The 144,179-nt window shown below is 40.7% G+C and overlaps 8 protein-coding genes across 15 annotated transcripts in view; 5 read left to right on the forward strand and 3 right to left on the reverse strand.

Moving 5' to 3' along the window:
• Positions 1–436: 436 nt before the first annotated feature.
• On the reverse strand, positions 437–11,673 carry LOC117428996 (U6 snRNA-associated Sm-like protein LSm4). Of its 2 annotated transcripts, none has more exons than XM_059014952.1 (5): positions 11,533–11,673; positions 10,279–10,320; positions 9,700–9,798; positions 3,852–4,044; positions 437–3,283 (listed from the first exon to the last, which is right to left on the reverse strand). In XM_059014952.1, the coding sequence occupies exons 1-5, from the start codon at positions 11,533–11,535 to the stop codon at positions 3,177–3,179; spliced, it is 444 nt and encodes a 147-aa protein (XP_058870935.1). In that variant the 5' UTR covers positions 11,536–11,673; the 3' UTR covers positions 437–3,176. The 2 variants fall into 2 exon arrangements, with proteins under 2 accessions (XP_058870935.1, XP_058870936.1); XM_059014953.1 differs by lacking the exon at positions 11,533–11,673 and adding an exon at positions 11,427–11,507.
• A 3,465-nt stretch (positions 11,674–15,138) lies between these two features.
• On the forward strand, positions 15,139–35,286 carry LOC117428944 (pyroglutamyl-peptidase 1-like). 2 transcript variants are annotated; one of them, XM_034047989.3, is made up of 5 exons: positions 15,139–15,412; positions 18,988–19,040; positions 28,720–28,836; positions 29,671–29,903; positions 30,567–35,286. In XM_034047989.3, the coding sequence occupies exons 1-5, from the start codon at positions 15,379–15,381 to the stop codon at positions 30,757–30,759; spliced, it is 630 nt and encodes a 209-aa protein (XP_033903880.3). In that variant the 5' UTR covers positions 15,139–15,378; the 3' UTR covers positions 30,760–35,286. The 2 variants fall into 2 exon arrangements, with proteins under 2 accessions (XP_033903880.3, XP_033903881.3); XM_034047990.3 differs by lacking the exon at positions 15,139–15,412 and adding an exon at positions 21,738–21,772 and having other exon boundaries at positions 18,985–19,040.
• A 43,142-nt stretch (positions 35,287–78,428) lies between these two features.
• On the reverse strand, positions 78,429–90,499 carry LOC117428957 (arrestin domain-containing protein 2). 2 transcript variants are annotated; one of them, XM_034048015.3, is made up of 8 exons: positions 89,883–90,499; positions 82,729–82,798; positions 82,416–82,563; positions 82,102–82,204; positions 81,707–81,963; positions 80,933–81,095; positions 80,600–80,754; positions 78,429–79,646 (listed from the first exon to the last, which is right to left on the reverse strand). In XM_034048015.3, the coding sequence occupies exons 1-8, from the start codon at positions 90,139–90,141 to the stop codon at positions 79,593–79,595; spliced, it is 1,209 nt and encodes a 402-aa protein (XP_033903906.1). In that variant the 5' UTR covers positions 90,142–90,499; the 3' UTR covers positions 78,429–79,592. The 2 variants fall into 2 exon arrangements, with proteins under 2 accessions (XP_033903906.1, XP_033903905.3); XM_034048014.3 differs by lacking the exon at positions 89,883–90,499 and adding an exon at positions 83,803–84,254.
• Positions 90,500–92,797: 2,298 nt separating this feature from the next.
• si:dkey-13m1.5 (uncharacterized) lies at positions 92,798–96,477 on the reverse strand. The gene is made up of 3 exons (XM_059014751.1): positions 96,192–96,477; positions 93,903–93,991; positions 92,798–93,366 (listed from the first exon to the last, which is right to left on the reverse strand). The coding sequence occupies exons 1-3, from the start codon at positions 96,373–96,375 to the stop codon at positions 93,229–93,231; spliced, it is 411 nt and encodes a 136-aa protein (XP_058870734.1). The 5' UTR covers positions 96,376–96,477; the 3' UTR covers positions 92,798–93,228.
• A 5,879-nt stretch (positions 96,478–102,356) lies between these two features.
• Positions 102,357–106,492, forward strand: LOC117966326 (peroxisomal membrane protein 11C-like). Of its 2 annotated transcripts, none has more exons than XM_034912214.2 (5): positions 102,357–102,638; positions 103,818–104,006; positions 104,362–104,540; positions 105,117–105,188; positions 105,580–106,492. In XM_034912214.2, exons 1-5 carry the CDS (start codon positions 102,576–102,578, stop codon positions 105,797–105,799), a joined length of 723 nt encoding a protein of 240 aa, XP_034768105.2. In that variant the 5' UTR covers positions 102,357–102,575; the 3' UTR covers positions 105,800–106,492. The 2 variants fall into 2 exon arrangements, with proteins under 2 accessions (XP_034768105.2, XP_034768106.2); XM_034912215.2 differs by having other exon boundaries at positions 105,117–105,173.
• A 782-nt stretch (positions 106,493–107,274) lies between these two features.
• On the forward strand, positions 107,275–120,963 carry LOC117428821 (amyloid-beta A4 precursor protein-binding family A member 3-like). 2 transcript variants are annotated; one of them, XM_059014886.1, is made up of 11 exons: positions 107,275–107,404; positions 108,865–110,012; positions 111,087–111,117; positions 111,783–111,928; positions 112,682–112,768; positions 113,540–113,734; positions 113,830–114,009; positions 114,445–114,657; positions 117,901–118,020; positions 119,142–119,282; positions 119,467–120,963. In XM_059014886.1, exons 2-11 carry the CDS (start codon positions 108,903–108,905, stop codon positions 119,536–119,538), a joined length of 2,295 nt encoding a protein of 764 aa, XP_058870869.1. In that variant the 5' UTR covers positions 107,275–107,404; positions 108,865–108,902; the 3' UTR covers positions 119,539–120,963. The 2 variants fall into 2 exon arrangements, with proteins under 2 accessions (XP_058870869.1, XP_058870868.1); XM_059014885.1 differs by lacking the exon at positions 107,275–107,404 and adding an exon at positions 107,439–107,652.
• Positions 120,964–125,882: 4,919 nt separating this feature from the next.
• Positions 125,883–137,143, forward strand: LOC117428994 (calponin-2-like). The gene is made up of 7 exons (XM_059014963.1): positions 125,883–126,106; positions 131,627–131,748; positions 133,613–133,679; positions 135,143–135,280; positions 135,760–135,876; positions 136,358–136,504; positions 136,847–137,143. Exons 1-7 carry the CDS (start codon positions 126,044–126,046, stop codon positions 137,117–137,119), a joined length of 927 nt encoding a protein of 308 aa, XP_058870946.1. The 5' UTR covers positions 125,883–126,043; the 3' UTR covers positions 137,120–137,143.
• A 4,836-nt stretch (positions 137,144–141,979) lies between these two features.
• The window catches only part of LOC131721828 (phospholipid-transporting ATPase ABCA1-like), a 50,997-nt gene continuing 48,797 nt past the window's right edge, over positions 141,980–144,179 (forward strand). For all 3 annotated transcript variants that reach the window (XM_059014805.1, XM_059014806.1, XM_059014807.1), the window contains exon 1: positions 141,980–142,119. The gene's annotated coding sequence lies outside the window, so the exon portion shown is untranslated. The remainder of the gene's footprint in view (positions 142,120–144,179) is intronic.

Raw genomic sequence — 144,179 nt, forward strand, 5'->3', positions numbered from 1 at the left:
TTGTAACGTCCACGCGCCAAAACATATCAAAGCATTTTGGGATATTGGAGGATACCCAAAAATGTAGCTCGGTATTACAGCGTCCACACTTCTGACAAACTACCTCATGCAATCTAATTTAGAACCGGACTGAGGTGGTCTTGAGTCTGGTTCTCGAGTGCAGTATTAAACACTGTAGTCTAGACACTAACCTTATTCAGCACTTTTAAGATAGTTTAAAGGCAACTAATACGGTTTAAGGCATAGTGGACAAGGTATTAAACAGCACACGTTGCTCCACATAACAATGCAGTCAGATGCACCTCACCAGCTGCTGGTGTGAAGTTCAAAGCATTTCTCTCTGCATGGTATCTCCAGTTTCCTTGTTTGCCCTATATAAGGTAGAACCATAGATGGCAATAGCAGACACACACACACAATACAACTTTCCAGTCAGTCATTTTTATATATTTTTATTAAATTAAAAAACAAAAATCCTTGAAAACGTATTTATAAGAACTACTGTATAATAAATCAAATATTGTAGTACTTTCATTTGCCAAATCAGGCCATCAAAGTCTGTAAATCAAACACATTTCACAAATAAATCAAAACTCCTATTTGGTAACTAAACAAAGTTGGAAATACAAAAAGAGGGGGGGTTATTTAAACAAGCACGCTCTTTATACTGCAACACACACAAAACTAATTACACAGCCACACCCTCCCTACTGCTGGATTTTATTATGTGAATATCTTCCTATTTACTCCAGCTAAGTGCACAGAATATGTGAGTCATATGTCAGCTCATGGGAGTGAACTTACACAGAGATATAGGTGTAAACATGCACTGGTTCCAACAGAAACCATTTTATATATATCTGCCTATCCTGAAGCAGTTTCCCAAGCTGGCATGTTCAGACTGAATCCTCACCATCCACACGATCAGAACCACAGGAGCAAACAGCCAACAAACACAAGGTCTAAACTAGGGCTGTTCATTTCCATTTGATTTCCTCAACTGCAGCTTTTAACATGTTTAGGTTTTAGCATATTGAGAATGTTTGTAACCAGACAGAAGTTCTCCACCACTATTTTATACAGCACTGCAGCATGCATCTGTGTATGCATACAGCATTTCATTGTATATGGAAAGGATTGGGCAGAAACGTTGAATATAAAAAAAGGACTACTATGTAAAACAGCAAGGCTAACGCCCCTAGTTTAATCACCTTTATTAATGATGAAGGCATTTACTGAAAAATTGGGTTTTGTCCGGGTATTTTATAGCTTACTTTTTGAAATGGGAAAGCTTCATTACTTCTGTCAATCCATAAAGTAAGGGACTTATAAAAACAGGACTGGGAGTTTTCAATTTAAACCTTTCATAAGCTCTAGCAATAATATCACTGACCCCCTTCAATTCTGTTGACGATCTTAGGGTTTTTTTGCTTTTTTATTTTAGATGATGCAAAGACAACGCTACAGAGGACATTGCTGTCACTTCGTGGTACCGAATCACTTCATGTGTTGTAGTTCAAACTGCCCTCTTCAAAGTCACTAATGATCTAGTGGCTACCAGATCAGGACTCTGGGGTTCATTTATATTATAGTGCTGTATTTGAAATCCACTGCATGAACGTAAAAAAAAAAAAAATACATCGAAGATTCTCACCTCAATAAACCGGGGAGCAGTTATGTTACAAAAGTTAAGTAAAAGCAATACAATGGTGTTTTAACCCTTGGTTACACTGCTTTAATGTGGTGTCATAATCAATAGTCTTAAGTCTGCCCAAAGGCAACAAAAGGCATGCCAAGCAAGGCTTAAAATGAATGCAATTTATACAAACCTTGCTTAGCACGCCTTTATCATTCTATAAAACATACAAGGATGGCTACTTCCTTAAAAGTAAAAACAAAACAAATAATCATTTTTAGAACCAATTCAACACCTTTCTTAAAGATGCACCAATATGAAACAGACTTCTCTAGATGTTATATAAACTTGCATTTCCCTCCATAATAGGGTGTATTAGTTTAAATTTAGGGCCTAAAGATAAGATTTAAAAATAATAATATAAAGATTACTTATTTGAACAAGTTCGCACTACGCAAACAACTCACAGTGTAACTTCAGGCAAGACGAGAAGACACAAACACACCTGATACAGTACAAATCTATCTGTTGGTGAAAACTGACCTGGAACTGGAGCACTGGCCCGTCCATTACTGCAAGCATCAAGTGGCCCCCAGGAAAGAATACATTCATTAGAACAAGACCCAAGGCTGTAGTGAAGTCTCTTTCCATTAGCATAACATTCTCCCTTACTGTGTTCCAGACCTACCGCAACACCAAGTTCAATGAATGCAGTCAAAGCTGTTTAATATCACTCTCCGCTTATTCACCACACTGAAATGTCCTGATCTGAATAGAATGGGAGTCAATGGGACGAGCTCCAGATAACATCACTTCGGTTACTGTCACACTCCAATTAATATCACGTGCATGCATTTGTGGTGCAAATTATTTCCACCCCCACTTCATATCACTTTATGTTTTTAATTGCAATGTGTGTATATGTACAGTATAGCTAAAATAAATATTATGAATGAAAACTATTGCAAATCAATGGAATACCAACAACAAATCAAGCAGATCTGTTTGGTGAAAACTGTATTTAATGACTACTTTGCCTGGTGAACTCCTGTTAAAGTCATTACGCTTATTATCACCATTGTGCTCCGTCCCTTTGACTTCCTTCCTGTAGTTCAGGTAATATAACCCCACTTCCAGACTCCCACATAGCTTCCTATGGGTAGCATATGGGGTCTTATTACCTGCCACACAAGTGCACTTTTAAGTGCTGTAGAAGAAAGGGCTCAGCTTCATGGATATGACCCCTAGAACACTAAAAGGCACAATGAGAATGTTAAGCTGATGTATGCCTTTATTAAAAATGTTGCCAGGTTTCCAACCCCTAAATTAGACTTTACTTCACTCCCCCCGCCTCCCCCAAAAAACAGAAAAATACAGTAGTTAACATATTCTAACCTGCAGGGCTATTGATGAAACAAAAATGAATTTCCGCTCAGTAGAACTAGGATGTAGCTTTGACATGAAGTACAACACAGTCGGGTAGCGTGCTTCACAGAGCTGTGGGGAGCTCCAGCACACACCAGCGGACGGGCTGGGCCTCTCAGTGCTGGCTCTTTCCTCCTGGAGGCTTGCCAGGTTTCTTCTCCTGTTGCCCTCGGCCACCTGCACCTGCACCTACCATGCCTCGGCCACGCCCACCGAACACACCTGTGGGGGTCAGACAAAACACACACTCATTTTCAGCAATGAAAATGTCTAATGATTTTCTGTGTTGCAGGTCACATGGTCCAATTGCGGCTAGACCACGTACAGCACAGGAAGCAGTTGTACCGAACTGCAACTTTTACTGCTAGAGAATCTAAACTACAAAGGGAGAAATACATACATATACATTTCAAACACACTTTCCTTGACAAAGGTATGTGAACATACCGAAAACATACATACAGTCGCAGACAAAAGTATTGGCACCCTACACTGGTAAGAGGAAATATGCAAGACATAATGGGCCCAGATTTCACAAACAAGATGTAACCTACTGGTTAAAAATGATCATAAATGGCTGAAAGCTGTAATAAAAGCAAAAGAACACACTAAATACTAAAGCAGGGGTGCCAATACTGTTGTCTGCGAATGAATATATAATTCAGTCTGATTATATATAGATAATTATATCTATCTATCTATCTATCTATATAATCACACACACACCATGATATGCTCAACTTCCACGTGCACGACACTAGAAGGATGTCCCCTCCAGAGGAGCTCATACCTCTGCCTGCACCTCCAGCCCCGCGGCCCTTCTGCTGCAGCTGCTGCTTGTTCTGCTGCATGCCACCGCGACCCCTGCCCTTTGACACCACCTCCTCTTTCACCATGTCGATGATCTCATCCGGGATCCGCAGGTACTTGATGGTGCTGCCTCGTATGTAACACTCTGGCATCCTCCAGAACTTATCACCATCCTGCACAGACAGAGAACAGGGATCTCTTCAGAATGTACACAAAGGACCTGTAGTTAACTATTATCAAAGATGTGCAGGTCAGTATTTAAACAGTAGGACGTGTACAGTGTAAAGCCCAGCATACATTAGGAAACGTTTCCAAACATGATGTTTCCTCGTGTATGCTGGTTGTTTCCCAGAGTAGAACAGGGTTCTGATTTAAGAAACATTTTCAAGAAATATATTGCCTCCGCGAGAGACTCCGTGAGCATGTGTCAGATCACGTGACTATGCAAGTTGGCGACTTCTACAGAAAATGACCTGGTTTAGAATCCTGCTTCAAATCAAGCCTCAACAGTATCTCCAAAGTGTCTGGATCTATTCGAACAAAACTGCGATAACTCAAGCGCCGCTCATTCAAAAGATGATGGTACGCTCCTCTCTCCTCACGGTTTAGGATCTACTCCCTTGTCCACATGACTCTGTCTTGTGATTTCCTCTTTTACAAAGTTTTAAGAGCAGCGCCAGGCTTTCCTCCATTTTTGGAGCGTGCAGCAGGAATGATCATGTGCTGCTTGAAACAAGTTTCCACATGTATGCTGAGCTTAAGTTTATTTATACAAAGTCACTTTCACATACGCAAGTTGATCATATGTGGTTGAATATTATTTTTAAAAAGTATTAACACCCCTCAAATTGCCTATTAGGAGAGAGGAGAGAAACACTTCTGTACATTAGAATGTTATTTCAGATGTCATTTTTATGCATTGGTTTCCTTTGCACGTTTTTGAGTCAGTCATTTAACTGAGCTATATAAATACCAACATGATCCTTCTTACCACCAAATACATTTCCAGTAGCTTCTGTTTGAATATTTTAAAATGAATCCCAGCACTATAAAAATATTTGATCAAAACATTTCACATGTACAAAACTAGAAAAGGTACAACAGAAAAGCCCAATTCCAAAAAAGACTCAACCTTAAATATTACAAAACTCCTTCTTACACGATTTGGAGCATTAAGTGAATAACTGTGCTGCCTAGTTGGGATCACTTTCTATTACAACTAAGCAAAGTTTACTTATCTTTCGTTTCATCAAACAAGAAGATTTTACATCTCTGTCAGATATTTAAATGCTGTTACGCAATATTATTATAACTGCTTGAGAGATACAAGCATTTCCAGTTTGGATATTCAGTAGACACTCAACTCATTGGATCTCGAATTGGGGGACTCTATCATTGCTATATGTTTGTGTTCAGCAAGCAGCCTGGTGTTGCGAGGGTCTAGATCTGTTTATAAATTTTAATTATATAATGATTTTTCTACATTAGGAACCCTAGGTTGGTCCCGTAAATCGCCACAGTAATCTGTCTTGATCCGTTGCGTGGCTGGAGTCAAACCAACCTCAGTACTCTGGAGCCATCTAGAGGCCCCTTTTTCGACTGAGTGACATACTTTTTTTTCCCCCCATTTAAATTGGAGTATTTTAATCTTGTTAAATGTGTGTCATGAAAAATGCTGACGTTTTAGAATTAAGCCATGTTGGTACCTGCATTTTGATAGCATTAGTTTTCTGTCGATAATTAATATTTGTCGTGCTTTAAGAAAAATTGCAATTCATAATCTAGTGCACTGCACACTGCCTGTTTATTATACCGGTAGCATTGGTACACAATCTGTATGACTAGAGTTGGGGGTTTCGATAATCCGTTTACACTCGAGGGCGTGTGTAAAATCTCTGCACAGCAAAGATCCAGTAAAACTACAATTCCCAGACTCCCCCCACGCTCACGTTGGATCAAACACAGGAAGGGAAGGCCTGAAACTGTTTTGCTGGTCTGCTGTACAGAACACCTCCACACACAAATTGTAATGTGACACTAACACAGGAATGCTTAGTGCGAGACAAATACATGCTGAAAATAAATGTATGTTTAAAGTGAAAATGTGGCGTTGTGAGCAAACACTACAATCTCCGGGATAGTTGCTGTGAGATCAGCGTTTGAAAATATGTGCAAGACGTGTAAGAAAACCAACAATCTTTTTTTTCTTTATCATGCAATTTGTAGTTTTGCTGCTACGAGAGTTTTATGTTCATATCAACAGGACATTAATAAAATGAGATGTACAAACCAGCAATATAAAAATTCCACTTAAAATACGATTAAATCATACTTTGCATTCTGCATTTTTGTTTTTTAATCTTGCATATTTCCCAGGATTTTTTCAGTTTATTTTACAAATATTAAAATAGGAATAAAAAATAAAATAAGTGTTTTTAATTGAATCTGTAAAAAAAATTAAATCGCAGTATAGGCTACACACTGTACATGTGGAATAACCGTTACAGCAGCGTGGTTATAAATCTCATTCTGATACTTCACTATCATCCTAATAAAACAGCAACAAAAATAGATTACTTTCCAGTACTGAAGATTCTGAGCAGAACTCATCAAATCACACCCACTGCGCTGCAACTGTCTGTACTCCATTTTAAATTGTCCATTTGTGCTTGACTCATTTAAATATAACACAAACATTATTTAATAAACTTGTCATCACATCGTTTTATTAAAACTATTAAATTTCACCTTTCATTAACACGAACATGTTACTTAACTCGAGTCAGGGTTTCTTTGAACTAATTGAAACCGATACAATTCCGGCTTTGTTTGATGTTTCTTCAACGTAGAAGTATTTACTGAAATTCTGGTTAGCAAGAGCACAAACAATTTCCTTCAAGGTATCCTCACTCATTTTCAGCCGATTGCTATTTTGGAGGTGACCCAAGTTTGAAAACTGTTGTTCTGCATCGGTTGATCCCGGAGGCACACTTGCAGCCGGCAATGCCACTTTGCTCAGATTGAGAATCCAATGTGTCTGGATTTATTTTCCAAACTCGAGCACATCCAGTTTCATGTTGTCAGGGGCAGGCTTGTTCATGTTTATTCATCTTTAGTAGCAAACGGTCAGAGTGCTCTGGCATGCCACTCATAATCCTCCCCTTTCTCGTCGAGTCTCACAGCTGTACCTTTAACCGGTGATATCTGTGCTCAGATCTGCTGAGATTTTGGTTGTCAGGGTCCGGTATACTTCTGTGTTGGAAGATTTGGAGGCAGCAGCAGAAGACGACTCCAGTGTTTACTGGATGTTACTTAAAGCTTCAAAGTTTAACGACAAACATTACCTTGGTGTGCAGAACCTGACTGTGAGCTTGGTTGCTCATCAGTTTTTTCAAACTTATTGCTTTAGAGCCAACAAAGTCTGAATGATCTCGAAGGCGCATTAGACTAGTCCATGCTTTATTGACACATGACATGCAGCAAGGTATAAGCTAATCCAGCGATGCAGCACAATAGCGGCAGGTAACCTGTAGTCAATTTTGCAGTTGTCTCGCAATTTCCAAAATAAACCCTTCAGCCTGTTGGCCTGCTTGAAAACGGCCCTTAATCCAATAATAGAAGATCTCACGTAACTCACTTCTTCAACACCAGCAGCAGCCGTTACAGCAACGTGAATCGGATGAGCCGGGCAACTGATTTCTGATTAAGTTTTAATGGACAACGACACCTGTGTCTTCTGCCAGTTCTATTGTCAACATTCAACGCGTGTCTTTTTCCTATTCCTTAAGGATATTAACTTCAAGTATTGCTCATCCTTGTTAGACAGCTTTTTGGGTCTTCCAGTCCTGGGTTTGTCAATTACAGATGATGTTTCTCTGTACTTGTTGATTATGCTTCGGATACCACACCTTGAAAATCGAGTGATGCGAGCTATTTCACCCAATGTTTTTCCCTCTTTATGCAAGTCAAGGTTTTTATAATAGTAGAAAACACTAGTGGAGGCTTTGAGTAAATTGTTGATGCTCATAATGCATCACAGTAGAAAAATGCAACATGTCTAAGACTTTTGCACAGCAGTGTATGTGTGTAATTTATATATTACATTATATATATATATATATATATATATATATATATAACATACACATACATACATACAGTATATACACACACATTTAAATGAGGAGGACCTCTGGGAAAATTACCGGGGATAAAAATAAATGGACTCTTGATTTCTGTAATATTCAGAATCCACCTGCCTATGTGGCGATTTCGGGCTTAAGATTGTCGGCGTTAAGCAGTGTTTGACAAACTCATTAACACAGTCATTCTGCGCTCTCTTTTATTAAAGCACGTGTAAAAGCAGCAGAAATGGATTGCTTGTCTCGGTTCACTTTCTTGTTTTAGTTTAATGTCGCATACTTTCAGTATGTTCTTTTATTCTATCAGTGCAGACATGTACCTCACTGCAGCAGTATTTGCAGCGCTGTGCATCATCACCCTCGTCCGGCCCACCTCTGCTATTTGGCTTTTTGTTTACTTCAAAATATGTGTTTTCTTTTGAATATTCATGAACTGGTTTACATTTTCTCCCCATTCCTCATCCAATCAAAATATTATATTTTCGTGTTGTTACAGATAAACCTGCTTTATATTATGATAGACTTGCAGGTATAAATTGTGATATAAAGCAGGTCATCATATAAACCGGGTTTCACGTTTGCCTATCAATGTGAAAACTAACTGAATTAAAGAGCAGTGTTTTAATACTGTACATTTAGTCATTCTTTACATTTAAACAAATGCAAATAGTTTGCTACAGGACAAATACGTTTTGTATCATTAACTGGAGTGACAAATGTTTTGTTATCTAAGAACGCACAAATTGTCGACTGATGAGAGCTATCAGTTAGGCATTGCACTTGGGGGGGGGGGGGGGGGGGGGGGGGGGGGAATAAGACTGACTGTTATAAAACAAACTTGGTGACGTTGGTGTTATGTAACTGAACTGTATCCCGTTAAGCCCACCCACACAGCATCTGACAGGCTGCACAAAATGTCAGTTTATCAGCGACAATGATTATTGGTTGTTAGTTGCGTTGGAATTAATCATGTGGTTACTTAGTAAAGCCCAGCCACGCAGCATTTGACAGGCTGCACAAAAAAGTATTTTGATAAGATGCCATTTCTCTAATTTCAAAATAACCATTTTACCCAAAAGGGGCGTTTTAAATACTCAGCATATATGGAATATTGTATGCCGAATTACCTGCCCAAATTTGGTGCTTCCAATTATAAAAACAGTAACTTGATCCACTTGAGACTGAAAAGCAAAACTGTGGTTGCCTTGGTCTTGCAGAGCTTCACAAAGACCTGTCCAGACCCCCAGCCCTTACTCAGACTCCGAGGACAACTGCGATCTTCACAACTCCAAGCAACTGTTTCTTCAGTTTCAGTTGGAATGGTAAATTAGCCCAGACAACAGCATATCCAAGTAATTGGTTTGTGCAGTTTTTCCAGGAACGCTGCTCAAAACCTGCCTCCGAGACTCAGGGACAGATGCAATCCCGGGAGAGAATCAAACAGACCAAAGCCAGCTCTGGAGTAAGCCATTTATGTGGCAGTTGGAATTAGGATGGCTGCTGAAACACACTGTCTCAGAGTGGCTAGTGTAAACAGGGTACTAAACACAGGCAAAAATGAAAGACAACGGTACTGTACTACCTATTTCATTTTGCAAATAGGTGCAAGGACAAGGAAGGAAGTAATCTGACAATCTTGAAACCTGCTTCTATTAAAAGAAGAACTTCTCAACAACAGCCCCATACCCTGGATGTGCAGATGACCTCCCGCAGGTTAATGTTCATCCAGTTATCACAGCTCACCAGGTGCCCGTTGTACGTCTCCCCATTCTTCAACTCCACCAGCTGCAGAGAAAAAACACACACACATGCACGGGCTCAAACCAGACCTCGGGGCTGTCAAAACATCTCTTCATCGGAGAGAGGACAGTCATCTAAAGCAAAGTGTGTGGCAGGGAAGGGGGTGTCGCATACTTATTACAGTAACAAAATACATTTCATACATCTTACCTATCTTGCATGTACAAAGGGTGCACAGGTCTCAAACGTGCAGTTTTGAAAGAAACACTTACAGAAAACTTTTTTAAATTTTTTTTTTTTAAACACGGTATCTGGTACTATCAGAAAGAAGCCATTGATTGAAGGGGTGTAGTATTATGGGTATGTTTTTGGTCCTAGGTCTGTGGGGAAAATACTGAAATATTAAGGTGGTCAACATTTAAAAAAATAAAAATAGTAATGATAAAACAAAGAGACTGTTGACTCTGCTGTTAATGTTGCTAGGAGTACCTTAGCAATTATTGAAGGTTTTGTTTTTTCACTTACCATGGGGTGGTTCTGGGCTGTCTTAAGCAATGATAAGGGAAGCTGAAAACAGAGCAAAGTTATAATTCAGGCATTACAACTGGAACACATACAATTAAAAGCACCTGCCTTTGCGATTTTAATTTAAAACTGCTAAATTATTAAGCAGAGAGCTATAAACATTCAGAAAGGTAATGATGTTAAGTCATCTTCCTTTAGTTTGCACTGAAGCAAGACAGCTTCATATGAGTGGGGTTTCCTCGTCTTAATAAATCACAATACTGGCTGAGCACATAAAGCCAGCATTACAATATACACAGCCATAGACATAACCCTAACATTACAATATACACAGCCATAGACATAACCCTAACATTACAATATACACAGGCCATAGTCATAACCCTAACATTACAATATACACAGCCCATAGTCATAACCCTAACATTACAATATACACAGGCATAGACATAACCCTAACATTACAATATACACAGCCACAGACATAACCCTAACATTACAATATACACAGCCATAGACATAACCCTAACATTACAATATACACAGGCATAGTCATAACCCTAACATTACAATATACACAGGCATAGACATAACCCTAACATTACAATATACACAGGCCATAGTCATAACCCTAACATTACAATATACACAGCCCATAGTCATAACCCTAACATTACAATATACACAGCCCATAGTCATAACCCTAACATTACAATATACACAGCCATAGACATAACCCTAACATTACAATATACACAGGCCATAGTCATAACCCTAACATTACAATATACACAGCCATAGACATAACCCTAACATTACAATATACACAGGCATAGTCATAACCCTAACATTACAATATACACAGCCATAGACATAACCCTAACATTACAATATACACAGCCATAGACATAACCCTAACATTACAATATACACAGGCATAGTCATAACCCTAACATTACAATATACACAGGCCAGTCATAAACCTAGCATTATTTTTTTTAGTAAAACGAAAACGGCTGATGTTAGATAGTGTCATTTATTTTAACATGTTCATCGCCTGAGTGACTTTGTCAGTTAAGACCATTCCTTAAAGCTTAATACTTAAGCAAGGAAACAACTAAATAAAAAAATACAGAAATTACGTTCACCTAAACTACTATTACTAAAAACTGATACTCTTCAGATAGGACGGCCAAGAAACGTAATTTCTATATGACGCACATTCTGTTACACGCGATATTGTATTAAACTCACCATTCTGAATTATTACTGTAATGTATTTATACTGTGTTACTCTCCAACACAACGCTAACGAGGCTCACAGTCTAACCCTGGGGTTGTCCAGGGGCTGCACTCTCCAATCACAATTTTGAACTGCAGGCAGGAGGGATACAATAGCCAATTGGCGTCGAGCAGAGGTGGGCCAGCCTCACTTTCTATAGTTCAGTTGCAGCGTGAGTTCTGAAAAGCCGAGAGCGTCACACAGCAAGCTGTGGGTCTGTTTATACTCGCTACTGCCACCTACGTAGCGGAGGTTAATTACGAGAGCAAATCTGTTGATTTCACTGAACTGATGTTGTGTTGTGTTTTCATTGCATTTAATCAATAATAAAGTTGTATTTTCTAGCCTGGTATTTAATTTGTCAAGCGGTGTTGATGGAATACTTATGTTCTTGAAATGTCTTGTTACAATAATTCTGATTAATCTATCGTGTCCAAAAACGGTCACGTATACAGCAGGAATGTTAACAGCAGATTTATAGTAGGTTAAATATTCTAATAAGTGCTGCAAATGTTTTGTTAATATTTAAACGTGTTTATTTTTGCATTTCATTCAAACAACACGACTATAGAAAGTTAGGGGACTAAGGGAAAACAAACTGAGAGCGAGCGCATTGAGGTGACGTCATGCTTAAACAGTTACGCTTGAGACCAAAAGGAGGCCGGTCACGTGTGCCGCAGAGCCACAGATCAGAGATCCTGAACGCACAGTGTTTGTTTTTTCCTTTTTTCTTCAGTTCATCGAAGCTGCAGCAACCCCAAAGCAGTTCAAATAAGTATATAATGCTACAATCATAATTTAAAAATTAAAGATTGGGTGCACTGTACGTACAGGGCTGGTCTGGGACTCTGTGTGCGCCTGTGTTTGAATTGTGCTTGCACTGAACTATGCCGCTTTGTGGGGCTAAGTTGCACGGTAACCAAGCGCTGGAAAAGGCTCCCGGGGATCATTAGTGCACCTGGCAGGAGCCGGGGGGAGTGGGACTGATGGCGCCCACTGATTGGTCGGGGTTAACCTACAGTGTTGCAATAGTGTAAGGGTCCTCCTGGCATATAAGAGGCAGCCTGTGCTAGCCTGGGATGTAGGGGGGTGAGAGAGCTGGAGAAGTAACCTGTTTAACCTGCCTTGCTGAGAGGTATTGCTCACCTGCGTAGCCCTGGGCTTTTATGCAAAATAAAAGTGATTGCTGCTTTTGATCTCCTGTTTCACACTCCTGTTCTTACCAAGGCATTACAATATATTAAATGAGTTATCATGTCTGACTTAAAAGGCTGACTTGGCCGGTGGCAGTTCCAAGATAAAATAAATACATACAAAATACTAGCCATGGTCCAGGAAGTTAAACAGAACATGAATTATTAAACACATGACCAGAACTATGAAATAATTCTAAACTATTACAATTACAAAATAGCAAAACCGAGACGATTGAACAACTTTAGTGTTTCTGACCGGGACAAGAAATGAAGGCTGAAAAGTGGGACAATCCCATTTGTCCCGGGACGTCTGGCAACCCTGTGAACGCACCCTCTTTGTCAGAGAATCGTTCTGTCTGCATTGAGGATTTCACATGAACTCAGATACAGAAGAAGGGTATTGACCAAGGTGAGGGTCAGTACTGTAGGGTGTTCTCGGTTCTCTTTGCAAAATAACATGTGTTGTAGTGGTGCTGCCTTCTTATTAATTGACCAAGTTTAATTTAATTGCAATTATTATTATTTGTTTATTTAGCAGATGTCCTTTATCCAAGGCGACTTACAGAGACACAGCATCAGCTGCAGAGTCACTTACAACTATGTCTCACCTGAAAGACGGAGCACAAGGAGGTTAAGTGACTTGCTCAGGGTCACACAATGAGTCAGTGGCTGAGGTGGGATTTGAACCGGGGACCTCCTGGTTACATGCCCTTTTCTTTAACCACTGGACCAGAAGGTTTGCATTTCTGACAAGTATCAATTATTTTCACATATGTCTTGATTAAAGGTTTTGGAATAATTAGAATTTCTGAAGAGTTGTGAGAACCAAATGATGGTACAGTGTTCTTACAAGCGTTTAAAAAAATCTACCAAACAAAAATCTAAATGAACACAAATAGCACACAGTGAACACCATAGCTTAAAGCAAAGACTTTTAGCCCTCTACATTTCAGCAACTGTATTTTGCTATAATATATTTTTTTTAACAAACACCTACAGAATTGAATCCCCCTTTATGTTTCTGCACTAGCGATCACAAGCGTTGTATGCTGCCAATATCAGCGCAATATAAATGAATTTGCCAATATAAATAAATGTCTTCAATATGTCTGGATCTCGATGAGCCACAGAGATCAATAACTGCCGTGCTTTTTAAAGTTTTATTCCATGGCTTCTCATAGTACTAGATTAATCAGTCCCAGCGACCTGCAAATCAATATTCTGACAAGTCAGGTTGTGTACACAAATCAATCGCAGCATTCTCAGGATGTGCAATGGTGCAGCAGCACGATGCAGGGTGAGTCATGCAATCAGGGGCTTCCTGGTTTGAATCCTGGCCTTGCTGATTTGGTGATTTTGGCTGGAGCCATGCATCGACCTTTCACTTTGGGTTAGGAAGTAAAATCTGTATTGTGAACACTAGTACCACATCAATAATATAGCCCTCACCCTTTCAGATAGTGTCTTCACACTTGTTGCACAGCTGTATTCCCCAATCCTCTCAATACAATTCCATTACAGGCGTTTCCAGTAAAAATAATCAGTTTCACTTCTAGGGGTGTAATGATTCACCATGCATCGATGAATCATGGTACTTTAATTACATGATGTATTGTATCGTAATAAATGTATGTATAGTTACAAGACCAAAAGCACAACAATATGGTATTATAGTATTGATTTATCTTGCATTATTTCCAGTTTATTGATTTAAAATGGAAACCTACCTGCATAGAAAAGGCTATCGTTATTTCAGCGGATGTCAGTGATTAAATTGTCTACAATAAAGTGTTTAAGGCCATTAAGAGATTAACAGGAAAGTGCCCCTGCGTAGTAATCTGTTTCTAACATGGATCCAGCTCCATGTGAGAGTCACACTGCACGAGGCGTAACCATCCAAAAGCAATGGAGTTTGGAGGCAGCAACAGCAGACAATGTGGAAGAGGATGGCATGCATGGTCCAGGTGACAGGTGCTGTCAAAGCCTGCACCACAACAGCGCCCCCTATGATGCAAGATGCCAACCACACCATCCTAACTGCTATGTTTAAGTGTTCATTTATTAAGGTAGGTCTAAGTGATTAAGCAGGCCCAGTGTCTAGTTAAAATGCCATGCCTTTCATCTCTGGATGCTGGGTTCTAATTTGGCTACTCTGAAGCAGTCTCAGTTGGTATCACATAATGTCCTAACCCTTAAACCCCCTAATTAAACACAGACTGTTCTGGGCATGCCTGAATCCTTGTCCTTTATCTTTTAAGAGTAGACTGTCTGGTCTGGATTTAAACCCTTTTGTTACCGAGGGACATCTGGCTACCATTACGCCTCAACTTTGAACTTGATGACAAAGACTTTTTTTTCAGGCTGACTGGTAAAATACAACGAGGCCGACCTGTGTAGACTCTGTTTGCATATTGTCAGCTGATGCCGGTGCAGAGCGTGGCGACGTCAGACGCAGTCTTGATGAGATCTGTGCAAGTCGGGGTCTGTGGAGGCTGCTGCAGACCGAAACGGTGCACAGAAAGGAACCGGATCACCGATTCAGGGGCAGGGCGGCTGTTTCAGCAAATAAATATTCACTTCTAAAGGATTCGTTGAACATTTGGCTCTGGAAGAGAAAGCAGAATGGACAACCACAAAAGGACGGTTGTTGTGACAGGTAGGCTAGTTGTCAACTCAAAGTTGGCCGGCGTAACCGGCCCGATTATTACTGTAGTTTGAACTCGGAGACTGGGAAAAGAAAACCAGCACGATGTCACTTTGCACCTGACGTGTAGAATTGTAACGAGTTATCATGTTAGAACGTTTTTAATACAGTCCGGTCAAAAATAAATGTAAACAGAACAGAAAAGTTTACTTGTATGTCGAGACAGTAAACAAAGAAAAAAAAAATCAAAGCGTGGCGTGTACAGCGAAACGGCGCTGTGTATGTTTAAAAAAAAACCCAAAAAACCTTATTGCCTCGTCATAAGTATATAGTATACTGTTGTTAGTTTCAGCAAAACGTTAGGGAATGCATTTTGGAAAACAAACAGTATGTAGCTTAGTAGTCGTGTATACATTTTGTTTATTAAATAAACAGTGAAAGTTTGACACAATGCATTTCAGAGACGGGTAAAGAAGAATTTTGTGGTGCAATTTTATTATCCTTGGAAATTGGTTGAAAATCGCGAGTTCAAAAAGTTATGGGAAATGCACAAACTTTGTGAATATTGTAAAACTAAACCTCAACTAACGCGGTAATGTTTCCCATGAGGAGATATGGAATTTAAAATCGTATTTAATCAGGGTGGATAACTGTTGGAAAGACACAATGAACTCGGGGAAATCCCGGGTCAGACGGAAAAGAGAGAGATGAGATGCAGATTGCCTGTGAACAGGAGAGCAACACAAAGACAGAATGACAAGCAGCTGCAGAGTGCCCGAGCGCCCCAACCCCCAGCCATGAGAAAAGACTAGGGTATTACATCAGCTATATACAATGTAGACGAGACAGCGCTAAAGCTGCATGAACACCAGCATTGTATACATAAAAAAGTGATGTAGTAGATACAATACCGTTACTTGAACCAGGTGCTTTTTGAGTTTTGCATTGTAATGCATGGGCTTCAGATCTTAATAGGGCTTCTGCATAATAACTGTATTAAGTCTCCTATAATTAATGCAGGCACATTTGCTTCCCGTCCTTTTTATTTTGACTCTTGCATTTCCTGCCACTACATTACAGACTTTCTTCCTGTGCATCAGGGAAAAGGGCCCCACCTGAAACTCGCATTCTTTCTGTGCTGCACTTGGGGGACCTAACGCCAGCTGCACAGGTGGAACCTGTGAAAATAGTTTCGAAACTAAAAAATCTATGAGAAAATAAAGATCTTAACAAAACATTTTGCAAGAAAATGATTTGGTAACTAAAACCAAGACATTCTGCTACAGAAAAACTATAGATTTAAAATTGCGCAGTGAACTTTTAAAACAAAAATTTTAGGTTTCCTGGAAAACTAAATCCAGTATCCCTCTTAAGTCTGCAATTCTGAGCATGTTATTCTTTCTAATAAATTAATAAGTGAAAAATACCGTGTTGTTACCAGCCACACTTCAGTGCTGTGCAAACCTGGTATTCGTTCAGCTAGTAACAATTTAAAGTCATTTTTATTTTGAAAAATATGAAGGCAATAGTTACGCTTATTTCAGACAAGGCTGGATGCAGATTATTCCCTCGCTGTACCTGAGATTATAAAATGCAGCATCTTTTGGAAAGACAGTTTGATGTTTAAAAACTGTTTCTCTAGTTTAGGGTAAAACTGACCTTGCATAAAGGAGCTTGAGATACATGTGCCATGGGAGCTCTCCCATAGGCAACAGCTGAGTGCTGTACTAAAGCAGGGGATACAGTATCACATTGTAACACATTAGTAGTCTCTGAGATGGCCCAGGACAGCAGAGGGAGCGAGAAGGGTAGTTTGCTTTATTGTGCAGATCTAAATTGTGCAATGTAGCTTGAGTTGATTTGGTAAATATGCGCCATTTGTCACTGAATTGAAGTCTCTTTTGGTGTTTTTAAATTGGTGGTCTGAGTACTTTGTGTACTTGGTGTACTATTCAGTGTTTCATAGTCCTTGATGATTACCTTATTTACATCTGTTGTTGGAAACTTACCTTGTTCATGTTTAAGAAAAGTGCTGACAAAGGACTGGGTTGTTTTCAGCTGTTCTAGTATCTGTTTAACCAGTTTCTCAGTAAAAGGATTCTTACAACAGTCCAATGTAACCTTTAGACTCTACGTGATTATCTGGATGCATTCATATACACCAGTGCTCTCTCTCTCTGAATTGAGATGTTGTGAGCGTTGGACAAAGGTCTTTACAGTACAGCATTAACAGAAGACGACAACACCAAACCCACTGACAGGGGAGATTTTGTCTACAGTCTTGCAGTGATAAAGGTTTTCTACAACAAGTTTCTTTTTTTTCTTAAATCTCTTTTTTGTGTGTAAAAAGATCCAGTAAAACTACAATTCTTAGATTCCTCTTACGCCTGAAACTGTTTTGCTGATCTGCTGTACAGAACGCCTCCACGCACGTATTTACTGTACTGTGACAATAACACAGGGATGCTTACTGTGAGAGAGTCGTATGCTGAAAATAGCCTAAATGTATGTTTAAAGTGAAAGGTGGCATTATGAGCAAACACTACAGTCCCTGGGATAGGTGCTGTGAGATCAGTGTTTAAAAAAAATAAATTGGAATTTACGAAAACAAAAATAATCTTGTTGTTTTTCATATAATTATACGTGTTCATTCTCATTTTGGTGATGCTGCTGTATATATTATACACAACTGAAGAAGCAGAGAAGGTACTGTAGCGAAGTGAAACTGAGGTGGAGTTAGTAAAAAAAAGAAGAAAAATGTGCAGATTTCCTTTGCAGTGCAAATGTCAAGAACAGGAAGTGTAAAAATAGAAATAAAAGTAGTCTGCCCATGTTTTATTTGATGTTCTGGAGGTATCACTGGCATTGCAGTGGGGAAAAATCGCATTAACTAGGAAAACATTCACCAGTCAAATATTATAAAAATAAATAAAATCTAAACAAACTCCCAGGCCCTAACTAACAGGAATGCATTTATGTAAATTAAGGTGTTTGAGAAAATGTTCAAATTTGTAGCTGTCAACCTTACCTAATATTTAAATACAATTATGCAGATTGACAGATTGACCCTACAGAAAGTGTGATTTCTCTTATGCCTTACCGGTATAACTAAAGCTGCTGCTCAAGAAACATGAAAAATACCTTCCTGAAAAGAGCAGCAAAGCTACACAAAGGATTTCATGTTCATATCAACATGATGTTAAAAAAAAAAAAAAAAAAATCTGGGGGCTGCTGTAGCGGCACAAAATCACGCTGGTGGAAACATGCGTCCACGGTGGCTGCTTTTGAGAAACGTTGCTTCAGAGTCTGTCGGTGACTTTTGCGTACCGGTAAATCATTACACACCAACTTCACATTAATCTATTACACATAGAATTGTGAGGGCCTGGAACCAACTTCCCTGTTGAAGCTGACACCCTGGGATCCTTCAAGAAGCTGCTTGATGAGATTCTAGGATCAATAAGCTACTAACAACCAAACGAGCAAGATGGGCCGAATGGCCTCCTCTCGTTTGTAAATTTTCATATGTTCTTATAGATTTACAATGAAAAGGTGCAACATAATGACTGTTCACTTTTCTTTTTAAGGGTTTGGTCCATTTGGAGAACACTCAATCAACGCCAGCTGGGTTGCAGTTCAGGTATGTTCAGTTCATGACAGACTCTCATTTTGTGATTCCTGTGCACCAGTTAAGTGTCTAGACCAGTCCTTTGAAACCGTGTTGGCTTATCATCAGGAACGAATTCCCTTTACACCATTACAGAAATAGGAACTGGGATTTCAAAGGCATAAGACAGTAATTAATAATAAAAAAAAAAGTCTGTCTAGTTTTCCTTGGTGAACTGGAGAGAGGGGTTTTGTGTATGTAATTAAATATTCAGCGTTTCATAGAGATTAGTAATAGTTTTGACATGTTTCAGAAATGCAGTACAGTGCTCCCCTTTATAATGCCATAGTCGGGAGCCTTAGTTCCGAGACTGGTCTATTTGTGTTCTGCCTTATGATAATGAAAGTGCTGGTGGCATGGCATTTATAGGGAATATGGGAGCCACGACTGTGTTGCTTTAACTGTTTGTTTAGTTTAAAGTGGAAGCACTGTGTCTAATTTGTGATTTATTGTGGTGCATTAATTCTTTGTGTATGGCTGAATAGTGATACTTCCTTCACGTGATATACTGTATTAGAGGTGTCTAATGTGAATGTGATCTCCCAAAGCACTATATACTGTAGTTACTTGTAATTATGAAATCCAATAATTCACGAGTGATAGTGTATAGTTGGTGTGTGTGGGCACGTGTAATTGTTTATTCAAATAATCGATTAATAATTTTCTAATCTTATAATTCTGAGCTGGCAATGGAACGTGAAACAAGCAATGTGATTGTTCGAGCGAGTTTCCAGCTGTCCGTATATTGAATGGATATGGACAGTTGGAGCCTTGTTACATATTTGAAATCACTGCGCTGCCTCACAGAATTTAAAGTACCGGTAGCCATCTTGTTTACAGTAACTATAAAACTGAGTGACCAATTACCAGCAAAAAAATCCCAAAAGTAGTAAGCAGACATGCCGATTTTGGATGAAGAACAATTAAATGAACTGGAAGATAGTAAATGGGGGGGGGGGACTGAAACAGGACTGACTGAAACAAAAAACAAATTCTCAACTGTGGAAAATGCACATCTTAAGAAAATCTTTATAAAATAGTAAGGCGTTTCTGTCGAGATGTAAGAAATGCTCATGGAGAAGAATATAACATTTCAAGCTACATTCGTCTCCCAGCTGGAATAAACCGCTGTCCTGAATTAAACAAAACTGGGGAATCTGTCAATATACACACCGACTTCGTCACTTCAAATAATGTTTTTTTAGCGGTTTGTAAACGTTACAGAAAAACACAAAGACATGCATTTTCAGCCCATTTCCAACACAGACCTTAAAAAATTATTTAAATCCGAGATGGCATTGAATTTATTTGTATGCCTCTCGGGCCTCCACTCTGCTCAAACAACACTAATAAAAAATTAACTTGGTGCTGTCTCAACGCCGCTTCCTGGCAGATCTTTTCAATGGCAATGTACAACTCAACACATATCAAAAATAAAGAAAAATCAATTAAATGAATTTACTCAGCTTAACTTGGTGTGTGTTCAAATTATAAATCAGACTACTTTATTGACATAAGGATATTTAATAAAAAAAAAAAAAAGTTTGCCCTAAACATTTTCAAATCCACTGTCAAATCTTGGATTATAAATTCAGTAAGACCTGTCAGGGTGTCCATATACGTCCAATATACAGACTTCTCGTGCCTCACAACGCCTCGGAGTCTGTATATTCGACGTATACGGACACCCTGTCGGGCCTTATTGAATGTGTATAATCTCTTGAATTGCAACAAATATAAATCTCTTGAATTGCAACAAATATAAATTAACAGACTCATGAACCACGCTGAGCCTGCCGCTGCACCCAGCGTAGTACTATAAATAAGTATTACATCATTATTTCTTTGTATGGCTCTAAATTACTCAAGCTCCTGAGAGATAAAAAAAATAAAATAATAAAATACAGTCATTCTTAAGTGCAGGGCAACACCAGTACTGTAAGAGAGATCATACAATGCAGTATTGTCGGAGGTCATGGGATAATTACTTATACTTAATGGTTAATATTAATAAGCAGGCCGATACCAAATGGAACATGAACGAGATTGCAGCCAATAAACTTAAAAAAAATTCCATTCTGATTTTAAAAACTAAAGTTTAAAAAAAAAAGTGTTTGGGGACATTTTACCAAATTAGACACTTTGCCATGAAAGACGGAGCTACCTGAACAGCACAGGGACAATAATAACCACCTGCGATACAAGCATGTATCCACATACCTGCAGAGAGAGGCCCAGCCGCAAGCCTCGGGCTCCACTCACTGACAGCATGCCTTTATTAATTATTAATTAGTCATTTAGCAGACTTATCCACTAGGGGGTGAACTACGTATCAACAATTGCTGCTGCAGTCACTTGCAATAGGACCTCGGCATTACATCTCTTCTGAAGGACGGAGCACAAGGAAGTTACATAAACAGCATAGGGTAACACACAGTGAGGCAGTGGCTGAACCACGATTTGAACCAGAAACCTCCTGGTATCAAGCCCTTTTCTTTAACCACTGGACTACCAACCAGTAGCTAGCTGCACTGAATGTACTCCACAAAGGAGCTAATAATGGACCTGGTTGAAATGAGCGCTAAAGATAAACTAACTATCAGCATTGTTGACTTTTAGTTAATGACATTCAATGGTTTAACGTCTGCTCTGTACTGCATTATTTATTAGGCTTCATGTAGCAGAACGTATACCAAGACCGGGAGGTATGTACCATGTTTAATATGATATGCTGCTTCATGGAAACAGGTATTTATATTTCATAGATGTCCAATGAAGACATCATGTATTCATTCATTATAGTCTGTACGTTCTTATGTTGCCTTTAATTGCTGCTCGGAAATGATGCAGAAGTTGGGTTTTATGCATACTGTACTCGTATTACACTTCCTGTTAATAAAAAGAGCTACTTATTGAAGCATTGTCAAATAGTACTGTGATTGTTATTTATTTTAGTTATTTATTTTAGTTATTTATTTTATTTATTTATTTAATTAAGTATTACTTCTATTTTGGTATTATGTAAGTATTGTTTTAGCCAGTGGCACATTGATGTAAAGTATAATAGTGTAATCATTTAGTAAATAACATGTATTCGATTATTAAAACATACAGAAATGCCCATCCCTAATATTAATAATGCTGTCTTGTTGGACATCATACAAAGCAGCCTATAAATACCGTAGCATGTATTGCTTTGCACGCTGTATTGTCACCTTGGGGTTTCCTTAAACTATAACCATCAGGCAGTCATGTAGACAAATATTTGGACTAGTGCCTCCTTCAGTGTGCTCATGGTTCAGATACCAGTGATCTGCATTGTGAGGTGTGATTTCTTTAAATCGGGAGCATGCAGATGACAATCATAACCTTCCACTGCTCCAGGTATTGGTGTGTGTGTGTGTGTGTGTGTGTGTGTGTGTCCTTCACAAAGGGGCTTGAATTAACCCTGCAGGTGAAACATGCAAACAAACGTTTTGATAAGGTGCGCTGCTTGGTAAACTATGAGGAAATGTAGTAGAAGGTCACCAAGGAACCATATTTTTTATTCTAAAAGTGAATATGATTGTGGGATACCGCAGCTTTATAATTAATATTTGTATTTATATTGACAAACTCTGTGAGCATTAGGCAAAAGCCACATCATTTTTAAGGCTTGTGTTGTACTTTTCATTTTCAACAGTATAAAATGTGTGCTACAGTGCTGCCATGGATATAGGAATATTCCTATTACAGTAGAGAGTTAATTATCCAAACTAATTGGGACCGATACTATTCGATTTGTATGGATAATTGAACCGGTATTAATAACAATTACTGTACCTTTAATGTATAGAAGAAAGTTAACATGCACAAGTACAGATGAACCGGTTTTATATCACCTCGCTTAATATCATGCCCTGTTTATTATCACGATTTTTCAAAAACCACCCACCATGCACCATAGGTTCTTTGAGAAATTATCTCTCAATATCATCTCACAAACCCGCTTGTTGTCATGTTTTGTGCAGCCTGTCAATGCTGCTTGGGCGGGCTTTACGCGTTATAGTTCAGTTTCATAACACCAACGTCGCCAAATGTTTCTTCTTTAACATAGTCAGTCTTATACAAATGCACACAATAAATCGCCAAGTGCAACGCCTAATTGATAGCTCTCATCCGTCGACAATTCATGCCTTTTTAAGATAATAACACAAATTGTTTTGTTCCAGTTAATGATACAAAGCGTATTTGTCCTGTAGTAAACTATATGCATTTGATTAAATGTCAAGAACGACTAAGTATTAACAGGAATTGAAAGCCTCTGTGTCATAAATACAATCCAGAATATTTAGCACTGGGATTTACATGTATTGGATCCGAGGACGACCCAAAACCCCAGTGTGTTATTTGTCAGGTTTTGTCAAACAAAGCCTGCAAAATATAGACTCCATTTATCTGCAAAGCATTCAGAATGTGAAAAAAGTGGACTTTTTTAAACAAAAGAAACGAGAACTTTACCATCAGTGACTTTCAATGCGCCAAATGACAACCTTGCTTGATGAACTGGTAGCGGTAGTGAAGATTCAACCCCAGTGATCTCAAGTTAGGAACGTTATATAAGTACTTTACTTTCTACATATACACTTGAGTTTAGAAAAAAAAAATGAAAGAATCATTTTTAAAGTGTGGCAAGTGGTCTGTGGGAAAAATCCAAACACCAAGGTGGTCCCTACATTGAAAAAGGTTGGGAAGCACTGCCCTTGACCAGTTAAGCAGCTTATGAATTATATTTCTCACCCATTTATTTATTTATATATATATATATATATTTTTTTTTTTTAAATGTACCTATGTGCACATTTCGCATCATGCTTCATGAATTGAAGAACATTTAAAATGGATCAACCTTTTTTCTTTTGCATGATTAGTCAGATTTGTATCTGAAATCAAAATCAGTCTGTGTCCTAATTTTAAGTTTAGCAGTGTGACATCGAAAGTGCTGAATTTAAAGGGGAGGGGGAGGGTCAGGGGGAGGTCTTTACTGCATTGTGCAGTGAGAGGGGGACAATGGTTGTCCGGGTGTCTAGACAGACCTGATAAGGATATTTAATCCAAACAAAAGGGGCTATTGTGGATGGGTGAGGGAACTGGTCACATGTTCTCCATTTCAGCATTTATTGGTGTGCTGGCTGAGGCCCGTGTGTCCTGTCTGATGGGGTAAATTGAGGGCTTTTTATAAGGTGGCAGTATTTTGAGTAGGAGGGAGATGATCATATTACTCCAAGGTGTTGTTTTTTTTTTTATATACCTGGGGTACATTTGAGAGTACATTTTACAGGAAAACCTGTCTGATCTGGCATCGCTGGACTTTACTCGTATGAGCAAATATTCTTACTACAACTGCGCTTAGTTGAACTAGCTCTTTAATGTAATTATTTACTGTCTTCTTTATTTTGCTCGTATTTGAATTTGATCTTTTTGCGTTTGATTTTACTGTACTTTATAACTGCTCTTATCTGTAATATGATACTCTATTCTGATATTTTACAATGTGATATTTTGTAATGTGATACTTTGTACCGTCATATTTTGTAACAATTGTAAGTCGCCCTGGATAATGGCATCTGCTGCTAATACTAATACTACTACTAATACTAATAATAATAATAATCGCTTGGGACTGGAAAACAATACAGGATTATACAGTGTGCTCGATTACAGAGGTACTGTGACATCTAATGCTGCACCCAAAATAAAAGTATAAATGACAAACTATTTGAACACTTATTTGATTTAATTTGACACATTTAACATCTTTTCAGGCCTTAGGGTGTATTATAGGTAGTGTACCTTGAATCTAGTGTATTTAAGACATCAACTGTAAAAGGCCTTGAAAATATTAAATTTGTCCAATTGAACAAATAGTTAGCTCAAGTATGTTAATTGATAGCTTAAGTTGGAATGAAAACCAGAAGACCCTACAGCCCTGTGGACTGGAGTTTGACACCCCTCAGGTAAACCCTAAACTCGAGTATTTAATTTTTAAATTTGTACTTTTTCCATTATGTATACAAGGCTTTTACAGTACCATACCTGTGAGACATGCGTGTATTCACACAACATGTTTGATTGTAAAGTTAGAAAAGAAAACTCTCATGACTTGGTGCTGGACTACACAGCCAGATTTGCATTGATTTTAGGCAGACAAGACAAGTCATGCCGCATTCCAGAAGAGACAGGTTCTTTCAACAAAGTCCAGACTGAAAAAACAAAAATCGATCAATATTTCATTCATTACTGTGCAGCAGTTTGTTTGCAGCAAAAAAGAAGCATATCATTGGGTAAGGGGAGCTGAATTTGTTTTTGGTTTAACATAGGCAATGGCTTGGAAAGCATACAGTACTGTACACATTTATTAGAACACCACAAGATTTGTCATTTTATAATATATATATATAATATATATATATATATATATATATATATATATATATAAATATAAAATGTGTCACTAGGTTGGTTGTTTATTATAATATGTAGTCATTTTTGCTAAACCATAAGTGACGGACGTTACAAACACACAACATTTAGATGTTTTCCAAACATTAGCTAAAAACTGTGTAATAATCTTTCTGTACAGTATATGAAGCTTATTTCCAGCTATGATAAAAACACCAAAATTTAAACCTAATGCAGTCAAAGGCTAATACTGATTAATTAGCACGGACGTTACTCAGAAAACACAGATTCTTCAAACATAGTCAATTGACAGTTAGAATTGTGTGAATTGGCAACTTGTATAATGATCAATCATCTTTGAGTACCTGTGATTGTCCAATATAAAAACAAAAATTAAAAAAAACAAACTGTAAATTTGGAAAAAAAGTATTTAATTGGTGATAATTAGTTGACCATGATGGACGTTACATCAAACCAAAAGAAAAGACTAAATAGTTTATTTACATTTATACTTGGCCAATGAGAGGGGTTATAATCTACCTCTTGACATTAATAACACACAAACATCTTTAAAGTAGAACAGTTAACATCATGAACATGGAATGTTTTGTTAAAATCATATCTAATGCAATGTGCCATCATGCATTTTTAAATGAACCACCAATTTAAATGAACATAAAACCAAAAAGGCTAGGTTTGAACACTCAACTTTCTCTTTCTCTTTCAGGGATAGCATTTTATCATATCCCTTGAGAGTGGGTTTACATCACTTCAGGGATTGGTTCCCCAAAGATAAAACCACAGTACTTGTCAATCTCTGGCACTGGTAGCACACGCACAATGTCCATTTTGCTGATCCAAAAGTCCTGACTGTTGTCACTGTACACAAATCTCATAGCTTTACCATCTCGTAGCTTTTGCATAAAATTCATTTGGCATAAAATTCAAACTTACACTAATTTCACTGCGTCAGCCTCTGTAATCTGAGCAACAAAGCATTTTTCCTGCGTTGAAGTAGTTGGCACTTGCGTAACCACAAATACTCCTGGTGCTATAATTGGCAACTTTTGAGTCACTGGTTCAGACACCACTAAACAAGTCAAAATCTGTTCCAAGCGAATGGGCATGTATTTTGATGTGAATTTTTCCAGGAGCCAGTATTGAAATTTGGTGGACTTTCTAAGTACCAGGCAGTGTCGGGACCCCTTCCCAAGCCTCATCTAGCCTCTGTTTGGTTGGCTCTGTTTCTGGTGTTACAATAAAGAGGATATTTACATTTTCTGTCACTTGTTTAGCACACTCTGCAAATGTCTTGGCACTGTTCACAATACCTTTATTTGCCAACACTGCTGTCCATACTCTGTTCTTAACACAGCCCCCAACCCCATCAGCTGCACCCTTTCCGTGACTACTTTCAAAGAAGTTCCAGCCCAGGTCTTCAAGGCCGCACTCATCCCTGATTAATGTAATGTTTACAGAATTACATTTTTGCTTAAATTGTGATGCTGCACGATCAGAGAAAAAAAATCAATTGAGGTCAGCCGAGGTGTGGGTTGCTGAAGATCTTTAATGATTGCAGTAACAAACACTGAGACTGCGTATTTGTCATGTGAAAGATAATCACTGATGAAAGCATATGGAATGGTGGTATTGGAACCCATCCATGCAACAGCTGTGAAAATAGCAACCTGTTAATGACAGAAGTAGGCTCTCTGAATTTCATTCTGGTACCCAGCAGTAAAATCCACCTGTACAACAGCACAGAAGCTGTTTGTGTTTGCTTTTTGATGTTCGAAGTGTCAGCTCATTCTTTGGTAAAACAATGGGCAAGGAAATGGGGCAGGGATTCTCTATAAGATTTAGGGTAAGGTCAGCCGAAGTTCCATTCTTAACAGCCTTTGACATTCTGGAGCGTCCACTTCTTTCTTCCTGCATTGCTTGCCATGCATGCCCTTGTACTTCTTCTGCTTCACACTCAGTGAAAATTTGCTGTCCAGTAGATGAAAATTCTTGCAGACATCACACTTATTAAACATACACTGTTCATTACTTCTGTCTCAATCAAAGCTGAGGATTTGCATGGAAATCCAGGTACATTTTGGGCGATGGTTTGCAACATGAGATTTACGTTTTCATGATCACGACATAGACATGAGTCGTGGGGAGCGCTGACATTGGTAGCACGTGTTTAGGCCGAATTTCCTGGAATATGGAGATGCCTAATTTAATGTCCAAATTGTCTTTGTTCTCAGCTAAAAACAGCTGCTGTCATGATCAAATGTCATTTCTGAAACCTCAGTTTTGATCCATCTGACTGTCTCACTGAAATGACGTCCTTTTTACCCGGAGATTGGCAACTAATGTCATCATGGATATAAATGTTTTGCACGGCTTTGATAGTTATGACTGGTAATCTATTTCCATGATAAACTTTCACTTGCCAAAACCTTAAATGTAGGTCAATTTGTTTGTTTATTTATTTATTTGTTTTTATTTATTTATTTTTTAACCACACTATTAAGGATGAAAACTTATGGCTTGCTTGCACCATGCTCCTGTACCAAGTTCCTGGTTTTAAGTCACATGACTTGTTCTTTTTAAAGTTTAACACTAGGTGGCAGCACATGTAATGCAATGTAACGTCCGTCACGGCAAAATAAAGTATTAACGTCCAAAAACTTAAATGTACCAATCTTATGGTACCTTTTTAAGTATAGACCTATTAAGAATTTTCATTATGAATTTAAATGGACAATTCAACAATGTGTTTTGCTTTGAGGTAAATGGTGCGAATAAGTATCATGTCCCTCATGATAAAAGCAAACTTCAGTTTTTCTTCCTTAATCTTTTTGCTTATACATAAAGGAGCTTGTGCTAGATGTGGTTTTACATTAGTGAGGTGCAGTACAAGCAGAATATTAAAAATACCTGAAAAACAAAACATTTTAATACATGAAATACATTTACAGAACAGGAAGTCATCTCTGACTTACCCAGGTGTTCCTTTATGTATCACTTTAACAGGGGAAAAAATGAAAATTATGAGGGTGCCACTGTAAAAAACACACACATATACATATAAAACTCCATGTAATCCGAGGCGAACCAGAGTTGGCTGTAATTTGGTCTGTTAATTTAGTATAGTACCCAGCTTTCTGATCCTTTTTTGTTGACAGTTTTGGTTATTGTTGCTCTTTTTTTTTTTTTTCAGGAGCTGAAAAAGTTGGGCCTTGGCAACGAGGTGGAGCTGCATGTGTACGAGGTTCCTGTGGAGTACCAGACTGTCCAAACTCTAGTGCCTTCACTGTGGAAGCAGTACCACCCGCAGGTTCGTGCCCTCATTGAAACTCTGCCCAAAAGAAGGTTCATGGTACAGGCAATGAAGGTTCCTAGTCACAAAATTTAAACTCCTGGTTTATTTATAGCAACTTGAAACCCAAAATATATTTTTTTTATTGGATTTCCATTGCCTTTGAGCTGTTGATAATCCTGAGGGGGGGGGGGGACACTTTGGAAACATTAGCAACCCATGAAAAACATTGGCTACATTTACAGCGTCCTTTTTCTAGAATTTTTGTACTATACTTTTCTGGGTTTTAACAGTTCCACGGTTGGAGTGGCAGTTTGGTATTATTAACAGCCCAGCTGGGTTTACTTTAGCCAGCCATTGCTTTTTGTTGATGTTAACTTTCTGCACCATCTCTCTTGTGAGTTCCCCAGTCAGCCTCTTCCTTCCTCAGCCAGAGCCTGTTAATACTTCTGTCTGTCTCCTCGGGTAGAGCCTTCACTGTACACTGCAATTCCTGTCCACTGAATCCAATATCTCCCAAGAAGAAATTGTAAATGCAATATACGAATTGATATACATACCTCCTGTCAGTGATAAATCAGTGAAATGTCAGCAACTAGCTTAACTCTCTGTTTAGGTCATGCAATAAAACCTTAGCTTGCGGTCCTTAAGAGCATACTGTAGCATGAACCCCCCCCCCCCCCCCCCGCTGAAAAACATTTTAATACAAATTACTTAGAATTTATAGTAGTTGGACTGCATGCGTTATAGTGTCATTATTACAGCCTGCATTTGATAAAGTTTTATTCACAGCTGTTGCGAGGAGTGCCTGTTCCTGGAAGACGTTTAATTTATACATTCATGCTTTTACAGCTGGTGGTCCATGTTGGACTTTCTGGAATGGCAACAACAGTGACCCTGGAAAAGTGTGGCCATAACCACGGCTACAAGGGGCTAGACAACTGCAGCTTCTGTCCAGGCTCTCAGTGCTGTGTGGAGGGAGGTCCTGACTGCATAGACTCTGTCATTGACATGGACTCCGTCTGTAAAAGAGTCGCTGCTTCAGGACTGGGGGTTGCAGTCTCTGTATCGAAGGACGCTGGCAGGTAGGTGTCAAAAAGACATGCTCAACTGAATTGAACCCAGAGGCCAAAATACTGTATCTTCACAGTGAATTTCTTACTAGTTTAACAAAACCATCTGTTTTACTTACAAAGCCTGAAGTAGCTTGTTAGATGAACTTCATAACTTGTCGTTACTTGTTTGGCTCGCAGAGTGAAATGACAGCAGGCAGATCTGACACTTGGAGATGTTTCTCTCCTGTATACAACTTGCTTGTTCTAGTTTTGTTCAAAAGACAGACACAGGCTGCTGAGCGAACTAGCAACTGGGGAGAATGTTTCCCATAAGAGTTGTACATCATTATCTTGATACTTTTAGCCGATAACATTCATATTAGAATGCAGATTGAAATGTATTTGGTGGTAAAAACACCCATGTTTGTATTTGTTCATGTAACAATTTATAAATGGCTGGCAGTAAAACCAAACCTATTTCTGTCCTCCTTTCTTTATAGTTAATTGGGGTACTGGGATTTTACTGTAATGTGCTACAAATTATACTATACTGTAGTTTTCATTCGAACCCATGTTCAATGCAGCACTGAATGGAATTGTTGTCCAAACAGTAGCATGCAGTTGGTTGAGATCCAGACACAGCCTGTTTCCTTTGATCGGTCACAGGTTCCAGTAACTATTGTTTGCTCCTAGATACCTGTGCGATTTCACCTACTACACCTCCCTGTACCTGAGCCACGGCCGCTCCGCGTTCATCCACGTGCCCCCGCTGGGCAAGCCCTACACTGGGGAGGACCTGGGCCGGGCACTGCAGGCCATTGTGCGAGAGATGCTGGACATCCAAGAGCAGAGTGAGGCGAAAATCAACTGTCAGCATGCACACTGAAGACCCCGGAGACAGAGAGAGAGAGAGGGCTAGAGAAACCTCGTGGAACATTGCACTTAGGGAAAAATAAAAAGATCATGCCTCAACAATAATAAAAACCCAAATATGAAAGAAGCTTGTGAGAGCGGGTCGGGACATGAACTCGTTTGACAGGGGATCTGCTCAAATACTCCACGCAGACGACGTGCTGTCATGTGACCTTCCTCCTCTCTGCCAAGATTCCAAGTCCAGCAATCTAGATCCAGCCACTTTCACCTACTCAGAACCTCAACTGGTGCTAGTTTATGCTCTAAACTGCTTGTACATTAAGAAGTCTAGGCACAAGAATCCAAGTTCTGGTCAAGATTTATACCAGCTAGCCTAATTGGTCACTTGTGCCCCCTGGTCATAACTTTTGTACAGGATCCTACAAACGTGCATTAGTATACAACAAAGGATGATCAAGATACCTTAGAAGTAAAATATGAAATAGGTTAATTGTTTTTTATATATAATCTATCTTTTAGTTTTGTGATCTAGTATTCTATGAAGACAGTCTTTTTAATATTTTCAAATTGTATACAAATATATATACAATTACTACTTTGTTTTGTATACCTCCCTATAATTATAACAAAAAACTTTGCTTGAGTTTGCTTGAGTTTTAAATACTCCATTTCAAACAAGTGTATTTTTTTTAGAGAGCTCTAATCCAGATTACAGTACATTTGCCAGTTGAAGTGAACCAAGTTTTTACTACAAAACCGTTTCAATTAAATTACGTGGTTCAAAACTAATTTGCGTAGCAGTAAACAGAAAAAAACAATTCCTGTGATTTCTATTGTTCTAACATGTCATATCTGTGATCCTGTGTGTTGAAACAGTAGCACTTGTTCATTAAGAACACATGTTTTAATAGATTATTCCCCTTGTCACCTTTTTCCTTAAGCAGAACCGTATGGCCTTCAGCTAGGGATATCTTTAAACTATTGCACTTGCAGTAGTACTGTGAATCGGTCCTATTAGGTAGATAACGGTAAGGTAGACTCTTGATAGTTTTGGCTCTTTTCTAATTCCATGATTTTTGTTTCCATTAAATTCTAATGTGAATTATTCTTATTACATTTCCAGTATATTATTCTCATTCTATTTCTAGTGGTGTGGTTTATAGATGGTATTTGTAGGATCGTTTTTGAAATGTGATCTGTATTGTAACCACATTTTATTGTTGTTTTTGGTTGGTAGAGATGTGTAGTCTCCCAAACTTTCCATTTCCACACTGAGCTTAATCCAAATGGCATCCATTATTTTAAGTGCACTACAGTAAATTCAAAAACTTGTTTCATCAGTCTATGAAACCCCTTGTTCCGATGTCACACTTGGGCTGCTGTCGGTCCTGCTTCTAGTCTACAGTCCAGTCTGCAAACGGACACAAACGTAAAATGTTACCTCCGAGTTCATACATTTTCATCTCTTTCCAATGCCTCCGGGACCTGATATACAAGTACAAATAAAAAGATTTGAGCTTGGACTCTATCAGATGGAAGCATGGCTGTAGTCAGGTTCCCAAACTCGTGCTTTCATCAGTGTTGGTCTGAATGGCACTTGTATATTTTCAGTACATCAGTGTTGTCATAAAACTTGCTTGCTTGTCAGAATGGACAGGTTAAGCAGCTTGACCGAGAGATCCCATTCGTTCTGCTCAATTTAACTGCAAGTAGGATCAACAGAACGGTAACTGTCCTAAAGGGAATCATGTACAGCTATTTCATGGATGGGTTAGTGCTTCATAGCATTATCACTGGGTCTGCTTTCAGTGCTAAAAATCGGTTGGTTCTTCTGGCTTTTTAGCAGGATATGCATTGTGCTGTGGGTCACATGACTCTGATTGCAATTAGACCATTGGAGTAGATCTGACCTGCATCGGAGGAAGTGGTTAGGTACCGGGGAAGCAGCAACAGATGTGCGTTTTTGCATTATTTTAATGTTGAGGTATTTTGCCTATTGATTCTGAAATATTTTTTCTTGATGCATAGTGCCACCTGCTGGGTCGATATTGTATGTTTTTTTGTTTTTTTTTAAAGGGGAAATGATGTTTCCCTTAAACTCTGGGAAAAGGCACCGGATGCAGCAGCTTCTATAGCGTTATATTTTAAATATGTCCAGAACAAACATAAACAAGTGAAGAACCAAATGATTATTGGCACAATAAAACCGGTACCAAGAATTATAGTAATAAAACAACTAAGTGTTCATGTCATCTGTTTGCCATTAGCGTTGTTTATCCCTTATTCGAAGCGACTGGAGTCCCATGTTTCTTCCACATTACCAGTTTAAAACCATTGGACACGGTGAGCATTAGGAAGCCTGCCCGTCTCTTCTGATTATAGAGGTGGTGTTGGTGTATGAAATCAGTCTGCAAACTTGGAGTAACAGTACTGTAGTGTGTCACAGCTGCTCCAGACCGCTGGCGGCACTGATTTTGACACAGACGTGGCGTAAGGTGGCATTACTCTACTTAGGCTTGTTTAAGCTGTTTTGTTTACATCAATAAGGATGTAAAGTCCTTAAAAAAAAAAAAAAAAAAAATAATAATAATAATAAAAAAAATACAAGTTCCACAGGACGTTGTTGCCTCTGTGTCCCCTTTGTGTAGCCAACCCAGTGAATCATGAAAGCGTGCTCTGAACTGAGCATTGGAAAGCAGTATCTGCAGGGTGACAGTCCTGTTGTATTTCAGTGCCACTTTGGTTCTGTGTGCAGTTCTTGCAGTGTGTATTGAAAGTAGTGGTGGTGATGTACAGCACTATATTGCGTGAAAACATAAGCCAGTAAATTTGGTATTTGTCAATCATTTGAGGACCTATCTAGTGTACTGCATGGAGATCCATCACAGTATACAGAACTATCTAGTGTACTGCATGGAGATCCATCACAGTATACAGAACTATCTAGTGTACTGCACGGAGATCCATCACAGTATACAGAACTATCTAGTGTACTGCATGAAGATCCATCACAGTATACAGAACTATCTAGTGTACTGCACGGAGATCCATCACAGTATACAGAACTATCTAGTGTACTGCATGGAGATCCATCACAGTATACAGAACTATCTAGTGTACTGCATGGAGATCCATCACAGTATACAGAACTATCTAGTGTACTGCACGGAGATCCATCACAGTATACAGAACTATCTAGTGTACTGCATGGAGATCCATCACAGTATACAGAACTATCTAGTGTACTGCATGGAGATCCATCACAGTATACAGAACTATCTAGTGTACTGCACGGAGATCCATCACAGTATACAGAACTATCTAGTGTACTGCATGGAGATCCATCACAGTATACAGAACTATCTAGTGTACTGCATGGAGATCCATCACAGTATACAGAACTATCTAGTGTACTGCATGCAGATCCATCCCAGTATACAGAACTATCTAGTGTACTGCACGGAGATCCATCACAGTATACAGAACTATCTAGTGTACTGCATGGAGATTCGTCACAGTATACAGAACTATCTAGTGTACTGCATGGAGATCCATCACAGTATACAGAACTATCTAGTGTACTGCACGGAGATCCATCACAGTATACAGAACAGTATTCAGTATAGAAAGACTAGACCCTGTCAGATCGGTGGTTTGTTTTGTGCTTCATCCTGAACTACAAAACCCTTGATTAATGGTAAATTTTAGAAATCCTAAAAAGTCTTTCTCAATGAAGAAATGAAGTTTCTTTAAGTATTTCTAAACTGAGCATAATCAGTAACACACTTACAAATGCCATAGAACCGTCTTGTATTTGACACTGCATACTTCTCATTCAAAATACTTCACTCTAACTGTTGTGTTTTGTTTTCTCTCCCTCTCTGACGGGCTGAACTGTAATACAGACGTGTTGGTCTCTGTTTGCAGTAGTATTTTAAATCCCTAGTGTGGAGCGTTCCTGTCGTTGCGATGGAGTGCTTCGGATTGTCGTTCAGTTCAGGTTTGTGGGAGTCTACTCTGTTTAATACAGTCTCATTGTATAAAGCAGCTTGACATGTAGGGGCCCAGATTCTTTACAGCTGTGAGCTCTCTGTGTTATTGTCTATCTGCAGTGCCTTTTAAACCACATTGTTAACTGGAGTGTTGTAAAGGGCTCTGTCTTGCTAGTAAATAATAATTATTATTACTACTGCTGGCTTGTACGAAATATAATGACAGTTTTGAGTGACACTGTTTAAGCTCAATATATTTTCGAATACCTACCTCTCTTATATTGTTCCCCTCCTTTTGAAATGTAATTTTCTGATTTCGGGGTTGTACCGTATTTAAATATGGCACCTAGCTTTATATTGGGTTCCACTGTAAAGGAAATGTATTTTCCAGCAAAATTTGTTATCAGACTTTTCAGCTGAACCTCTTAGTCTTTGTAACTTTGTAAGTGACATTGAAATTAAAATTGGGATAAAAAAAGGGTTAACGCACCTTTTTTTTAATTGAAAATATTCATGTTTAAAAAATTAAATAAACAATTGAAAATCTTTTTGTGATTGTATCTCTGCTTTTTATTCCGTTTTGTTTGACAGAGGATGCAGTACTATCCTTTTAACAGCAGGTGGCACTGTAACACCTACCTGCTTGCTTGTTTTTACACTACCTGGTCGATTTGGAGTAAGTACGAAACTAATGCAAACAAGTTAAGGTACAGCAATGGCCAAAAGTTTTGCGTCACCTAGAATGTTGGGATTGAGACATTTTAATAAAAACATCAAAAATATATATTTATGAAAATAATCTTTTTGTATTTATCATGTAATCAAGGAAACTACAAAATGATATTGCAAAAGTCTACCAGAAGCCATAATGGTAGTACATTATTTCATGTTAGATTTTTGAAATGTAACATTTTACGATTTGTCAGTTTTCCATGAAGTATATGGGAAATTACAAATCAGTATGTAATTCAATAAACACTTTGCGACTTTATGAAGCTAAATTACTTAATTTTATAGGGGGGTGCAACACTTTTGTCCACAGCTGTATAAGCACCAAGATTGAAAGAGGAATCTGCAGCAAAATATTGGTTCTATGTCTGTCTAATAACCTACATTAAACTTCAAAAATCAGCAAACGTAGACTAGACCCCAATACAGTGTAACAAACTAGAGGGTGTGTTTTATAAAGCATTAACATGCCAGGAAATCCATAGGGCCCCAATGCAGTAACTGGCACAGAAATACATTATGGATTTGGCCCAATGTTTTTTACTTGCATATACAGTACCCTTAACTTGTTTTATGATGTTTTCAATCAGACTGAGTGGTTCGTGCAGCAGTTCATTCAAATATGGTGTATTTTTTACTTTTTGATGCGGTGCTTTGACCCGATTCAGAAGCTGGAAACTGGGACTGAAGAGCAACGGAGGTCAGAGCACTGTAAAAATAATAATACATCTGAAGCTATTTAGAAGTAGAATCAATGACACAAAATAAAACCCTGTGTTTACAGCATTTAACTGCATATAGAAAAAACAGTGAAGACATATTCTATATGAAATAAATTGGCTTGCACTGGATACGTACTGCTATATAAACACTAAGGCTAAGGTTTGGCATGCATCTTTTTGACATTTAGGCAAATTCAAAACATTTAACACTTTAAATTTTGAACATTTGAGTGTAAAATGGCTGGGTGGGACAGCTGTCCTCCATGTTACTCCTTAATACTGTGTGTTTAATTCTGGTTGGCTGTTCTGTAACCCAGGCAGTTTGACATTCATCTGTCCCATTAATTGGGTGAAGGGGGATATCGTCTACGAAACTATCATGCTAGGATTTTAGCTTTAACCCGAAACCTAAATGCAGGTCCAAAACAACTGCTTTTAGTACGTGCAGCTCAGTGGATCACAACTATGAGCAGCTGCAAAAAGGCAACAGATGCACGTAGTGGAAAAGTCCAGGATGCTTCACGCTGTCTGCTCTCTGACTTCAGTGCAGTGAAACTGTTTACAGAAATCTGAAATCTGAAAGTGCTCAGCTCATGTTAGAAATAGACAGGAATAAGGGCCAGAAGTACAGCTATGGCCAAAAGTTTTGCATCTCACGCTGACACTACAGACCGCTCTGCAACCACACACCCGCACTGCAAACACACTGCAACCGCATACTGCACTGCAACCACACACTGCACTGCGAACACACTGCAACCACATACCCGCACTGCAAACACACTGCAACCGCATACTGCACTGCAACCACACACTGCACTACGAACACACTGCAACCACACACACCCGCACTGCAAACACACTGCAACCGCATACTGCACTGCAACCACACACTGCACTGCGAACACACTGCAACCACATACCCGCACTGCAAACACACTGCAACCGCATACTGCACTGCAACCACACACTGCACTACGAACACACTGCAACCACACACCCGCACTGCAAACACACTGCAACCGCATACTGCACTGCAACCACACACTGCACTACGAACACACTGCAACCACACACCCGCACTGCAAACACACTGCAACCGCATACTGCACTGCAACCACACACTGCACTACGAACACACTGCAACCACACACCCGCACTGCAAACACACTTCAACCACACACCCGTGCTGCAAAGTGCAAACACACTGCAACCACACACCCACACTACAAACGCACTGCAACCACACACCCACACTACAAACGCACTGTAACCACACACCCGCACTACAAACACACTGCAACCACACACCCGCACTACAAACACACTGCAACCACACACTGCACTACAAACACACTGTAACCATACACCCGCACTGCAAACACACTGTAACCACACACCCGCACTGCAAACACACTTCAACCACACACCCGCACTGCAAACACACTTCAACCACACACCCGCACTGCAAACATACTGCAACCACACACTGCACTACAAACACACTGTAACCATACACTGCACTACAAACACACTGTAACCATACACCTGCACTACAAACACACTGTAACCACACACCCGCACTACAAACGCACTGTAACCACACACCCGCACTACAAACGCACTGTAACCACACACCCGCACTACAAACGCACTGTAACCAGACACCCGCACTACAAACGCACTGTAACCAGACACCCGCACTACAAACGCACTGTAACCACACACCCGCACTACAAACGCACTGTAACCACACACCCGCACTACAAACGCACTGTAACCACACACCCGCACTACAAACGCACTGTAACCACACACCCGCACTACAAACACACTGTAACCACACACCCGCACTACAAACACACTGTAACCACACACCCGCACTACAAACACACTGTAACCACACACCCGCACTACAAACAGTAATCGATTAAAGGAATTCTACAAATATAACGCACTACTGAGAACAGACTGAGAGATCAGGTAACAAATCTCTTTTGATCTCGGCTTTGATTACAAACTGTACAGAGACTCGCAGTGCAACATGCTACTGAACACGCCCTGTTTCTTTGTAATCCTTTTAAAATAGTAAGTTGCTTAAAATTACTTTCATAGGTTTTCATAGGCAGCTGTTCAGAGTTGTTCTTACAGCTATTACTAAAATACTGTTTTGTTTTTTTCGGTAAGTGTTTTCACCCGAGTTCAGGAGCTGCTCTTCAGTTCTGGTTGCCTGCCATACATTAGTGTGCACGTGTATTAGAACACCCCATTGCTTCTGCATTTTGATTTTTTCTGCATATAAAATCAAACCACTGTAACGAAAAAATCTTGGAAAATAGGCAAATTGTCTAATGTAATTGATAACTTTAATAGGCCACACATGCAATTAATTTAAAATAGTAATTGAAAAGGAACACAAATGGTAAAATGCATGAGACTTTTTTAAGATGCCTAATTAAAGCACTAAGTGGAGATCATTCTCACCCCCAGAGGTTTTCATGCAGGTAGGATATATAAAGAATATAAATGACCAATCTTGAGGTGTTGTAATAAATGTACACACGACTGTATGTTACACAGGCTAGATCATTGCCAGGCGCTTACTAACATAGACAGTCTGGCTGAACCAGTCTGTGTTACATGGCTGTGGCTGGCAAGGAGAACCGAAGAGCAGCTTCTGAACTCTGATGACCTGAGACGCAGTATTCTCGTCACTGCAATGAGAACCTCTCAGCATGGCGCGTTAGTGAAACAAGCCCAGTAGCACTCGTCTTGTTTGCTCATTTTCACCTTTCCCCTATTTCTTTTTTCCCCTTCAGTCACCACATCGAAACAGTGGCGCTGACATCATTTCACACAGCTGTTGCACATAACTTTCAAAACAATGGGCCACATTTATCAGAGCCTTTATTAAATGTGAAAAGAAAATCTTACTGTGAATGACACAAAACTGCAATACGCTAAAGTTCAAAGCTTCTGTTACAGATTGTTCTTAGGGTCTTTTTCATTCACAAAAAACAGCTTTCCTTAGGATGGTGTCTGTCTGTCTTGCAGGTTCTTGTTGTAATTACTCAAATACTGTTTGTGTTTTGGTGTTACTCTTTGACTATGAGTTCTGGAGCTAGGGGTTACCAGATTTACAGTGTGATCGGGGCATTTTCTTTCCTCAATTCATTGGAGCTGTAGCAACTCTGAAGCAGTTAAAGTAAGTATATAATAACAGAATAATAATTTAAAAATGAAACATTGTGTGTATAATATATATGCTGTGCTTGCCTCTCTAAGGCTGGGACCAAATCAAAACTTTCACAACCCGCTAATCGCATTTAACAAAACTGTATTTAATAGAAGAAATGAGATACTTACAAAAAAAAAGAAAACGCTATTAAATACAGTTTTGTTAACTGCGATTAGCGGGTTGTCAGAGTTTTGATTTGGTTCGGGCCTAAATCCAAGAAGCCTGTCACTCCAGCCATTGCTTTGAATGTAAACAAAATTCCAGGCCGTTCCCTTGAGTGTGGGAATGTTCCGGATTAAGAAGAAAAAAAAGCTGCAGCCTTGCTCCCCACACCCTCTTTGTGTTGCTGTAAACAGTGGGGGGGGGGGGCGGGGGGGCTGTAGAAGGCTGACAAGGTTCCAACTTTCTGCACAGTATTTACAGGAACAACAATTATAAACAAGGCCTCTCTTTGCTTTCAGTTGTTTTATGTTGGTTGATAATATATACTGAATTCGGGTCAGGGGTCAGGGGTTATGAACTGAATTCCCTGCTGTTTTCCTACAGCTCGTTTGCAGCATTGTATTTGAAACTTGGTTTGGAAAACTGACTAACATTGATTATATAAGAAAAATGCATTTTTTTTTAAATTGTTTTGTTGATATTATTTTAAGTCGACAGCTAAGTGAATGACAATTAAAAGATATAATAATCACAGATGCTAGGAATCTGATTGATGTAGATTAATGGGGAAAAAATGAAGATTTTCTATCTTTTCAGATCATTTTTAGTTTTTTTTTTTACTCTCTGTAGGAAAACTAACAAAGATAAAGACAATCAATACAATTAACAACATTGCTAAATTAGCTTTATATTTAGATAAACTACTTCCAATGCACAGGAGTTTGTAAATCAGGTGAATATACAAATGAGAGATAAGAGAATGTAGTTTAAATCGTTTTTCTATGTTTTAAGACACTATAGTAGTAAATGCAAATGTAGACCCTGTTTACAGTTACAGCCAAATTGCAATTACAATTCTACTTAGTTGTTTTTGCTAGAATTACTTCAGTTGTGTGGTCATCTGAATGGTATTACAGCCTTTCTCCACTAGAGGTCGCTAGCTCTACAAGGTAAGAACAGATTAAGCAAGCGATTTACTTGAAATGAATCAGACTTCCTAGCAACAAAAACAAGTGGTGAAATTCAGGCAGTTTCCAGGAGGCATTTTCCAATTCGGGGTGAAAACGCAAGAGAATAAGATGGGCGTGTCTGTCAAAAAGAACAACAACATGCAATTATTTATGTGCCTCTTGTGCTTTTTCCTATTGTTTTCAGCACGAAATAACGCAGATACCAAAACATAAATAAACTCGAATACGTCAAACAGACCAACATTTCGACTCATACGCCTTTATCAGTGTACAAATCGTTTTGCTCTTTGAATACAGTTTGGTTCTATGCTTTTTATATTTTGTATGCTTGGAAATGCAGACATTTGAAATACAGCTGGAGTAAAAAGTTGACTCAATATTTTCCAAGCATTAAACGGTTTGAAAATACATGTCAAATAGAGAGGTCAGCTGTCGGGTTTCTACAGCAGGGTTTGTGAAGTGTAAGATTATTTATTCAATATGAATTATGTTCCATACGCACAGAATTGTCGTGCAAATTGATGTTGCAGACCAACATGACACGCAACACGCTCTAATGGAGGGCTTCTGATGGCTGTTTTGATTGTTTATAAAAACGCTACAGCATTTACAGCACATGCATTGGAACGCCCCATTGCTTCTGATTGAAATCAATCCACTGGAACTGAAAATAGGCAACTTAGTGATTGTCTAATTTAATTGATGACTTTAACAGGCCACACATGGAATTAATCTAAAATAGTAAGAGAAAAGGAACACAGAGCCACAAATGGCAAAATGCATGAAACTTTTTAGAAGTTGTTTAAGAGGCCTAATTGAATCACAAAGTGGTCTAACATTTTCACACGAGTGCCTATTGTTTCTCTATCACTGATTACTGACTGAAAATTGAAATTCTCAGAACCCTGAGGTTTTCGTGCAGGTAGGTGTAAGGATATAAATGACACATCTTGAGGTGTGCTAGTAAATTTGCACACTGCTGCAGATGTTAAGTTTAAACATGTTCAATCCTAAAATTTAAGCAATTAGGAAATGTAATCTAATATCCCCGGACCATCAATCAAAAGAGAAGAGAAGCAGGGAGGACAGATGAGTTTTGAAAGCTGTAGTTAACACTCCTTGCAACAGACATTCAGCATGACTTTGGAGCTGTGCAGTGCACAATGCTTTTAAACCTCCTGCAACCAAGCTCTGGGCTATAGGTCATAAGGTTCCAAAATTCCTGACTGGGGAGGAGTGGCATTCTGCAGCCAGATCTGGCTATAGAGGTCCCCAGCTGACCAAACAGTTATGCCCCCAATGCTGTCATGTGACAAGTTTAATGAGCACTGCCTGGACATGGAAACGGTGCCAGAAATAAACCTCAATAAAGTGCACAGATCAGGAGGGCTTTAGTTTTCAGGGCTATATGACCTGATGTATTTTAGCGCTTCACAATTATATATTTTTCCTTCATGGCTTTTTAAATTTTTATTTGAGTTGATATGATAAATACACAGAAGCACAGCATTATGTGTACACATTACTGTGTACAGTTTTTCCTGGCTATAATAAAAAATATGTTGCTTTACCTGCCCTACTTATCATTTTCATTACTACTTAAATATTTAGACTTTACACAACAACCAGTACAGAATACTTCATACCAAACTTCATATGAATTTTAAAGTGTCGCCACATTTCTACCTAACTACCTAATTCTAATTATAATACAAGCAGTGCATGTGGCAGATTGCACCCTTTCTGTGGAACTGAGACACAATCACTGTGCATGTTTTCTGTGCACTGTGTCTGTCTGTCTGCATACACATGTCCTTTATGACCTGGGTTCACCATTTCACGGGGGGGGGGGGGGGGGGGGCAGATCTTACCCGCACCCTTTCCTGTGGGGAGGTTTTCTAAGGGAACTTGCCTGGCACATGTGCTGTGTTTCAATCTGATGACCCTGTACAGTTACATAATATACATTAGCAAGGGATTTTTTTGTGGTGTGCAGTAAACAGGAAAGTGTTGTTTCCGTTCCCTGTGTTTGCAGTTTGGGGTTTGCTCCAGAGCAGTTCTTGGTCTCGTGTCGCCTCATTACCGGGTGATTCGTCCTGGAAGGCCGTTCAGCAGGTTTCTAGGTCCATTTCTGGAAAGCCCCATGTTTAATATATGCCCTTTTTCTATTTTTAATTAGTCTACCCAGTTATTTTACCCCAGTGTTTCTCCTCAGTTTTATAATGTTCAATTATGTTCCTTCACTGCAGCAACCCTCCACAACAGCTCAGGAAGACTGAAGGTCAGTGGGTGTCCCCTGATTCCTAATCCAATCGTCTCTTTACATCCAGGATCTTGAGCGTGGATGAGGAGGAACAGTCCCTGCTGATTCCGGGTCTGTAACCCGTCGGTGTACCAGAGCCAATGCCCCTGTGGAATACCCAACAAAGACCAGCAACCCGGCACAGCCAGGGAACTGCGCTCCCCTGACTGCATAACTCACCATGCACACCACATGGACATGCCTTTACCAAGTGAGCCACATAGCAGCCCTATAATATTAGTTAACCATTTAGTTATATTTCTTTGCCCAACGCAGGATCACGAATGCTAAAATACCAAGGTGAATTAACACATACAGGTCAGCACAAACAACAAGACAAGGCTGGTTTTGACAGGAAAGGCGAGTACATTTATTTAAATCCCATTGTTGCAGCTGTAATATATGCATGATCATGTATAGAGACCTGGGATCCAGGCTTATAAAGAGCCTGACAAACTGGTTCATGCTGGATCCTGGTGTGAAAATGAAAACACTGCCTCACTGTAGATGCGGCTTCTTACCAACATCCAGAAGGCATGATTTAAACATTACTTCAGTGACAGTATTGTGTTTTGGGTTTGTCAAGGAGTTCTGATTGCCTTAAATTGACTGTAGCAATCACAGCAACACACTCTCGATGCACGCTGTGCATGTTATGGTACATGGGCTAGGCCAGCATGGATAAATGATTGGTCCTATCAGTCTAATATTCTGATCCAGAGTAGAAAGCTAGTTGATGTTTAACAAAAATCCCATGTCTCTTATTTATCAGTCATAGTGTTTTTTATTGTTAGGCAGACCACACAAGCCTCGTCGAAGACCAGGGCGTGTTTTTTTTTGTGTGTTTTTCAAATAGTAGGGAATGGTTTAAAGATACAGCAGCATTTCAATATTAGAATTCAGAAACATGAAGTCAATGCATAAAAGGAGGGTCAATAATTTGCTATCTAATCAGATTGATTTATGAAATACAAATGCAAAAAAAAATGTTTGCTTGGAAAGAAGTACAGTGTATTGGTGTTGAAAACAAAGACACATTGAAATGAGGAATCTACAGGTAGATGTTAAGGATGCAAGATGGCTGTATATAAAAGCACAGTTATAGAGTTGATTTTGATTCATTGCTATATAACCAAGTAAATTAGTACTTGGTACTAGCAGAAATTTATCACTAACCTCACCCTTGGTAATAGCCTGTACCTTATGTAACACAGAAAATTACAGGTGCGTATAGAATAGCTGATTTCTGGTTATTACATATAATTATCTAATTAGTGATGTCAGCACAAATACGCTATGACATGCAAAGCAGAACCATGAATTAGATCAATATTGGAACCATAGTCTGGAATCAGCTGTCCTATTTATATGCCAAATATTTTATATATGGAAATACATTTGATTTTGTTTATTGCGTAGACAGCCGGTAGGATTTATTGTAACCTAGCAACCGGCTTGAGTTCTCTTCAACAACTCTAGTATTAGACCTGATGTGGGACGTGGATCCCCTATCAGTCACATTACAAAGCCTGTGGAATATTCACAGGCTCTAATTGCACTTTAGTCAAGCTGAGGGATATTGAGTTTTGAACACTAAATATTTTCAAGTATAAATATATCCAATTAGCATGACACACACATTTTACTCCATTACAAAAGGGATATTATGGCCTTGGAGAGAGTCTAACGAAAATCAATTAGCCTAATCCCAAGCCTAAAATGCATAAGTTATGAAGATCTGTTTAGGGCACTGACCCTCCCCTCCTGCTGTTGTTTATTATATATATCAGGGCTACTCAACCCTGGTCCTGGAGGGCCGCTGTCCCTCCTGGTTTTTGTTCCAACTGTACCGTAAATTACTTCATTGGACCAATTAAGTGCTTATTAGAAGCTCAATTGGTCCAAAATCAATTTAGTGTCCAGTTAGAACAAAAACCAGGACAGCGACCAGGGTTGAGCAGCCCTGATATACAGCACTGACTTGAATCAGGCAATAATTAGCAAGCTTCTCAAATTTACAGACGATGCAAAGCTTGGGGGAGTGGCCGGCACACTTTCAGCCACCCAGAAAATCCAAAAGTATTTAGGCCGTATCATACAGAACTGGACAGAAACGAGGCAAATTAAATATAATGTCAACAGTGTTACAACACAGTACTAAAATGTAGGATCCACATACCAAATGGGTGGCATAGAACGAGAACAAGCACACCCAGAGAAAGCCCTCGTGTTGCTACACCTGTTTAAATAATGTACCTGTCATTTTTCTTTCCATTGTTAACATCCTGACAACTTTTTATAACTTCAAAGTCTGTTTCAAAGCTCTTTTCAAAATAGCTGCTCTAGTGTACTGGTAGTGTGAAGATTCCTGCCCACATTGTCAAACAGGTAACACAGCAATAACGACCCATGATGTGGTACGGAACAGAAAAGCCAGAGCACTTGTTATGTGTTTTTTTTCCTGCAGTGATTTAGATTAGAAGACAGATCTCAAACCCCAGTGCACTAGAGCAGCCATTTAGAAAAGAGCTTTGAAACAGACTTTAAAGTTATACGTGTTAAAATGTGTCAGGATGTTAACAATGATAAGAAAAATGACAGGTACATTATTTAAACAGGTGTAGCAACACGTGGGGACGTGTAACACTATATTCTTCTGAAACCCGCTACTTACTTTTTAAAGGGATGAGCTATGGAGATCTAGTTTAGTGAGCTTTTAGACTAACAATGAATGGGCACATGACTGAAGTCTTTAAAATCTCAAAAGGAGTTGACAAAGTAAAACCCAGAGCAATACTTTAAGTGCAGCACAGAAACCAGAGGATAGTGATGGATATGAAGTAGACACGTCTTTACACAGAGAGTGATGAGGGTATGAAATGGGCTACCAAGCCACATTGTTAATGCTGAAGCAACCTTTAAGGCCCACTAGACAAAGTTTGGGGATCAGTCATCTACTTGGAAGAAGACGAGCGGTGGTGAGCCGAATGGCCTCCTCTCGTTCATGAATCTTCTTATGTTCCAATGTCATCGCATGCATCAGATACTGTCTTCTTTGGGAACTCAGTTCTGTGGTACTCGCACTGAGAAGGACCTTGAAATTCCATCTTTAAGTTTGGGTTAAAATGCTGTCACATTTCAAGCAGGAGCACAGCTACTGGCACATCAGCAATGTAACCCACTCAAACACAGCCCTACCTCAGCATCACATTCTTCTCCCGTTTATCACAGCTCTCTGGTCTCTCAAAGCAGAGCCCAACGCTCCTTAACATTTGATGGTTCGTCATCACAGCAGTGTTTACAGCAAGCTCCTAGCTGGCTCTCGCTACTGTTTGTCTGTGTGGGTGTTGATTCCAATTTTGGCCAGCCTACACTCTCAGTACCAAAGTGTGACTAATCCGGGCACGCTGCCAACGCTGTATTTACATGTCTGTGGATGTGAGAGGTAGAGAGAACCGGTTTTAACCAGCAGGCACTGACTCAATGGGGGAGATTCCAGATACCCGCTGCTTTCAGTGTAGAACCCAATGAACTGTCCTAAAGCTGTTTGTCACATTCCGTTTCATAGAGTGTTGCTCTCAGATTCCTGTTAAAATAGGACCAAGTTAGAATCAGCTGAGATAAATAGGATATACCGGCAGCAGTGTGGAGTAGTGGTTAGGGCTCTGGACTCTTGACCGGAGAGTCATGGGTTCAATCCCCGGTGGAGGACACTGCTGTTGTACCCTTGAGCAAGGAACTTTACCTAGATTGCTCTAGTAAAAAACCCAGCTGTATAAATGGGTAATTGTATGTAAAAAATAATGTGATATCTTGTAACAATTGTAAGTCGCCCTGGATAAGGGCGTCTGCTAAGAAATAAATAATAATAATAATATACAAATCTGTTTCTTGTAAGGTGGCAGTGGGGTTGAGGGGGTCATAGCTAAATGCAAAGTCATAAACATCACATATCTTCAAGGTATGATAGGCACTTAAAATATCACCTCTCACACTATCAAAATGTAAGCCCTGTAAGATTGCTTTCTTCCTGTAAGAGGAGGGAGAGTGATTGGAAATGCCTGTGAGCTCCATATTCTGCAAACCTACTTTATGGTGAAACAATAGCCTCTTATGCTACAGAACAAGCTACAGTGCTAGATATCGCTACAGTAGTGTTCATCAATACAATTTATTTTAATTATACAGTCTACTGCACTACAGCTATGGCCAAAAGTTTTGCATCACCTAGAATTTTAGGATCGAGACATTATATTTTTTCACATTTTTACATCATGTAATCAAATACATTACAAACTGATATTGCAAAAGTCTACTGGAAGCCATAATAGTAATGCAGTATTTCATGTTAGATTTTCGGAATGTCACTTTTTTTATTTTTGTCAGTATTGTAATTCAATATGTTAACATGACATTATTCAGCAGGTTTTGACTTTATGAAGCAAAGGGAGTTAATTCTAAAGGGTGATGCAAAACTTTTGGCCAGAGCTGTACATGTAGGTTAGTAAAATCCATCCCCGCCACAGCTGTAAATTCACAATTAGAGCTAACGGAGTGATGAAACAGCTGATGACTGTGACGTGTAGTATGTCTAGAATAAGAAATGGCAAGGAATCGTTTAATGAAAATTGGTATGCAAGTCCTAGACTGGGCAGCAGTGTGGAGTAGTGGTTAGGGTTCTGGACTCTTGACTGGAGGGTCGTGGGTTCAATCCCTGGTCGGGGAAACTGCTGTTGTACCCTTGAGCAAGGTACTTTACCTAGATTGCTCCAGTAAAAACCCAACTGTATAAATGGATAATTGTATGTAAAAATAATGTGATATCTTGTAACCATTGTAAGTTGCCCTGGATAAGGGCGTCTGCTAAGAAATAAATAATAATAATAATAATAATAGATATCATTAGGTAAGCAAATAAGGTGTTGATATCATTAGTATGTGGAATAATTTCTTGTGTTCTCAAGATATATGCAAAAATGAAAGTGTGACATACAGATGGACAAATGTACTGACTGACTCCCATATATCCCCAGAATCTAGCACTCCTAATAACGTCTGCTAAATCATACACAAGTGTGACATGCAGACGTGTGACGTGCCGACGTGGCATACTGTACATGTGACATATAATCCCCTGAGGGGAATCATAAACGTTTTGTATTTAATATTGTCCTACCGTACCTTTATATTTCGACTATTACATTAGCCTAGCCAAATTTCAACAGAAAATAGGTTTTCTATGAAGAGCATATTGTGATAAATTGATGTCAATTTGTTTCCAGCAGTGAGGCAGACTGGCACACGGACGGCCTTCCTTGAGGTGAGGGAGTGCGTATGAAAGAGATGAGCTGGCTGCCCGGGGGCTGACCGCTCACACTGGTCAGTCTAAAGAAACTCCATGTACCAGCGGAGCACAGCGCTCCACAAATCCAAACAGCTTTTTAAATAGTATTTCTGACCCCTCTGCCAAGCAGGAAGAGCGAAGCAGTGTTACCAAGCCCTAGACACAACACTTACATGAGCATTGTAAACTAAACACAGATGGGAGTCCCCTTGAGGCAGGCTGGGCTGCAGTGTTGCAGTTTTCTCCCTTGGATTGTCTGTTTTTGAGTCAAATGGAACACAATATTAACAGCTGATATGCAATCCTAAATTCTCAAAGAAACTCAATAAATTCAAAGAGAAACGTTTCTTTAGTATTTCAGCACTGTTGAGTGTTTACAGTAATGGATGACAACCCTCAATTCCTGTAAGATTACTGGGTGCATTGCAGTGTCTGGTAAGACAAGCACCTGTCTAATTTCCCACTATTGGCAATTCGCCCCCTGTCATACATTTGCAGTGAATAAACCAGCACACATTCTGACCAGCACACACTGTTCATTTATGTTGCTTTACTATTTAAAGAAAAGTTTCCCATAAACTTTAAAAAAGAAAATAGGTGAAAGCAGCCATCCTAAAATGTATAAACCTGATTTTCTTGCAGACTATGAATGAACTGTGTTTCATGAACACTGTATTATCTGTAGGAGTTAATAAAAAAGGCCTTTACATCTGCATCCTGACACATTGTGGTTTTGCTCTCGTATAGTGAACTTGGCTGTCTGATCCCAGCTCCTGTGGAATCGTGTCAAAGTTAAAGGTTAGGGTCTCTACCAGCAGCCTGAAAATGAATTACACAGCAGTCCAGTTATGAGTCCAGGCCAATTCACTGGGAACATTCTGTTCAGGAACTTGGTAGATTTGAGCTGTTTAAAAAGTTAACAAACACAGCCCTGGCTGTTTAGTTCATTGTATACAGTAGACATCAGGGCCCCTCTGATGAAGTGCAACACAGAGGAATAGAGAGAGGATGCATCATCCAGGCAGCACTGCAGACACAAGCCTGATCGGGGGGTGCAATGTACAGATACCCACAGGGTCCAATTTCATATTTCTGGCAGTTTTTATCTCATGTTTTCTCCATTCTTTTATAAGAAGTGCCTCCATTCACTATCTTTTAAAGAAACTTATGTTTTAGCAAACCTGTATTTTCATTATCTGGTACTACAGCAGGTTAACGAATTAGCTGTTTGCTGGCCTTGCTTTCAGATAGCCTTGCCCTTCAGGGCCTTCTTTCCTGTCAGTAACCAGCCAGCTGCTTCCCCTAATGGTTGGCATGCTTTGCAGCCAGTAAGATGCATGACCCAGGCGACACTTCTAAGGTTGACTGATCTAGGAAGTTCAAGTGTCGGGCTTCCTAGAGAGCAAGGCAAACAAACTGAGAACTTCTTTAAGTAGTAACAGATGGTTTTAAATGAAAAGCTTGCAATATCGTGGTTGAGATCGATCTAGTGAATGAAAGTGCACAGATAAGATTTATGAAACTGTTTTGTCAGCTTGTGGCACGGTAGCGTCCCAGCCCAGATGGTATTGGCAAGAACAAAGACTCAGACACAGGAAGTTGCAGGTTAAATTGCGTTAATGTGCTCTTTTAATTCAAATGAACAAAAATAACACGGACAAAACGAAAGGCACAAGGGCCAAAACAAAAGGTTTTACACACACTCACAAAAAAACAGACAACACAGAACGGAACACGCATCACGATATCATCAACATCAATCCTAATCCTCACTAACACCCGTCAACACATATCTTATACACCTTCCCTGCCAACCTAATATTCCCCACGCAACATACACCCGTGCAGCGGCAGGGCTTTCACTCTGCCACACTGCCACACAGCTACAGACACATCTGAAGAATATTTTAAGACATTTAAAGTGCCGTCTAAACTGACTAAATATGAGTACTTGTTTAATAATGTTGTTTATCTCGGTGTGCACATTGTATCTGAATATGAGTACTTCTTATTTCAATCCGGCTCACATGCGACGGACACATGCTGTCCTCCAAAATGTGTGCTTTCAGGCGTCCACTTCTTTTCACTCTGCAGATCCGCCATGCAGCCACCTCAGAGCTACAGCGTTGGAGGACCATAAAGCTCTGAGCAGCTTACAGGCAAGCCCACAGGCACCCGGCCAGTCTACAGGGATCGCTGGTGCACGGTGAGCCAAGGACACGCTGGCCAACCTAAGCCTTCCCCACCCGGGGAGGCTCTCAGCCAATTGAGCACTGTCCCCTGGGAACTCCCGTCCACGGTTGGCAGTGGAATAGCCTGGACTCGAACTGGCGACCTCCAGGCTACAGGGCACATCCTACACTCCATGCGGAGCGCCTTTGCCAGATGTGCCACTCGGGAGCTACCCTATGAGTACTTGTTTAATAATGTTGTTTATCTTAATGTGTACGTTGCATGTTTATTTAATTCAACTGGGTTTACCGGGATTGTTTTTGTAACAATGGAGACTGTAAATAGAACTATGGATACTGAAATTTACAGTGAATGTGCTGCTGTATTGGTTACATAACTAATACAGTCCTATTCCACTTTTAAACTTTGTACCACATCGCTGTGCCAGCTTGTTTTTACCTCTTCCCCTGACCCATGTAAATATGACCATCCTACCTCTAACACACTGTTTTCAAACAAACATGGAACGAACTCAATACAGTGGACAGAATGTCATGGAAAATTACCAGAAAGTTGCAGTTGAAGTGAATTCCAGACCGAACACGTCACATCAACCATACCAATTTTGAAAGTAAAGCACGGTAGAAACTCAATATGGTTGATGTCATGAGTTTCTCTGTGACGTGTCATTGACTACTGCAGGTGAAACGTGCACTCTGATTGGCTGAATGATCCTTGGCAGTCTATCTCTACCACAGTAAATCTGCACAGTAATCTTGCAGTTTTCCTCCCATGCTTTTGCCATGATGATACATTTACCGTCCTTTACCGTGATTTGCCATGTTTTTTAATGAGCTTTACCATGCTTATCAATTCTTTATCATGCTTATCAATTATTTTCCATGCTTATCAATTCCCTCAATGGAATAATTTAGTTAGATCTGTGTACTTTAAAGCTTTGGCTATTACACTTAAACAAATGAAAACAGGGCTCCCGAGTGGCGCATCCAGTAAAGGCGCTCCGTGCAGAGTGCAGGATGTGCCCTATAGACTGGAGATCACAAGTCCGAATCCAGGCTATGTCACAGCCGACCGTGACCGGGAGTTCCTAGGGGGCGGCATACAATTGGCCGAGTGCCGCCTGGGTAGGGAGGGCTTAGGTCGACAGGGGAATCCATGCATCAGCGACCCCTGTGACCGATAGGGCGCCTGTGGTTCTGCAGTGGAGCTGCCAGATCTGTGTTGACCTCCGGAACTATAGGTCTGGTGGCCTCGCTGTGGATCCACAGTGCGAAAAATGACGGCTTGGCAGGAACACGTTTCAGAGGACGCGTGTTCCAGCCGCCGTTTCCCGAGTCGACGGGGGGGGTTTGCGAGCAGTGAGCCGAGGATACAGATAATAATTGGGCATACAAAATTGGGGAGAAATACTAGGGTAAATAAAAAACATGTGACAGCGAATGGCCCCCACAGTGCAAGTCACTTTCCTTGGTATAGTTTTGTCAGTAACAGCATAATGTTAACTGTGTTATACCCCCGTCACTAAAACATAATCCCGAACTACAGCAGACCCACCACAAGAAGGACCTTGGTGTTTTAATAGACTCATGCTGTCAGCAACCACAGAGTATGGGGAAACAATCAAACAAGCAAACAGAATGTTTGGGTATATAACCAAAAGTGCACAAATCCAAGAAGGTAAGAAAGGTTACAAATGAGAGGAGGCCATTCGAACCATCTTGTCTGTTTGGTTGTTAGTAGCTTATTGATCCCAGAATCTCATCAAGCAGCATCTTGAAAGATCCCAGGGTGTCAGCTTCAACAACATTACTGGGGAGCTGGTTCCAGACTCCCACAATTCTCTGTGTAAAAAAGTGTCTTCTATTTTCTGTTCTGAATGCCCCTTTATTTAATCTCCATTTGTGACCCCTGGTCTTTGTTTCTTTTTTCAGGTTCCCTGGGTCGACATTGTCGATAACTTTTAGAAGATGGTACAGAGACACCAACTCCTGAACTTCCGTACTGACTCTTCACAAGAGTTCATTGAAATTCCAGAGATGTGTCAATTTATCTGAGATGTAGCTTGGTTGTATTTCCATTGTATTGCTGTAAACATTGTATTGCTGTAAACATTGTATTGCTGTAAACATTGTATTGCTGTAAACATTGTATTGCTGTAAATGTGATATTGGGACCAGGTATATAATGGTCCCATTTTAGTTCTCATGCTAACACCCCTTACTTGAGTGGAAATATTTCAAAGTGAGCACAAGTTCAGCCAGTTTTCTAATGGCATTAAAACGCTTCCTTGATGAACAGATAGTGAAACATTTTTTTTAGATGTACACAAAAGGTTTCAATGATTTATTTAACCTGTGTACAAAAAAAAAAACCTTTCCATTGTTGTATTATTATTTTGTACGCTGCAGTTATACTTCCTTTGAAACTTCTATGAGACAGGAAGTAGAGAGAACATTGAAAGGTCAGCTACACTGTGAGAAAGCAAGGACTGCCAAAATCTGGGGGAAATGGAACAAACACGAGGGCCAATCACATTCAAGCTACACACCACCCCCAGCCAATCACAGAGACGCGCCCTTCCTGCTGCTCTTCCTTAGCAACAGCTTTACTCGAGCCCAGCCAATGGGAAAGGTACTCAAGCCTCCCATTTAAAGTGTTGAAGGGGGCAGAAGGAGGGGCATTTCCTTTTAGCACAACTGATAATGCAGGCTTTCCTGTCACAAGTTTGCAGATGTGAGCTGAAAAAGAGACAACTGTTTTTTTTTTCTGTGGCTGAACAAGAAAGCCACTGCACTCACGTGGGAAGGATACAGAGGTAATTGCCTTGAATCTTGTGTCAGTTTTATCCCACGAATGAGGAATGACACAATTACCCTGAATTATATGAGCTTGTTCCTCATGAGTGGCACTAGAATATTTTTTCATTTTTCTTAAAATGTATTGCAGCGTTGCATGGAAAATGAAGGAAGCTCACACTGATATTTGCAGGTTCTTGAATTCACTGTTTATTAAGCTGGGACTCTACACTGGGCAGGTAAAAGCGTGCTGCTTTACCCGCCATGGTACAACTACAGCTGAGCAGCGTAGTGCAATTCTGTGACTGTGACAAATAAGAAAAGACAAGAAGAGAAAGTCCAAAAACACACTGTTTCGGCCGTGTGCTACAGCCACTAAGTGCAGTCTCTGGTGTCTCTTTGCTGTAGTCCTGCTTCTCTTCTGCTGTCCTTGGCTCTGTCTTCTGCGTTCTTCTCACTCCAGCCCGTTACTTATCCCCCTGTCCAGGGCGCGCCCCCGGTGCAGCAGCCACCATTCCCCAGCAGACACCGCTCTCGATCCATCTTGTCCCTTGGTTTGTGCCAACAGTGTTGCAACCTGGTACCAATCGCACGGCAAGCCGAGCCCTGATTGGTGGTGATTCTCCCGTCTCTGACATCCCTGAACACCTGCTGCCTTTGAACTGTTCACCGCGCACCAGCGACCCCTGTAGTCTGGCCGGGCGCCTGCGGGCTTGCCTCTAAGCTGCCCAGAGCTGCGTTGTCCTCCGACGCTGTAGCTCTGAGGTGGCTGCACGGTGAGTTTGCAGTGTGTAAAGAAGCAGGCGGCTGACGGCACACTCTTCGGAGGACAGCGTGTGTTCATCTTCGCCCCTCCCGAGTCAGCGCAGGGGTGGTAGCGGTGAGCTGAGCCTAAAAATAATTGGGCATTTTCAAATTGGGGAGAAAATAATAAAAACTAATTGGCAACGACTAAATTTATAAAAAAGAAAAAAAAAAGATAAGATTGATGATTTATTTCTTAGCAGACACCCTTATCCAGGGCGACTTACAATTGTTACAAGATATCACATTATTTTTACATACAATTACATTATTTTTTGCACATTATTTTTACATACAATTACATTATTTTTTGCACATTATTTTTACATACAATTACCCATTTATACAGTTGGGTTTTTATTGGAGCAATCTAGGTAAAATACCTTGCTCAAGGGTACAGCAGCAGTGTCCCCCGCCTGGGATTGAACCCACAACCCTCCAGTCAAGAGTCCAGAGCCCTAACCACTACTCCACACTGCTGCCCTCTCAGAAGATGTAGCCTACTCTTGTCTTCTCAAGACAACCTTTTATGCCCTAGATCAGTGTTTCTCAAACTGGGGGTGCCGACCCAAAATACTGACATAACCTTGAGATTAGGACTTCTGAGTTTCGGTTTTATTATGTAAGTATAGTTATGCACCACCAATCCTTACCTCTTTCTTTGACCCTTACAGTACGACTAGGCTCACTGAAAGCAACAGCTGTACATAACAAAATTGGGGTGTAATCGTCAGTATGGCCCTGTCTGTCTTGCTCTAGAGCTAAACACTGACAATGGGAAATCATGAGCATTCCAAGGTTCTCATTGTTTAATTGCATCAACATCATCAATGTTGAAATGCACCTTAGGAAAAATGTGTAATCAACCTGCATCCTGACGGGAAAGAAGTTGTGAAATAAAGAGAGGAGAATAGCTGCCGCCTCGGAGGATTATCTGTGGTGGCTTGACTGATGGCTCTGCGCCTGCAGTTTCTAAAAACGTCATCGGTAGCATTTAACCCTATCAGGTAAGAAAATTAAGATTTTTTTTTTTAAATAAATGATTTTATGTCTGTAAACAAATATAACAACAAGATGATGTATCTCATTAATCCTTAACAGTGAATGATGTCATATGAAGTCAGACCTCCTGCCGTGTTTACTAAGTGTGGATGCTTGTTTGTTTGTGTATATTAAAGTTGTATGAAGTGCTAGCACCAGTCACAAAAAAACTTTTTAAAATGTTCAGGTTTTTTTTTGTTTCACACTGTTTCTCAATTTGCCACAATCTTTCACAGGTCCCAAGTTTCATCAACTGGAATGCCTGTCCAGAATAATCTGCCCAGAATGATTAAAATTCCATTTTGAATCAATACAAGAAAAAGAACTCAACAACATTGTTTAATTTAAAATGATTTGCAACTTTCAAGAACCCATCAATGAATGTTCATACAATCATATGCTGAGAATGACAAGCTTGTTTTTTTTCATCACCCAGTTTAATCCACTTTCTACATTTGTATGTTTATTGGGACTCTAGTCTTGTGCTGCACTGAGACAGGGAACCAGCCAAGACTGACCTTAAATCCAATCTTACAAATCTGTTTTATTTTGTACAACGACTGTCGCGGGTCTGCGGGTTTTAATGTCAATTTGCGGGTCTGACCTGCGAAATGTGGGTCACTTAAGGTGCTTTCACCTGAGTTCTAGTAGCCATATAAAACAATTGAGCCGGACATTTTTAGTCAAAACATTTGTCATATACTGAGTTTCTTTTTCTAGGATTAGAGTTAGGGTTAGACTGAATAATTGGTGGTGCCATATGTAGTTCTATTTTTTTTTCCAGTTACCTACCTGGTGTGCAGGGTATTATTGTTATATTATATTTAAAAAAAAAACTAGGTAGGCTGCACAAATATTGTGATATGTTTAATCGTGGTTTATAAAAACATAATTTTGCACAGCTTTGCCTTGCAGTCCTTTCGTCCACACTGCACGAGATGACACCTCTTGCACAGTAAGAGACACTAGGAAATAAAAAGAAAGTGTATCTACATCTCCTGAGGACTGTTATTAAAGAACCCAAGTGAATTAGAGGACTGATGTCCAAGCAAACTGACATGCAACCCTTTCTGTACCAGCACTTATACACTCTCAGTGTGTCAAGAAAGTAGAAGACCTGGCTAACACTTTACATTAAGTGTCTCTAATTACTGTGTATTTACATAGTAGTTACTTAGTAAATACAGGTGTACTTACACATAATTACAATATTATTATGCATAGTTGCAAAGTACTTAATGTGTAATTTTTTTTTGCATGAAATAACCCTAATCCTGACCCTAACTCTAAACCTACCCCTAACCCTTTTCTGATACAATTGTGTACTTACATATATCGTGCAAAAATATTTGCATGTTAAGTACATTGTAACTATGCATAATAACATTGTAACAACTATGTAAATACACACTAATTACAGATACTTAATGTAAGGTGTAACCAAGACCTGCTTCCTAGAAACCAGTGTTGAGAAGTGCAGCATGGCCAGTCTCAGCCATGCACTTCAAAGCTGCTTGCAGCATTGCGGGGGTTAACAGTATTTGCCTTTTAAATGCTTGTGGTTTGAAGCTTCAGTGCAATGATCTCATTTAGAATCTTAAAATAGGCTTTTAGAGGAACAAGGACATTTTTGCTGCGTCCTGATTGGCTGCAACTTGCATCTCAACAAGCTCTGAGTACGCCTGACGACAGGTCATCCAATCAGAAAGCCTGACGCTCCGGGTTTGTGGTATGATGAGTTCTGCAGTACTAATCAGCCTTTAATAACGTCAGTGCTGCTGTGTGGTCAGTATTAAAATAAACAGGAGTTTACTCATTTCTGATCTGTGCAAAACCACATTGTGTGTCTAATTCTTTTGTGAAAATATGAATTTGACGGGAAATGTTTTCTTAAATATTAATATTGTATTGTTTTCACAAAACAACATCAATAAATGATCAGTTAATCTGCTAGTGAATAGTGAACAAATCACAAATATCTATTCATACACATAGACAAGTGGTGGCACCATCAAGTGGTTAAAATCACCTGTTTTTCATATATTTTAACATTCTTTACCATGCCTTTGCATGCTTTCACTGTGTTAAATTACACTTCACCATGCTTTCACTGTGGGAAACTTTTATAAAGCTTACCATAACTTCAAAATGCTCAATCAAATTTCTAAGGTAAAACTAAGTCAAATAGACAAACGTTTTGGCTAATGTTTTCATCAGGGAACAAATTAAGAACTTGTTTTGTGGTATTTTTTATATAATTATATCATTTTGGTGAAGCAGTGTGATTTTGTTAATTTCTTATGGATCCCAGTGATGCAGCAGCAGCTTGGCTTGGTAACCCATACCATACCCTCACCACTCTGTGTGAAGAAACATCTCCCAGCCTCATTTTAAAGCCACATCCATTTAATATTCCAGCTGTGTCCTCATTTATTGAATTAGAGTACCCAATTATTTTACGCCTGATTTTCTCCCCAGTTTAGAATGTCCAATTATGGTGTGGTACCCTGTGATAAAACTGAAGTCAATGCGATATGCAATTTAGTTAACCTTTTAGGGTCTGCCCAATGTTAAATATCCCGCTGGCGATCTGGCCCTTTAACTCCTTTTACTCAGGCACAGTGAGAGACAGCCCTGACAATATGTCATTGGAAAGAGGAGATTCAGACCTTTAAAACAAGGTCCTACTTGTGTATGTCTGGTAGATGGCCATATTAGGAGGTAGCCGTGAATGCGTGTGTTTTGGAATGTTGTTTGCTTTGCTGAAGACAGCCCTACCTCAGTGCAGTAAACAAACATTTTCACACAAAATATTTACTAAATAAGAGAAATGGTGACATTGAAGGCACAAGGACCTATTTTCCGATAAATATAGATATATTTTTTGTGTGTGTTTGCGGATCAGATGCACGAGACCAGAGCTGTTTAGGGTTATGTTGCCCTGGTTGCCACCTTGCTGGCCATGATCAGGGTGCCTGGGACGCATAATCTGAAGGTTTTCTTTTCTTATTTATTATTTCTTTGTTTTCTTTTGCACATTTTCAATTAATCAGGTTTTTTTTGTTTGCTTTTGGTCCCTTTTGTATATAGGGCCATAATTCCTTTATTTTGTATCCAATTTGTTCAATTTATTTTTTCCATGTTCCCTACATTTTGAATTTTCATTGTGCACTGTGAGATTTGAGCTGGCCATGCTAAAACATTTTTTTTAAAAACAATAAATAATGTTTTTTGTTATCTGTATTGATAACTATGTTATTTAATAGTTTCAGACTATTTCATTTTTTTATGAAAGTCTAGTGTGTGAGCACATTCATATCATGTATGACGTGTACCTGTAACCTTTATCTAACAAATCGAACAACAGTAAAAAAAAAACAGGCGAAAATAGCTCGGACACTTTTAATCTGTCCTGCATCTTCTGCACCCTTGAAACTGGTTTGTCACAGATTACTACTGAAATAAAATGTTTCACCAGCAGGTGTCACATGCTGAAGCTTATGAATGCCAAACACGAAAAGCTTGCATTGAGTTAAAGTCATTTTTATCGATTGCAGTAATAGCTCGAATATGCCGAAGCCTGAAGAGATGGATAAATGCAGCATGCTACAGCCCAAATAAAATAGTTCTGGTGATATTATATAAATAAATCATGACAACAAGGATACAGTTTATTAATTTGATCCTAATCTGAATTAATTTTACTTTCAGTTTCCATTCCTCACCTTGTAAGAATTTAAATATTGTATTAATTGTGACCACCCGCCAAAGGCCCTGTCTGTCTGGGGAAAGAGGATAAGATCTGGTTACTTTGAAGTTCAGAGTACCCTTTGAACTCAGGTGGAAGATGCTTTGTTTTCAAGGTGCTCGTTCCCCTATATAGAGCGGATTTGGGCATAGGTGTTAAAAACACGATCATGCCAGACAGAGACAGGTTTCCACAGACAAGGTGTCAGGCCTTGGCTGAGGGAAGGAGAGGGGCTGGTTTTGCCTTCTATTTAAATGTATTTCTGTGCTCTTTACTCTTTCATGAAGCTCACCTGACGACGCTGAAGGGTCCTGTAGGGTCATACCTACAGTATTGTTTTGTTTGAAGATTTGTCCTTGCAGTTCGTATGGGGTTACGTTCTGTACTGTGTATCATTGGTTTTTGCTCTGTTCTGGAATTAAACTGTTTTTAAAATCACATCAAGAGGACGGGAATTTTTATTTTTGAGAAATAAACAAACCTATTAAATCTTACAACCTGAGAAGAGAGCTTTTACATGCATCTGGAGCTGCTTGTATAATTCTGATATAACTTGCTAAGGACATTGTTTATCCATAAATGTTAAACACTATATTGCTGTATTTAGACATTTTAAAAAGAAATGTAATAAATGCAATGAGAAATGTTTGTTTCAAAATCTTGCCACTGAATTTATTAAGTTTCTTTAAGGATTCTAATGAAATTCTTTAGCACAAGGTTTTCATGACCTGGGGATAGATGGGAGCTATCTGTCTGCCTGTCTGTCTGTAGATCACATTTACATTTTTGGATATATTATTATTATTTATTTCTTAACAGATGTCATTATCCTGGGCAACTTACAATTGTTACACAATATCACATTATTTGTACATACAATTACCCATTTATACAGTTTGGTTTTTACTGGAGCAATCTAGGTAAAGTCCCTTGCTCAAGGGTACAGCAGCAGTGTCCCCCACCGGGGATTGAACCCACAACCCTCTGGTCAAGAATCCAGAGCCCTAACCACTACTCCACACTGCTGCCCTAGTTGCATATATCTAGTGCTGGACAAACATGGTTTTTCATGTATTCAAGTATTCTTTCAAAATGTAAACCAATCTTCTTTAGCATTAGCTGGAAACTATAAATCTGACTATAGGCAACATTCCCAGTATTAAATAACCCCAGTACCCCATCACATGACCTATTAAAGAAAGGAGAGGTACACTGTTCTATACAGTAGAATGTGTGTTACTGATTTCAGACATTGTTGATGTATTGGTTTCCTTTGCATGATACAGTCATTTATAAATGCTATTATACGAACATGGTCATTTTTGACAACAGATACATTTCAAGCAGTGTTTGTTCGAATATTTGTCCCAGCACTACATATATCTATACATGTATATAGCTATGATTCATGCTGAATTTTCTCTGCATGTACTGTATAAGGAAACCCCCAATAGCATATCATCCCATTGCATCAGAACGCCTTGTGACTCTTTTGTTGCTAAACTGGTAGGCACCACTTTCAGCAGCATACACTGTAAAAAGAACGATAGTGTAATTGTGTGGTACTTCTTTCTGCTTGTTAAACAGAACAGAGCTGTATTTACCAACTAGCTGTGGCCTAACATGTCTTTGAGTTATTCACATTTCTTTTGCATGTTTTTATTCAATAAAACATATTTTTACATCCGCCCAATGTGGTACTGGGGTTGTGAAAAATATAGCGTTGCACGTCCCCACGTGTTGCTACAACTGTTTAAATAACATACCTGTAATTTTTCTTTTCATTGTTCACATCCTGATAACTTTTTACACTTATAACTTTAAAGTCTGTTTCAAAGCTCTTTCGAAAATGTCTGGATGTTACAATGAAGTGTAAAAACCCAACTACTCTTTAATCAGCCCTGATAATGAGCCTACAGTCGCATGTAAGGCTTGTCAATCACACTGTCACAGTACGGATTTTATCAGTAAACAGTTTCTGTAACCAAGATCTTGAATTAGTTTAGACGAAGACTGGCCAAATTATAGAACAAAAAACGTTGTATATACATGTGCATATAATGTTAATATTTGTTTGTATATTTGTATTAGGTTAGAAGTAATTTGTATTAAAAATATTCATATTAAATGGTTATTTTGTGCGATACACCGTGGATATATATTGTTATTTTACACAAACCTGCATATAGTTTTATATTTTGTGCCTTTAAAATACATCTCTGGCCCTGATTTTCATCCCAAAAGTGACCAGACAGAGGTTTCATGTTTAATTAGCAAGAATTTTGATAATTTTAAAATGTTTTTAATTGAAGAGCATTAATTGAGGTCAGTTGTTTCTATTTGGTGGCAGTGGAGGATTGAACTGTCCTGTGGGCAGGGCTGGTGTAGCCTTCAGGGTATGAGTCGGACTCTGAATGGGAGACAGACCTGGGTCTCTGGTGGGCCTAGTGAACACCATCGGGGGACAAACAGCTTGTGCTAATGGTTTTGCATTGTGAAAGCTGGTGCAGGGGGTAGGGAGACAGCCTGCACTGGCCCAGCAACAACATTCATGTTCTGAAGGACCAGAGACTGTGTGGGCCAAGGACTGGGCTCGTATTAGACCAGTTCCTTTCATTTGGTTTTCTTATGGGGCTGTGGTGGGTTATCTGCCATAGTGCTTTTATTTAGTAAAGACCAAAGGGAAAGATGAAACTGTTTTTATAAAATTGGGGATTTCTTTTATGAATATGAAGTTTTCATCACCGATAGACAACACTCACAGTTGCAGAGTTAAAATGGCGAGGGCGGTGGTGTATACACTGATAACTTCTGATGAGACAACTAAGAACAATGCAAAGTTTACTTATTATTGATTTACTAGTTTTGGGGGATTTCAGTTGTTTGGGGAGGTGATTATGTAATGAGTAGTATATTATTTATTTCTTAGCAGACGCTCTTATCCAGGGCAACTTACAATGGTTACAAGATATCACATTATTTTTTACATATAATTACCCATTTATACAGTTGGTTTTTTACTGGAGCAATCTAGGTAAAGTACCTTGCTCAAGGGTACAGCAGCAGTGTCCCCTACCTGGGATTGAACCCACGACCCTCCAGTCAAGAGTCCAGAGCCCTAACCACTACTCCAAACTGCTGCTATACACAATAGCTAGTAAATATGATGAGATTAATAAAAGAAGGCAAGAAATTTCCAAGACACTATTATTATTATTTTGCTGTTATTTGGGGGTGTCGTGTTTTGTTCTCTTTTTCTTTAATATTAGACTGTGTCACCCTGGTCCGTCCTCCTGCTCCCTGGGTTGGCTCTCTCTCTAGTCATCTCATCACGGCTCTCCTGGATCCAGGAGCTGATTCAATGTATTTTTTTAGATATAAAACAATGCATAGTAAGATAGTAAGTGATTGTAAGATAGTAAGACGTGCGCACAAGATTTATATTTTTTCTCTCATGTCCCCTCCCGGGCTCCGTACAAAATTACTGTATGACCATGCTCGTTACGAATACTCGTTTGTATTCATACTCGGGCACATCCCTACTAAATACATACTTATTAATAGAGCTCTCAGAATCAGCCTGCAGACATGATTCTGAGAGCTTGGACTTCTGATATACAAAGTGAATCTAAACAAGAAGAATACATCAGGTAAGATAACCCTGATCCTTCACACCCGTGCCAGGTTGCACCAGGCTTTGCTAGAGTTTCAGCAGTGTTACATCACACTGGTGTGTGACACACTGACAGCGTGGAGTAAATCAGAGCTGTTATTCCATGTTTTCTTGAAAGGGAACAGACAATTTTTGTTACACGGAGCAGGTGGGTAGATATAGATGTCTTAGCTGGTTAACCCTTTGTGACATGCAAAAAACTGAGATATATTGTACAACAGAAACTGTTATTGAAAACAGCCCAGTATTGTAGCAGGAATGCCACGCATGGCTGATTATAATGAAAATTTCCCTGCTAATCCTATAAGCCGTGGGTGTGAGGGGGAGTTACACCTACTGATGCCAGGGTACAATGAGCTGAACCATGAGTAATCCCCATTGTGATTTTAAAGAGATTGCGTGACATACCACTTTTTTCGCTAACTCGTAAATATGGCGAAATTCACCAGAACCTTGCTTTACCCCCAAAGAATAAATGCATTAATTATTTTATGCATGGTGCTTTGGTAAAGCTGAGTCCATTATTACAGTCCCGTCTTGTCTCATTTCCATCTGACTTGAAACCGATTTGAAATCAGGCTTGCTGGTTTCCATCAGCAGCAGAGATAAAAATCCATTTCAACTGAGACTCCATAGGATTGCAGGTTGGAGGAGCAAGGTCTCTCCACACCGGCGGTTGGATTTACATAATGACTTAAAGAATGCGACATGTGGGGTTCAAATCTGCAGAAAAAAATATGTAGGTTGGGTACAGCTCTGCAAGTGAGGCAAGATTCCTGGGATTTGGAGCCTCTGTGTGTACCAGAGAAACTAGAGGCAGCGTGTGTTATTTGTCTGAGCCGCTCAGAACTGTCGTGGAAATGTGTTTTCTTTCTCGGTTGAATTAAGGGTCTGTTTCATGCTTTGGTATTACACAACCGCCTTTGACGAATCTGAAAGAGGCCGAATTGCTTGCCTCAGCACAGGGTTTACCCTCCGGTTGAAAGCTGTTTTTTGTCCTAATCTTCCAGTTTTTTTTTTTTTTTTTTGGCACGCACTCAGAAGACAGGAGGTTCTGTTTTTAACATCAAAGACTTTTCAAAGAGGAATGAAATATTCTGAATGGTATAAAACAATTCAAAAAGAATGGAGCTGCTTAACCCAGCGACTAGGTAGTTATAAAAAATGATATTCTGTTTTATTATTCTCAGAAAACTACATGTTGATGTCAGCTGACAGTAATAAACCCTTCATGAATCCCCCTGTGGGGTTTGTCTGTGGCTCTCTTGCTGAGTTCTGTGTGTTTCTCAGAACAGGGCACGCTCACACAAACACACAAAAGAGGAGTTTTGTTCTCCATGCTCCACTCAGTTATTTTTCCCCATCAAACTAATGTTAAATAAGGATTGTCTAGCCGTTACTACAAAACAGCCCTGTGGACAAGCATTATTTCCTACAAAGCGCACATTGTCAACTACTTAATGTTATCTTCACTGTACATTCACTGACTTAAATTGAACCATTTTGCCATTGCTAATGGAACTTTCTATGCTCTAAATTGTGCAGTATACTTTTATGCTATTTGTTGGCACAATAGTTAATGTATAGCAGAATATTCCCTAATAAAAGTAAAAGTAAAAGCATAGCAAAGTGTAATAAAGCACAGGTGCGGTAGAGCATTAAAAACATGGTAAACTATGTTTAATACATACAATGCAAAATAACAGTGCAAAATGACCCTGGTTAACTATAATGAGGGTTAAAGTGTAACTAGCAGGGTTTCAGAAAATATATCGTTACACGTCCCCATGTGTCACTACAACTGTTTAAATAACGTACCTGTATTTTTTTCTTTTCATTGTTGGACGTGGTGTCCTGCTGTTGCCTGTCTCTCTCAGGTCTCTAGTTGAGGCTTGGTCTCCTGCTGTTGCCTGTCTCTCTCAGGTCTCCAGTTGAGGCTTGGTGTCCTGCTGTTGCCTGTCTCTCTCAGGTCTCCAGTTGAGGCTTGGTGTCCTGCTGTTGCCTCTCTCTCTCAGGTCTCCAGTTGAGACTTGGTGTCCTGCTGTTGCCTGTCTCTCTCAGGTCTCCAGTTGAGGCTTGGTGTCCTGCTGTTGCCTGTCTCTCTCAGGTCTCCAGTTGAGGCTTGGTGTCCTGCTGTTGCCTGTCTCTCTCAGGTCTCCAGTTGAGACTTGGTGTCCTGCTGTTGCCTGTCTCTCTCAGGTCTCCAGTTGAGACTTGGTGTCCTGCTGTTGCCTGTCTCTCTCAGGTCTCCAGTTGAGGTTTGGTGTCCTGCTGTTGCCTGTCTCTCTCAGGTCTCCAGTTGAGGCTTGGTGTCCTGCTGTTGCCTGTCTCTCTCAGGTCTCTAGTTGAGGCTTGGTGTCCTGCTGTTGCCTGTCTCTCTCAGGTCTCCAGTTGAGGCTTGGTGTCCTGCTGTTGCCTCTCTCTCTCAGGTCTCCAGTTGAGGCTTGGTGTCCTGCTGTTGCCTGTCTCTCTCAGGTCTCCAGTTGAGGCTTGGTGTCCTGCTGTTGCCTGTCTCTCTCAGGTCTCCAGTTGAGACTTGGTGTCCTGCTGTTGCCTGTCTCTCTCAGGTCTCCAGTTGAGGTTTGGTGTCCCCCTATACCTGTCTCTCTTAAGTCTTGTTTCTGTTGAGAGAGGAACGTTCCTCGAGAGCCCCTGAGCGATTTCAACAGGTTGTGCCAAAAACAGCCCTGGCTACAGTGCTTGTCATGGTTTCAACACTACAGTGCTAGTTCAGCAATGTTTTGTGGACATTTTTAAGAATATTCAAATGGGAAGTAGTCACTACTGAGGTATCAGCTCTATAACCCACCCAATATTGAACAGTCACATTTTATAAACTCCTTAAAACATGTTTGAAATCAAATACTTTCCTTTATATTCTTGTAGTTAACAGATCATTTTAGACCATGTTTTATCTTTTGCAATACAGTGTGTTGTACATCTACAGCAATGTGCACATTTATTAGAACACCCCATTGCTTCTGTAGTTTTTGATTTGTTGTGCATACGAAATCAAACCACTGGAACTGAAAATCTTGGAAAAATTATTAAAATAGGCAAATTAGTGATTGTCTAATTTAATTGATGACTTTAACAGGCCACACATGCAATTAGGGAAAGGAACACAGAGCCACAAATTGTAAAATGCTTGAGACGTTTTAGAAGTTGTTTAAGATGCCTAATTAAAGCACGAAGCGTTCTAACATTTTCACACATGAGTGCCTATTGTTTCTATGTCACTGATTACTGACCCACACCCAGAGGTTTTCATGCAGGTAGGTAAGACACATCTTGAGGTGCTGTAGTAAATGTGCACACTGTTTATTGTATGATATAGTATGCAATGTCACTCTATCGGAATTAATAATCCTCCTATTATAGTTCTAGTTCCTCAACAGAACAGCGGCATGTGTTGTATCAGCACTTCTGTGTTTAAATGCAGAAGTGATATCAGACAAAATTATACAATAATAATTGGGGGCTTGGCAGTCACTCTGGCCATCCTCATGTGTGGAATAACTACAGCATCTGCATGGTGAATTCTCATGTGTGGAATAACTACAGTACCTGCACGGTGTATTCTCATGTGTGGAATAACTACAGTACCTGCACGGTGTATTCTCATGTGTGGAATAACTACAGCATCTGCATGGTGAATTCTCATGTGTGGAATAACTACAGTACCTGCATGGTGTATTCTCATGTGTGGAATAACTACAGTACCTGCACGGTGTATTCTCATGTGTGGAATAACTACAGTACCTGCATGGTGTATTCTCATGTGTGGAATAACTACAGCATCTGCATGGTGTATTCTCATGTGTGGAATAACTACAGCATCTGCATGGTGTATTCTCATGTGTGAAATAACTACAGTACCTGCATGGTGTATTCTCATGTGTGGAATAACTACAGCATCTGCATGGTGAATTCTCATGTGTGGAATAACTACAGTACCTGCATGGTGTATTCTCATGTGTGGAATAACTACAGTACCTGCACGGTGTATTCTCATGTGTGGAATAACTACAGTACCTGCACGGTGTATTCTCATGTGTGGAATAACTACAGCATCTGCATGGTGTATTCTCATGTGTGGAATAACTACAGCATCTGCATGGTGTATTCTCATGTGTGGAATAACTACAGTACCTGCATGGTGTATTCTCATGTGTGGAATAACTACAGTACCTGCATGGTGTATTCTCATGTGAGGAATAACCACAGCACCTGCATGGTGTATTCTCATGTGTGGAATAACTACAGCACCTGCATGGTGTATTCTCAATATACTTTTAGTTAGTTTGTTTTTTGACTGTTTATTTTAAACTGCTTTTAAAAGCTAAAGACCAAAGCTGTCTGTGAGAAGTGAATGCTCTCTACAGAGACTCCCACACAAATACACAGCACACAATTATGATCTACTTCTAAACCATCTCCACCGTCATGAAACTTTTGGACAACATGTTTACATTTTTAGAAATAGCCCGAGGAGTGCTTGACAGATGAGGCGTGACATGTTTGATGCATTCTTCCACAGACAAGAAACAGCCCTTTTATTTCACCGCAATCTGTTTTTGGAAAAACTAGCCTGATCTTAATTTTCGGGTTAAGACACCCATGGCACCTCTAATCATGTGTTACACTTCAGTAAAATGGGAACTGGTCAGTGAGCTTGGTACAGCAATTCTGTGCAGTAAGAGCATAACTCATCGACCAGCTAGTACTCCACTCCCATGCTATGACTGGTAATACAACAGTTACAGTTGTACATCTCGTGATTGGAAGCTATATTGTATTCAAATGTGTATATTTGATATTTATCACATAATGCTTCACAATATTCTGAGCACTGAAGCTGTTTGCAGAGGGCGCTCCATTAGATTCAGATCTGGAGGTAGCGTTGGTGCTTGCAACCCAGTGTTGAAATGTTTATTCAAAATGAACAGTTCTGGCATGCCAGAGGAAATAATGTTGATATGGATAGAAGAGGTTAATATTTATGTGCAACACATTATGCATAATGTATATATTATATCTTGAATATTTACACCTGAAGAAGGGGTTATAACATTGAATCTAGTAAACAGGAGCAACTCTTCAAATCAACTCCATGCAGTATACACAGGGGTTCAGTCGAAACAAATCAAACCACTTGAACCGAAAATCTTGGAAAACTGTCAAAATAGTCAAATTAGTGATTGTCTAATTTAATTGATGACTGTAAAAGTTGGAGTCAATGAGGACAAACTCCTGATTACATCACAAGTACAAGATTAGAAGGATTAAGTGTAAGTAAATTGCTGTACGGGATTGAAATGTTCATGTAAAGTAAGTCAGAACTGTGTAAAAGTGTGTTTTAAAATGGTTACAATGTGTATATAGCAGACTGTATATTAAAAAGACATTGTATGAATGAACACTACTGTAATCAATGCTATACCTAATGTAATAGAATCACCCTCACCACGGTTCGTTGCCCCTTTTAAAACACTGACCCAACACAGAAATGGATTTTTTTTTTTTTTTTTTTTTTTTTTAAAAAGCACAGTTGCGCTATTTTTAATGAACACAAAAACAAAAATAAACAAAACAAACACCTAGCTCTTCTTTGAGCAATAACTAAAACAAAACAGGAACCTAAACTGCAAACAGGACAGCTAAGCTGTTTACCTGTAACAAAACAAACAAAACAGCACACACACAAAAAGGCTTCACACTACCTTTTTCCTTTTTAAATTACGGCTGTACCCACACACCAGCACAGTCGGGCCTCTGCCCTCTTCAGCAGCCCCCCAGAGCAGACTGACTGCTCTCCTTAAATACCCTGCACCTGGCTCCAATTTTCAATAGTAGCCAGGTGCAGGTAATGATTAATCAATAAAACAATTAAACAATTAAACAAAACAATTAACAAAATAATTAAACAAGACAAATGTGCATTCCGCACATGCTTTTTCTGCAGAGAGGTTTTAACCCCCTCCCTGCCATCTCACACTAATAGCACAGCATTCCGTCTCAAAGCAGGCCTCTTTGTGGTATCAACACTCCTGTTTTGCCAAGTTATTAGTATATCACCTTTGTTTATAGTCACCATTTTTACTCAGGACTTTTGAAGTGGCTATTTCAAGCTGGGGGTAAAATATTTATATTAACTATAATAAAATTAATATTTTGCATATATTAGAATGGTTTTCTAGACAGGTTTACCAAGATAGTAAGGCAGGGGTCTGAGTGAACCGTATGTCCAACACCAGGTTATGAATATATATTTATTTTTTCAATCTGTTGTATTATGGCAGCCGCTGTAGTTATTAATATTATTTCTTAGCTGACGCCCTTATCCAGGGCGACTTACAATTGTTACAAGAGGTCACATTATTTTTACATACAATTACCCATTTATACAGCTGGGTTTTTACTGGAGCAGTCTAGGTTACGTACCTTGCTCAAGGGTACAGCAACAGTGTCTGCCACCTGGGATTGAACCCACGACCTTCTGGTCAAGAGTCCAGAGCCCTAACCCCTACTCCACACTGCTGCCCTAGTTGCCCGTGCACAAAGCTGGCTGTACAGCATGTAAAGGGTTAAAGAGTGAACTACATCCCACCACGAGACAGAAAGGAGAGTATTCAAAGAATGGCAGTTTGGATCTTGCAGGCTCCATTCCTGTTTGGTGCTGCTGGATGGAGGTAAGTTCAGGTTTGAGGTTGTGTTCAATATGTGTGCCTGGATTTTGTAAATGAATAATTTCAAACTGACTGTAAGTCTCAGTTTGCAGGTCTTTATGCATCAGCTTGTTGAAATGCACATCAGCAATGTTTTACTCAATATAAATCCTATCAACATATTACACCAGTCTTAAAATATTTCAGGTATATTTTAAGAAGACGCGTGTATCTAGTCAGCGATATCAAGATATGCAGGAAAACTTGCCTTTCTACATTTCTATCACTCAAATCCTTTTCATAAATTTAAAGAAGAAATGCTGATCAGGGATTACTAAATCTTTACAAAGAAAGGGATATGATATAAAAGAGGAAATAACCCCCACCACCAGTTACTCTGTTTCAAGGCTGGAGACACCGTTGTCCACCAGTGTATATATGATTCAATATTTACTGCACTGTGTAGCAAGAAATTTATTATTATTATTTATTTCTTAGCAGACGCCCTTATCCAGGGCAACTTACAATTGTTACAAGATATCACATCATTTTTACATACAATTACATTTTTTTTTTTTTTTTTTTTACATACAATTACCCATTTATACAGTTGGATTTTTACTGGAGCAATCTAGGTAAAGTACCTTGCTCAAGGGTACAGCAGCAGTGTCCCCCACTGGGGATTGAACCCACAACCCTCTTGTCAAGAGACCAGAGCCCTAACCACTACTCCACACTGCTGCCCTAGCTGATTTAGCCGATAAAGGTCCTGAATAAAGTGCTGAGACAACATGGAACACTAGTCACATGCAAAAAAAAAAAATAGTTTCCTCTTATGAGAAGTCGATTTAACCAGTGAATGTATATTTCAATTCCTAACGCTTGCTTGTCACTGGATCACTGGTGTTGTTTTGAATGAATAGTGGGTATTGCTCTTCTGTTGCTTTAAAGCTGATTTGTTTAAATCAGTAGCTATTATAAGTGTTACTATTTTCTTACAAAGCCTTTAAAATGAATGGATTTAAAGTAATGGGTGCTAACAAAATAATTCCATTCATTTTCCACGCCACGCTCATTCACAACATTTTAGCATGCATGTATTTTCATTTAAAAAATGAAAAAACACCAGGGTAAATGCCTCTCTGTTTCCATGCCTTGCTTTCAATAGTCATGCACTTTCATGGTCATTTTACCTGGAGAGTGAAATTGTCCCCACCCCTTCAGGATCTTCTTTCCTGTCAGTAACCAACCAGCTGCTTCCCCTACTTTTCAGCCAGTAAGATGCTTCACTCTGAAGAAACCGCTGAGTTAAAATTACCCAAGAAGTGCAAGTGTAACACATTTCCTGGAAGACAAAGCAAGCAAGCTGACTACTTTCTTTTACAAGGTGTAGTCCTATTTAACCAGTAGGGGGACTACATCAGCTGTCAAACAGCACATGGTGTTCCAGGTGGTCTCCCATCCAAGTACTAACCAAGCCCAACCTTGCTCTTCTTCTGAGGTCAGATAAGCTCAGGTTTACTCAAGGTGGTGTGGCTGATGTGACACCTGATGAAAAAATTAACTTTAGCACCCCCTAAACAATTGGGTGTGCTAACAAAGTGTCCATTAACTAAATTTAAAGAAAAAAAGGTGAAAAGTCTGTAAAAAGAAACAAGGACCAGCGGTCACAAATGGAGATTAGATAAAGGGGCATTCAGAACAGAAAATACACTTTTTTTACACAGAGAATTGTGAGGGTCTGGAACCAACTCCCCAGTAATGTTGTTGAAGCTGACACCCTGGGATCCTTCAAGAAGCTGCTTGATGAAATTCTGGGATCAATAAGTTACTAACAACCAAACGAGCATGATGGGCCGAATGGCCTCCTCTCGTTTGTACACTTTCTTATGTTCTTCTTATGTTCTTAAATTAAATGTTCAAATGTAATAATGAACCAAAAACACTTAGAGTCCACTGGTCAACAAAAGCTGTCATGTTGCCAGCGGACTCCGCGTTGGCATGCTGTAAAACAACCCGGGAGTGGACCAGGGCCCTGAACATGGCTCCGCAGTCAAAGAGACCCTCCCCGGTATACCAGGCGTAGTACTAGATGTCATGCTTTAAAATGAAAATATATGTCTTCTTGGCCTGACAGAAAGCCGGTGTTGCCCCCATGTCTTCTCTTCACACTCCCTCCTGCTGAGTGTTTTCAGTGAGTAACCTGTTTGAGTTAGTGTGTGTGGGAACTCTGTGCCCTCTCTTAGCTCGTATTTAGTGCTGTATTTACAGCAAGCCTGATATGAAAAGGGTTCTATTTAAATCTTTAGTTTAGTTTTAGAAATGACTCACTGAGATCCTGAGCCCAAGTTTCTGTTTGTCAGCTTGGAGATAAGTCTAGGCATGTTACTGTAAATGTGCTGGTACAATTACATGGAGAGCTGACTCATTCCTCACCTGACCATTACCTAACCAATCACAGAATCTGGCAGGTGTACTGGTATCACAGAATGTGTGTGTTGAACGCTCATGGTCCAGTTCTATGACAGCATTCAAACTAATGTCCTGTTATCCTAAGCTTCAGTCCAACTCAAGTGGACTGCTCTTTTAATAAGGAGGGGGTATTTAAAAAGATCCCAGTGCAGACAATCATTAACCCCCGCGAAGGGAATGTAGGAGAGGCGGTCGTACATACACTTCATTTTTCCATACATCTGGAGAACCACCTCTCCAGTTGTGACAGAATTCGGCATTAACGTTATTTAGTTATTCAGAAGTTTGGATTCTGGGGACTGTCATCCGTCCATCTGTTACACTTACATGTCTGCAAGTATGTGAAGAACTGCTTATGAAACTGTGAAACAATTCATCGCTCATTCGTATTCTATACTACTGTGTGCACGCGTCGTGGTCCTCGACTCTTTCATCATTCTGATGGCTCTGATTTTGAATTTACAGCCCTGGAAGGGAACACGTTACTGCCAGACTTGTTTAACTGGTTAACACTTTTCTTGATAATATTTACTTTAGTTCTCTTTCATGCAAACTGTTCTAAGTTACTGTTTACGTTCTGAATGCAGTTGGTGCCACTTCTTTGTTGCTTAACAGCTGTTTTATAAATATAGCGAGACCGAGAGAGTGAGAGACTGATTGTTTGTGTATGATTTTTATTCACCACAGTAAACCATGAGCCCAACATGGGAGAGTTTATGGACATCCTCCTAAGGGGAATAAAAACTGTACCACGAGCGATCATTCAATATAGTGTATACCACAAGTATATCTTAAATAGCAATAAAGTTTGTACTTTTTGAATATTAAATCCATTCAACTAATTATGTGACTTCTAAAGATAATTGATTGCACCAGAGCTTATTTAGGTGTGTCATAGCAAAGGGGTGAATACTTATACAATCAATTATTTTCTGTTTTCTATTTGTAATTAATTTAGAACAATTTGTAGATTTTATTTTTCACTTTGACATTATGGACTTTTTTGTGTTGATCAGTGGCAAAATTCCTAATTAAATCCATTTTGATTCCATGTTGTAACACAGTAAAATTTGGGAAAGTCCAAGGGGGGCGAATACTTTTGAGAGCCACTGTAACACTTGAAATGTGGGTGTATTATTTTGCATTGTGAACATAGTGAACCTAATGACACAGATTGTGTAAACTATGAGGAGTTGTTTTAAAATACAGATGGCTTAACAATGTGTTCTCAAGCCTTGCGTGAGCAGAACTAGTAAGGCAGCATTAAGGATCTATTATTGTCATTTTAATTGAGAACACAAAGGGACTTGAATATGAGCTTTCCTCCAGCTTTGTGTTTTTTTTTAACACATTCAAGGGGTATTTTCTTTCCTCTCCGCTGTAATATTTCATTTCTTTCCTCTTTAATATCAGATTCCGTGTGATTCTTTGTTGCTGTTTCTGATTAAATCATTTTTACCAGGATTTCTAACTAGTGTCCTATTTCCTTCTGAAGCAGTTCTATAAAGCACCACTAGGGAGGCGCAAGGACTTGTTTGCTTTTAAACGGTTTCTCGCTGGTTAGGTTCCCAGTAGAGCGATCATTGTCCTACGGTAAATTCCCATTAAAAGTTAACGGCTTCATCACAAGCAAGCGATCCAGTCCAAAATGTAACCTAAAAGCACCGGTAAACCCTGTCTGTTGCATACACAAGAAGCATCTGTTCGGTTTACAATGGCACCAGCTTAATTAAACAGGTAAGAAGTGTCACAGAGTATATGCAGCAATTCAATGTACATTCAAGACCATTGAGTTACTATTAACATTATATTACAGTGATATCTTTGTATAATGGAGGGGGAGCGGTGTTGCCTGTATTACAGGCAGGGTCTTGTCAATTTGAATAGGCGCTAGGAGGGGTAGGAGTAGCCAGATTCTGGAAGGGGTGGGTGGAAATGTCGCCCATCTTTTGAAAGAACAAAATCAAACTGAAAAGAATAATTAGACATTAGAACGATGAGACTTTTGGCTCCCGAGTGGCGCATCCGGTAAAGGCGCTCTGCGTGGAGTGCAGGATGCGCCCTATAGCCTGGACGTCGCCGGTTCGAGTCCAGGCTATTCCACTGCCGACCGCGGACGGGAGCTCCCAGGGGGCGGCGCACAAATGGGCGAGCGCCGCCGGGGGGAGGGAGGGTTAGGTCGGCCAGTTTATCCTCGGCTCATCGCGCACCAGCAACCCCTGTAGTCTGGCCGGGCGACTGCGGGCTTGCCTGTAAGCTGCCCAGGCCTGTGTTGTCCTAGGCATGGTGAGTCCGCAGTGTGAAAAAAAGCGGTCGGCTGACTGCACACGCTTCGGAGGACAGCGTGTGTTCTTCTTCGCCATCCCGAGTCAGAGTAGGGGTGGTAGCGGTGAGCTGAGCTTAAAAAATAATTGGCCATTCCAAATTGGGAGAAAATAATAAAAATAATTGGCAATGACTAAATAAAAATAAATAAATAAAAAAAAGAACCACTGAACTCCTGCCCTGATTTTCCCTACAGCTGTATCACCCCTCAGCTTGCCTCTCCTGATTCTGGTTCATCGCAGCATTGTGGGGGTCAGCTGAACATTTTGCCTGGAGGAGCAACAGATTTCCCCATGCGCTCTCAACCCGACGTGCGTTTTTCCCAGCAAATACCCAAATGTGTGTTGACAGAGACAGCATGATGTACTGTTTACACATGGACTGTAGTCAACATGTTTGAACACAAAGCAAGACCTTGTTGTCTTCCAAACATCATCGGAACATCCGTCAACACTGATGAGGACGGGAACAGCAGGGGGAGCGTCCCGAAGCAATCAGGTTCTCTCGTTTTGTATTGAGGACTTCTCTTATGTGCTGGACACAGCATGCTTCTACTGAAGTCACAAACACAGGCACGTTTCTGGAAAATTATGAAGCTCCTGTAATTATGGTACTGTCAACTCTCATTAATACGAATTTCAAGGGAAGGGCAAAAAATATCTTATCAGTTATTCTTAAAATACACTGTATTGTCTTATAGTCAATATATTGAAGTTACAGTAACACTGAAATCAAATTTCAATTACTGTACAATGAAAAGTACTATACATTCAGAAGTTATTGAAAATGCAGTTTTAAGTGAACTTTTAACTTTTGTTGTGTTATTGAGTAATAAGACACCTCTATAGTAAACAATGGGAGCGCAGGGCCTGGTTGTTCTTCGATCAGGGATAAAACACACAGACAACACATGCACCATGAATGTGAATCTGTGAAGCCATTCTACACAGTGAAAGCCCAGGACACACACCCTGTGCCATTCAAATCCTTAGTGATGTTGAGTCAGTGTGTAGATTTCATCAGTGCATGAATTGATAGCCTTCTTTATTTGCCCCTGGTTTATAGTATTGGCTAACAAGTGGCGATATGGTGGTATTCTGTGCTTTATCACAGATTCTTTCTCCAGTGATCTTGCAGCACAGGACAGAAGATAATCCTTGTCCATATAGATGAAATCTGAAGCCATGTGCTGTAAAAGGGATTTCTTCCATCTTCAGATTACACTCAAACTGGCACAAGTCACTGAACAACAGTGTTCGGAAATACCTCCGCATTTCAAACAGATTATCAGATATGTTGAAGCCACTCTCCTGCAAAAATCGAAATAACACAGACTCATAAACGATGACCTTAGTAAAAGCATAGCCAAGTGTAATAAAGCATAGTAAAAACATAGATAAGCCTTGTAAAGCCCAGAGAGGTCTGGTAAAACACATGGCAAACCATGGTAAATGTATACTATAACTATGGAAAAAGCATGGGAAAAATGCAAAATTACTTTGGTAAACTTTTAAGGGGACTGAGGAAGACACTAGACCAAAGAAACGTGTCTCCATTACTAAGTGGGGGTCAGTGTCAGACAGGTATACAAGCATTGTGGAATTGACCAGGTCAAGCAGCATTCTGCCCACACCTCGAGATCAGATCCCATAAGGCCAGGGCAGCGAGTGCTGATGCACACGGCCTCCACACAGTGCAGAGCTAGACCTGTAGACCAGCAGTAACATCAAGGCCCATTCTGGAGCTGCAATATTTCTGTGCTCCTCGTCAAAATACTGTAAGAAGAGCCCATCTGTTGTTTGTTTAAGGGAGCTATTTATTTTCAGCTGCTTCCTAAAAGCTTGTTTTCGCTGCCGTGATTATTCCTGGTTCCGTTTAAAGAACACCCGAGGAACAGAGAGCTTGCAGTAAGTGATATGAGTCTCCTAGATTCACTGGCGTTCCCAGAAGCGGGGAGGAATTCAGCGAAAGGGGGGCTGAGAGAGCAGCAAGCTGATACTCCAGATGGAATCAACAAGACATAGCCCAGGAGCCAGTCATAGTGAAGAGGCTGCACTGGATCTCTGTGTTTACTAGAGGAGATATTCTGTATATAGTATATGTAATACCCCACAAGAATACTAGACATGGCCAGACAAGGGTGGACAAGGGTCTAGAACATGGGAATTTGGCCTGCAAGTGACGGCCAAAAAATGTGTATTTTACTTTTTTTTATTTTAGAGTGCCCAATTATTTTCTCCCTGATTTTTGTCGTCTGTTTCAAGTGCTTTGGGTCTGTAACCCTAACAGCCCATTCATAATGGCTTAAAGATAGTGTCTTGGTTCCCCAAGTCTGAGTTTGACCCAGGGTAGTATTCGAATGAGGACCACTGTGTTGTAAAGTGCTAGCATGTTCCATCACTGGGCTGGACTAACTTTGGTGTGGTTTGTGCTAAACCGATGAGAACAGGAGCTGCGTTGTTGTGTCAGAGAGGATATTATTGGCCTCCAGTCATGTCCAGGGTGTACTTTTGTGAGATTGTTTTACATGCTGGCTAGGTAGTCACACAATCTCACAATCTCTAAGCATCTCTTCTGTGTGTACTGTGAGATGTCTTCGTGAACAATCTTTCCTTACTAGAATTTAGACCCTTTTGATTTTTTGACGAGTTGCCGTAATATTTCTCTGCTGAAGCTGTAAGCTTGTACTATGATAGACACATTAAAGAGAACCTCTTTTGCTGGAACTTGTGTTAAATATTGCCCTTAGCAATTTTCATCATAGTTGGGTAAGCGGTTCTCTAGAATTTTGTAAAGACGTAAGCGTGACATGTGAACAGTCTCCTCCACTTTATAGATGCAATCACTGTAGACTGTGTTTATATTTAAATAAGTATTGAGCAAGGTTAGTTTAGAAGGCAGGCGACCTTTCTGAAGCAAGAGTTCAGAAATACTGGCTTAATGTGGTTCTAGCTGACATTTCTTATATAGGTCTCAAATGTGCAGTTTTGAAAGAAACACATGTTATAGTAAATATGTATTTTTATTGTAAAAGATATCTACTACTACACCAGGTCTGTTTACAAGCCATGCTGTCAGATATTGTTGCACTTCCTAGGTCACCTAGGGGTGGCTCCACCCCTTTAAAATCTTCCTTCCTGTCATTAACCAACCAGGTGCTTCCCTTATTGAATGACAGCTAGTACCTGATGTTTTAAAATGAAAATACATATTTGCTATAACGAGTCTTTGAAAAGTGCCCATTTGAGATGGCTAAGGATCTCAAGTGTGTGCTTAGGGCAGTCAACTTAGGTCACAGGTCAAAAAATACATCCGATTATGACTACAAAGGTTCTGTGAATATTAAGTTGTTATCTGAAATGGTTTATGAGATTAGCAATCATTTACAAAACATGATCACATGATATATAATGTCTGTTTCATTTAGGTTTACTAATAATGTATATGTATTTATTCCAGTGGCTCAGAAATATTTCAAAGTGTCAGACACCTTATTTATGAGCTATTTGAAAAGCTGGCACGCAGTGTCTCAGTTCTGAGAAGCAAGCCTGGTGGAAGCTCCCTATTCATAGCCCCATGTGAATCCCTGCAGCCCTTCTGATAAGACTGCTGCTGTCACTGCTTCCTTCATATCAGAGTACATCACCTCTCCTCCAGCTGAGGGGGGGGGGGGGGCTTCTGACATCATCACAAACACGCTCCCCAGGCAACACACAGCAACACACACCCGTCACTGCAGCTGCAATTCAACATGCAGAGCTCTCTCTCATGAGAAGATAGACCACCGTGACCTACATATACACTCTGAAGGTGTAAAAAGGTAGTTTCATAGTTATAAACCTACAGCTGTTATATATATATATATATATATATATATATATATATATATATATATATATATAACATTATGTAAATCAGAGAAACAACAAAATTATATTGCAAAAGTCTACCGGAATCCATAATAGTAGTACAGCATTTCATGTTAGATTTCAAAATGTCACATTTTTTAATTGTCAGTTTTTCGTTAAGTATATGGGCAAACTGCAAAGCGGTGTGTAATTCAATAGGTTACCATAACATTTTTCAGCAGGTTTCATTCGACCTTGTGAATGAGTTCATTCTATAGCAGGGTGACATGAAACTTTTAGCCAGAGCTGAACGTGTCGCACAATCCTGATACAGTTTGAAGTTGCACAGAAGCAGTGAATTCGTACTGTAGCACAGTGTTTTGTAAATCATTGAAATGTTAAGAGTTCAGCAGCAGAATTTACAAACAGGAGGAGGTGATCTACCCCATCAGTGCTCCTCAGCTTCCCAAGAGCTGCTTGATCTCTTTATCAGGTCTGAAAAGGACCCCAATGACACAGCATCAACATGGCTAGGTAACCCATTCCACACCCTCACCATTCTGTGCAAAGAAGAGTCTCCCGTCCTTAGATTGTGTGTGAATCGAAAATACAAAAAATACATTTCAGAAATAAAGAAGAAAAGTATGTCTTTAGGTATTTTTTCTTTGTTTATTAGAAAACGTGTAGCAAAACACACAAAAAAAAAAAAACCACAGGTACTGAACAGATTATCTTTGGCAAGACATTTAGACTCCTTTTTGTGTAAACACTACTTACAGAACATCTAAACAATCTTTGTATTTGCTGTCTTGTGTTACACTCCCACACCAACACAGGGCGACCGTTCCATTTCCATCACAGTATGGGAACAAGAAGACAGCTCTATTACATTATGGAATGTGTTGTAATAATCATTCACAACTATTTATTCACAAACAGTATGGCTCAGATAATATAACCAGGAGGTATTGGATTTTAAAGCCATGTATCCCCTCCCTCCTGCACTGCTCCCTGAAAGCATTTAGCTTCTTTGGTTATTTGTTTTAACATTTCAAGCATTGTGAAAGCTGTTGTTACATATAAAAGTACTGTGCCTGGTTCATATATATTTATACGTCTCATTCTCACTTTTCAGTACTGCTATACAGTTCTATAAAAGAACATAGCTGGCTATGCATCGTCCAGGAGAAGCTGGATTCATAAAAAGACACAAATGCAACTTCTGAAACATTTTGTTTTTGGCATTCTGCATATTCCTGAAAGATTGCATATCTATGAGGTGAAGGCTTTGCATTGGTGTGTACCACAGATCAGTGTGTACCACAGTATGTACCACATAGAACTCAGATTTCTACAGTGCAGCGAATGTCCCATTTCTTCTTGCATGGGCGTAGTCTGCCCTCAGTTCAAACAGAAAGGCTGATATGATAGAATCCAGATTCTCTCCCAGGCTATAGTTGGAAGGATTATATTTTCATCCTTGTACGCCACAGAACGGCAAACAGCAAGTGCTTTGTTTCTTCTGCAGTCTGCATTGTATCACTGTTAAGTTTTTCCAGCATCATTTTCAACAGTTTTTATTTACTTTTTATTTCTCCAAAACCGCACCAGAGCTGTGCGTGGGAGACCAGCGGATGCGGGTTCAGGATTTTCCTGGCGTCCAAATCCCATCCGCGCTCCAATCCTTGGAGATGCAAAGGGGGGAAAAAACATTCATTCTTCAACCACGCCCCCTAGCAAAACACGCTTCGGGACTTCAATCGAGTCTCTGGATAACGAATCCAGGCGAAATCACTTCTATTCAGTCACGTCGTGCTGTTCAACATGTCATGCAGCGTCTTCTCATGTTGGGGGTCTGAGGATGGGGGTCAACCTGGAAAACACAGAGGAGGGTTATTACCATCGCAAATACAATGAAATTAGATCCGAGTATGAAATATATACTGAGCATCAAAAGAAACTTATCACTTATATTTGAGCATCAAAAGAAACGTATCACTTATATTTGAGCAGGTGACTTTATTGTGCTGATTAACAATTGACATCACGAAGATGCTGCAAAATGATCTGTCGATCTTGGGCAGGTGTTGTGACTCTTGGTCTCCCAGTTGTTGGCCTGTCATTGACAGAGTGTGTCTGATTATACCGTCTCGCCAGGTTTGAAATTGCTGGCTGTGAGCACCCAAGACGGCGAGCCACAGTGCGCTGCCCTAGTCCAGCTTCCAACATGCCGATCGCACGAAGGCGCTGTTCTCTTGACAGACGTGACATATTGTTTTTTTTTCTGTGATTTTCTTTATTGCTTTTATTCAAGCTTGTAACTCAACAGCTGAAATCACTCCATATCCAGTGTCCAATCAACTGTCTCACTAATTAGGTGATTAAGTGCATATGCTTCAGTCATAGTCACTCAAGCGTGTCATGGTCAAGGATGAATGACCAAGTGATTAAAAAGAAACCAAAAACATTTTGAAAATAAATGTGTTATAATAGTGATACGTTTCTTTTGACGCTCGGTATATATATATATATATATATGGTTTCATATTTGTATGCATTATGTTGTCATTTAGAGAACCAAAATAGATTATTTAAAATCGTACATTCTAAAGATTAAAATCAAGTAGACAACAAAGTTGCGTCTCAAATGTCTTCATCTGTGTTTCAAGTTTTTCAATTCGTCTTTTTTATTTCAAATCAGGTGCATTCCATTCTAAGAATTCAGCTCAAAGAAGATCTATAACTGGGGCTACATCTCGAGATATTGGGCACAACTGGTAAAACTCCCTCTCAGACCTCAGGCAGCGTGGATGCTCAGTGACTCACCTCAGAGTAGAAGGGAGGGGGGCGGTAACGGAACTCCTGCACGTAGGCAAAGAAGGGGCGCTGCAGGACCCCCGTGAAGTCTTCCTCGATCAGAGGTGGGGACATGTTGCGCTCTGCTTCCTCGTCGGAGACAATGGCGCAGTAATCTGGCGGAGCTGAGGGGGGAAAACAAGGTCACCTTAGACAGGCTGAAAAGAGTCTACGATGAAGACCAAGACCAAAGAATCTAGTAGTTCTAACAATCCTATAAAAACGGTCCCAAAATCTGAATGCTTCCGGTTTGCAATGAAGGAAGCCGCAGTTGCAGGAAGGTGAATCGGAGGCAGTACTCACGCTCGGGCTGCTCGGGGATGGCCATGCGGAGCCACTCCAGGTTCACGCTGTACTGGCTGCTCACGCTGGAGGTGCGGCTGCCGAAGGGGTGCAGTGGGATGGTGCCCATGACCAAGGGCAGCTCCAGGGACAGCTTGGAGGTTCCAGGGACATCCACGCACACCTGCAAGAACCAGGCAACAGCTCAACATTCAGCAGCCGTCAGAGCTGCGATCTCCTCTACTGTATACATAGTCTGCCTTGCTGGAATGTGTTACCATGCTGTTTTGTTTCTTGGATTATCTGTAACATTTGTGTTTTGACTTGATTTTTATTTTTATTTTTTCTAGCTCAGAATTGCTTGTTATCCATTTGCAAGGAATACAGGCTTGTAACTGATAAAAATCTTTAGTTGTTTCTCTAAAAGCAATTTACAAAACTACTAACGAGCCACTCAGATGGTACTTCAGTGTGTGTGTGTGTCTTTTATAAAACTTTGGGAGTTCCTCTTTAGTTCATTGTTCTCTATTAATAGCTTCATTGTTAATAGTTTTTACCAAACTTGTATTATACACTTCAGCTTGCTCCATTTGTTGCAAGTTGTTTTTGGCAACAATCTGATAACTCTGGGTTTTATGGAAATGTTTTTAACCTTTCGGATACTGTGTGAGTATTGCAAGATTAGAAGGACTGTGCTTGTTTATATGGTCTGTTTTCCCTTTGGTGTAAACGTTGCTAAGCCTAGCTCCCTATCTGCGTGCTCAGCAGTGCTCCTCACTGGCGTGGGGCTCGTACCCGCAGCATGTACTCCACGCGGATGATGCGACACTGCAGGATGGACGGCCCCACGGGAGGGATCTTGATGGCTCGCCCGTGCCAGGTCTCCCGTTTCCGTGCCCCGACCGCGTCGCCACTCAGGGTGGCCACGATCGATTTCTTCTGCTTCATGGTGCCACGGGCGATGAAGGTCTGAGTCTGAGTGATATAAGCCTTCGGGACCACGGAGCGATGGGTGGAGTTGTCAAATTCCGCGAAGATTGGGATCACTTCACCTGGAAGCACACAAACACAAGAGGTGTGAGTGAAAGAAGCACACCCCTTCAACACTGAAAACATCTCTTTAGGGTCTGTCACACAGCAGCCATCAGAAGCTTCACATTCATGCACAAATGAAGAGAGCTCTTGTGTACCCGGTGTGTAGCCCTTTCTGTCGATCTTGGCGGTCAGGGAAACTTGCCCGAGGTTACGGTACCACATCCGCGCCATTTTGTCTTTGGTGCCAGCTTGAGATGCCTGGCAAAGAGGAACAGAAAAAACAATTCATAAAAAGAACCGCAGCGCCATCCGATAACAAGTCTCAATTTAACACAGCCCTGGGGGCCTGGCTTCTGCTACTGAAGTCCATCACACAAGCAGACGTAAAGGACAGTGAATGGACTACACAGAGCCCCAATCCAACCAAAGGCATCACTCACTATACAGATGTATATATATTTCCTCTTACTAGTAATGCTGGCGTGTTGATATCAATGGGCTCGATCACGGTGAACTCCTTTTTTATTTTCTTCACAGTGTTCCAGGGTCTGTGCAGCTTTGCTTTAACCCAGTATCGGATGCTGCCATGCTTTCCCTCAAAGGAGGTCACCAGAGTTCTGTTTTAAAAGGAGAAAGACAGACAGTTAAGTTTTGTCTTTTCCAGGCACACAGCACCTTAAAATTAACATTTCAGCGTTTGTCAAGCTGACTTTCTTGTTGTTCGTTGTGGTTCTGCTAAGCTAGAGAGAGAACAGCTTTGAGAGTTCTGAATGAACACTTACTCTTCAGGAAGCTGGAAGCTGAAGGGAAATTCATGCTTTCCAGCCTGCAGAACGGTGAGCTCCCCGTTATCTGAAAACACAAAAGCAAAAAAACACTTATTTTGGTTCTGAAAACCTGTACGATCAGCTGATAATGCGGTTCTGAATGGTCAACTGTAAAGTGCAGGCAGTCACATGACCTTGTTACCAAAATCCATGATAAGTCCATCTGCATGCTGCGCCAAACATTACACCAGAGCATGAGACCCTTCTGACTGCTGCTGTGACACAGGTGTGAGGAGGTGCGGTTTGGCAAACTGACACTCCGAATGAAGCTGATCACACAGCATTCGGGAAGGTATTCTCTGCCACCTAACCGCGACAGCACTGAGCAGAATGTCACCTTTAAATACTGGGTTTCGTGCAGTGAAGTATGCTTATAGTTAGCCGATAAAGACAATGAGGTAGGCTTGTTTCAGTTGCCTATCACTATCTAAAAACGTGTGCGGCTACCGCAACGTTTGCGCATAATGAATTACACAAAATTCAATTGATGTCGCCCGCCTTCAAAACTTATGATCTGTCTCTCTTGTTGCAAAATTAATTTGTGTAACCATAACGTGGTAAAAATGTATATTATAATACATGTTCAATTCATTTTTTTTTCTTTAAGTGGAGCTTTATTTGTACCACCCCACGTTGGGTTAGACGCGCTTGCGACAAAGTATCTCAAAAGAAAAATTACAAGTAAATGGTGTAATTGGAGAAGCACGTGTGTTTAAAAAAAATACGTATAAATGTTCCCTGCTAGTTTCTTTTGGCTGTTAAAAAATTAAGTAAATCGCATACCTTGGTCACCATTCGCACTGATATTTAATAAAACCATGCAGTTTGTACATTTGTATGTTATATATTGTATGAGTAATTATGTATTAGTAGCCTACCAAGTTGTCACGGTATTGTTATGATCACTTTATAGCTAATATGCATTAGCTCAGTTGAAGATTTGCTCGTCTATCTAGTCGTGTGACTCTTTAACCCGACCGATCTCTAACCACGCTGTATGCTGCTCTTGCTTCTCAGAAGCACACTGACCTGCTTGCATGAGCGTTTCTCGCCGGTCCAGGTACTCCACCTCGTCGCAGTAATTCTGTGTGTAAGCGGTGCTGGAGCCCGCACTCCGAGATTCGGTCCAGTGGACCTTAGCGAACCCTTCAGCGTGCAGTTTCAGCGACTCCACTTTGGATGCGGTGGCCAGCTCCAGCACCACTTTCCCGGACACAACGTCGGAGCTGCTGAACACGGGAGGTGAGTCGACTTCGATGGAGTCGAACACAATGTCGAACTTCTTTACTTTGTCGAAAATCATCTTTGGGCCAGTAGCAGGTAGCGCGCGTGGTTCTCTTTGGTTCTGTGTGCAAGTTGAGACTAACTTCACTTTCAAGTTCCAAAACAAGACTATCAAAGTGCAGACGAGGACTTCCCCAAGTGCTTTGAACACGACGTCAGGAGGCGGAGCGCTGCTAATATATGCAAGGCAATCGCAGGCAGCATGAGATTGTTGCTGGCTAATAAACATCTTGAGAGGGCGTGGCGACAGCGGCAGGGCTCGGCTGGGCTAAGGTGATTGATGCTTCCAGGTTTTGAACAAAACAAGCTCACTGAGCATGCTCCGATTTCAGCGTGACATCATTTTGCAAAACATACATTATACAACATGTCCTTAATTATTGTGTCCCCGTTTAAACTAGCCCTTTTTTTGTATTAAAAGTTTATAACCGTCTTTGCAAAAATGCATGCATGAAACTTCCAAGTCAATAGAGTGCAATGGTGTTCTGTTTTATATTAATAAGTTTGAAAACTCGTGCCAATAGTTAACACCGGTATTTATCATTTATATCAATACATTAACGTGCATTTTTATTTTGAATGAGGTTTAAAATAATTTAAAACGAGTTATTTTTTTCGTTGCAATATATTAAAACGTGTTCAATATCGTAGTGTAATGTATATAACGCAGGATAACTGAATTGATTAAATACAAACACAAACAGGTTTACATTTTTCTAAAATACACAAAGCATTTTTCTTCACTCCCAGGCTGTAAATATGATATGTGAAAGAACACGGTGTCCGCTTCCGCGTCGCGTCGTACACAATGTCTTGAACTTCTTAAAAACATGTTTACTGTCTTCTCTTTCTTAGGAGCTTCCATGTGTGCAAGATCGCCATCTTGTGGGAATGTTGTCCAACTACACACACGCTATACATTCTGCCGCTCTGTTTATGGAAGGTCATCTGGGTCAAAAATGTATTGTGTAGTACACGTTTCAAATATTCACTACGCGTACTCATTTGGACCAGTCAGAGCACAGAAATGACTACGTGTACCAATTTTACGTGGCTTCATGACAACGTATTCGCTTAACTGTGAAAAATAGTAAGTGTTATCACTATCTATTATTATTATTATTATTATTATTATTATTATTATTATTATTATTATTATTATTATTATTGTTGTTGTTTATAGCGCCGGGGCGTTTCTTTACAATATTTGCCAGAAGCTCCCTCGACTATTGAGACCCAGCGTTTATTATGTAACATCATTAATATCTTCAAATACTTCAGATGCAACCTTATAGCATTAACAGAACTAAATTTTGTATTTTGTCATATACTTGTATTTGCTAGAACCGAAGTGATTGTATTTTATCTTGCTCTTAATTGTATTAATACTTGCACTGTGATTCTTGAAATGTATTTTTGTTTAAGACTGTAAGTCGCCCTGGATAAGGGCGTCTGCTAAGAAATAAATAAATACATAAATAAATAAATAAATAAATAAATAAATAAATAAATAAATAAATTAATAATAATAATAATAATAATAATAATAATAATAATAATAATAATAATAATAATAGTAATAATAATGACTTTAGAACATTCCAGCAACATCGTTAAAAGGTTGTGTCAGTGGGTATTAAGTAACCATTTATTTTATAACACAATGCCACTGTATTGTACACCCCAAAGTATAAAGCAAAGTAAACAAGGATATGCAAAACGTTAGAAAATGAACAAGCAGAAGAACGAATCTGCATTGAAAAACTGTTAATAAAAACAATACAACCCACTAAAAAGATCGCATCAATAAAAAAATAAAATAAAACAGCATACTACAGGAAAAGTAAAGGCATATAAAAACATTGTACAAACAGAAGTTAAGCAATTGGAAAGGCAAGTTTTAAAAAATATGTTTTGAGACGGCTTTTAAAAATATTCAAAAGGCTCAGATTCCCTGATCACTTCTGGAAGAGCATGGAAAATGTGAGGCGACTTTTCATTGGATCATTTAGTACACGTACTATTTTCTTTAAATTAATTGGTTCCAATTTCATTTCTAAAGAACTGATTGGCCCAAATGTGTACGTGTAGTAAAAATAGTACGTGTAGTTAACAAAATAGAACGCGTAGTGTATTGCAGCACTACAAGTAGTAACCGATTTGAAACGTGTACTAACACATTATTATCTGGGCAAACCTCTTGTTTCTACAGATGAATACAAATGTAAGTGTACTGTGCTATTCTCACCACAAGATGGCGCCACACAATCCTGCATTTACTGTAAACTGTAATCCATAGGTAAGTGTCTTTAGCTGATGTATCGTCTCATCAGACACTAGATTGACTACAGTAGGCATCGCCTTGGTTCTGTATTGACAGTCAAAGGAGGTTGGAAGGTGGCAATGACATCACTACAGGGGGTATTTGGTTAAGGATCACAATGGATCCAACACGCACAACCAACCAGTGTAGCAGGGTTACAATGTGTGTCTCATTGCTGGTAAGACAGCATGTGTCTCGAGATGTCCTAGAGGAGGCCCTGAAGTAATGTCCCTTTCTTTATTTCTGTTTGAAGCACTGCTCTGACGCCCCTATCCGAGGGTGGGGCTTTAGGCTTGCTTAGGCTACTGAGGGACTACGTGCCTGGCTGTAATCTCAATTTCAACAGACACCACAACACTGGACCCACCCACACCATCCCTAGCCAAGTTGTCGTGTTGCTTTGCAGGGCATAAACACATGACGTCTTCTTTATTAAGTCTGTTTCAGGTGGTTCGAGGAGCGTTAATAACTGGAAGGTGGTCAAATAAAATCCACATCTCTTGAAAGAGCTTGTGGGAATATGAAGTTGTGTAATGTAAATGTGGGTTATACGCAGAACACACTATCACTGCTCTCACTCTTTGTATACACAAAATAAATACAGGATAAAACTGCCCCATGAACTTTGTATTTGGACTGGAGGCTTGGGAGAAGGATTGCAGTTCCACACACACACACACACACACACACACACACACACACAGACACACACACACTCACACAGACACACACACACACACACTCACACAGACACACACACTCTCACACAGACACACACACTCTCACACAGACACACACACACTCACACAGACACACACACACTCTCACACAGACACACACTCTCACACAGACACACACACTCTCACACAGACACACACACACAGATACACTCTCTCAACAGACACACACTCACACAGACACACACACACTCTCACACAGACACACACACTCTCTCACAGAGACACACACACTCTCACACAGACACACACTCTCTCACACAGACACACTCTCTCACACAGACACACACACACTCTCACACAGACACACACACTCACACAGACACACACACACTCTCACACAGACACACACACAGACACACTCTCACACAGATACACACACACTCTCACACAGATACACACACACTCTCACACAGACACACACACAGACACACTCTCTCACACAGACACACACACACTCTCACAGACACACACACACACTCTCACACAGACACACACACAGACACTCTCTCTCACACAGACACACACACTCTCTCACACAGACACACACACTCTCACACAGACACACACACACACACAGACACACTCTCTCACACAGACACACACACACTCTCACACAGACACACACACAGACACACTCTCTCACACAGACACACACACACTCTCACACAGACACACACACTCCCAAAATTAAACTATGAAATGACAGATCTTTGTGTTTTGACAACATTATTCAGAAGAATTATCAGTCATTAGATTTCTGGACATAGACTATGTGCCTGTACCAATATTGCAGAAGTAACACAACACTAAAAGTTACCCATGGTCAAATAAGAGCAAGTCAGAGTTTTTATTAAGATTTCAAAATCTATGGACTTCTGTAAAGCTCTTACCCACACCCTACCCCCAATGCCAAACCCCCATCCCCACACTCCCAGTAGAAGATATTGTAACATTGTAATATTTACCACACTACGGTTTTCCCTCACTTTAACCTGAATCAAGCTCTCCCACCTGCTGCTTGCCTGTTGCCTAGGTAACCCAGGTGGCACTTTTTAAAAACTCCTGGCTGAACAAACAGGAAGTCTTTTACTGGCCTGTACTGCTATTGGACATGAGATCCATTTCATAAAGCTAACAGCACCTAGAACTAGTTCTGGGAAAATAAAAAAAATATTGGAACACACTGTTTGAAATGTATTTGGTGGTATTTGTTCATATAAATAAGAATTTTGTATTATGAGGAAGCCAATGCATACATGACATCTGAAATAAAGAAGTTACATTCAGCTGTACAGATTGAAGAGTGACTCTCTCTTTTCATTAATAGATTGAGGGGGTATCAGATTGATTTGACTCCCATGAGATTTCATGAACTGCAATATGGTACAACCTGTATTTTCCATCTAATTTAAAGAATATTCATTGATATTTTAAAAGAATCTTCAAAGCATGGCAAACCCATATTCGTCTCAGCACTACCTAAACATTGTTTGATCTGAAGAAACAAAACCAAAACGGGACTTCCATTGCATGACTATTATGTAAATGGCATAGCTATACCCAACTGACAATGATATGGCAGGTGTTTCTATTTATTTGTCCAAGATCCTCATGTGAAACACACGCACTTCTGTTTGATAACAGTTTGCGGACTGGAATGGAAAGCAGAGTGTTTACTTAAGAGAACAAATATTGGATTGCAGACTTTGCTCTGAACTGCTTCATGCTAAATAAATATTTCTATGAACTGCAAACTCCAGCATGATCCTTTAACTTCCCCTTCAAGTACAGAAACAGAGCCTGCTTTGTGCAGTGAGTTATATGCACATGTGGACAAAATGTGTTAAAAACAGTGGTAACCAGTGAGTGATGGTGTGCTGAATCCAATCTGCAGAATCAATCAGCTTCCCCATCGGGATAGTTCTTGCAATTAGACACAGAAACTTCAACAGGATCTCTACTGTTTGCATGACTTCTAACGTGAAATAATATCAACTTTTCATTTAAAAAAACTGTTGTTTTCTCATTCGTTTTTATGTTATTTTAGGGGTAGTTGCCCTGGGTCAGAAGTTTAGTACAGCCAGTATCACTGTATGCTAACCTGGGTAAAATTATTTGTATAGAAAACGATAGATATAGGGCAGCAGTGTGGCGTAGTGGTTAGGGCTCTGGACTCTTGACCGGAGGGTTGTGGGTTCAATCCCAGGTGGGGGACGCTGCTGCTGCTGTACCCTTGAGCAAGGTATTTTACCTAGATTGCTCCAGTAAAAACCCAACTGTATAAATGGGTAATTGTATATAAAAATAATGTGATATCTTGTAACAATTGTAAGTCGCCCTGGATAAGGGCGTCTGCTAAGAAATAAATAAATAATAGATATAGCGGTCTGTAATTAACTATTGTGACCTACAGCAGCAACTTTTTAAATTTTAGTTTGGTAGCTTTGTATTTGGAAAATATTCAGACATTACATTTTAAAAAGCAAATAACTAAAATATGTTTTTTCATTGCAATGAAAAGGGAGCAGTAATTTTCAATATGCCTGACCACAAGCCTCTGCGCTTTCCAATGCTTTTACTATGGGGAGCTTTTAGAAGGGTATGTGCAATGCTTTTCTGAGAAGGATAAACCATTGCAACGTTATACAACTACATAAGCTACAGCTTGCAGGAAATAGATAACTGTGTGTTTTTTCTTTAGTTCCCCTCCCTGGTTTGACATGGCACCTGCTTCAAAATAAACTCCTGACAATTGCCCCTACCTCTGATGAGACGGTAGCGTTTTCTGAAGTAGGTCTGGCTGGACGAGTAGTCGTTGTAGACGATGTTCATGCCCACGCTGCGGTTCTGGATCCAGTGCACGGTCGCCACGCCACTGCCAGCTACCTTCAGCGACCTCACCTTGATCTCCCTGCCGAGGTCGAGAACCACCTTCCCGTACACCATCTCTCCGCTGGTGAACACCGCGTCCTCGGGGCCCTCCAGCTCCACAGAGAAACTTTTGATGCTCTTAAAAGGCATTTTGGTATTTTACCTTCTGGTTCTCGTTAGCTGCGGTCAAGCTTTGGAAAGTCAGTTCACACAAAAAACACTTCATCCGTCGCTTAGCGTCCTGACAGATACATCTAGTTTAGAACTGTAGGCTATAAGATGCGTATCTGCAATAAAAACAACGATGATAGCTTTTATACGTTTTTGTTGCAGATTTTACTTAGCTTTCTTATGTGCATGTGTTTTGTGATGCCAATAATGACAGAAACTATTTGGAAAGTTCAGTCACGTGATAATTCCTGTGCTAAAAGCCCACCTTCCTTCACAAATGATGCAGTGTATATCTCTGCTTCCGCTTTCCACTCTCTCCGAACCTGCCTGCTTCCAAGAGCATGTTACTGTTTCAGTTTCGAGGTTTATTTATAAATTCATTGCAGTGCCTGCCCCCATGACGTGTTCCCCAGTAAGATTACAAAGTTGGGTTTCTTCTCTCGACCAATGGAAGCGTTTTGTTCTTTAAAACTCAACACCCCTCCCTCCCCGCCACGTTCTGTAGAGGCTGTGCACGCTTGTCTTGTCACGTTCTGTGTATGGGGGGGGGGGGGGGGGGGGGGGGGGGGGGGGGTAGGGGTTAATTAATCTGACCTAAATTATTAAAATGACATTTAGAATCAATACAAGAAAAATAAAACAACAGTATTGGTTAATTTAAACTAATGTAATTTGCAACTTGAATGAATAACTCCTCCATGAAAGCTTGGAGTGTACATACAATCATATAAACTGCAGTTTCTTACAATCACCTAACAGTGATCTTACATTGTTGTGTTTTGCGGGTTGTAGAATGACTGTCGCGGGTCTGCGGGTTTTAATGTCAATTCCCGGGTCACTTGGGTGGTCAATGAACAGGTAATATTGTTTTGCATATGATTAATATTAAGGGTTTGATAACCTTACATCTATTTCACCCGTCTCCGTGTATCAAACTTACATTTTTACAGTTATCGAATGAACATCGCTAACCTGCAAGGTCTGAATTGGATAGTTACATGTGTAGTTACACATTATTACAATGTTATTATGCATAGTTACAATGTGATATAACCATAATGCTACAATCCTAACCCTAACGCTAACTCTTAACCTAACCCTAAAGCTTTTCTGATACAACTGTGTACTTGCATATGTATCTTGCAAAGAGATTTACACATTAAGTACATTGTAACTGTGCATAATAACATTGTAATGACGTGTAGGCTTTTTGCCTCAGTTGTACTGCCTTTTCTTGTGCGTCAGCGGCCGCAAAACGCACAGGGTCTGATGATGTTGAAAAAATCCAACATTTGTCGCATGGTCGCAAGCCAGTGAAGCGCGACAGAGCAAGTTTATGAGGAACCCAATAAACATGAACAACAGAACAGGGTTTTAAACTTGCCTCTAAACTGAATGTGATTAACAGCTAATCAGTGTTACTTGTTTGCTGCTCATAAAATACATATATGAGCCCATTTACACATTCACTTCATTCAAGAGGCGGGCAATTTTAAAACCCCGTCTCAAAGTGTCCCAGGATCTTGGAGCCTGTTGGCAACCCTAGGCACAAGCCGACTGGCTGAAAGTATGACCGACATCTACGACCACTTTGCTGCGTCAAAAAGTCTGCGACCTCGGGGGGTGCTTCCGTAGAAGTGTCTGCAGCTGACGTGCGGCTTTTGTCTGCGAGAGAAATATAAACCGACCTCAAATACACATGTATTTGCTGTGTAACTACAATGTAAACACACTAATTAGAGACACTTCATGTAAGGTGAATTGATACTCCAGCTACAAAAACAGACACAAGTCACAGACTATCTGCTCGCGGCACCTGGCTGCTTTTTATTTGCTTATTTATTTATTTTTCTTTCCTGACTCCAAGGAAGAAACTCAGTTAACTGACGTTCTACAGACATAAGCAGAAACGAGAAAAAAAGTCTTCAAAACGACTGTCTAAAAATATTACAGATGAAATACCAGACAGGTTTTCATACAGTATTTCACATATAGGCTACAGCTTTTTAAATGCATATGATCTTGACACATATATAACACTATGGAAGCGCATACTGTATCTGTAGCCCAAAAACTAAAACAAATTAAACATTTTTAAACAGCACATTTGTGCATTGACTTTATTATTATTTTGTTTTTCCCATTTCAATTTTTTGTTTTGTTTTTGGGTTTGTTTAATTTAACATAAACGGCTACTGTAGTGATCCAGCAATGGAGTTACTAAATAAAGTACCCCGGGGGTCAAAATTTTGGATCCAAACACGGCCTTTGACCTTCCCCTGGATGAAAGAGGAAGTGATGCAAAGTTTGGTTGCACTGGCTCCTGCGGGGTCCGAATGCAGAAAGAAACAGACAGACAGACAAACTTTCTTCTTTATAAATATATATTATACTTTTTAGCAAATACTTGACAACAAACTCAATTCTGATGTAAGTCTAACAAAATGTACTGTCCTTATAAAAAGATATTTCAAGTCATGTAACAAAAAATTTGCTACATTTGTTACTAATTCCTATCTCATTGTTAGGACTGTGGAAAGTCTATTCACAAAGTTTTATAAGTTATTTAAATATTTTTTATTATTATTATTAATAAAATACAGGTTCATGCATACGTGTTCATGACAGTGTTCTGGTTAAAGGAGTCAGTAAATGTTCGGTTGGCAGCTCTTGTGAAGGTGTTTGCCAGCTCAGTAAATAGATCTAGTCTCATTTGAGCTAAGCAAACCTGCCCTGCAATCTCAGACAGGATGGGAGAGTCCATGTCCCTTCATTGCCAGAAAAGACTCCACCCAGTCTATTACTGTCCTGGGTTGAAGTTATAGCAAACACATTACTTTATCTATACTTTGAATCATATGTATCTCAGCAATATATTTATCACAACAATCCACATACAAATACATCTCTTACTGCCTAAAATACTAAAATACCAAAGCAGGGTTAGCTGCAAAAATAACAGAGCAAATATACTGTGATAAACTTTTATAGAGGGGTGGACCGCTTGCAATCCCTGAGCTCCCTCTGGCGTCTCCTGCTGGTACTGCACTTCGTTATGAGGCGTGCTCAGAGTGGCAGGTTGCTCTGGAACAGATTCCCATGCTCTGCAGTGGGAGGGATGGCTTTGGGGCAGTAGGAGTCTCTCTGCAGGGTAGTGAAGTGGTACTGTTGGCTTGAGGGAGCAGTGATATGGCTATACTTCAGCTGTCAACAAGAAACTTCATTAGACAGTCTGCTTCCAATAAGCAAGCACATATGAAAGGGTTCAATGAGGGATTTGGCCCATGCATGTCTTAAAAAATCCAAATTTTGCCTTAAAGTTCTGATCAAAAATAAAACATTTACCTTGTAAAGAAACTATTGTACAGTACATTCACAGAACTTGCCTATTGCCATATTTTTTGGTGTGTATCATATCCTATGTAGGCTCACTTGTGCAAATTTTCCAATCCATAAAAGATGGCATTATTTAAATATGGTGCTCACATTAAAAAAATGATGTAAAAGTAAGAAAAAATAACTGGGCCGGGATAGGATTTGATAAACGTGTTGTACCACTGCTGCCACCTACTGGAGATGTTAAGTACAACAACAGTGCAAAAACGAGTGAAACAGCCCTAGGAGGTCGTTCTGAGGGTCAATATAAGACCACCGAACCCAGTTGACTTGTGACCCGTGACTAGCCAGATCTGGATGTTATGCAAGGGTAAAGAATTATTCTGATTTGAATGAATAAATACCTGCTGCAGGTGAGATGCACAGAGACGCTGCTTGTCTTGCACTGGTACTTGGTAATCACTCTGCATTGTTGTCTGCCACTCTTTTCTATCTGATCAAACAGCAAACAAAAAGGTATAATTAGAAACAGCTTCAGCTTTGTCTTCTTTTCTTTGGGGGTCCCCTTACAGCTGTATGGTGTTTGCAAACACGTGGGTTTCTATTGCAACAACTTTGGGCAGTTTAACACTCCGGGCAGCAGTGTGGAGTAGTGGTTAGGGCTCCGGACTCTTGACCGGAGGGTCGTGGGTTCAATCCCAGGCGACAATTTAAAATAAAAATATGTGTTTCCAATAGCACGTGTTTCTTTCAAAACTGGACATCATTGTGTTTGCTTTAATCATGTCATTTAACTGGGCATCGGAAAATGACTTTGATTCAGCCTCCCCTCTGCTGTGGTAGAGAAGCAGCAAGCTAACTAGTTAGAGTATTTAAATATTTCAAATACTTTATTTGATACAATTCTAAATATACACATTTCAAATAATGTTGTTGAGAATATTTATAAATATTCAAATATTCAGATTTGTGTTTCAAACATATTTATAAATGTTTTACAATAACGTGAAACATAACACGTGCAGTTTGATCTATTTAGTATTATCACCTTCATATTTACACTAAATAGTATCCAGTTATGCAGCATGCATATTTACGGTTTCAAAGCATCGAGAACTTGAATCATAACACAATTTAACTCATTAAAATGTGATCTGCTATGTTCAGGATGGCCTATTGTTTTCCACTGTGTGTTTTAACATCACAAGCACTTCCCCTGAGACGCACAACCAGGTTTGAGGTAGATTTCACTGCCTGGCATTGTCTGGTAGAATGAAATGCGAAGCAGCCGTAGATCTAGGAAATAACATGCTGCTAACATAAGCAAGTACTGTGTGAGTGCCTTGAACTGCACTGGAGTCAGACAGCTTATATAAGAACATAAGAAAGGTTACAAACGAGAGCAGGCCACTCGGCCCATCTTGCTCGTTTGGTTGTTAGTAGCTTATTGATCCCAGAATCTCATCAAGCAGCTTCTTGAAGGATCCCAGGGTGTCAGCTTCAACAACATTACTGGGGAGTTGGTTCCAGACCCTCACAATTCTCTGTGTAAAAAAGTGCCTCCTATTTTCTGTTCTGAATGCCCCTTTATCGAATCTCCATTTGTGACCCCTGGTCCTTGTTTCTTTTTTCAGGTTGGAAAAGTCCCCTGGGTCGACATTGTCAATACTTTAGGATTTTGAATGCTTGAATCAGATACCAATATAAGTCCCCTTGATTGACTTGGAATTGAGATGTTTGAGACGGTTAGTAAATACAACTTCAGAGTTACACAGTTACCCGGATGAAGAGACGAGCTATAAAGAGTTAACTCATTCTGTCACCGTTTGATAAGGACTCGGTTAGGCCTGATCATGACACACTACTTGTTTGATTATAGGGCTCCAAGGAGATTTACTGAACTTTTAAAGTGTTATTTGTTTAAAATCTGAAAATCATTTGACACTCAGGCAGAAGAAATTCCTGGCTTTAGGGACAGATAGCTGGGTATCATCAGCATAGCAATGGAAGTTCACTCCGTGTCTGTGGATAATGTCACCTAACGGTAGCAAATATAATGAAAACAACAAGGGATCTAGAATGGATCCCTGTGGAATACCACAGACAACTTCAGATAATGCTGATTCTACCTCCAAATAGAGACGAACTGAAACCTATCAGAAAGATAACATTTGAACCAGGATAGGACAAGGCCAGACAGTACCACTGTGCTTTCAAGACGATTCAGTGGAATACAGTATCAAAGGTAGCACTTAGATCTAGAATGAATACTGATGGAAAGCCTGAGTCAAAGCTTATCAGCAGATCATTCACATCTCTGACAAGGGCCGTCTCGGTGCTACGTGCAGCACGAAAACCAGACCGAACCTTCTCAAATATGCCATTAAGAGTTAGAAATGTTTGTAACTGAACTCTGTATTTACTCAGCGGGTAATGGGAATGGTAGGATACTTGAACCTGAGTTTGACATGCCTCTTTAGATTCCCTCCCCTCCCCAGTTCCTAGTTTAAATACCTAAATATATTTTTTCCAGGTCAGGTATACAGTATATGCATGGTTAAAGCAGTATAAAGAGTGGTAACACAAGGGAACACAAAGTTCCAAGCCATGAAGTGTCTTCGAGTGAGAAGGGAGTTAAAGCATGACTGAAATAATCCATTGCTCATTGACAATGTAATTGCAGCTGTACTCACCGTGGCCCCCTAGCTGCACCATGCTGACCTGTGTGCGTGCCCTGGTCACGGGGACAGTCGCTGGCCGGTAGTGAGACGCAGTGCTGGTGCTGTAGAAACAAGGGTTCAGTTTGGGTTTCCCAATCTCCACATTGCTCTGTGTTATGAGCTGAGACCCGTCCACTGGAGGCCGACACTCCTTCATATCTGGCTGAAGTAGAAACACAGGTTGTAAACATTTTTATGAGGCTTGACAAAAACCACAAGTATGTCAGTAACACGCATGCACCCCCCGCCAAACACTAGAGCTGTCAGTATGACGAAAAAGCTGATAACCACGACGTACTTCAACACCATGACCAGAATACAGTATAGAATCAGAGTGAGGAGTTTAATGATAATTGGATCTGTGGTGTTGGTAACGATGGTAATGAGAGTGTAAGCAAAATTAGAAAATATCTAGCCTGCAAAACGTACAGAACCCTAATGCACACCATTAAACCTAAAGAAGTGTCGTTTTTGTGCAACTATTCAGCAACAATCCTCAGAAAGCAGAAGCATCTGTGATTTTACAATGCCTGTGGAGCTCTCCTCTAATGTTGTGGGCAGTCAGTTTCTGATTACAGTGTCTAAAAGCCAATTAAAGGAGTGCTAACCAAGGCTTAAACAGCCCTGCCCCTGTGATGACATAACAGTTATCCAGCCGTCCTCAGTCCTGGTCTCCCATAGCTATTACAATAGGGCTGAATTCTGAAATACTCAATTCAACTTAACAAATGCAATGGCAAATATTTCGACTAGAATACACTAACAAAGCGTTTGTCATTGAATTGATAACATTTCTTTTAGTGTTTGACATCCTCATTCGTGGAATAGCTACTTCATGAACGCTGGAGGTTTATGCATAGCACAACACCCTTGCTATTTGAAAGTGGATTTTGGAAAGTCTCGGCTGTCCCTCTTTGCTGTCAGTACTTCAGTGAAATGAAGAGTGTTCATGGTGACTGAGCCTCTCTCTCGATTCCTCCCAGGATCAGTGTCCCCCACTGGGATCAAACTGGAATTTTTGTTCTTGCGAACATGGACCACCGGCTCTAACACAGACAAGCAAGACAGCGTAACTTTAAACAGACGTGTTAAATCAGAAGATTTAGTTCTATTATATGTGTACTGTGTCATTCTCTAGTGCTGTTTCAACTTAGAATGATTGTTGCTTTCAACATAATTCTTACCTGTTTTTGCATTTCCATTAGATACATAGGTTTCAAATGTGCAGTTTTGAAAGAAACACATGCTGTAGCACACATGCATTTCCGTTTGAATTCATTGTACTGGTAGTGCACTAAGTGACAGACAGAGCTCAGTTTCTGCCACACTTGCACTTCCTAGGTCATCTCTCCTCAGCTGTGTCTTCTAGGTCAATGACAGAAGATTTCTTACGCCTAGTTTAGTACCAGATTTCATGTTTTCAAATGGAAGTGCACATGGACTATAACATTTGAGAGCTCTTAACAAATGGACGAGTACGACAGGTAAGATTCATGGAGTTCTTTTGTCAGCTACAATCACTTTGAATCTGTTTTCTGTTTACCTCAGTTGCAGTAGGGGGGCAGCAATTGCAGACATGCCCCCTAGTGGTCATTTCCCATAATGATCTAAGCAGAAACAGCAATACTGTATGATCAGGGATGGAAATGAGACTCCCCTTGCATAGCAGTTTGATCCATTCCTGGTTTTACCATGAGACACAATGGATCTTGTTACCTATACACTGTGGTTAATAACGCTTGTAATAAAACCTGGAATGGGCAAAACTGCTATGCAATAGGAGTCTTATTTCCATCCCTGGTATTATCCACGTGATGGGATATTAAACTATACTTATGAGCACCACTATGCTTTGCTAAACTGTTTGAATTACTGACTGAGAATTGCAGGCAGATATATAAAGGATATCGATGACAAATCTCGAGGCTTTGTAATCCATCTGCACACGACTGTATGAAAATAATGCCTATAATGAAAAAGCAAATCCTTTGTACCTGATTTGGCTGCAGCGTATGATTGTGTGAAAGTGCTTTTGTGATTGTCAGTGCGTCGGTCCCCTACTTTAAAACTTGTTTTGTGAAGATTTCGTATGCCTTCAGTTGCTGCATGGTAATTCCTAGAGAATTGAAAGAAACTTGAATCACAATTGAATAAGACTTATTTCAATGTGTGCGAAAATGCCTATAAAATGTGAACTTGCCTCCAAGGCTAAAAAAGAACATGATTTACTGTTTAATGTGAGCGTCGTCTTTAAACAATATCATCTCTTTATATTTATCACATCTCATAACTCTAAACAATATACTGGAGAATGGAAAGGTCTCTCTCTCTCTCTCTCTCTCTCTCTCTCTCTCTCTCTCTCTCTCTCTCTCTCTCTCTCTCTCCTCCCTCTATCACATGCACCAAATTGACAGCATTTGAACAACAAAGCAAACTTATTTTTGTATGTTTGCCTACCCCGTATTCATTTGGTAACAGGACTTCTGAGTGGTTGAGAATTCTTGTATTTTCTGCCTATCTCCCCATGCAATTGAAGAGTAAGTTTGCTGAAAGCCAAATAAGTTAATGATCTAGTACAGCAAATACTTCAAATCAGTCACAGGGGCACCTACATTACATGACTTTCTCAAGATGTACATGTAAAAGTGTGACATAAAGACAGATGGATGTACATATACCCCTACAATCTGATACTCTCAATACAGTATGCTTAATAGTGTTAATACCAAGTTTCAGCACAATTTAAAACGCGGCTTTCCAGATGAATGCAAAAAGTGTGACATAAAGGTAGACACATTTACAGACAGACATACCCAACATTATAAACCCAGAATCAAATGCTCTCAGGAACTTCTGCTAAATAATGTTAATTCCGAGTTGCATTGGATAGGCAGTTGGCTGATCTATGGTAAAGTGTGCCGCTGCCTCCACCTTGGCAGTAGTTTTCAGGATAATAATTATCAGTGCAAAGGCACTGATTGCATTACCTTTTCCACTGGCTGTGGAGGTGGGTGTCGTCTCCCCTCAAACACAGCCCTGTTGTGGGTGTGGTACGAGGTTCCACGTCCCTTCTCTCCTCGAATTGCTGCGTCTTCACCTGCACAGAATGACACAGTCTCCCCTCCAAAACTCAAAGAGCAACACAGCTTCAAATGACATCTGAACTGGGTTTTTTTTCTCTAATTGCCTCCTTTACCTTTTAATGATGTTCTAGATACAATTACTCAAGTTCGTATTTGGTAAGCCTGTGTTAGGGGCTGTGTAATATAGGATAGATCAGTGTCTTTGTAGAATAATAGCCAGCGCCGTCTAGCAAACAGCAAATCTGCTTTTGTTTGCTGGCAGTACAGTGCTGTGCACTAGAGGGCGCTGTGCACTAATATAAAGACTCTTTGGCTGATCAAGCTTATCTTACATGTGGCAGGCAGCTAAAACTGAAGAGCAGCTCCTGAACTCAGTACTTTTACTAGGGAAAGACATGAAGGGTCATGTTTAATACATTTTGAAAATGACATTTTACCTAAATGTTTACAGGGAGCTTTGACAGTAGGGTGTAACCTCACATCATGGCCCTTGTATGCAGACTGTTCTGTCAAAGGCAGTGTGAACTCCTCTCTATCTCCACACACTGGGCCCACATAACCTCTACCCTTCTGATACGCCACTGCGGTCCTACTGGGAATGTGGCCTGCCAGTCTGGGTTTGAAGTGGCTCGTGTGAATGGTTGTGAAAGTATCGGTTCTGGGGTCACCGTGCATTTTAAAGTTGGTGGTTAGTCTAGACCATGCTGGGACCCTTTCTATTGGATCCAGTTGTTTGAGGGAGAAGGCGTTGCAGGTTTCTGACTGGAATTCTTTGGTTCGGAGCAGGTCCTTGTGCTCCACCTGTGCTGGTTTGGGCTGCTGTGAAAGGGGCAGTTTGGTTGCCGTGACAGGAAGGAAGTGGCTTTTGAAAGTGGATTTCATGGTGTCTCCCCACTGTCGGAAATCAAGGCCAAGCTGCATATGGGTGGATTTGAGGAAATCTTTCCCTACCAGGGGAGTAGGGATCAGGGTCTGAAGTGCTGCCATTTATTGCCTGGAAAGAAAATTCAAAATCAAAGCAGGTTACAACACGTGTGTCAGTAACAGACTTCCCTTTCTGAACTCCAACAGCCCCACCAACTGTGCACAGACAGAGAGGCAGGGCTGGCAGAGTGGAAAAGATCGCACTGTCACATGATCTGAGTGTAATGGGAAAGGTCATTTAGTCCCGGCACTTAGGATTCTCCAGACAAGTTCAAAACGAGCTGAAGGTCAGGTGAGGGCAGATCTACAGAAAACAGATCTACAGTTTACTCAACACAGAGGCTTACAGGTGATACATGGAACCATCAAGGGTTCCATATTGTGATTATTCATATTTGGAACCGTTATGGAACTGCTGAAACTAATTGAGCCTTCTGATTTTGCATGGAGCCTCTTAAACTGGACTGCAACACACACACACACACACACACACACACACACACACACACACACACACACACACAAAACATTGCAATACAAATGTTAATACCTTTAATTTTCATTGTAATTGTAACAGTATTCAAATATAGTAATAATACCTTATTTTGGAGTTTGTTTGCATTTGTATTTTTGTATTATTATTATTATTATTATTATTATTATTATTATTATTATTATTATTATTATTATTATTATACTGTCAATTTGATAGATTTACAGTTTAGGACTGGTGAAGTGTAATAATAATAATAATGATAATAATAATAATAATAATAATAATAATAATAATAATAATAATAATAATAATAATAATAATTGTTGACAATAGGTGATATCGATGCATACTCTAAAATGAATACAACCTATTTTAAAATACAAGTTTTTACAAAATCTATTAATAGGGAAGATTCCAGCCTATGTTGTGAAATACTTTTCCTACCTTTTGCTGTCTGACGGGAGTCCAGTTTAAAATGAAATGCCTGGTGCAGGACATTTTTCATAAAGACGATGGTATATGGTAATGAAGGGTCACCTTAGTAACAGTGACATCAAACACACACCTTTTACAGTAAAGGCGAAGTCACAGAAATTAATCAACAATTGAATTATAAAGTGAGTGAGAGCAATATCATTTTATATGGAGATAATAAAACAGGAAGGTGACCTTCTTACGATCTTTAAACACGAGTCAACCCTTTGTATGTTATAAATAAATGAACTTTTCTTTATAAGTGATGACATACAGTATAATTTGAGTTATGTTTAGTACTGTAGCGAACGCGAACATTTTAGAAATACCTCCATTGATTCCTATGAGGATTTTATTAATGGGATAACTGTTGTAAAGGGGATAGGTGTGTTTAGCAACCTGTGGGTTACAAGAGCTGAGTGGGAGAGACACAGGAATAGAGTAGGAAACAGTGGGCGTGGGAGTGGGAGTGAAATAATCACAGGATTGTACCGCGGGTGGGCGAGCGAGCGGAGACGAGAGCACTACGCTGATTCCTGGCTTTATTTCAATGATGTTTTTATAATATACATTATTACACACAGTTACGCTGTTAGGTAGTTGGGTGTGTATTATTTGCTTATGTTTTAGATTTGGATGGGATAGATGTACAGTGGTAACCTCATGGGATACGGTGACATCAGCAGCATTTCTATGCGTTAAATAAATTCAAGCCTGTCTCGTAGTGTCTTAGTTCGGTGCCCACCTGTGCTCATGTTGGGTATTGCACACTTAGCTTTAGTAGGCTAGGAACCTCGCCAATTTACAGGTGGTCGTGGTAGCGGTTTGCTGTCAAGTGTATTATTACATTCATTTTATTTACATGCTGTATATAGTCAATACAACAATGTTAAAACACACACTATATATATATATATATATATATATATATATATATATATATATATATATATATATATATATAATGAAATGAAAATGAAAATCAAGCCACAGACCGAGTATGTTTCATGTATTTTAATTCGTGTCGTGGCTAGCCCAGCCCACACAATAAACAATCTGCAAATAGAAAACATTCATTGGTTTACGAGTATTTGGTCATTGCCGTTCCAATTCGTGATTGGTTTGCGCTCTGTCAGTCATCGATGTAAACAGTAACGCTTCCTGGTTTAAAGTCTAAAATCGGTATTTTGGGAGGTTGCTTCCATGAAAGACGTGTGCTCGTGTTATGTCGGGTTTCATTCGAAATAGGTTTGTCTTTAAGTTCAGACAGTGGTAACATTAACACCGAGAAAGCTTCCTTCCCCTAGCCCCGCCATTCTGTTTAGTTTAATTTAGTTTTTTTAACCGTACCGGTATTTTTGAGAACGTGTTTATCAAACCATGGCGAACTCAGTAAACGGGTTAGTTAATATACTGGAATCTTACAGGGGGCGAGATAAGGTGGTGAGTATGAGCCTTTTAAACTATGAAACCAGCAATTCAGATCAAAGTTACTGCTGTGATTATATAAACCCGTTCTTACTTAGTTCAGTAAATACTGCATAATGTCTCCATGTGGCTCAGCGTTGAGCGAGACAGTTTGGGATAGTTCAGGCTTTTCATCTCGCAACTCAATGCATTCTGGTATGTTTTACCTGTCTCAGGTACCATTCTTTCCTTTAAGTGAAGTATGACTATGCTTACCAGAATGCATTGGGTTGTGAATTGAAAAGCCTGAACTGTCCCAAACTGTCCCGCTGAACACAGAGCCATATGGTCATCTTAATACTGAAATAATGCAGTACGAGTCCTCAACTGTGGTATGTACTGTGTAATCGCAGTGAAGTGACAGGTATTCAGATCATGCGGTTAATCCTCCGAGGTGTATCGGCGATAGAATGAACTGATATATCTGAATCTTGCATAGTTTTTTTTTTTTTAAAAAATATTTACTATAAGTTTCTTTCCGAACCTGCATTATATGCGCTTCAGTGCTCTATAGAAACATGAATGTAACAATAATATAGCTATAAAGTACACTAAATATAAATTGAAAATACACACTGCCTGGCCAGTTTTATTAGGACTTGTCTACCCGATTGGGTTTGGCACTGCCCTGGTGTGGGGCATGTTCTCCTGGTGTACCCTGGATCTCTGTGGTTGGTCAAAGGAATGCTGTTGCTTACTTAAGCATCACTGTGATCGAGTCCACTCAATAAGGCTGGATTGGTCCCTACTTTCAAGACGATAATGTACCCCTGGTTCAGGATCATGGAAGCCACTTCAGGCATATTCCATGGCCACCACAGTCCCTGAATCTCAATCCAGGTGAGCTTGTTTGGAATGACTGAAGGGATTTCCAGCCCCTTGACTCACCTTCCAAGCACCTTGTGGAGTCTGTGCTGTGTCAAGGCTGTGATCAGGGCAAACTGTAGCCCTATGTGTACAGGCCCTAATAAAGGGGCCAGGCAGGGTATGTTTGAACAGTGTAGATCTGCAGCCCTTAATACACAGGACTATGAAGGCATTGCCACACATGTTGACCTTGTTTTTCCCTAGCAGTTTAAAGCCTGTGTTAAACAAGCTTGAGTTGTAACATTGCTTTCATTCTTGTACAGATTTGTTGCCCTCTTATCTCTGCAGGTTAGAACACTCTGCTATGGCAGTCAGCTTGCTGGTGGGGTTTTGTGCCAGAAGGCGTCAGGGAGGTCTGAACTTGGAAAAAGCCTTTTAGTGTTTTCAGCACAGCTGAGTCAGTGTCGCACGGTGCTCAGGCTGTTTGATGACCTCTCCATGTACGCTTACTCGCGAGACTACGGCCTGGGAGCCAAGGTGAGACAGAGCAGCTATCCAGGTGTAAACTCTCAAATCAGTGCGGAGGAAGCGAGTAAAAGCCAGACCAAGACAGAACTGCCCAGACGGGGCATTCAAATATGGAGAAATGTCTTCAAACCTACACCACGACAGAGCCACTCAGAATGATTGCAAACACCATACAACATAAGGGAAAGGAACAAATTGAAGCTTTTTTACTCCTTAAGAGATACCTAGCATTAACAACATTATCACTAGCCTCATTCCGATTAAGATCAAATGTTTAGCTGTCAGCTATACAGGGGATTTATAGTCATCTTTTCAATGTGTCCTGTCTTCTCCAGTCAGTCAGTTGGGTTTGCTTGCCCCTCAGGATGAAGACTCTGCCCTGCGTTGCATGTCTGTGCTCAATAACCTGGCTGACCAGCTGTACTACCCCTGTGAACACCTCGCCTGGGCTGCCGACGCCAAGGTCATCAGCACACAGTCTGGCAAGTGGTGGACTTTGAGCACAGCACTGTGGGGGATCTCTCTGCTACTGGGTATAATGAGGTTAGCAAGACTTTAGAGATGCAAAGATCAGTTGATTCTTGATCGCCACCGCCTGTAGGTCACGAGCCTCAATTAAACACCCTGGGGCCTTATTTGAACCTGTTTTCTGAGGAAATGCAGTAAGTCTTATATTAGTATACAGTAGTGTGCCAATGTATTAGAGCACCCCATTGCTTCTGTTTTGATTTGTTGTGCACATGAATTCAAACCACTGGAACTGAAAATTGTCAAAATAGGCAAATTCGTGATTGTGTAATTTAATTGATTAATTTAATAGGCCACACGTGTAATTAATTTAAAATAGTAAGAGAAAAGGAAGACATAGCCACGAATGGTAAAATGCATGAGACTTTTTAGAAGTTGTTTAAGATGTTAATTAAAGCACAAAGTGGTCTAACATTTTCACACATGAGTGCCTATAGTTTCTATATCACTGATTATTGACAATGAAATTCTCACCCCCAGAGGTTTTCATGCAGGTAGGTATATAAAGGATATAAATTACAAATCTTGAAGTGTTCTAACACATTTGCACACTAGTGTGCTTTAGTGTGTCATATTTTTATTCTTTTGCAGGTCTCTGCGAGCGATCGTGCTGTTTAAGAGAAAATTGAAACAACGGGAGAGAGACAGGTGTGTGGGAAGCAGGTAGAAAAATCTCTGTTTGTCTTTGTACTTGTGTTTACGCTTTTACTGTATCGTGCAGTACAGAAATGTTCTGTGATTCTGTTTGATCTCTCTTTATTTCCTCCGATACAGAAATGTTCTGTGATTCTGTTTGATCTCTCTTTATTTCCTCCGATACAGAAATGTTCTGTGATTCTGTTTGATCTCTCTTTATTTCCTCCGATACAGAAATGTTCTGTGATTCTGTTTGGTCTCTCTTTATTTCCTCCGATACAGAAATGTTCTGTGATTCTGTTTGATCGCTCTTTATTTCCTCCGATACAGAAATGTTCTGTGATTCTGTTTGATCTCTCTTTATTTCCTCCGATACAGAAATGTTCAGTGATTCTGTTTGATCTCTCTTTATTTCCAGTGAGGCCCCTAATGGAATGGAGAACCGGCAGCAGCTATGTTCTGAAGTCTTCAGCATCCTCAGCAGCATGGCAGACTTTGCGAATGCCGTCAATTGGATGCCCCCAGGATTCCTCTGGGCAGGGAAGTTCCCTGATTGGCTGGTTGGACTGTTAGGCACCACCTCCTCACTGATTGGTCTATACCAGATGTGCGCTGGAGGGAGCGGAGGCAGTGTTTAGTTATACGAAGGCTTTATAAACATTTCCACACCTCCCGTTAGAGCTGGTATCTGTCTTCTGTGACCTTGACCTGGAGGTCAAAGGCTTCCCACAGGACGAACTGACAAACAGAATGCATCACTGATAAGAACATCTCATTTATGCAGTAGTGTGCAAATGTATTAGAGCACCCCGTTGATTCTGTTGTTTTGATTCGTTGTGCATATGAAATCAAACCACTGTAACTGAAAATTAGAGACTGTAATAGGTCACACATGTAATTAATTAAAAATAGTAAGAGAAACGGAACATAGAGCCATAAGTGGTATAATGCATGAGGCTTTTTAGAAGTTGTTTAAGATGCTTAAAGCACAGTGGTCTCATATTTTCACACGAGTGCCTATTGTTTCTATATCGCCGATTCCAGACCAACAATTGAAATTCTCACACCCAGAGGTTTTCATGTTTGTGTTCTGGCAGCTGTGGGATTTAAACAAACTGAACGAAAACAACAATTATATAGAACACACGTAGTAGATTGTTAAATATAATCTTAGGAAATTATAGATGATATACATTATCCCTTTAAAAATATAGTTACCGAATGAGGACTATACCACTGCAATGCACTTCTCATATAACACATGCATTGAAGAAACAGGGCTTCTCACAGGACGCCCACTATTGAATTACATTGAACCCTGCAGATCATTTGTTTCTGTCAGATTCAAAATAACCAATCCGAGCTGTGATCCAGGAAGATGAGCAAACAAGAATGTGTAACAAAAGAAACAGCAGTAGAAAGCTCTGTGCGTGGTTACTGAGCTGTGTGATTTACGATTGAAATTCCAGGTTTACACTGAGGAATGCGCTGGCCAAAACGTTTTGTCTGCTTGACGTTTGTTAGCAGTGGAATTCATGGAATTCCAACACAAAATGCTGTCTATTGTACAAGGTTTTAAATCTGTTTTCTGCATTCCAAATAAAGTATGTTACAAAAAAAAAAACGTTTAGAAACTTCAGCAGCACAATGATATGGGGATCAGTGAAAAATGAAGAAAAATGCTTAACAGATTGACCTATTAAGGCGGTCAAATGAAAATATTTATGGTATCTTACATGATTATGTGTTTAATAATTAATATTCTGTTTACCTTCCTGGACCTTGTCTAGTTTTTTATTGTATCTTGGTGGTGCCACTAGCCAAATGAATCCCATTTGTGTCTTGATCAACACAGCCTTTTTTTTTTTTAATACACCCAACGTTGAATTTTGTGAAACTTGGCTGGGGCATTCTGTAGCAAGTTAGTGATTTTTTACGTGTATAAAAATAAATGAAAACAAAAGGTTATTTTTTATAGGAACAACACTCAACATTACTGAATGTGGTATTCTTCCTATTATTTAACGTGTAAACACGTAGATGTCTTTATTGAACTACTAGTGTAAGTACAGTAGAGCAGCTGATGAATCGGTGAACTGTAGCGATTGATGAATCGGGGCTGGACTGATGGAGACTGAGACAAGTGACGCGCGAGCTTGGACACGTCACGGCCAAAGATGGCAGAGGTTTGAAGAAAGGAAGAAGTATTTACAATGTCGTGTAACAACATAGCGAGCGTTGCAGTTAAGTAATGTTATAAACTTTTGTAACTTGTGTTTACATTTGTGAAAACTATGTGGTAGTTGTTATACGTCTTAAATTTGAAATAAGTTTTTTTGTTTTTTAAGTTTACACAGCGATAAACATCACCGACAGAGCGAGTTTAAAGTTCATAGCATACGTGACATTTAAATGGGTTGACTTTTTAGAAGTAATCACTGGCGATTAAGAGAAAACAGACTGTATTGGACGAGCATCAGCATTTCAATTGGTAGGATATATATTTTGAATACTTTGAAGTTTGTTAAAATAAGAGTGTATTTATAGGATGATTTAGTTCCGTTAATTACATAGTCAAGTTCATGAATGCATGCTTAATTTCTTGCTGACACGACACGAAACAGTGTTCATACCTGTACAAAGATAGCTATCATTGAAGTATATTATTAGTCCAAGCATTACGGTATGTTATATTGTAATTGAATATGTTATAATTATTATCTATGTGCCGTGTGCGTGGCCCGGCAGAAGCTCTGTCTCCCAGCTAGTGTGTAAAGTGTTTGTTGAAAGTAAATTCAAATATTATCAGGGTTTTCTAATTCAATGAATGCAAGTCATTTTTAGACTCTCTGGCATTGCAGTTTCAGCTAGTGGCCCTATCTGAGATATACTCAAGTCTTAATTTCTGTTCCTGAGTTTTTAACTTGTTAAATATGTATCATGTGTTTTGTATTGAATATGATTTGATGTGTATGTAGAATAGATGTGAGATGCAACAGCTCAATTACATTAATGTGATCTCCTCCTAGTATATGGGAGCTGGGTGAGTAATAGGACAAGGTAATGTAACTTCACTAAGACTGGATAAGATTGCAACACCAGCCATATCTTTTGAAGCTCTGGAAGTAGTTCCATAGTTTAACTACAGGTTAACTTCATTTTTCTTTTGTCAGTTATTGCATTTAAGCAACTTGTATTCCTTTTTAATGCTTTTAATGTTTTTTTCAGAGTCTGTTTTTATGACTAAAATACTGTTGACTAAATTAATTTTTAACAGCCGTCTAGAACATTTTCAGGAATATCAAACTTTATTTTATTCATAAAAACAGATAGGTAACTGGATAGAGTGTGGTATCTCCAATGTGTAAGACTGGCTCATTGTATGTGTTATGTGGTGTAGCCTATCTCTCTATCTATTCATCCATCCACATACATTCCGGTCAGTATCTTGGAGACATCCCACCCAACACCACATTTATTTTCTATATATGAACCATGAAATGAATTGACCTCTGCAATATTTCTGCAATATTTTAGTAGTTTTTATGGAAGGGCAAATAGGGGGTTAATAAACTATAAATTGCCACTGGTGAGAAAAACTAAAAAAAAAAAACAATAGAAGGTGTCCTTATGTAGATGAGTTAAAAACACCCTCCTCCTGTGTGTCGTAACCTCACAGCTGTTTGAAATGCTCTGCCCTTAGGCTCCCAGTCTTAGGACCCTTGTGAATGGAAGCGCGTGATGGATCTTCACTCGGACGGCCTCCTTGCACAGGGCAGTGTAGCCCCAGGCACCATGGAGTACGAGCCTCAACGCGAAACAATAGCCAGTCACAACCTGGGGGTAGGAAGCCAACCCCCGGGAGAGGAAGCCAGAACAGATGAAACAGGCTCCCCCCTCCCTGAAGCTCCCCCAGCAGCAGAGGAGAACTCTGCAGGCAGCTTGCCCAATGACCTGTGTAACCCGGCTGGGGATACAGAAGAATCAGACTCCTTCAGTCTCATTGAGCCCCCTCCTTTGGACTGGAGTGAGTCCGGAAGCCTGGATTCCTCCATTGACAGTGTGGGGTGCTCTGCCCCGGAGGCAGACAGGGATGGCATGTCCTTTAAGGCTGAAATGGATTTACTGCCAGATCAATTTAACCAACTTGAGCCACTCCCAGACCTTGGGTTGGACGAGTCTGGCGCTGTGGCCACAGATCTCCACAGAGTTGGGTTACAAAAGAGTGATGACGAACAAGAGGACAGGTTGGCAGGCTGTGAGGAAGAGGAAGAGGATACTAGTGGGGATTATAAGCTGGAAGACGAAGACCACAGCCAGATCCAGGCGCTTCTAGCCAGGCTCCAAACATACAGCCAGCCCCCAGCGACTCGTTCCCTCTCCCACTTCCCCAGCATGGGGGAACGGGTCGCCTCTGCCGTAGAGGACTTGGTTTCAAGCGTAGCGCTGAGCGCGAGGCATGACGTAGGAGATCACGATCCACAGAGAGACAGGAACACTGGGCTGCTCTTCTCTGAGGCAAACCAGAGAGACCTGTTGAACCTCTTGGACGATGGTGGGCTGGGGGAGGAGAGGGAGCAGAGAGAGGAGAGAGCCCCTCCTCGAGCACAGTACCAGGCACAGGGCAGCGAGGTTGACTCTGTGGTGAGCATCACTTATGACGAGGCGGATGGGGGATTTGGAGAGACGCAGGGGAAGAACTCTCTTGGGCGTGGCCGACCGGCTGGAGCGGAGGTCAGCATCTACCCCTGCAGCCCTGAGGAACAGCCGGAGCCAGTTTGGATGAAAACAGCCAACTCCTCGATGCCAGAGGAGCAGCAGCAGCAGCAGCAAACACAGACTGAGGAGGCTGTGAGTGTCTCTCCTTTTCAGTGCGTGATAACTAGAGGCAGTCCAAACCTATGGGAAATTTGAAGTAGATATCTGTGGAGTATTCTGTGGAGCATCTTATGTGTTTAGTATTTGTATTAAAAATGGCTTAGAAAAATGTAAATCAAGTAAACATAATCATATCAAACAATTTATGTGTTAAGAACCTCTGATTTAATATATCAACCATTTTTGTAGGTCAAATCTGACATCCCATGAGACCTCTTATTGGGCCACATTTTCAAAGCCTGAACTCCAGTCTTGACAGAATTGACTCCTACTTTTTGAAAGGTGACAAAACATCTGTTAATTTTACAAAACTCACTTTAGCAGTCTGTTTGATTGTGATGTAGCTGCAAAACATGGTGAATCCGTGGAACACTGTGAATTCCGTGCAAGCCTGCAAATTCTATGATTTCCAAGGAATTCTGTTATCCAGATTTGGACTGCCTCTAGTTATAATCAACACAATAATTTTGTAGCAGAAAAATTGGCTTTACCGGAGTTCCCCTGCAAAACTGCAGCAGTTTGATGTAAGAAATCCCTCGTTTGTTCGGTGTGGTATTTCTTGCTGATGTATTTATTTTTGCCACTGGGGGCAGAGTGTTGCAAGGGGACAGGTTAAAGCAGGGGTGGCCAGCCCTGGTCCTGGAGAGCCAGAGGGTCTTCTGGTTTTTGTTCCAATGACTTAATTGAACCCATTATTTTCTTAATTAGCCGTTGATGGTTTAAAGAAAACCATTAAAAAAAACCCTGTAGGATTGTGGCGCTCCAGGACCAGGGTTGGCCACCCCTGGGTTAATGGTTACACTCTTTGAGAAACTTTGAGAAAATACATTGATTGGGGGCACTGGTTGTTTCTGTGTTTTTAAAAAAGCACCAGGGTGAATGAAATGGAATTTGATCCAGAGCTGCTCTACACAAGTAGCAAGGTGTTTAAGTCTGGAAACAATATTTTGTAGATAAGTACTCTGTTTCCTGTCCAACCTTTTCTTCAACATAGTAACCTTAACCTTCTACGACCATAATAATAGTATGTTTACCTTTTGATTTCAGAGTAGCAAGAACTGTCCAGCTTACAAGGAAGGTAAGCCAAAATATCCTGGGTCTGTTTATGTGTTTATCTCACGATATCCTGGGTCTGTTTATGTATTTCTTACCTCAAGATGGTTATTCCCTTTATTTGTCCCAGATTGGCACTCTGTAGCTTTGAGACGAGCAAAGCCAATGAGACTGGACTCGTCCCGCCAGGGCAGGAATGTATGAGAAGTTATACGTGACTTCAAAACGCTCAATCAGAACTCAAAGGGAAAACTTCAGTTGGAGAAGCATGAGATTAAATGTTTGCTTAGTGACTTGTTTCTTTCTGCTTTTACCTTGAGTTATGATTGAGAGTTTTGTTGAAGTCGCAGAGTTGATCTCTGAGTGTACACCACACTTAACAACAAAACACAGTCCTTATACAACGCTGCTCTATAGAAAAACACGAAACAGTTTCCCTAGCTTTACCTGCTCCAATCTGCACACCTATAAATGTTGTCAATTATAAAAGTAGAATTATTTGGTTGGGTTAAATAGTCATGATAGTTCCATTCCATTACAGCTCAAGTTACAGAATGTAAAGACATTTCAAATTACTGTGCTGCCGCTTTCGCATTTCCAGATGGTTTGGAGTCTGTCTGAAGATTTTGCACAGTCTGCTATTCTGACTGACTCTTTGCTCAGTGTTTTCCCCTCTCTGTCTGTCCACAGTGCCTGGTCCCTGTGACCCAGAGGATCTGCTGGATGGCGTGATCTTTGGGGCAAAATATCTGGGCTCCACCCGACTCCTCTCCGTTAAGAACCCCTCTACCAGCACCCGCATGGCACAGGCTCAGGAAGCCGTTGACAGGATTAAGGTACCGTCCCCGCAAAGTCCCTCTGGTCTGAGAGGCTTTGGGCAGTCCTCTATTGAAACTTTCAAGATCGATTGATTCTGCTAGAAGTTTGAATTTAGGACCATTTTAATTACTGTATTCCTTCGAATTTAAGACACCCTCAGCTTGAGGAAAAAAATGAAACATCAAATAAAGATGCATTTACAAAGATACATCCTCAATTACGCATATAAGAAAAAGGGGTGTGATCAGCATTTCTGAGCTGTCCAAGCTGGTACTGTTTGTTAGAACAAAGATTAATAAAGAAACGCTGAAATGTAAAAGCTTCTCTTCGAATTCCTCAGGAAGCAAATGATGACTCTTTGAAAATATGTACTCGGGCACTTTTGGTTTCAAAAGTGCGTCTTAAATTGGAAGGAATACAGTAAATTAATATGTAATTCATATTTTTTGTACGTAATTCATATTTTTTCAATGCGTAAGACACCCAGTAAGCAGCTTATCTGGAGCGCTGACTAAAGCATTAATATGGATGAGACTGCATGCGCTCAACATTATGTGTTTATGATGGAAAAGCCATTTAATAAATAGCCTTACACTGTACACGTCCCGCTGTATAAGATCTACAGCTAACCGCTACATTTGACATGCACATCTCTGACAATGGTTAAGGGAAAAATGTAAACATTTAACACGTGGAGAAGGTTTAAACCCTAAACTATTATCCTCCTGCTGGGTCGCTGTGAGTCTGATTTGGGATGTTTGAATTCCCAGGCTCCTGATGGAGAGTCCCAGCCAATGACAGAGGTGGATCTCTTCATTTCCACCAAGAGGATCAAGGTGCTCAGTGCGGATACGCAGGTAAAGAACGCTTGGCAAAACAGCCCTGGCAATAGCTATTAGAAAAACCACTTCACCTGGAAAGTGAAATCCTATACCTGTATAGGAGCACAACAAAACAAAACATTCCTCACTATACGTAACATTTACCTTGCAAGTTGGGCCAGTGTTTGGAAAGCGTGAAGCATTTTCCAGTGACGTACAGTACCTGCTTCTGTATCCCCCGATTCTGACTCGCTTGCCACATCTGAAGCAGCACTTTTGCTGATCCTGTTTTTTGTGTTAATCCCACACAGCACTTTCCATTTTAGAAACTCTCTGAAATTCTGGGAAGGTGGTAAATCGGTGGAAGGCAAAACACAATGTGAATGCAAAGATGTAAAGTCAATACTATACAAATCTCGATCCGAGAAGCATTAACTATATATTTAACAATACAGAGCTTTTGCATAATCTAAGAAATGAAGATGAATTGATCCATGTTGAGCTGTTTAACAGATGAACTATGAGCTCTAAGTCCTGTGTCATGGATGCAGTGTTAAGCCTGTGTCAGGGATGCAGTATTAATCCTGTGTCAGGGATGCAGTGTTAAGCCTGTGTAAGGGATGCAGTGTTAAGCCTGTGTCAGGGATGCAGTATTAAGCCTGTGTCAGGGATGCAGTGTTAAGCCTGTGTCATGGATACAGTGTTAAGCCTGTGTCATGGATGCAGTGTTAAGCCTGTGTCAGGGATGCAGTGTTAAGCCTGTGTCAGGGATGCAGTAGTGAACATGTACTGTTTCTCTTGGCTCAGGAGGCCATGATGGACCACTCCTTGCAGTCGATCTCTTACATCGCCGATATCGGCAGCATTCTTGTCCTGATGGCTCGCAGGAAGCTGCCAGGCCAGCGCGCTGCAGAGGGAGAGGGGGAGGGGGAGGGGGAAGCATCCTGCTCACCAGCTCAGAAGAAGTGCTGCATGATCTGCCACGCGTTCCACTCAGAGGACGTGAGTACCGGTTTTAAAATGAAAATGCATCTCTGCTGTAACATGTGTTTCTTTCAAAATCTGCATGTGCGAAAATTTTGGCTCATCTCCGGCAGGCTCAGCTCATTGCTCAGGCGATTGGCCAGGCGTTCAGCGTTGCCTATCAGCAGTTCCTGCAGGTGAACGGCATCAAGCCCAGCGAGCTGCAGCCCAGCGAGTACAGCGACTACCTGGGGACTCAGGAGCTCTATAACGGGGACCTGGTGCACTTCTCCCGCTCCGAGAACATCCGCCAGGTGAGGCCACTCCGCCCCGCAGTACCAGACACCACACAGGGGCTGACAGCACTCTGAATGAGAGCGAGCGTGGTCCCCAGTGTGCCACTGGCTCTGCAACCCCCCCCCTCCACAGGACATGTTTCCACTCTCCATTCCACAGCAGTATTTACTGTTTACTGATGTGGGGGCTGTCTATCACTGACTTTCTTGTTTAGCAGTTCTTTTATGATGGATTCAATCCATAAAGAATGGTTCCATACAGGTTTAAGCATGTATACAGTGTTTCATTAAATCCATTAAAGCAGAATGTTTTGTGAATAGGTCCCAATGTGAAAGAATGCCAGCTGTCAGCCCTAAATGTAATGGTGTGTAGTATTAAGCCCTTTCCCCGCGCCCTGGCCCAGAGGCAGCGTGCCGTGTGTAACCTGTCCCTCCCTCCCTGTGCCTCTGCAGGTGTGCATTGAGAAGCCGCGTGGGGAGATCCTAGGCCTGGCCATCGTGGAGTCTGGCTGGGGTTCCATACTGCCCACTGTGGTAGTAGCTAACCTCCTCCACGGGGGGGCAGCAGAGCGCTGTGGGGAGCTCAGTATCGGGGACAGAGTCATGTCTGTCAACGGCACTAGCCTGGTGGGGCTGCCCATCACCACCTGCCAGAGCATCATCAGGGTGAGTTTACCCCAGCACTGCCTCTTTCAGCACAGCCACTTGAAGTGACTGGAAGTGTTGAGTTGAGTTTACCAATACCCTGCTGAAAGAATAGGTGCAATCAAACACATGCATGTGCATATTATTATACATAGCAGTATATATAGACATTGAAAACTGTTCATTACATTATTAAAAAGCTAGAAGACTTTTTTCTTAGATTCTGCCATTTCTCATCACAAAACGAATACAAACAGACAAGCTTTAGTTTCTCAGAGTGAGTAGAGGCTGTGCTGCTGGGTAGCAAGCTGCAGGAGGCTACAAATGGCACTAGGGGGGTTAATCAATTAACAAAGGTTTAATTGAAGCTTGTAAAATAAAAGCCATGGCGGTCAATAATTGATTAATTCAAGCAAATGTGTTTTTGCTGTCAAAGTGTAATACTAGGTTTTTACAATGACCTCAGCTGTGTTAATTAGTAAAACATTTAAAGTTCAAGAATAAAACAGTTTAATGTTTAAACTTGCTTGTTACTCATCATAAGACGTCCTCCAGTATGTGTTTTAAAATCTGTAATCCAGCGCTGTTTAACCTTTTAGGCTGAGAAGCCACATCGATGGCTCTTTAAACAGGTTTCATGGTTAAGTGTTTGTTTTTGCACTTTGACTTTCTTCTAACAAAACGACCTGCCTTCTCATCGAAATCAAGAGAGACATAATGTGGAGCTTACTGACCATGGCTCGAGGGTGACACGCTGTGAACTTAACACCCCGAGCGGGGCTCTTGCAGGGGGTAGAAATCCAATAAAGAACACTCCGAGCGGGGCTCTTTCAGGGGGTAGAGGTCTAGTAAAGAACACTCAGAGCGGGGAGCTTACAGGGGGTAGAGGTCTAATAAAGAACACTCCGAGCGGGGCTCTTTCAGGGGGTAGAGGTCTAGTAAAGAACACTCAGAGCGGGGCTCTTACAGGGGGTAGAGGTCTAGTAAAGAACACTCCGAGCGGGGCTCTTTCAGGGGGTAGAGGTCTAGTAAAGAACACTCTGAGCGGGGCTCTTACAGGGAGTAGAGGTCTAATAAAGAACACTCCGAGCGGGGCTCTTTCAGGGGGTAGAGGTCTAGTAAAGAACACTCAGAGCGGGGCTCTTACAGGGGGTAGAGGTCTAGTAAAGAACACTCAGAGCGGGGCTCTTTCAGGGGGTAGAGGTCTAGTAAAGAACACTCCGAGCGGGGCTCTTACAGGGAGTAGAGGTCTAGTAAAGAACACTCTGAGCGGGGCTCTTGCAGGGGGTAGAGGTCTAGTAAAGAACACTCAGAGCGGGGAGCTTACAGGGGGTAGAGGTCTAATAAAGAACACTCCGAGCGGGGCTCTTTCAGGGGGTAGAGGTCTAGTAAAGAACACTCAGAGCGGGGCTCTTACAGGGGGTAGAGGTCTAGTAAAGAACACTCAGAGCGGGGAGCTTACAGGGGGTAGAGGTCTAATAAAGAACACTCCGAGCGGGGCTCTTTCAGGGGGTAGAGGTCTAGTAAAGAACACTCAGAGCGGGGCTCTTACAGGGGGTAGAGGTCTAGTAAAGAACACTCCGAGCGGGGCTCTTTCAGGGGGTAGAGGTCTAGTAAAGAACACTCAGAGCGGGGAGCTTACAGGGGGTAGAGGTCTAATAAAGAACACTCCGAGCGGGGCTCTTTCAGGGGGTAGAGGTCTAGTAAAGAACACTCAGAGCGGGGCTCTTACAGGGGGTAGAGGTCTAGTAAAGAACACTCAGAGCGGGGCTCTTTCAGGGGGTAGAGGTCTAGTAAAGAACACTCCGAGCGGGGCTCTTACAGGGAGTAGAGGTCTAGTAAAGAACACTCAGAGCGGGGCTCTTTCAGGGGGTAGAGGTCTAGTAAAGAACACTCAGAGCGGGGCTCTTACAGGGGGTAGAGGTCTAGTAAAGAACACTCAGAGCGGGGAGCTTACAGGGGGTAGAGGTCTAATAAAGAACACTCCGAGCGGGGCTCTTTCAGGGGGTAGAGGTCTAGTAAAGAACACTCAGAGCGGGGCTCTTACAGGGGGTAGAGGTCTAGTAAAGAACACTCCGAGCGGGGCTCTTTCAGGGGGTAGAGGTCTAGTAAAGAACACTCAGAGCGGGGAGCTTACAGGGGGTAGAGGTCTAATAAAGAACACTCCGAGCGGGGCTCTTTCAGGGGGTAGAGGTCTAGTAAAGAACACTCAGAGCGGGGCTCTTACAGGGGGTAGAGGTCTAGTAAAGAACACTCAGAGCGGGGCTCTTTCAGGGGGTAGAGGTCTAGTAAAGAACACTCCGAGCGGGGCTCTTACAGGGAGTAGAGGTCTAGTAAAGAACACTCTGAGCGGGGCTCTTGCAGGGGGTAGAGGTCTAGTAAAGAACACTCCGAGCAGGGAGCTTACAGGAGGTAGAAATCTAGTAAGGACAGTGAAATCCAGTTAGCAGTAGAGAATTCTCGTGTATAGTGTTGTCCTGCCAGATGGTATAAATGCAGTTAACCCAAGACACGACTTCAAATTTAGCACAGAGGGAAGAACAAGAGGGCATAAGTAGAAGCTGAGTAAAAATAAGTTTAGAACTGAAGGTAGGAAGCACTTCTTTTTTTACACTGAGTTATAAATGCATGGAATAGCCTACCAGACGAAGTAGTACGATATAAAAAATTGGGAACATATAAAAGATTATTTTAAAAGAGATTTCCCAAACTTTTCCTGTGTTCTTATGAGTCAGTCCTGTTAGCTCGGTTGACACTGGGGCACATGCACAAACTCCTCGGGCTCCCAGGCTGTCTGAGGCATTGGTTTTGTAGGGGCACTGCAGAACATAGCTTGCAAACCAAGCTATCAGCAGGCTGTGTTAAAGTATAGGCTAGATCTGGGCTTAGCATGCTTATTGAGCGCAAGTGAAAGCCTAGTTTAATGTCAAATGGAACATGACTGTGGGAGCATTGCAGCATTTTAATACTAGTTTGTGTTATATTTGCATGCTTAGCAAAGGCAAAACAAACCAACCGATATACAAAGAGGAATCCGAGACTGTGACCACCCCCAACCTCAGGCTGTGCTGCCTTGAAAAACAAAACATGCACGACTCACACAGGGTCAGTAGCAATACAGAAAATGAACTGAGTTTGCTTTCAAAAGTTTGCTTTTTTTAATAATATAAAAGATCAGTTCTATTGGAATAGATTTTTAAAATGTATTGGAATTTATTTTATTTATTTATTTATTTATTTATTTATTTATTTATTTATTTTAAGGATCTGAAGAACCAGACAGAGGTGAAGCTCAGCATTGTGCACTGCCCTCCCGTTACCATGGCGATCATCAAACGGCCGGATCCCAAGTACCAGTTGGGCTTCAGTGTCGAGGATGGAATTGTGAGTCAGCCTGGGGTGAAAGAGTCACCTCTCCTACTCTCTGACCTTCTTTCTACAGTCCTGTGAAATACATGATGGTGTTTCTGCACCACGTTCCGGAAACATCAGCTTATAAATCTGTTCTTCACTGTCTGCCAACTAGAGAGAAATCATTTAATTTCTTCTGTTACAATGCGAGTGTTTTATAGTATAAGTTGATACATCATATGTATGGAGTCTCTTACTGTTGTAAGAGATTTCATCTTGTGCAAAAGCTGCTCAAACTGCACAATGATGTCTGTTGTATTAAGAGATCCCCTACACAAAACATAAACTCTATAAATCTCTAAAATGGAAGATTGTTATGTCATTGCCGACCGTGACCGGGGGTTCCTAGTGGGCGGTGCACAATTGGCCGCGCGCCGGCCAGGTAGAGAGGGCTTAGCTCGGCAGGGCATTCCACGGTTCACCGCGCACCAGTGACTCCTGTGGCTGATAGGACGCCTGCGGGTCTGCAGTGGAGCCATTCAGATCTGTGTTGTCCTCCGGCACTATAGGTCTGATGGCTTCTCTGTGGATCCGCAGTGCGAAAAATGACAGATTGGCAGGAACACTTTTTGGAGGACACGTGTTTCAGCCTCCGTTTCCTGAGTCGCCGGGGGGTTGCAGCAGTGAACCGGGATAAAAAATAATAATTGGGCATTTCAAATTGGGGAGAAAACCGGGGTAAAAAAAAATGCAAGATTGTACTCAACTACTTTTACTTTAGAACGTTGCTGTATTTTCTGTGGATCTACAGCTCTGGCCAAAAGTTTTGCGTCACCTAGAATTTTAGGATTGAGACTAATTAAAAAAACCAAACAAACAAAAAAAAAAACCATAGGAACATAATTTAGTTATTTTATTTAACTTCATGTAATCAAAGAAAATACAAAATGGTAACGCAAAAGTCTACTGGAAGCCATAATAGTATTTACAGTAACAGTATTTCATGTTAAAATTCGTCATTTGAGAAATCCATTTGGTTCAATATACATGATTTATAATTACTGAAAAATATTTCTAATGGAGCCTGCTTTTTTCCTTATAATGTCAACTGCCTAGAAGGCTGTTCCTGACCCTCTGCTCTCTCCTCTCCCCAGATCTGCAGCCTGATGCGGGGTGGCATTGCGGAGCGAGGCGGGATTCGTGTGGGGCATCGCATTATTGAGATCAACGAGCAGAGCGTGGTTGCCACGCCACACGAGAAAATCATCCACATCCTGACCCATGCCGTGGGAGAGGTGAGTAATTCTGCAATCCTCACTGGGGCTAACAGAGTCAAAATTGAAAGCCAACTGATCTCGATCTGCAGCTGATGGAAATGAGTCTGCTTTCAAGTCAATCCTAGGTGAGGATGGGAACATAGTATCTGGTTCATCTTGCCTTTGCCCACACGTGTAACCCTGGCCTCTGTCTCTGTTCCAGATCCACCTGAAGACCATGCCAGCCTCTACCTACCGCCTCCTCACAGGTCAGGAGCAGCCTCTGTTTCTGTGACGGCCTCCCAGGGGCCGATGCAGGCGTAGGGAGCAACACAGCCCAGAGGGAAGAGCCCGACACTGGCATGAATTCTCACCCATGTCCCCTGCACATTCAAGCAGGGTACTCCATGGTGCCTTCTGCTATACACTATCTGCGGGATACTGCCAGGGAATATTCTCATTATTTCATGCAGTGAACTTGTCTTTGCATCTTTTTGCGTCTGTTCCTCCAAAGGCACCAGATTGTGAACCTGCCAGCAGCACTTGTTGAGAGATGTGTGGAGCTCATCCATGCTGTAGTATTGCACTCTCAACTACATGCTATTAAAGGAACTATAAATCAGTCCTTCACATTGTGCTAAACTGTCGGTGGTACAATGTCCAATTCAAACTTCTTATGTGTAATATTTGAGAATGTACACCCAGGTCAAATGTGTCTATTTCTTTAGGTTTAGACACTTCAATTTATAGCCTCTTCATTGAAGTGATTTGAAAAATGACTTTTCTTCACAACAGTCCCCCCCCCCCCCCCCCAGAATTTTATACCGTTGCCCTTTAGTTATCTGATGCAAAGCACAGTTTGCTGTCTGTGGAAAGCCAGCTGAAAGAACACAGAATGAACCGTAGCAAAAAGCCCACCAGGATCACCTTGAGTTTGGATTATCCTTTGCACTGTGGTTCTCTGGGAGGACATGGATGGGATGGGATGGGATAACTGGTGCCTGCCTGCCTGCTCACACCAGATTACAGCTAAAGCACATGCTTCTTTAACGGGTAATAGCCAAGGCATCAAATACCATATCCTAGAAATAGCACAGCAACTTTCTACAAAATCCTGTATATCAATTTGCTGTGTTTCTTTTTCTTCAAAGAGAGAAAGAGGTTAGTGTTGTGGCAGGGAAAAGGGACTTCAAGAAAGTTTAAATTGAAAATAAGCCTTTTATACGAGGTCTGTCTGTGCCTTGCTGTGCTCCACAATTCAACCATCTTACCGAAGGCTTTGAGTGGGTTTGAAATGGTTGTCTTTGGTAGAAGATACATTTAAAATGCAAACATGTTTAGCGTACAAATACTGTTGCAGTGTCTTGTTTTCTAAAACCTTTTTCTCAACTTTTGTCCTCCATTTGTGTTTGGGATTATCTTTCTCTTTTTTGTTCTGGCTGTACTATAAAGATAGGGCCCTTGTGAGATCATTGCTGTGCTGTTGGGGAGTAAGAATGTGTTTTTTTTAAGTCTTGTATCAGTTCTTTTAAGAGTCTTCCTTCACTCCTGTGCGGTGGAGCTCCGGGCGGCCGGGTACCAGAGGGCTCATGCAGTTTCAGCACATTGACCTCTATCATAGACTCTTATTCTTCTAATTTTCTTAATGGGATGGTTGATGATGCTTTTTTTATATAACCTAAAGCAGTATTGGCTGCAAATAAAAATAATGAAATACTGATGTGAATTTTTGTGTCGATATTTGAGTGTGAATGTGTTGCCACTAGAGGGAGCGCCAACACTTTCAGATTGATGAGAAGTATGATTTTCCTGTGTTTTAATTCCTTCCACCTAGTATTGGTCCACTTGTTATGAGTTTGCCCACTAATATGATTCATTATTTTGAGGGTGTGGGGAGAGCATCAGTGTTGCAGTGAGGTACCAGGCTGCTACCACTGCAGAGAGACTTGGATTACCTCAATAACGAAACAGCCAAAAACAAACTGTGCTTGACCAAGGAAATCAAGGTGCTTGAACTGAAATTGTGCATGTATCCCAATAGAACATATTAAACACCACTGCTTTATAGTGCAGATGACATCTAGAACATTGTGTTTTTTTTTAAACATTGCAGAATTACAATCAGTCTGTCAAACTCTATAGGCCAAAACCTTAATGCATTAGAATTTAGCACACACAAGTGGGCTTACTGGCCGTTCTGACCTTGAGTGGGTGAAAATCAGCTTGTATCTCACACAGCACTGTAAACTATGTATTTGTTTTATAATATATAAACAATACACACCCTAGTCTCTGTAAGTCGCCTTGGATAAAGGCATCTGCTAAATAAACAAATAATACAGCGAATTTTAATATGATGTCATTTCAATCTGATGCTATGAAGTTTCAGATGGCGGTATCACGTCAATATCAAGGTCTGTTTCTTATTATGTATGTGTGTGTTTATATGTATATTTAAAAACAAATTCCCAACAATGGGTTGAGCTAAATACCTCCGAAGTGTGTCTAGAACAAATACCACATCATTGTAAGCGGAAAGTGGAAAGTGAAGTGGTCTGTCCGATTTACGATCTGGGGTAGAGAATGTTCTTTCAGAAAGAGGAACAGGTTTTACATTTGGTTGACCAGTTTGCTAAAAATATGAGAAATGCAGAATTCTGACTCGTGTTCCAGCTTTAGAAACGCATGACTGTAAACAAGCTTAGCATAACAATGCTGTAATAACAATGACTGTATATACAGTATATACTGCAGTACTGTTGCGCTGACATGAACATTAATAATTAATACAAAGTTCCCAAGTCTAACAAGTCTGTCTAAATTGACAGTATTGTTAATTAAGTTGACGGCAGTGTAAAGTCCCCCTCAATATTAAGACTGTATTCAGGAATAAGGCTGCCATCTGCAGTCCCAAACTTATCAAGCCACTGTTAAATTACCTATCTAGACCATCAGTCTGTAAACTACCAACCCTTTTTTATATAACTATTAAAGGATCCTGGCCCTTGTTGTCAGTGGTTACATCATACTATGTCCCTTAAAACAGGAATTGAATCAAGTACCACAGCTACTTCATCATTACCTCATTGCAGAGGAGTGCTGAGTAAACACTTCTTTATAAAGCACTGTATCCAAAGCAGCAGGGACGGGTTGGGTGTCTTTGACTGGCGTGTTTCAACCTGATTTCTCCCCAGGTTAACACACCTCACTCGCTGACATGTGCTTCCTGTTCTTTTGTTCTGTGTGTAGCCAGGTGCAGGATTAGCTAAGAAGGATTTCTTGTTTTATCTGGTGACCCAGGTAACGGTTGGGTGGTGTTGATCTTGTCTGTAATGTGTGCAGAGTGCACAGGACCATCTACAGCACAGTGTCCCTTTAAAGAAGGATTTCAATTCTTACCACCTATAACCCCCCGCTGGGGATGAAATCCCACGTGCAGGTGATGAAGTGGAGGCGGCTGTTTGTTTGTGTGTTACACTTTACAGATTTCTCCATATATCTGGAGAACCCAGATGTATCCAATTATCCAATTGTAATGAAACTTGGTATTAACATTATTTAGCATACGTTATTGAGAATATTAGATTCTGGGGCTACAGAGGGGTGTCTGCATGTCCGTACATCCATCCCCTAGATTACGTCAACAGTGTTAATACAATCCAGGCTGATTCCCTGGTGCTGTAAAATTCACCAGTGGAAATGCAGCTGTGGCTTGTCTCAATGTGGTGAGTGTAAGGGATCTCCTTCTGTTAACCAGGGAGTTAATAATACTGACATCAGCATAATTCCCTCTTGAATGGTAAGACTGTAGTCTTTGCTGCACAATGTAATTGAATTCAATAAGATGAGATGCCCATTACAACAGGTTGATCATGTCAAGTAATATTAAAGAAAGACTCCCTTAGGATAACTGTCTTATAGGGAAAAATAAAACTGGATATGGAGTGAATTTACCTTTCCTTTAGTATTAGAGGGGAGATGTGTGCATGTAGTGTGGAAAGAGCTAATGTAGGAGATGTAGATCTTTGAATTACAATGCTAAGTTATTGGTTCCTGATCACTTATGGCTGGTTTCACAGACCCAGATCCCTGACTATATGGCTGGTTTCACTAGTGTCAGTGCTAATCACCCTGGATTACATTAACACTGTAATTGAATTCAATGAGCTGAGAGGCCCATTACTGACAGTGTTTAAATATGTCTATACCCTTATTCAACTTGTAGGACACTTCACAAGCAGACTCCATATAGAACAGACAAAATATTAAACATTAAATATCTTTGAAAATGTAGAAGCAGGAAAGAGGAAGGAAGGAGGGGGTGACAAAGAGATGCTGTGGTCAGACAACCAGTATCTCGGTTTGGCTTGAATTGAAGTTCAGAGCATTAAAGACCAGTGGGATTGTCACCTACTGTGGTTGCTTTTAAAGAAGAAAAAAAAAACTAAACTAAACTTGAACCAAACAACTGCACTGTTAATAGTCTCAGGGAGTGCTAATTAGGGTTTAAGTCCTAACCTCTTTGTAGAAGTGTCACTGTTCTGACTTTTATTGAGCTGGGACTGGCTATTTATTTATTTATTTAATTTTTTAATTAAGGCTACGGAAATGTTTCAAATACAATGCTTTAGATAACCATGTGCATTTCTTCTGAAAAGACTCCTAAATGATGTGGCGTTTTCTCAGTAATTTCTTAAACATGTAATGTATAAGGAATGTTTGTAACCAATCAGAAAAGACATCACAGCTTCACTTTTTAGAAATGACTTTGTATAGGTCTTTATGTGTGTAGCTTTGAACTGTATACAGAAAAGCCTTTTACCACAGTAGTCTATCACAGGGCTGGTAAAATGTTCTCAAGGAAGGGGAAGATGCACCCCTCGCCCCCATTCCAGTTGATGAAACTTGGGACCCGTGTTCCTATTCTAGTGTTCCCTATTGTCTCTGGAGACAGAGATGAGGTGTATCCCCTCACAGAGCTGCAGGAGAGGAAAGCCAGTGTAAGATCTGCTTCTTGTAAACAGCAGATATTTGACTTCCCTAGACTTTGTTCCAGATGCCAGAATAAGATCCTCTCCTCCCCCTCGACCAAAGCCACAGGAATGTAAGCGAAGCACAGCAGTCTCGCATAGGCAGTTAAAGCAGAACAGTTGAGATTGCAAGCCTGTCTGTGCCTCCAAGATATGAAGCAGCCATACAAACCCAGTATTAGCATGGTATAGAGTGGCACAGCAGACTGGTATCTGGTATCACACTTCAATTTCAGTTAGCGTTGCACTGGCTTGGTCATTTCTCCTTGTCCTTAACCTACAAGCTGCTTCCACTATACTGACACTGTTCAATATTTTCCCTTTAGGCTGGGCCATAGCATTCACTAAAAGTTAGTCGGCTGGCTGGCTGGCTGGCACCTTCCCCAAACAAAGGCTTTCTCCTCTTTTATACAAGTGCCCACTCCCCAATTATCACTCAGTTACCTAACTGGTGATTGGCCACACCTGGGATTGCTGGCAGGGACAGAGTTAACCCCATCCTTGCCAACCTTACATTCCCACACACACATTGTATACATTGAGGGCTTACGCCCTGCCACAGTATAACATGGTTCTTTAAAAACTGCACATGTGAGACCTATGCAGACCCCAGTACCTTCTGTAACTGCGTATTGAGGCTTCACCAGCAGCACTGACTTCTGTGCAGGGCAATGTCAGAAGTGAACACGGCAGTCCTCTGTGGGCGTGGAGACACCTCCCTAGCAATCTGGTTAGTGCAGATAACAAAAGGGCTGCCCGAAGGCAGATCAGAGCCTGTCAGCACTTGTTTACATCAAACTATCAAACTATGAGACCAGAGCCCAAGAAATGCAGCGTTTAGCTTTTAGGAAGTGCAAGTGTATCAGATGACCTGATAATAATGCACAGAAACTGAGAGCTTCCTTTATAACCTAGAGTCGCACCAGATATCATGTTTTAGAATTCAAACACACAAGTGCTATTATAGGTGCTTCTTTCAAAACTGCACACTTCAGACTAGTGTAGCGGATGGACGTGAATACAAAATAGTACAACCAAGACGATTGAATGAAGGTTGAAAACTGGGCCAATCCCAGCTTTCCCGGGATGTCTGGTAATTCCAGCTAGGGTCTTTATAGAAGAACGAGTGCTGTCTAGTGTAACACTTTATAAAAGTAAAGGCATGCAACCAGAGTTTGAGTATTTCAAAAACTATAAGCACGGTCAGATCAATTCCAATCTGCAAGCACAGATCCAACCACACTCATTCATTAGGTCTGCATTCTGTACTGAACCTTTAAAAATAAAAGTATTTTTGCAGTTTGTCATAGCACAGGTATTTCGCATATTTGCATATCTCATGCACTATTTTGTAATACGCCTTTTGAACTGTGACGTGTGACGATCACACATAAACGCATAACTCAAAAAATACGTAATCACTTAAACGTTCTTTCTCAGACCAGGTGACGTCAGGCAGTTGTGAATTAGGATAGCCTTCGCATTGTTCTGCACTGACTGGGAATCTTGTACTCCGGAAACTCCTATCCTGGACAAAAGTGTGCCCTTTCTGTCCTTATAAGGACTTTTTCTATATCAATCAAAGTTCACAAAGGAGTAAAGGGAGGCGCTACAGAGGCGGGACAATGCAGGGAGTTGAGCAAGCAGCCCACAGAGGAGAGCGAAACTTCTCACACGCTGTAAGGAAGTTGCGATTGCTACAGAAGAAGGGAACGGTCTTCTGCCTTTATCTTTATAGCAAGAAACTCATTTTTAATATCGCTGAAAAAAATGTCCAGTGGTCAGTTTAACAAGGGGCCGGCTTATGGCCTGACTGCAGAAGTGAAAAACAGAGTAAGTTTCTTTCTTTCTTTTTTTTTTTCTTAAAAACTAAAAATAAATAAATAATCGTTTGGGGTTTATGGCGCAGAAGGTGATCGTGATCAGGAACGGCTTACGGCCAAATTTGTGCTAGCCTGCTGTAGTGTTGTTATGGTACATGTTTTAATTACACCGCTACTGTATACAGTTTTCTACATTTATTTATTTAATGAAGCGATGTGGTTGTTTTTGGTAGTTTTCAGTGGAGTTGATGAATATATGAATTGCATTTTACAATACTGTAAACACGTGTTATAAGTTAGTCGTGTTTCCATCGCAGACTTTATTTATGAATTTGCAAATGCATTGCATGTTTGTTATTGTATTTAAAATAAGCAATGCCGTGGTGAATTTTACGGTTTTCCGTGTTGTGTATCCTTTGCCGCAAATTGTGAATCTGGGACTGGGCGTCGCCCCTTTGGCTAAACTATTTGGATTTGGGGACTGAAATGGATTTTTAAATCAAACCAAGAAGAAAATCGAAACTTAACCGTCGTGTTCTCTAAAATAGATGGTTTGAAGTCTATGCACGGATCTGTTCCCCGCTCTCATCTCAACAGCTCTCAGATATTAATGAAAGGGACACAGGTTTTTTTTTTTTTTTTTTTTTTTTTTTTTACATCACCCAAACAGTGATAAGTTTTATTTTTAGGGTTTAGTGAGTGTCGGCGGTCTGCGGGGCTTCATGTCAACTTGCAGGTCACTTGGGTGTCTTGGGTACAGATCTGAGGGATGTAGCTGTAGGCCTGAGCTCTGAGAGGCGGAGGTGAGGGGATGTAGCTCTGAGAGGCGGAGGTGACGGGATGTAGCTCTGAGAGGCGGAGGTGAGGGATGTAGCTCTGCCTGAGCTCTGAGAGGCGGAGGTGAGGGGATGTAGCTCTGAGAGGCGGAGGTGACGGGATGTAGCTCTGAGAGGCGGAGGTGACGGGATGTAGCTCTGAGAGGCGGAGGTGACGGGATGTAGCTCTGCCTGAGCTCTGAGAGGCGGAGGTGACGGGATGTAGCTCTGAGAGGCGGAGGTGACGGGATGTAGCTCTGAGAGGCGGAGGTGACGGGATGTAGCTCTGCCTGAGCTCTGAGAGGCGGAGGTGACGGGATGTAGCTCTGAGAGACGGAGGTGACGGGATGTAGCTCTGGGAGGCGGAGGTGACGGGATGTAGCTCTGAGAGGCGGAGGTGACGGGATGTAGCTCTGAGAGGCGGAGGTGACGGGATGTAGCTCTGCCTGAGCTCTGAGAGGCGGAGGTGACGGGATGTAGCTCTGAGAGGCGGAGGTGACGGGATGTAGCTCTGCCTGAGCTCTGAGAGGCGGAGGTGACGGGATGTAGCTCTGAGAGGCGGAGGTGACGGGATGTAGCTCTGAGAGGCGGAGGTGACGGGATGTAGCTCTGAGAGGCGGAGGTGACGGGATGTAGCTCTGAGAGGCGGAGGTGAGGGGATGTAGCTCTGCCTGAGCTCTGGGAGTCGGAGGTGACGGGATGTAGCTCTGCCTGAGCTCTGAGAGGCGGAGGTGACGGGATGTAGCGCTGCCTGAGCTCTGAGAGGCGGAGGTGACGGGATGTAGCTCTGAGAGGCGGAGGTGACGGGATGTAGCTCTGCCTGAGCTCTGGGAGTCGGAGGTGACGGGATGTAGCTCTGAGAGGCGGAGGTGACGGGATGTAGCTCTGAGAGGCGGAGGTGAGGGGATGTAGCTCTGCCTGAGCTCTGAGAGGCGGAGGTGACGGGATGTAGCTCTGGGAGGCGGAGGTGAGGGGATGTAGCTCTGCCTGAGCTCTGAGAGACGGAGGTGACGGGATGTAGCTCTGAGAGGCGGAGGTGACGGGATGTAGCTCTGAGAGGCGGAGGTGAGGGGATGTAGCTCTGCCTGAGCTCTGAGAGGCGGAGGTGACGGGATGTAGCTCTGCCTGAGCTCTGAGAGGCGGAGGTGAGGGGATGTAGCTCTGAGAGGCGGAGGTGACGGGATGTAGCTCTGAGAGGCGGAGGTGAGGGGATGTAGCTCTGCCTGAGCTCTGAGAGGCGGAGGTGAGGGGATGTAGCTCTGCCTGAGCTCTGAGAGGCGGAGGTGACGGGATGTAGCTCTGAGAGGCGGAGGTGAGGGGATGTAGCTCTGCCTGAGCTCTGAGAGGCGGAGGTGAGGGGATGTAGCTCTGCCTGAGCTCTGGGAGTCGGAGGTGACGGGATGTAGCTCTAAGAGGCGGAGGTGAGGGAATGTAGCTCTGCCTGAGCTCTGAGAGGCGGAGGTGACGGGATGTAGCTCTGCCTGAGCTCTGAGAGGCGGAGGTGACGGGATGTAGCTCTGAGAGGCGGAGAGTACCTAAGTTTTCTTAGTTTTAGGCGTACAAGACAACGATTTAAAGTACTAGTAATGGAATAGATACAGTGACTCATGGAAACAGCCATTTGAGTCAGTTACTTTCTTTGTACTGCTGGCATCACAATTTGTAGGTGACAGCTTTGTCATTAAAAAGTACACTATAATGCACTTCATATTCATAGGTGCATGTCACACATACATTTTGAAATGTATCTAGCGCGGGTTCCCAGACTGCGGGCCCGTGAGATGGTTTTGGGAGGGGGGGGGGGGGGGGGGGATTTTGATTGAAGGGATCAAAATCTAAATGTGGATGGGAGTCCTGTCAGGATGCCTAATGCCATGGGGGGGCCAAGAAAGTTTGGGAACCGCTGTGAGAACCATTATCCAACTACTATTAAACTTGGTACAGACTTTTTGGTAGTATTTTTTAGCTCTCATCAAACAATAGACAGAAAAAAAAGAGCGTGCGTGAGAAGAACACCAGGGAGAAAGTAAATGGGATTTAAAACACAATTTAAGGTCATTGTGATCATTTCTTTATCAAGCATCTATTTATTTTTTTAGCCTGTAGCCATGGTGGGGGGTACAGTATGTTATCATTATTTTGTTATTGCATTGCCTCACACAGACAAAACATAGCTCTGTGTGCCCCTGGTACTCCTGTGCTTGTCCAGCTCTAATTGCCCACACTCATTCAGAGGGGGAGAGTGCTTGATAAGATGTACTCTTCTTTATAAACAAATTCCCTTTGTCCCTTCCTGGCTGTCTTGTTTATTTTGTAAAATTAAAAATACTTTGGTATCGGTTGTCCCTCCACCTCACTTTAACCATGCATTCCATAGCAGACAGCTCTTTTTTATTACATCTTTCTAGGTTTATTTTTTTTTGTAGATGGACAAAAATCTGTTCTTCTCGTGGCTTTTATTTTAATACCGTCTGCAAGCAAATTGACCGGTTCTTTCTGTTATTCCCTGAAGTGCAGTTCTGGGGGTTTTGATGTGTTGAGGCTTCCTGAGCTGAGTCTCAAATCCACTCGCAGCACAGACGTGAGCTGCAACTCAGCAGAATGAACTGCACTGTGAAAGTGTGACAGTAAGTGAACACAAAGCAGGTAGTCATCTCTGGAGTTTAAACAGCGCTTTGGTTTTTACAGATCTCCCCATGGGGCTTTTGTCTGGAAGAGTTCTCAGTAATCCAATTTCTGAATGACCTGGGATTGTAATGGGTTTGCATACAAACCCTTACCAAACATTAGCACCTTCCAGATGGTCTTACAAAGCCTGCTAATCCTCTGTGTGCTGCTTGTGTCGTTCAGACAGATGCTGGGAACAAGTAAACAAAGGGGAGTGCATTTATAAGTTAATAGAACAATACTCCATGTGCTTGGGGCAAAGCCGAGTATTGGAACACATTCACGCTGTATGTGGTGTAGCATTGTGGGCTGGACGGGATTGTAAGTAAAGCTGAGCTTTCGCCAGCCTTCTAGAATAATCGAGGGACCCAGGGTCGGTTGTCTTTTGCTTCCTGTGCTGATGACAACAGGATGCCTTGCAGTGCTAGCTCTCTTGCAGGAAGATGAGAGGTGGCTGTGCTGAATGTCTTTCCGGTTGAGTCTCTCGCTCACCTTGCATCGTACACTATCACAGATTTAGCTTTGATTCTACTTTCTGTAAAGGTTGAAAATACTAACAGGGCTCTACGCTAACTTTTTAACTGAAATAATCGAGGCACACACTGAAAAAAAAAAAAAAAAATACACACAAACACAATTTAGCACAAATAAGTAATACCAACTTTTATTTGCTGTTGAACATCTATAAATATTTTTCTTTTTTTACATGGCACCTGTAGAGTATAATACTTTTACATCAACAAACAGACAATTTTTCTCAAATTTAAATGTTCTTTCTTTTTTCAGCATCAATAATACAGTCCCCTGTGTGGGCTTACCTGTACGTGAAATAAAAGCTCAGCGGTCCTGACTGGATATGGGATGAGAAACTAAAAAGAAACCGCTAATTATTATTTTTTTTTACAGTATTTTTTGGGTCTTCATGTCCTTATAACTTGCATGTCTTGCAAACCATGAATACTGAACACTGATCAAAGTGCACGTCATGGATTTACCGGTAACGCTTGTGGTGTGTGGGATATGCAGTTTTTAAAACCTTGCTAGCAATAGAAATAATAATACAATGGACTACGATCCCATAGACACACCGTGATTAAAAAACAAACTCCAGATAGCCTTGTTCAGATGTGTTTAAATTTGTAGCTGACAGCATTTTCATTTTGATCAGTTTTTGAGGTTGTGAAAGCATTGGGCGCATACGTGTGGCTAAAACAGAACTGATGATCGCACCAACAACTGGATATGCGTAGGGTTACCACTTACCAGACATCCCGGGAAAACTGGGACGCTCCCACATTTCAGCCTTCATTTTTTGTCGGAACAGTATAAATGTTCAATCGTCCCAGTTTTGCTTTTGTAATCTCATTTTTTTTAAAGTTCTGTATCACTGTGGTCAGAAAGTTAACAGCAGAGTAATCATGAGGTTGTGTTAGCACCATTCCTAAAATAAGCACTCTTCTGATATTTGTTTGATAATTGTGTATATCTCCTGTTTAAATGGTAATAGCTGATCTATTTTTTTTCTATCCTGGCTTTTTGTACATTTAACATGTTTTGATCAGATAACAATAAAAAAGAGTTATGATATGCAATTAATACACCTGATGTTTCATTTTTAAATTATGACTGTTATTATGTACTGTCTTTGGAGCTGCTATACCATCTGTGAATTGGGGGGGGGGGGGGGGGTAAATTGACGGGGTACCAGGTTAATTCTACTCCTGAGAGATTTCTTTCCTGTAATACTGTGCTAATATACTCTCTAAACAATTAAATAACTTTTAAGGCTTTTTAAGGATTTTTTGTGTTTTTATAAACAGATATTTTACACAGGTTATCAGTCCTTTTAAAACCTGAGAATAAACTAATAAATTCTCTAAACAGTTTTAAAAATCCTCTAAACAGTTTAAAAAAAAAACAACAATTCCTAACAAAGCATTCCTTTTAAACCGTGCCTCCAGTTTTGTGAGCGGACCCACTTTCAAAGCTGTTGGCACACAGTTTCCTTGCTTGGCTGCGTTGCTCAGGCTGCTCTTGTCTCCCTGCAGATCGCTCTGAAGTACGATGCTCAGAAGGAGGAGGAGCTGCGGGTCTGGATCGAGGACGTCACGGGCAAGCGGATCGGAGACGACTTCCAGAAGAGCCTGAAGAGCGGAACCATTCTGTGCGAGTGAGTAAAGCACTCGGGTCAGGCCATGCAGCAGCTGTACAGGGGCTGGGTCCGAACCCGAACCCAACGTTACCCGAACCCTAATCCAGCGTTACCCTAACCCAACGTTACCCGAACCATAACCCAACGTAACCCTAACCCAACGGAACCCTAACCCAACGTTACCCGAACCCTAACCCAACGTTACCCGAACCCTAATCCAGCGTTACCCGAGCCCAACGTTACCCGAACCCTAACCCAACGTAACCCTAACCCAACGTAACTCGAACCCAACGTTACCCGAACCCTAACCCCAATCCAACGTTACCGCAGGTGAAGCAGGCCTGGGTTAGTGCTAGTCCGGGTGGGTGAGACCAGGCATTAAGCGCTAAACCAGCATTTACACAAATGGTTTAAAAGTTCAACTGTCCTATATGTTTTTCAGTGAAAAGTTGACTTTAGGATTTCTAGTCATATTTGTATTTTAAATGTGCATTTCATTAAGTTTTACACATACAGTATTCAATCACGATGATTAACAGTGCATACAAATACAATGAGAAACTCGTTTTAATACTGGAACTAAATCAATGCAAGATTGTGATGACAATACATTGTTTGTTTAGTGCAGTGCTGTTTAGAATATTGTTGGTACAGTAGACACATTTCCATAATGCAGACTGTCTGTTTAACACACTGCACCGCTGATGCAGGTGAGCTGCACCAGATTCACACGGTCGGCATTCATTAAGAACAGGAGCAGGTGAGCTGCTTTCCGTGTTAATTCCCAATAGGATAGTTACCTGGAAAACTAATGTTTACCCTCATTTCATCTGTGTTTATGTATTTATTCATTTTTAATAAACACTGATAAGTTCCTAGGATATTTTATTTAAAAAAAAAAAGAATATCAAGGACCTTGATTACACCCTTAAAGATGTTTCCACCAATAACATTAACTTACAGTGTATATAATTAAAAAACATTTAAACAACACTGCAGTCATGTGAAGACCTGTATGATCCAGCCAAAATATTCACTGAACAGCCCCTGGAAATTCCAAGGGAATTTCTTCCATTTCCAATGCAGTAGTAAAGGACTGTGTGTGACCAGCTAATTAAAAACCTACTCCTTTCATTCAAAAATAGAATTCATCCTGCAAAATGACTTAGGGAAGCACCCTGGTCTAACGAGGTCCTTTCCATTCTGCTAGCTGAGAAATGTGATAAAACGATGCGATTCGGACTCCTTGCATAGAAAACAAACTGGGAAAATGGACTATGGACAATGGAATGCCCCTTCTCTTTGGAAAGAACCCAGCTTTTCATTTTTACTGTTGATGTTACAAATAACTTATTTAAAAGGTTTATGTTTGACCTGCATGTTTTTCACAATGGTTGATTCTTGGCTATCGTGTATGTTACCCACAAGTTTGGCATCACCTAGAATTTTCGGAATGAGACATTTAATACAAATTTTTTTAAAAAACGATATGAACATAATTTGGATCGTTTAACATCATGTAATCAAATAAACTACAAAATTTATATCGCAAAAGTCTACCGGAAGATATAATAGTAACACAGTATTTCATGTTAGATTTTGAAATGTCAGGTTTTTCATTAAGAATATGGAAAACTACAAAGCGGTATTTAATTCAACATGTTAAAATAACATTATTCAGCAGCTTTCATTCAACTTTATGAAACAAAATTAGTTAATTCTATAGGGTGATGCAAAACGTTTGGCCATAGCTGTAGTTTGGGGGAGGAGAAATAATTAATGTTTTTTTTTTTTTCCCATGAACTTCATAGCGTCTGAACTGTGAGTGGCAGGTGATTCTGGTGCCAATAATATTCACTGATATTTTTGCATTTCTCTCCAGACTGATTAACGTCCTCCAGCCGGGCTCAGTGAACAAGATCAACCACTCTGAAAAGAACTGGCACCAGGTGAGGGGAGCCGTCTGATTCGGACTCGGAAATGTATTATACAGGGTGTACCCCCATAATGAGATGTACTTCACAACTTCCTGCTTCAGTCACTGCGTCCTGGTGACTTCATAAAACTGACCGCCCAAGTGACCCGCAAATTGACATTCAGACCTTGGCTGGTTCCCTGTCTCAGTGCAGCACAAGACTAGAGTCACAATAACCATACGAATGTAGAAAGTGGATTAAACTGTTTGGGTGATGGTGGAAAAAAAACAGTAATCTGCCCCCTGCAATATTCGAGTAGGTGGAAGAAATGTCTCATACTAATGAGTTATATGGGCAGCAGTATGGATTAGTGGTGAGGGCTCTGGACTCTTGACCGGAGGATCGTGGGTTCAATCCCAGGTGGGGGACGCTGCTGCTGTACCCTTGAGCATTGTATATCAAAATAATGTGATATCTTGTAACAATTGTAAGTTGCTCTGGATAAGGGTGTCTGCTAAGAAATAAATAATTATTATTTGTTTATTTAGCAGACGCCTTTATCCAAGGCGACTTACAGAGACAAGGGTGTGTGAACTATGCAGCAGCTGCAGAGTCACTTACAATTACGTCTGACCCGAAAAACGGAGCACAAGGAGGTTAATTGACTTGCTCAGGGTCACACAGTGAGTTAGTGGCCGAGGTGGGATTTGAACTGGGGACCTCCTGGTTACAAGCCCCTTGATGATGATGATGATGATGATGATGATGATGATGATGATGCACCTCCTGGGGGCAGAGTCCCATGATGCGATGTCTAAAACAGAAACCACAAGATTGCTGAAGAACACATTAAATAGATGTGATGTTTCTCTCCCACACGAAGCTGCTCAAGTATTTAATTAAGTAGTAACAGTAAGTACAGACAGCTGACTGATCCGACACAGGGAGTCTTTGAAACCACAGGCTGTCAGGGAGGCACCGCGGTGTCGAGTATTTATGTAGCAATTAGATAAACCTTAGGGCTGGGTTACACAAGGCAATCTGTGCTGGAATAGCTGTCAAATTGCATAGCGTAGCATGATTTTGCATGATTGCTGTTTACACATCCATTTCAAGTACTGTTTGTTCAAATATTTGAGTAACACGAATATATCATTAAAGGAGTGGTGGTGTTTTAAAATCCATTTTTTTGCCCCATTGGAAATAGCAATGTTATCACTGCCCCCCCTTTAAGGAGTGATAACCTGTGCTTTAACATTCAATTAGTACTGGCAATATTGGAGCTGGGCTCCCCTTTAAGAGTCCTAACTAAGGTTTATCTATAGTCTTGCATTTGATAAATCCTGTATGCTTAAATTAGATTGTTTTTTGGTTCTAAGAAGTTAAATTAAATAAGTACCTTTTTACACTCTGCGTGTGGATTGTTCCCATGCTGTTTGACATTCTGTGGTATCACTAACTTGTGGATTTTCCTCCTTTGTCTTGTTCTGATTTAGCTGGAGAATCTGACCAACTTTATTAAAGCCATCACAGCCTATGGACTGAAGCCCCACGATATCTTCGAAGCGAACGACCTGTTTGAAAATGGAAACCTGACCCAGGTTCAGACCACGCTCCTGGCTCTGGCTGGCATGGTAGGTTGTTAAAGAATGCAATGTCCAGCTTACAGTGGTTCAGATTAAAGCCCTGTCTGTATTGTGCGTTCGGATGAAATATCCCTAATGCAGAGATTCTATTTGGTTAGGCTATGGATCATGGCAATCTATCACCTATATAAATGTGTGTGATTCCCTTTAGTTTAGTACTGCCACTACTTTTGCCTGTTTTTCTAAATCTGTTCTTATGTCGACCCTCCAAGTGCAGCTGGCACACCAGTGTAAGCATGAACCTGTCCCTCTGCAATACTCCAGTGGCTGTAAAAAAATGCATCAGTAAGAAACGCCACATAGAATAAATGTGGTGTGTTTCTTATATCTAATAAGAACAGGGTGTTGCAGCTTAATGGTTACATTGTGGTGTACCAGATGAGAGGCGTTTTAAAAAGTCGAAAATAAATGGAGTGAGTCTAAACCAAAGGAATACATTAGTCATGTCTTGTTTTACTGGTTCTTAGGCAAAGACCAAAGGCAACCAGCCTCGAGTGGACATCGGAGTGAAATACGCAGATAAGCAGAAGCATGCCTTTGACGAGGAGAAGGTGAAGGCAGGAAAATGTGTCATTGGGCTGCAGGTACGAGCTTAGCAACGGCATGGTGCATCCTCACACAAACTCTTAGAAGACAAGTTCTCTAATTGCAATGAAACTTGGTAAGGACATTCTTTAGCACAAGTTATGCAGACTAGTATCAGAATCTGGAGCTTTTCATCTGTCTGTGTCTGTATGTATGTCTTGCTGTATTTTTAGACAGCTGTTTAACTTCGTTATGAAAGTCTGGGGCTATATGGAGGAACCTGCACTCTTGCACTTATATTTTTGATTGCATATTGACCATGCTGGTCTACTTTTTCATGATGCAAATATCTCTACATTTGTACAGCCATCCGAAATTTGCCATAAGCCACTTGCCTTTGCTCCCCTCTCCCATCTGGGATTGTCAGCCTGTTTCCACGCCCTGCTTTGGTTATGCCCTTTGACTTCTTTCCACACTGTGCCCAAAAGGACCTCCTGCCCCCTCCACAGTATCCCTGAACCCCATGTTTCTTCTCTCCAGATGGGTACCAATAAGTGTGCTAGCCAGGCGGGGATGAATGCTTACGGCACAAGGAGACACCTGTACGACCCCAAGGCTCACATCGAGCCCCCAATGGACAGCTCCACCATCGGCCTGCAGATGGGAACAAACAAGGGGGCCAGCCAGGTAAGGGCAACACAAACCCAACTCTAGCATGAACACATGGTGGAACAGATCACTGTGTATCAATGCTGCGAGCTTCCAGCCATTGTCCATTTGTAGACAATGCACTTTGGGGTAGCACTGCTTGTGTCAGAACTTTAAATAATTTTCAATACCAAGCTATTAAGTAAGCAAGCAGTCTGAATGTAACCTAAACCACAAACCAAGCAGGGGTGGTTGAGTACTTTGAGTCACTGACTATACAAACTGCAATGTAGGTCATGGTGGTCTGATTTATTTTATTTTTTCATGCTGGCTCTAATTTTCAATGCTGTTATACTGATCTATAAATATTTCTCCTGCTAGACTGGCATGACCGCCCCTGGCACCAGACGCGCCATCTACGACCAGAAACTGGGCACAGAGAAGTGCGACAACAGCACCATGTCCCTACAGATGGGCTACACCCAGGGAGCCAATCAGAGCGGGCAGAATTTCGGCTTGGGCAGACAGATCTACGATGCCAAGTACTGCCCCAAGAGCGAGCTGGGAGAGAATGAAGCAGCTGCGGGCATAAGCTACAACCAGGAGTACCACGATGAGGGCTACCAGGGATACCAAGAAGATGGGCAGGACTAGTTACCCTGGCAAAGGAGGGGTGGGGGGTGGGGGGATTGGGAAAGGTGGGGGGGCTGACTCCAGCCGCAGCACATCGGGATTCCTAGCTATGTTTGTTTTTCATTGGTAGTGCCTGCTTCAAAACAATCAGACAAGAGCGATGGGTTTATATTCCTCGTTTTGAGGGTGATGCTGTTAACAGTGGAACACAGGGTGTGTGCTAATGAACATATCCTTCTGTAGCTGGGGGCTGTATCTAAACCTGAGAGGATTCACAGTGTGGAAAGCAGGAGATGAATTTGCTGTCCTGCATCCAGGTTCATGTTGCATATTGGCTGATGCTAGTTTTTCGAATTTGTAGTTTCAGTTCAACCCAATAAGTGTTAAATGGATGTGCATACAGAAACCAATATCTTAGCAAGGTTCTTGTTATCAAAGTATAAAAATGACAGTTTTCCCATCCGCTTTTCCATTTATAAGCTGTGCTGCCCCCATGAATGGGCTGAAAAGAACTCTACCATTGAGTAGAACTCCGAGCCACGGCAGATTTTCACAGCTGAGCTTATTTAGACAGACCGTTGACTTGACAAACACAGCTGTCATAAAGCTCTGGAGTGGCTCAGGCAGCTACACAATGGGAGTTCTTTCCATCTCTGCAATAGACAAATGTTTACTGAAAGGTCACCAATTTATAAAAGACATGAAATCAGGAGGACCAGCAATTTTGCATTCGAAACTCCTGCAGTGACACCATGTACAGGACTGTATGTAACTTGTAATTTTTATCTTTTTTTTGTATTTGTCCTATAAAGGTCAGAATGTTGGGGTACATCAAAGAAGCACGTTTTTTTTTTGATTGTAAAACCCTTCATTTAAATAAGACTTCCTTGGTATTTTTGTTTTAATTTTCCAACAAAGCTTTGTTTTAGTTCCACTGACTATCTTATGTCTTTTAAAGTTTAATATGTATTGTAGTTGAGAAAAATGTAGAGCTCAAACCATGAAACGCCACTGAATCCAATATTGGGGACCAATATTTCTAATAGAGATGGTGTCAAAGGGATTTTGAAGAGGGAGTTAATGTGTGTATGTTGCTTAGTCTGAACAGCAATCCATACTAAAGGTTGTGCTTAACCTCCCGAAAATTAAATATAATATTTAATCAACTGCTTTAAAGTACCGAATCATCATGGTGGCGTCTGACTCCTTATGCATTGTAGTAAAATGGATACGCCTTGAAATGGATAGATTCTTATCCTGTAGACAGCAGCTCTCCACTGCCTGCCATTAACAGCATGATTCTTAATAGGATCCTGCTCTTGTTTTAGCTGAGTGGTGGCAATAGTTAGGTCTGCCACTGTTTGAATAGTTTTAATGAGTCCTGTATTACCTGCACTCTGATGTCAATCATGTGTAAATCGTAGAAGAAACTATTCAAGAAGACGAAAGTTTGTCAACTTGACTTTAAGTTTCACCTACAGTATGATTTGAGTGTGTTGAATTTCTAGATGACTGTTTTTTTCAAGGGAACAATCAGCTGTTGAAATGTGTTTCTGTTAAATGTTTTTTGCCCAACGTGCCATATCGATACGGGTACAGTATTTTGGAAGGTGCCAACATAAAATGTTTTTAAGGTGTGTGTTGTTTTTTGTATGCATCTTTTTATACAATTCCAAAGCAGCATTCTATCCATTCCAAACTCAGAACTGGAATCTTAGTTTGTTAAAGTTGCCTATGATTAATATTTGTAAACAGCTAAACTGTGGAAATAATCTGATCATTTTAACTGGTTCTGTATTTAAAATTGTTTTTTAAAATTGAAAATAAAAATGAAGTGCCATGTGTTCTATTTGTACCTGCCTTGTGTGTCATGTGACTTTGCAACAAACGGTACTGCGTCTTGTATATAAGCAGCGCGTGGCTGTTTATTAGGGTCTAGAAAATCATTTTCTGTATTGTGTATCGAGGAGCCAGTCCGTTGAATTGCTGTCTTCTCAGAGATATACGCTATCACTCCTGCTCAAAATGTGTGTTGCTTGTTTCTGTTTTTGATAATGCAATATCACGTTTATATTTCGCTTTTATATGTTAAGATCAGATGAAATGATGATTAACCTCGCAGTGCTGTAGACAGGATGCAGCCTTCACTTGTAGGTAATCCATACAAATGGATTAAAACATTCACATGTAGTTTAAAATACGTTATACAGAACAGTAATCATGTTTTTATAATTTAAATAAAATCCATGTTGTTTATTACACGTAATTGCGCCTGCTTGCGATCTATACAGTAAGCTTGCATTGCAGCAGCACCAACTGCAGCGGACAAAGCTTTATTGAACAGTCACCGTGCCAAGCAGCTTATCAGTCACATTTTACAACTACTAAAAATATTAATAATAATAATATGAACTTACGCTAGTCAAGTGACCCCAGAGATTGGTTATGCCTCCATGATACGAGTCGCTTGCACAGTTTGCATTAAACTTTTTTTTTGGTTGTCTGGACATTTAACAAAAAAAATCCCAAACAGCAGAGGGTTTGAGACATTTCTTTCAATACAGCTTACGCTATACAGTGCTTTGCTGTCGAGATAGCGAAATAACTCATTTGCTTCTGGTTAACACGAGCTGGAGGGGCATTTCGAAATTAAAATTATTAGTGTTGGCGTATATTGTGTATTTTTCAAACATATTCCACTGTAGCACTTCTCTTACACTGTCTTGTACACTAGGTATTCAGTACATATTTTACTGAAGCACTACAGCCACTAGAGGTACGAGCCCAATGCTTTAGATGCCCTGCTCCATACACGGCAGAGGCGCCATCTAGCGTTGAACGTAATGTATAACGATTTGGTAGCAATATGCATTACACAAATCAAAAGATGGAATTTTGCATTTTTTAATGTGTGAAGTATAGTATTCACACATTGTCAAACAGTTTCTGTTAACAGGAAGAAGAAAAAAAAAACATACAGTGTGTGAACCGGTCTGACGAACCTTCAAAGGTGTTCGAATCCCTGGCTAGCGAACGAACCTTCGAACCTTCGGACACAGCCCTGCGGTTTAGTATAAAGGGCTTCATCTGAGCGAAAATAAGATTATATATTTTTTAAGCCTTCATAGTTTCACTAATATGACTAAGTAGTATTATTCCTGCTTCCTATAACTACTACTGTGGTTCATCGGCATGAATACTGTTTGGTAAGTGTGTAAACGTGTGTTTCCATGAGCAGTACCTTAGTACAGCCCCATTCAGAAAGTTCAAGTTCATCATTGCTCTGTTTTATACTTCAAACAATACCATTGCCTGAGAAAAAGAAGAAAAAATGACAAAAGTCTTATTTCACTTAATTGTTTTTGTTTATTGCTGCCTGTCAAAGGTGGCTTAATTTAAACTAGTTCAAACTAAACCCTTCAAAAACAGAGGTTTTATTATTGGGATTTTATTATTAGGATTGACAATAACTCTCAAGAAGCTTGAGAATAGCTTTACCCCTCCGAACATGAATGGAACTACACCTACTGTAAAGCTAGGAACCTGGGAGTGATTATTGATGATCACCTTTCATTTATCCCCCAAATTAATCAGGTGGTAACTTCCTCTACTTTTCTCTTGCGTAATTTAAAAGTTATTAAACCATTTTTGCCAGGTTCCCTTTTTTGGACAGTTGTGCAAACACTTTTTAAGCCCTAAACTGGATTACTGCAACTCCCTTTATTCAGGCCTCCCTGTGGTCCAGTTTAATAGACTTCAGAGGATTGTAAACATGTCGGCTCGCCTTGTGTCTGGGACTGCGCTGCGCTCACACATCACTCCGGTTCTGAGGGAGCTGCACTGGCTCCCAGTCTGTGACAGATTTAGATTTATGAAGTGTAAATGGAGTTGGACCAGCCTACCTTCCAGCTGGTCTTCCTGTTAGAATCAATACCAAGAGTTTATGTTTGAATGGTTCCCTCCATATTTCTCTTTATTCCCAAGTTAATTTGGGAGGCCGCACCTTTCAGAGCAGCTCATTTATGGAATTTGATGCCAGTGGAAATTAGACTCTCTCCTAGCCTTCTTAAGTTTAGAAAGCAATTAAAAACTTTGCTTTATCAAAGATCTGTGTAACTTTGGAGAAGCTGGAATGGTTTCAATAATGTAATACATGACTGGAAAGTGTATAATCTTGTACCATATATTTATGTTGTAGTGCACAGTGTGTTTTTTATGGTATGTTTTTATATACGGTACTATATTGGAGGCTGTGTTGTCCAGTGGTTAAAGAAAAGGGCTTGTAACCACGAGGTCCCCGGTTCAAATCCCACCTCAGCCACTGACTCATTGTGTGACCCTGAGCAAATCACTTAACCTCCTTGTGCTCCGTCTTTCGGGTGAGACGTAGTTGTAAGTGACTCTGCAGCTGCTGCATAGTTCACACACCCTAGTCTCTGTAAGTCGCCTTGGATAAAGGCGTCTGCTAAATAAACAAATAATAATAATATATTGTAGCGTGCACGGAGGAAGGCAACAGCAGGGCTGGTAGGTGACGTAATCACACACGTAGACATAAGCCCGATATCCGCTCCTTCCAGGAGCCGGCTCTTTTGTACAGCGGTATCGGCGCTATGCTTTATTGCGACGTCCCGGTTTCACGCCCGCCCTCCGGCGAAACCAGTACCGGTCTCATTAAATCACCTCGCACCGCTGTTGTCCCCTTGTAATCTTGTATAACTTCCACCACCTGCACAGGCTTTAGCCAATCCCCTCTGCAGGATAACCCAAAATAGAACGCTTCGAAAGCCTCGTCAACCAATCAGCGCCCGAATCAGCTAAGGGGCGTGCTGAAAAGACCAAAATAGGAGCGTTCGACCCAATCAGCGGCTGGAGATGGGCGTGGAAAAGGCGAGCTGATGAAAATACTGTCAAGCCGGGGCTTCTACAGAAAGCTTGGGAGAGAGAAGCGGCGTAGTTACGGGTCATGTAATCTGTCAAGCGGAATCGTGGATTCCTGTACACACGTAGTTTGCAAAAAGGTAAGTAAATACACGTCGAGTATTTAAATCGGAATGAACAGGTGCCTTTTTGTTTTTTGGTCGGCGCAGTGTTGAATATTTAATGAAGTGCTTGTCGCAGCATCGTCTCCGGAAAGCTTGTTAAAGTAGGAGGACCCGATCATTAACTAAAGTGCATGCACTTCAAGGGACAGCCGTGCATGCTGTGGTTAAATGACAATTAACCATACCGCTTCCTCCATTGAGCAGGACTTGGTATTGTGACAGTACTGTGTGTAACATCATTGATTGATATCAGTATTAGCTGTAAAGATCCAGCAATTGCAACACATTTAAATGATGAAAAGCACAACTCGCTGCATTGAACAATTTAATTTAAATCTGCCATACTAACGTTAGTTGACACGGGCACACGACATAATGGTGCTGTGTTAGTGTTATTTTATAATACCGTGTAGGCGCACCTGTTGTAACACAGTCGGGAGAAAAGTTTTTAGTTGTATTAAAACAATATACAACTTTGTTACTGAGATTCGCCTTTCTTTCTTTATTGAAAATGTGTAATATCAAATACATTAAGTAGCACATATTCTGATTTGTGAGTCTAGTTCCCAGTACGACTACCAGTGACATTTGTCAGGTGATTAGCGTTTGATGATGACGTAACAGAGCCGCGGTCCTCTCTTCATGTCTTCCTCTCGTACTGCACGGACGGTAAGGGTTACGCATTTCATAGATTCTGTTGAGACGAGGAAATACTTTGTAAGGTTGCTTCTAGAACAAAGATGCCCTGTTGCTTGTGTGCAATAACGCTGAGCAGGATGGGAAGTCTTTGTGTAATAATATACTAACCTTAAGGCGTGGTATTGCTGACCTGAGGTGTGTCTTGCATTCACCTGAGGTTGAAATAAGTTCATATGCACCGTTGACCATGTGTCCTATGGTATTGAATGTTTTCACGTGATCACATAGATAATGCTATTTCCATGTCTTTAGATTTTTTGTCAGCTTGCTAAAATAAGATTTAATGGAATGCTGAGAAATCTAGCGTTTTGATTGGATTAGAGCGCCTTCATGGTTTGTATTTGTTACTCTATGATGAGAGCCCTGCGTTTTTCACTTGTTCTTTTTTAACCTGTAATTTAGTCCTCTCGCCACACGATGTCGATATAGCCTCCACAGTAAGCCACTGAATGAACAATCATTAAACAATCATCCTATTACTTTAACCATTTGAATTGCTCGTCCCATTCCTACAAAATACGCATTTGCAGATTAATAAACAGAACGCTGTAGATGCCGACTGACGTTTATTAAACCCGTACATCCCTGTGAATACGTATAACAGGATTTTAAAAGGAAGTCTTTTTTTCCGATATTATTTCATACGAATACAATATTTATAGGTTTTAATTTAACAGTACACTTTTACACACATCATTTGTTAATAACATCAATTCCTTGATATCTGCTTCTTGCCGGGCACAAATACGTAATGAAAGACCAATAAATATATAAATTATCAGTTCTTGTGCGTTATATTTTGCTGTTAAACTTAAGCATGGTCAGTTGGTTCACCCGGTCTTTTCATGGATTGACGTTGCTCTGCGAAAATGTGTCCATAGGAGAAACACTTCTTTCAGCATCCACAGACCTGGTAACAACTGACAAATGTCTTTTAGCCTGTTTTGCTAAATTGGGAAATAGTTATTCTGCATTTCTCCAAAATTCGATCAAAGAAATTCCACTACCGTTTCATTTTGCATATAGCTGATATCCCTCCAGTTCTGATTTACAGTCAGCATCAAACCCTGGAATACAATCTAACAGGAGGGGTTCTTTATCCAAACTACAAACTTGTTGTGTGTCTCAAATCCTCACTGCCTTCAGAAACGTGTGAGTTGGTTGAATAAAACATGGTTTTATTCTGCATTGATCAGGGTTGTAGTAGCTCGTCAATTTTCCATAAACTTTGTGGAAAGTTTGAACACACTCTTTGTTTATACTGGCACCTGTGCTGTGAAGCTCTTATGCTCGGTATGTATTTATTAATTCTGCTACTTTATTATACATTTGATGAA

Source organism: Acipenser ruthenus, chromosome 49, assembly GCF_902713425.1.
Source record: "Acipenser ruthenus chromosome 49, fAciRut3.2 maternal haplotype, whole genome shotgun sequence".
NCBI classification, from domain to species: Eukaryota; Metazoa; Chordata; class Actinopteri; order Acipenseriformes; family Acipenseridae; genus Acipenser; species Acipenser ruthenus.

Excerpts from the sequence above, each read along its gene's own strand:
- LOC117428821 (XM_059014886.1), top strand. The coding sequence starts at position 108,903 with ATGGATCTTCACTCGGACGGCCTCCTTGCACAGGGCAGTGTAGCCCCA. Across the intron at positions 111,118-111,782 it reads CTGTCCAGCTTACAAGGAAG|TGCCTGGTCCCTGTGACCCA; the intron begins GTAAGCCAAAAT and ends GTCTGTCCACAG. Across the intron at positions 113,735-113,829 it reads ACGCGTTCCACTCAGAGGAC|GCTCAGCTCATTGCTCAGGC; the intron begins GTGAGTACCGGT and ends CATCTCCGGCAG.
- LOC117428994 (XM_059014963.1), top strand. The coding sequence starts at position 126,044 with ATGTCCAGTGGTCAGTTTAACAAGGGGCCGGCTTATGGCCTGACTGCA. Across the intron at positions 131,749-133,612 it reads AGCGGAACCATTCTGTGCGA|ACTGATTAACGTCCTCCAGC; the intron begins GTGAGTAAAGCA and ends ATTTCTCTCCAG. Across the intron at positions 136,505-136,846 it reads CAAACAAGGGGGCCAGCCAG|ACTGGCATGACCGCCCCTGG; the intron begins GTAAGGGCAACA and ends TTCTCCTGCTAG.
- si:dkey-13m1.5 (XM_059014751.1), bottom strand. The coding sequence starts at position 96,375 with ATGAAGGAGTGTCGGCCTCCAGTGGACGGGTCTCAGCTCATAACACAG. Across the intron at positions 93,992-96,191 it reads GGTGCAGCTAGGGGGCCACG|ATAGAAAAGAGTGGCAGACA; the intron begins GTGAGTACAGCT and ends CTGTTTGATCAG. Across the intron at positions 93,367-93,902 it reads GTGCATCTCACCTGCAGCAG|CTGAAGTATAGCCATATCAC; the intron begins GTATTTATTCAT and ends TCTTGTTGACAG.
- LOC117428996 (XM_059014952.1), bottom strand. Across the intron at positions 9,799-10,278 it reads CAGCCCAGAACCACCCCATG|CTGGTGGAGTTGAAGAATGG; the intron begins GTAAGTGAAAAA and ends TTTTCTCTGCAG. Across the intron at positions 4,045-9,699 it reads AGGTCATCTGCACATCCAGG|GATGGTGATAAGTTCTGGAG; the intron begins GTATGGGGCTGT and ends CTGTCTGTGCAG.
- LOC117966326 (XM_034912214.2), top strand. The coding sequence starts at position 102,576 with ATGGCGAACTCAGTAAACGGGTTAGTTAATATACTGGAATCTTACAGG. Across the intron at positions 102,639-103,817 it reads ACAGGGGGCGAGATAAGGTG|GTTAGAACACTCTGCTATGG; the intron begins GTGAGTATGAGC and ends TTATCTCTGCAG. Across the intron at positions 104,007-104,361 it reads ACTACGGCCTGGGAGCCAAG|GATGAAGACTCTGCCCTGCG; the intron begins GTGAGACAGAGC and ends CTTGCCCCTCAG.
- LOC117428944 (XM_034047989.3), top strand. The coding sequence starts at position 15,379 with ATGGACAACCACAAAAGGACGGTTGTTGTGACAG. Across the intron at positions 15,413-18,987 it reads AAGGACGGTTGTTGTGACAG|GGTTTGGTCCATTTGGAGAA; the intron begins GTAGGCTAGTTG and ends TTTCTTTTTAAG. Across the intron at positions 19,041-28,719 it reads CCAGCTGGGTTGCAGTTCAG|GAGCTGAAAAAGTTGGGCCT; the intron begins GTATGTTCAGTT and ends TTTTTTTTTCAG.
- LOC117428957 (XM_034048014.3), bottom strand. The coding sequence starts at position 84,076 with ATGATTTTCGACAAAGTAAAGAAGTTCGACATTGTGTTCGACTCCATC. Across the intron at positions 82,799-83,802 it reads AGAAACGCTCATGCAAGCAG|ATAACGGGGAGCTCACCGTT; the intron begins GTCAGTGTGCTT and ends TTGTGTTTTCAG. Across the intron at positions 81,096-81,706 it reads GCGTGGAGTACATGCTGCGG|GTGTGCGTGGATGTCCCTGG; the intron begins GTACGAGCCCCA and ends TGGTTCTTGCAG.